This window comes from Lonchura striata, chromosome 3, assembly GCF_050655825.1.
Source record: "Lonchura striata isolate lonStrDom1 chromosome 3, ASM5065582v1, whole genome shotgun sequence".
NCBI lineage: Eukaryota > Metazoa > Chordata > Aves > Passeriformes > Estrildidae > Lonchura > Lonchura striata.
Window position 1 is genome coordinate 1 of NC_140705.1, and position 144,179 is coordinate 144,179.

The 144,179-nt window shown below is 51.2% G+C and overlaps 1 protein-coding gene and 3 long non-coding RNA genes across 12 annotated transcripts; 1 reads left to right on the top strand and 3 right to left on the bottom strand.

The window, feature by feature from the left end:
* Positions 1–11,181: 11,181 nt before the first annotated feature.
* On the bottom strand, positions 11,182–108,798 carry LOC146767745 (uncharacterized). Of its 9 annotated transcripts, none has more exons than XR_014953479.1 (7): positions 108,074–108,798; positions 22,898–23,018; positions 21,704–21,887; positions 21,450–21,616; positions 16,872–21,366; positions 15,587–16,793; positions 11,182–12,513 (listed from the first exon to the last, which is right to left on the bottom strand). It is a non-coding gene; the product is annotated as an uncharacterized LOC146767745 (long non-coding RNA). The 9 variants fall into 9 exon arrangements; XR_014953482.1 differs by having other exon boundaries at positions 16,872–18,731; positions 18,812–21,366; positions 21,450–21,887; XR_014953481.1 differs by having other exon boundaries at positions 15,587–16,254; positions 16,335–16,793; positions 21,450–21,887.
* LOC146767746 (uncharacterized) lies at positions 67,758–69,116 on the bottom strand. Its single transcript, XR_014954540.1, has 3 exons — positions 68,675–69,116; positions 68,422–68,588; positions 67,758–68,338 (listed from the first exon to the last, which is right to left on the bottom strand). It is a non-coding gene; the product is annotated as an uncharacterized LOC146767746 (long non-coding RNA).
* Positions 71,204–77,790, top strand: LOC144248300 (uncharacterized). The gene has a single exon (XM_085574146.1). The coding sequence runs from the start codon at positions 72,731–72,733 to the stop codon at positions 75,170–75,172; it is 2,442 nt and encodes an 813-aa protein (XP_085430272.1). The 5' UTR covers positions 71,204–72,730; the 3' UTR covers positions 75,173–77,790.
* On the bottom strand, positions 93,429–94,526 carry LOC144248568 (uncharacterized). Its single transcript, XR_014953487.1, has 2 exons — positions 94,433–94,526; positions 93,429–94,087 (listed from the first exon to the last, which is right to left on the bottom strand). It is a non-coding gene; the product is annotated as an uncharacterized LOC144248568 (long non-coding RNA).
* Positions 108,799–144,179: the final 35,381 nt, after the last annotated feature.

The window sequence follows — 144,179 nt, forward strand, 5'->3', positions numbered from 1 at the left end:
CCCTAACCCTAACCCTAACCCTAACCCTAACCCTAACCCTAACCCTAACCCTAACCCTAACCCTAACCCTAACCCTAACCCTAACCCTAACCCTAACCCTAACCCTAACCCTAACCCTAACCCTAACCCTAACCCTAACCCTAACCCTAACCCTAACCCTAACCCTAACCCTAACCCTAACCCTAACCCTAACCCTAACCCTAACCCTAACCCTAACCCTAACCCTAACCCTAACCCTAACCCTAACCCTAACCCTAACCCTAACCCTAACCCTAACCCTAACCCTAACCCTAACCCTAACCCTAACCCTAACCCTAACCCTAACCCTAACCCTAACCCTAACCCTAACCCTAACCCTAACCCTAACCCTAACCCTAACCCTAACCCTAACCCTAACCCTAACCCTAACCCTAACCCTAACCCTAACCCTAACCCTAACCCTAACCCTAACCCTAACCCTAACCCTAACCCTAACCCTAACCCTAACCCTAACCCTAACCCTAACCCTAACCCTAACCCTAACCCTAACCCTAACCCTAACCCTAACCCTAACCCTAACCCTAACCCTAACCCTAACCCTAACCCTAACCCTAACCCTAACCCTAACCCTAACCCTAACCCTAACCCTAACCCTAACCCTAACCCTAACCCTAACCCTAACCCTAACCCTAACCCTAACCCTAACCCTAACCCTAACCCTAACCCTAACCCTAACCCTAACCCTAACCCTAACCCTAACCCTAACCCTAACCCTAACCCTAACCCTAACCCTAACCCTAACCCTAACCCTAACCCTAACCCTAACCCTAACCCTAACCCTAACCCTAACCCTAACCCTAACCCTAACCCTAACCCTAACCCTAACCCTAACCCTAACCCTAACCCTAACCCTAACCCTAACCCTAACCCTAACCCTAACCCTAACCCTAACCCTAACCCTAACCCTAACCCTAACCCTAACCCTAACCCTAACCCTAACCCTAACCCTAACCCTAACCCTAACCCTAACCCTAACCCTAACCCTAACCCTAACCCTAACCCTAACCCTAACCCTAACCCTAACCCTAACCCTAACCCTAACCCTAACCCTAACCCTAACCCTAACCCTAACCCTAACCCTAACCCTAACCCTAACCCTAACCCTAACCCTAACCCTAACCCTAACCCTAACCCTAACCCTAACCCTAACCCTAACCCTAACCCTAACCCTAACCCTAACCCTAACCCTAACCCTAACCCTAACCCTAACCCTAACCCTAACCCTAACCCTAACCCTAACCCTAACCCTAACCCTAACCCTAACCCTAACCCTAACCCTAACCCTAACCCTAACCCTAACCCTAACCCTAACCCTAACCCTAACCCTAACCCTAACCCTAACCCTAACCCTAACCCTAACCCTAACCCTAACCCTAACCCTAACCCTAACCCTAACCCTAACCCTAACCCTAACCCTAACCCTAACCCTAACCCTAACCCTAACCCTAACCCTAACCCTAACCCTAACCCTAACCCTAACCCTAACCCTAACCCTAACCCTAACCCTAACCCTAACCCTAACCCTAACCCTAACCCTAACCCTAACCCTAACCCTAACCCTAACCCTAACCCTAACCCTAACCCTAACCCTAACCCTAACCCTAACCCTAACCCTAACCCTAACCCTAACCCTAACCCTAACCCTAACCCTAACCCTAACCCTAACCCTAACCCTAACCCTAACCCTAACCCTAACCCTAACCCTAACCCTAACCCTAACCCTAACCCTAACCCTAACCCTAACCCTAACCCTAACCCTAACCCTAACCCTAACCCTAACCCTAACCCTAACCCTAACCCTAACCCTAACCCTAACCCTAACCCTAACCCTAACCCTAACCCTAACCCTAACCCTAACCCTAACCCTAACCCTAACCCTAACCCTAACCCTAACCCTAACCCTAACCCTAACCCTAACCCTAACCCTAACCCTAACCCTAACCCTAACCCTAACCCTAACCCTAACCCTAACCCTAACCCTAACCCTAACCCTAACCCTAACCCTAACCCTAACCCTAACCCTAACCCTAACCCTAACCCTAACCCTAACCCTAACCCTAACCCTAACCCTAACCCTAACCCTAACCCTAACCCTAACCCTAACCCTAACCCTAACCCTAACCCTAACCCTAACCCTAACCCTAACCCTAACCCTAACCCTAACCCTAACCCTAACCCTAACCCTAACCCTAACCCTAACCCTAACCCTAACCCTAACCCTAACCCTAACCCTAACCCTAACCCTAACCCTAACCCTAACCCTAACCCTAACCCTAACCCTAACCCTAACCCTAACCCTAACCCTAACCCTAACCCTAACCCTAACCCTAACCCTAACCCTAACCCTAACCCTAACCCTAACCCTAACCCTAACCCTAACCCTAACCCTAACCCTAACCCTAACCCTAACCCTAACCCTAACCCTAACCCTAACCCTAACCCTAACCCTAACCCTAACCCTAACCCTAACCCTAACCCTAACCCTAACCCTAACCCTAACCCTAACCCTAACCCTAACCCTAACCCTAACCCTAACCCTAACCCTAACCCTAACCCTAACCCTAACCCTAACCCTAACCCTAACCCTAACCCTAACCCTAACCCTAACCCTAACCCTAACCCTAACCCTAACCCTAACCCTAACCCTAACCCTAACCCTAACCCTAACCCTAACCCTAACCCTAACCCTAACCCTAACCCTAACCCTAACCCTAACCCTAACCCTAACCCTAACCCTAACCCTAACCCTAACCCTAACCCTAACCCTAACCCTAACCCTAACCCTAACCCTAACCCTAACCCTAACCCTAACCCTAACCCTAACCCTAACCCTAACCCTAACCCTAACCCTAACCCTAACCCTAACCCTAACCCTAACCCTAACCCTAACCCTAACCCTAACCCTAACCCTAACCCTAACCCTAACCCTAACCCTAACCCTAACCCTAACCCTAACCCTAACCCTAACCCTAACCCTAACCCTAACCCTAACCCTAACCCTAACCCTAACCCTAACCCTAACCCTAACCCTAACCCTAACCCTAACCCTAACCCTAACCCTAACCCTAACCCTAACCCTAACCCTAACCCTAACCCTAACCCTAACCCTAACCCTAACCCTAACCCTAACCCTAACCCTAACCCTAACCCTAACCCTAACCCTAACCCTAACCCTAACCCTAACCCTAACCCTAACCCTAACCCTAACCCTAACCCTAACCCTAACCCTAACCCTAACCCTAACCCTAACCCTAACCCTAACCCTAACCCTAACCCTAACCCTAACCCTAACCCTAACCCTAACCCTAACCCTAACCCTAACCCTAACCCTAACCCTAACCCTAACCCTAACCCTAACCCTAACCCTAACCCTAACCCTAACCCTAACCCTAACCCTAACCCTAACCCTAACCCTAACCCTAACCCTAACCCTAACCCTAACCCTAACCCTAACCCTAACCCTAACCCTAACCCTAACCCTAACCCTAACCCTAACCCTAACCCTAACCCTAACCCTAACCCTAACCCTAACCCTAACCCTAACCCTAACCCTAACCCTAACCCTAACCCTAACCCTAACCCTAACCCTAACCCTAACCCTAACCCTAACCCTAACCCTAACCCTAACCCTAACCCTAACCCTAACCCTAACCCTAACCCTAACCCTAACCCTAACCCTAACCCTAACCCTAACCCTAACCCTAACCCTAACCCTAACCCTAACCCTAACCCTAACCCTAACCCTAACCCTAACCCTAACCCTAACCCTAACCCTAACCCTAACCCTAACCCTAACCCTAACCCTAACCCTAACCCTAACCCTAACCCTAACCCTAACCCTAACCCTAACCCTAACCCTAACCCTAACCCTAACCCTAACCCTAACCCTAACCCTAACCCTAACCCTAACCCTAACCCTAACCCTAACCCTAACCCTAACCCTAACCCTAACCCTAACCCTAACCCTAACCCTAACCCTAACCCTAACCCTAACCCTAACCCTAACCCTAACCCTAACCCTAACCCTAACCCTAACCCTAACCCTAACCCTAACCCTAACCCTAACCCTAACCCTAACCCTAACCCTAACCCTAACCCTAACCCTAACCCTAACCCTAACCCTAACCCTAACCCTAACCCTAACCCTAACCCTAACCCTAACCCTAACCCTAACCCTAACCCTAACCCTAACCCTAACCCTAACCCTAACCCTAACCCTAACCCTAACCCTAACCCTAACCCTAACCCTAACCCTAACCCTAACCCTAACCCTAACCCTAACCCTAACCCTAACCCTAACCCTAACCCTAACCCTAACCCTAACCCTAACCCTAACCCTAACCCTAACCCTAACCCTAACCCTAACCCTAACCCTAACCCTAACCCTAACCCTAACCCTAACCCTAACCCTAACCCTAACCCTAACCCTAACCCTAACCCTAACCCTAACCCTAACCCTAACCCTAACCCTAACCCTAACCCTAACCCTAACCCTAACCCTAACCCTAACCCTAACCCTAACCCTAACCCTAACCCTAACCCTAACCCTAACCCTAACCCTAACCCTAACCCTAACCCTAACCCTAACCCTAACCCTAACCCTAACCCTAACCCTAACCCTAACCCTAACCCTAACCCTAACCCTAACCCTAACCCTAACCCTAACCCTAACCCTAACCCTAACCCTAACCCTAACCCTAACCCTAACCCTAACCCTAACCCTAACCCTAACCCTAACCCTAACCCTAACCCTAACCCTAACCCTAACCCTAACCCTAACCCTAACCCTAACCCTAACCCTAACCCTAACCCTAACCCTAACCCTAACCCTAACCCTAACCCTAACCCTAACCCTAACCCTAACCCTAACCCTAACCCTAACCCTAACCCTAACCCTAACCCTAACCCTAACCCTAACCCTAACCCTAACCCTAACCCTAACCCTAACCCTAACCCTAACCCTAACCCTAACCCTAACCCTAACCCTAACCCTAACCCTAACCCTAACCCTAACCCTAACCCTAACCCTAACCCTAACCCTAACCCTAACCCTAACCCTAACCCTAACCCTAACCCTAACCCTAACCCTAACCCTAACCCTAACCCTAACCCTAACCCTAACCCTAACCCTAACCCTAACCCTAACCCTAACCCTAACCCTAACCCTAACCCTAACCCTAACCCTAACCCTAACCCTAACCCTAACCCTAACCCTAACCCTAACCCTAACCCTAACCCTAACCCTAACCCTAACCCTAACCCTAACCCTAACCCTAACCCTAACCCTAACCCTAACCCTAACCCTAACCCTAACCCTAACCCTAACCCTAACCCTAACCCTAACCCTAACCCTAACCCTAACCCTAACCCTAACCCTAACCCTAACCCTAACCCTAACCCTAACCCTAACCCTAACCCTAACCCTAACCCTAACCCTAACCCTAACCCTAACCCTAACCCTAACCCTAACCCTAACCCTAACCCTAACCCTAACCCTAACCCTAACCCTAACCCTAACCCTAACCCTAACCCTAACCCTAACCCTAACCCTAACCCTAACCCTAACCCTAACCCTAACCCTAACCCTAACCCTAACCCTAACCCTAACCCTAACCCTAACCCTAACCCTAACCCTAACCCTAACCCTAACCCTAACCCTAACCCTAACCCTAACCCTAACCCTAACCCTAACCCTAACCCTAACCCTAACCCTAACCCTAACCCTAACCCTAACCCTAACCCTAACCCTAACCCTAACCCTAACCCTAACCCTAACCCTAACCCTAACCCTAACCCTAACCCTAACCCTAACCCTAACCCTAACCCTAACCCTAACCCTAACCCTAACCCTAACCCTAACCCTAACCCTAACCCTAACCCTAACCCTAACCCTAACCCTAACCCTAACCCTAACCCTAACCCTAACCCTAACCCTAACCCTAACCCTAACCCTAACCCTAACCCTAACCCTAACCCTAACCCTAACCCTAACCCTAACCCTAACCCTAACCCTAACCCTAACCCTAACCCTAACCCTAACCCTAACCCTAACCCTAACCCTAACCCTAACCCTAACCCTAACCCTAACCCTAACCCTAACCCTAACCCTAACCCTAACCCTAACCCTAACCCTAACCCTAACCCTAACCCTAACCCTAACCCTAACCCTAACCCTAACCCTAACCCTAACCCTAACCCTAACCCTAACCCTAACCCTAACCCTAACCCTAACCCTAACCCTAACCCTAACCCTAACCCTAACCCTAACCCTAACCCTAACCCTAACCCTAACCCTAACCCTAACCCTAACCCTAACCCTAACCCTAACCCTAACCCTAACCCTAACCCTAACCCTAACCCTAACCCTAACCCTAACCCTAACCCTAACCCTAACCCTAACCCTAACCCTAACCCTAACCCTAACCCTAACCCTAACCCTAACCCTAACCCTAACCCTAACCCTAACCCTAACCCTAACCCTAACCCTAACCCTAACCCTAACCCTAACCCTAACCCTAACCCTAACCCTAACCCTAACCCTAACCCTAACCCTAACCCTAACCCTAACCCTAACCCTAACCCTAACCCTAACCCTAACCCTAACCCTAACCCTAACCCTAACCCTAACCCTAACCCTAACCCTAACCCTAACCCTAACCCTAACCCTAACCCTAACCCTAACCCTAACCCTAACCCTAACCCTAACCCTAACCCTAACCCTAACCCTAACCCTAACCCTAACCCTAACCCTAACCCTAACCCTAACCCTAACCCTAACCCTAACCCTAACCCTAACCCTAACCCTAACCCTAACCCTAACCCTAACCCTAACCCTAACCCTAACCCTAACCCTAACCCTAACCCTAACCCTAACCCTAACCCTAACCCTAACCCTAACCCTAACCCTAACCCTAACCCTAACCCTAACCCTAACCCTAACCCTAACCCTAACCCTAACCCTAACCCTAACCCTAACCCTAACCCTAACCCTAACCCTAACCCTAACCCTAACCCTAACCCTAACCCTAACCCTAACCCTAACCCTAACCCTAACCCTAACCCTAACCCTAACCCTAACCCTAACCCTAACCCTAACCCTAACCCTAACCCTAACCCTAACCCTAACCCTAACCCTAACCCTAACCCTAACCCTAACCCTAACCCTAACCCTAACCCTAACCCTAACCCTAACCCTAACCCTAACCCTAACCCTAACCCTAACCCTAACCCTAACCCTAACCCTAACCCTAACCCTAACCCTAACCCTAACCCTAACCCTAACCCTAACCCTAACCCTAACCCTAACCCTAACCCTAACCCTAACCCTAACCCTAACCCTAACCCTAACCCTAACCCTAACCCTAACCCTAACCCTAACCCTAACCCTAACCCTAACCCTAACCCTAACCCTAACCCTAACCCTAACCCTAACCCTAACCCTAACCCTAACCCTAACCCTAACCCTAACCCTAACCCTAACCCTAACCCTAACCCTAACCCTAACCCTAACCCTAACCCTAACCCTAACCCTAACCCTAACCCTAACCCTAACCCTAACCCTAACCCTAACCCTAACCCTAACCCTAACCCTAACCCTAACCCTAACCCTAACCCTAACCCTAACCCTAACCCTAACCCTAACCCTAACCCTAACCCTAACCCTAACCCTAACCCTAACCCTAACCCTAACCCTAACCCTAACCCTAACCCTAACCCTAACCCTAACCCTAACCCTAACCCTAACCCTAACCCTAACCCTAACCCTAACCCTAACCCTAACCCTAACCCTAACCCTAACCCTAACCCTAACCCTAACCCTAACCCTAACCCTAACCCTAACCCTAACCCTAACCCTAACCCTAACCCTAACCCTAACCCTAACCCTAACCCTAACCCTAACCCTAACCCTAACCCTAACCCTAACCCTAACCCTAACCCTAACCCTAACCCTAACCCTAACCCTAACCCTAACCCTAACCCTAACCCTAACCCTAACCCTAACCCTAACCCTAACCCTAACCCTAACCCTAACCCTAACCCTAACCCTAACCCTAACCCTAACCCTAACCCTAACCCGCCCCCCGCTCCGCCCCCCGCTCCGCCCCCCGCTCCGCCCCCCGCTCCGCCCCCCGCTCCGCCCCCCGCTCCGCCCCCCGCTCCGCCCCCCGACCCGCCCCCCGCTCCGCCCCCCGCTCCGCCCCCCGACCCGCCCCCCGCTCCGCCCCCCGACACGCCCCCCGACACGCCCCCCGACACGCCCCCCGACACGCCCCCCGACACGCCCCCCGCTCCGCCCCCCGACACGCCCCCCGCTCCGCCCCCCGCTCCGCCCCCCGCTCCGCCCCCCGACACGCCCCCCGCTCCGCCCCCCGACACGCCCCCCGACACGCCCCCCGACACGCCCCCCGCTCCGCCCCCCGACACGCCCCCCGCTCCGCCCCCCGACACGCCCCCCGACACGCCCCCCTGCTCCGCCCCCCGACACGCCCCCGGCTCCGCCCCCCGACACGCCCCCGGCTCCGCCCCCCGCTCCGCCCCCGGCTCCGCCCCCCGCTCCGCCCCCCGACACGCCCCCGGCTCCGCCCCCCGACACGCCCCCCTGCCTGGGCGGGGTTAGGGTTAGGGGAGGGGCTGGGGGCGGGGTCGGGGGCGTGGTTAGGGGCGGGGTTAGGGTTAGGGGAGGGGCTGGGGGCGGGGTCGGGGCTGGGGGCGGGGTTAGGGTTAGGGGAGGGGCTGGGGGCGGGGTCGGGGGCGTGGTTAGGGGCGGGGTTAGGGTTAGGGGAGGGGCTGGGGGCGGGGTCGGGGCTGGGGGCGGGGTTAGGGTTAGGGGAGGGGCTGGGGGCGGGGTCGGGGGCGTGGTTAGGGGCGGGGTTAGGGTTAGGGGAGGGGCTGGGGGCGGGGTCGGGGCTGGGGGCGGGGTTAGGGTTAGGGGAGGGGCTGGGGGCGGGGTGAGCGTCGGGGGAGTGGCTGGGGGCGGGGTGAGCGTCGGGGGAGTGGCTAGGGGCGGGGGGAGCGTCGGGGGAGTGGCTAGGGGCGGGGGAGTGGCAGGGGGCGGGGTGAGCGTCGGGGGAGTGGCTAGGGGCGGGGGAGTGGCAGGGGGCGGGGTGAGCGTCGGGGGAGTGGCTAGGGGCGGGGTGAGCGTCGGGGGAGTGGCTAGGGGCGGGGAGAGGAGGAGGGGTCGGGGCTACCTACTAGAACCCCTATTATGTATATAGTGTATATATACTGTATATAGTATATATAGTATATATATAGTATATATATAGTATATATATAGTATATATAGTATATATACTATATACTATATATATAAAAAGAAGAAAAATATAAAGTCTGGTGCAGCAGTAGAAATTTTGATGCTCCCAGGGAGTAAAAATTTCTCTTTTAAATGTTTTTTTTTTTTTTTTTACTCCCTGGGAGCATCAAAATTTCTACTGCTGCTTTTTTATTCTAAGTTTAGAAAGGAAGAGAAAGAGAGGAAAAAGAAGAGAGAGTGAGAGGAAGAAGAGGAGAGAGTGAGAAGAAGAAGAGGAGAGAGTGAGAAGAAGAGAGTGAGAAGAAGAAGAAGAGGAGAGAGTGAGAACAAGAGGAGAGAGTGAGGAGGAGAGAGTCAGAGTGAGAAGAATAAGAAGAGAGAGTGAGGAGGAGAGAGTGAGTAGAATAAGAAGAAGAGACAGTGAGAACAAGAGGAGAGAGTGAGGAGGACAGAGTCAGAGTGAGAAGAATAAGAAGAGAGAGTGAGGAGGAGAGAGTGAGTAGAATAAGAAGAAGAGACAGTGAGAACAAGAGGAGAGAGTGAGTAGAATAAGAAGAAGAGACAGTGAGAACAAGAGGAGAGAGTGAGGAGGACAGAGTCAGAGTGAGGAGGAGAGAGTGAGTAGAATAAGAAGAAGAGACAGTGAGAACAAGAGGAGAGAGTGAGTAGAATAAGAAGAAGAGACAGTGAGAACAAGAGGAGAGAGTGAGGAGGAGACAGAGAAAGAAAAATGAAAGAGTTAGAGAGAAAAGAAAAACCAAAAAAGTCAGATCAGAAAGAGTAAAGAGAAAAAGAGTGAAACGCAAACAGAAAAGGAAGCGCTTGAAATGAAAGAGAAAAGGAAATGGGCGAGGAAAAAAAGAAATAGAGACGGAACAAAAGGTAGGGTTCGAGAGGGAAAGAAATAGAGAGTTAGAAAGACAAAAGAGTTAAAGTTAGACAGAAAACAAAAAAGTGTTAGAGACAAAGAAAAGGATAGCGAGTGTTAGAAAGACAAAGGGTGACAAAGGGAAAGAAAGACAAAGGGTGACAAAGAGAAAAAAAAAAGAAGAAGAAAATGCAGTGAAACCTAGATTGAAAGAGACATACAAAGAGACATGGGGAAATACATGTAGAGGACTAGAAAAAAATAGACAGGGTTAGAGAAACATAGAGATGTGTTAGAAATTGAAACAAAGGAAACACAGCCAGAGACAGAGAAAGAGTTAGACGTGGAAGGATAAAGTGAGGAATAGACTAAAGAGGAAAGTAAGAGGCAGAGGGAGAAATAGGGTTAAAATGATGACGCGACCACACCAAAGAAAGACAGGACACGAATGGTGGGCGGGGCAGAGGGTAAGGGGAATTGTTATTGGGGCTGATTAATCTTTATTCCTTTAATTTGAACTTCAGCAATACACAGGGAAATAAAGTATACAAATGTGAGTACAGATACAAATACAATTAAAAATACATCGTACCTGGGTACACAAGTACAAGTCCAATTTACATACAGCAAAATACATCAAAAGACAGGAACAACTGCAGATACAGAACAATATAATGTACTACAAGCCAAATACATATTGACACAATATAACCGTTTCAGACGAGCCCTTTACGCTTTTATTGTTATGACACGCCCGGAACAAAAACGGCACGAAACTCTCGGCCGACCTGCACACCCCCTTCCTGTTGCACACAAACTCACATTCGCTGCAACTGCATTCTGACCCCTGAGGCGTCGTCTCTCCTCGGGAACGTGGTTCCCTGGAGACTCCCAAAAAATCCTCCTGCCTGACGAAAACCTCGGTCCCGGGGCGGTCGGCGCCCTAACTTTGGCGATGAACGTCGCCTCGCTGACCGGCCGGGACCGAGGAAAAAAAAACCCAGCCGGGGGGAAAAAAAAAAAACCCCCCGGCTGGGGATTTTTTATTCTAAATTTAAAAATGAGTGGCAAAACCTGAAAGGCAATATGCACAAGGTTATGACTGCTTCACACACACAGCACTCCTTCGGCTTACACGCAAACCCACCCTCGCTCTCATCTCAACCGCTCCACTAAGCCCTGGCCACCGACGCTCGGTGGTGACGCTCCTCGGGAACGTGGCTCCCGGGAGACTCCCAAAAATTCCTCCTGCCTGACGAAAACCTCGGTCCCGGGGCGGTCGGCGCCCTAACTTTGGCGATGAACGTCGCCTCGCTGACCGGCCGGGACCGAGGAAAAAAAAACCCAGCCGGGGGGAAAAAAAAAAAAACCCCCCGGCTGGGGATTTTTTATTCTAAATTTAAAAATGAGTGGAAAAACCTGAAAGGCAATATGCACAAGGTTATGACTGCTTCACACACACAGCACTCCTTCGGCTTACACGCAAACCCACCCTCGCTCTCATCTCAACCGCTCCACTAAGCCCTGGCCACCGACGCTCGGTGGTGACGCTCCTCGGGAACGTGGCTCCCGGGAGACTCCCAAAAATTCCTCCTGCCTGACGAAAACCTCGGTCCCGGGGCGGTCGGCGCCCTAACTTTGGCGATGAACGTCGCCTCGCTGACCGGCCGGGACCGAGGAAAAAAAAACCCAGCCGGGGGGAAAAAAAAAAAAACCCCCCGGCTGGGGATTTTTTATTCTAAATTAAAAAATGAGTGGAAAAACCTGAAAGGCAATATGCACAAGGTTATGACTGCTTCACACACACAGCACTCCTTCGGCTTACACGCAAACCCACCCTCGCTCTCATCTCAACCGCTCCGCTAAGCCCTGGCCACCGACGCTCGGTGGTGACGCTCCTCGGGAACGTGGCTCCCGGGAGACTCCCAAAAATTCCTCCTGCCTGACGAAAACCTCGGTCCCGGGGCGGTAGGCGCCCCAACTTTGGCGATGAACGTCGCCTCGCTGACCGGCCGGGACCGAGGAAAAACAAACCCAGCCGGGGGGAAAAAAAAAAAAACCCCCCGGCTGGGGATTTTTTATTCTAAATTTAAAAATGAGTGGAAAAACCTGAAAGGCAATACACACAAGGTTATAACTGCTGCAGACACACAGCTGCAGACACAAGTACACACAAACCCTTACAGACAGACACAGACAATCGCACTCTCACACGTTCTTCTGCTGACAGGCTGGCTGCCACCCTTACGTGAAAGAATACGCTGAAGAATATGCTTTAAACGCATCTTCTGACCGCAGCTCCTCGATGTCGAATGGTAGATTCCAGGAAATCCTGTAGGCACCCGGCGACCTATGAGACAAGGGGAGGCGGTCAATGACTGACTATCTGAGAGCTAGGAGCTACACAGACTCTGGGCCCATCGCTGTTGTACCCGAAACCCCGTAGAGGACAGATGAATGGCAAAGTTTTATAACTGCTCTACCTAAGCGTAACTACGTGGCCGGGCAAGGCAGCTCCGATCCTAATTGGCACAACAGAGGTGCATACAACATAAGCCAACCTTAGGTACATACAGTATAAGCGCAAACAACATAAGCCAACATTAGGTACATACAGTATAAGCGCAAACAACATAAGCCAACGTTAGGTACATACAGTATAAGCACAAACAACATAAGCCAAGGTAGGTACATACAGTATAAGCTCAAACAACATAAGCCAACGTTAGGTACATACAGTATAAGCGCAAACAACATAAGCCAAGGTAGGTACATACAGTATAAGCGCAAACGACATAAGCCAACGTTAGGTACATACAGTATAAGCGCAAACAACATAAGCCAAGGTAGGTACATACAGTATAAGCTCAAACAACATAAGCCAACGTTAGGTACATACAGTATAAGCGCAAACAACATAAGCCAAGGTAGGTACATACAGTATAAGCGCAAACAACACAAGCCAACGTTAGGTACATACAGTATAAGCGCAAACAACATAAGCCAACATTAGGTACATACAGTATAAGCGCAAACAACATAAGCCAACCTAGGTAGGTGTAACATGCGCGTGTACGATATAAGCCGATGTAGGTAGGCGCGACATAAGCTGACGGAGATAAGAGATAAGTGAGGACTTGATACAATTCTCCAGAAGACTAATTTTTAAGCCCTATATCCTTTGAGAAGGCAGATGCTACTGAACTACTGTGGTCAGGTGATGAGGGGCTAATAAGCTCTGTACGGAAGTCCAAGAGAAAGGCTACCAAAACTGAGAATGAAGATGAATGAGAACATCTCGTGTACATCTTTCGGTCCCAAAAAAGTAAATATGTAAAGATGCCGGAATAATTGATATCCGGAAAGGTATGTGAGCAAAATATGGCCGATACGGCAAAAAAATGATGCTGCTAAAGCATGGAGATGTAACAAAGACCTATGACACAGACAACGGGACACGGACACAGACAACGGGACACGGACACAGACAACGGGACACGGACACAAGTGGAAACTGCCTGGCAATTTCATCTTATGGACCCAAGATTCCTAAGCCAAGATGAGCCATGGGCTGATGATGCCAAAGGAAAGAGAGCCCTAGGGCAATAGCACTTGATGATGATGTGTAACTCCTTTCAAGATGTTAGTGCCAAAGCACTTAAGAGGAAGCCTAAGAAGCTCAGTAGGCCTAGAGAAGGAAGAAATGACTACAGGGTGACCGTGGCTATAGCTGCGGACGTGAAGGCGTGCTCCTATGGTGAAGAGATCCACGACGACGTCGAGAGTCGAAGAAGGCCGCCGATGCGAACGTCACGAGAACGCGGATAGGGATCGGAACTGCCCTGCCCGGCGACGACTCTGGGGGGGCTGAGGAGAAACCCTCTCCCTTTGCTCCCGAGGGGCCCGTCCCACTATGGGCCTCTTCTCTGAGCTAACATCAAATAGCCTCCTGTGCTAGTAAAGGTTTTCCCCCCCAGCTCCCACCTACTGGCCCCAGCACTTAGCTTTTGCAAGATGACCGGATGGAATCCCATGTCAGTTGGATGTGGACGGCAAGACGTTCTGTGCATCAGCTTCGGTGCTCCCGTTTCCAAACTTCAGCTACGCTCCTCCTCAGGGTACCTAAGACAAAACAGAAAATTCAACTAGTGCACACAAAAAGAGAAATCCCCAAAACTCTGACACACCGCTGCCCCGGCTCACCTGAAATCTCAGTTTGACTCCACCGGCTGCCTGGAGGATACCTGGAAAACAAAAAGGTACACGCTTAAACATGCTGCTGCATAACGGTCACCTGTGAGTCACCGTGCCTAAATGCCAACTCACCCGCTCGCCTCTGTTCCTTCACACAGCTCGGGCAGCGACAGCACCTGCAAAAACACAAAGCAAAAAAAACCCACACTGAGAAACTGTGAAAACAACATCCCCCTGACCTGAAAAATACACACACCCAGACCTTACACTTGAACCCACCTGGCCTTCGACATCCGGACCGAAGACATCTTGCAAGACGACTGCCTAAAATAAAACAAAGGAACCAAGAATGGATGCTTAGAATTGCACCAAAAATTGAGACCTGATTCAGAACAACTCCTTCTGTCCACTGCTCACCTGGCACACTTGGCCTTGACTGCTGCTGTCTGCCTGGACCTCCTAAAAATAAAGGCAAAGAACACTGTGGTAACACATTCACCATTTAGGCTTCCCCTGCAAATGCAAACAATGACTGACCCGCTCATGGCAACACCCTCCCCCAGGACTGGGGCCCTCTGCCGCAGATTTGAACTGTCTGCATCTGAAAGGAACTTAAGACTAGTGTCAAACAGCTGCAGGAAAATTTAGCTGCAGCAAAAAGTTATATGAATATCCCCATACAATCTAGAGCCCAACTACACCCTGCATTACAAATTTCAAGTCCCCAGGACTTGTGCTATTACAGGCTATGCAACAGGGCAGAGCAGCTCCAGGAAAAATACGTGCAGACACCCGTGACACAGGACAGGGAGAGCTTTTGAGGAGAAAAAAGGACTGAGAGATGCAAAGATAATAGGGTGCACCAGAGACAAGTGACAGGACACACACAGGAACTGCTCTGCCCTGAGCACCTCAGCATTGTGGTCAAAACAGACACTTTCCCTTTAGGTGGCTGAAGGAGACACTTCTTGGACATCCTCTTATCCAAAACTGACACAAAAACCCCTTCTAGGAAGTCCTAACTCAGCACCCACTTCCATCCCCTCTGTGGGTCATAACCCTCAACTTATCTTGCACGCAGCAAATGCCTGTTGGGTCCAGAAGACGGCCATGGGCCGGTCTGCTAAGTTCCAGCTGTCACCTCTTGGTCTGCCGAGAGAGAGAAAACTAAACATCAGTGCACGGTCTTAGCAGCACATCGGCTAAAACCTGGTAAATCTGTTACTCACCATCCTCCTCAGAATGCCTGGGTTCCTGGCCTGCACACTTCAAGCGTGCTTGGACTCTGATGCCATCATCGCAGGGTACACCTAGGTTAAGTGGAGACAAGACAACATGGCATTGCTGAAACATGAGAGTACTGGGCTGTGGTCCTTTGCTCAAATTACAAACATGTTATGGCAAACTCCTGATACAATCTAAAGCCCAACTACACCCAGCATTACCAATTTCAAGTCCCCAGGACTTGTGCTATTACAGGCTATGCAGCAGGGCAGAGCAGCTCCAGGAAAAATATGTGCAGACACCCGTGACACAAGACAGGGACAGAGAGCTTTTGAAGAGAAGAAAGGACTGAGAGACCCAAAGAACACAGAGTGCACCAGAGACAAGTGACAGGACACACACTGGAAGTGCTCTGCCCTGAGCACATCAGCACTGTGGTCAAAACAGACACTTTCCCTTTAGATGGCCTAAGGAGATGCTTCTTGCACATCCCTGTCTCCAAAACTGACACAAAAACCCCTTCTAGAAAGTCCCAACCCAGCACCCCTCTTTCACCCCCTCTGTGGGTCATAACCCTCCACTTATCTTGTACGCAGCTGCGGATGCAAATCCCTCTTGAGTGTAGAAGGTGGCCATCTGCCTGTCTGCTAAGTTCCAGCTGTCACCTCTGGGTCTGCCAAGACAAAGAAAACTAAACATCAGTGCACGGTCTGAACAGCACATCGGCCAAAAACTTGTAATTCTGCTACTCACCGTCCTCCTCAGAATGCCCGGGTTCTTGGCCTGCACGCTTCAGACGTGCTTGGATTCCGACGCCGTCATTGCAGGGTACGCCTAGGTTAAGTGGAGACAAGGCGACATGACATTGCTGAAACATGACTGTACTCTCACACCCCCCTCCCTACCTCCCGGACTCACCGCAACTCCGCAGCCATTCCTCAGGGCTGCTCAGATGAGACCTTGAAATGCAGGATTGGAAGGCTCCGTCACAGGGTCCTGTAATGCTTCCAGAGATCCAAAGTGCATGAAACCTGATCCATCAGCTGGTTGGTGACAGAGGTATGCGTACTCCGAGTCAATTCCCTAAAGCACACAAACAAGAATGGATGCTTAGAGTCACACCAAAAACGGAAAGCTTAGCAAGAACAACTGCTTTTGTCCACTGCTCACCTGGCACACTTGGCCTTGACTGCTGCTATCTGCCTGGACCTCCTAAAAATAAAGGCAAAGAACACAGCTGTAACACGGTCACCATTTAAGCTGCCCCTGCAAATGCAGACAATGACTGACCTGCTCATGGGAAAATCTCCACACAAGACTGGGGCCCTCTGCCACTGATTTGGACTGTCTGCATCTGAAAGGAAGTTAGCACTAGTGTCAAATGGCTGCAAGACAACTTAGCAGAACCAAACATGTTATGTCAATATCCTAATACAATCTAGAGCCCAACTGCACCCAGCATTACAAATTTCAAGTCCCCAGGACTTGCGCTATTACAGGCTATGCAGCAGGGCAGATCAGCTCCGGGAAAAATACGTGCAGACACCCGTGACACAGGACAGGGAGAGAGAGCTTTTGTGGAGAAGAAAGGACTGAGAGACCCAAAGATCACAGAGTGCACCAGAGGCAAGTGACAGGACACACACCGGAACTGCTCTGCCCTGAGCACCTCAGCACTGTGGTCAAAACAGACACTTTTCCTTTAGCTGGCCTAAGGGGACGCTTCTTGCACATCCCTGCCCCCAAAGCTGATTCAAAAGATCCTCCCAGCACACCCTCTTTCATCCCTCTATGGGTCTGAGCCCTATACTTATCTCTTGGGCATCTGTGGATGACAATCCATGTCGCATGTGAATGGAGGCTGCCTCGCCTGCAGGAAATGTCTTATGGTCACCGGGCTGTGGTCCCGTGCTCAGCTACAATCGAGAACACCAAACATCACTGCATGATCTTAGCTGCACAATGGACAAAACCCAGCAATCCCGCTACTCACCCTTCTCCTAAGAATGCTCGGGCCGTGCACTTTGGCCAGGCTCGGAGGCCGCCACCGTCATCGCAGGGTCTGTCTGGGTTAAGAAGAGACAAAGTGACTCAGCATTGCTGAAACCTAAGAGGACCTTGGCTCCCCCTCCCTACCTCGGCGACTCACCGCAACTCCTCAGCCATTGCCAATGGCTCCCTGGATGCCATCGTGAAATACAAAATTTCAAGGCTTCATCTCAGAGTCCTGAAATACTTCCAGAGGGCTCACAAGCACAGGAAATCCAGGCCGTCAGCTGTCGGTCACAAAGGCTTGGCATACTCTGAGTGGATTCCCTAAAGCACACAAACAAGAATGTATGCTTACAGTTGAATCAAAAAGTAAAAGCTGAGCAAAAACAACTGCTTTGGTCCACTGCTCACCTGGCACACTTGGCCTTGACTGCTGCTGTCTGCCTGGACCTCCTAAAAATAAAGGTAAAGAGAACCGCTGTAATACAGTCACCATTTAGGCATCCCCTGCAAATGCAAACAATGACTGACCTGCTCATGGAAACACCCTCCCCCAGGACTGGGGCCCTCTTCCACAGATTTGAATTGTCTGCATCTGAAAGGAAGTTAGGACTAAAGTCAAACGGCTGCAGGACAACTTAGCATCACCAAACATGTTATGGCAAACTCCTGATACAATCTAGAGGCCAACTACACCCGGCATTACCAATTTCAAGTCCCCAGGACTTGTGCTATTACAGGCTATGCAGCAGGGCAGAGTAGCTCCAGGAAAAATATGTGCAGACACCCGTGACACAAGACAGGGACAGAGAGCTTTTGAAGAGAAGAAAGGACTGAGAGACCCAAAGAACACAGAGTGCACCAGAGACAAGTGACAGGACACACACTGGAAGTGCTCTGCCCTGAGCACATCAGCACTGTGGTCAAAACAGACACTTTCCCTTTAGATGGCCTAAGGAGATGCTTCTTGCACATCCCTGTCTCCAAAACTGACACAAAAACCCCTTCTAGAAAGTCCCAACCCAGCACCCCTCTTTCACCCCCTCTGTGGGTCATAACCCTCCACTTATCTTGTACGCAGCTGCGGATGCAAATCCCTCTTGAGTGTAGAAGGTGGCCATCTGCCTGTCTGCTAAGTTCCAGCTGTCACCTCTGGGTCTGCCAAGACAAAGAAAACTAAACATCAGTGCACGGTCTGAACAGCACATCGGCCAAAAACTTGTAATTCTGCTACTCACCGTCCTCCTCAGAATGCCCGGGTTCTTGGCCTGCACGCTTCAGACGTGCTTGGATTCCGACGCCGTCATTGCAGGGTACGCCTAGGTTAAGTGGAGACAAGGCGACATGACATTGCTGAAACATGACTGTACTCTCACACCCCCCCTCCCTACCTCCCGGACTCACCGCAACTCCGCAGCCATTCCTCAAGGCTGCTCAGATGGGACCTTGAAATGCAGGATTGGAAGGCTCCGTCACAGGGTCCTGTAATGCTTCCAGAGAGATCCAAAGTGCATGAAACCTGATCCATCAGCTGGTTGGTGACAGAGGTATGAGTACTCCGAGTCGATTCCCTAAAGCACACAAACAAGAATGGATGCTTAGAGTCACACCAAAAACGGAAAGCTTAGCAAGAACAACTGCTTTGGTCCACTGCTCACCTGGCACACTTGGCCTTGACTGCTGCTATCTGCCAGGACTTCCTAAAAATAAAGGCAAAGAACACAGCTGTAACACGGTCACCATTTAGGCTGCCCCTGCAAATGCAGACAATGACTGACCTGCTCATGGGAAAATCTCCACACAAGACTGGGGCCCTCTGCCACTGATTTGGACTGTCTGCATCTGAAAGGAAGTTAGCACTAGTGTCAAATGGCTGCAAGACAACTTAGCAGAACCAAACATGTTATGTCAATATCCTAATACAATCTAGAGCCCAACTGCACCCAGCATTACAAATTTCAAGTCCCCAGGACTAGCGCTATTACAGGCTATGCAGCAGGGCAGATCAGCTCCGGGAAAAATACGTGCAGACACCCGTGACACAGGACAGGGAGAGAGAGCTTTTGTGGAGAAGAAAGGACTGAGAGACCCAAAGATCACAGAGTGCACCAGAGGCAAGTGACAGGACACACACCGGAACTGCTCTGCCCTGAGCACCTCAGCACTGTGGTCAAAACAGACACTTTTCCTTTAGCTGGCCTAAGGGGATGCTTCTTGCACATCCCTGCCCCCAAAGCTGATCCTAAAGGCCCTCCCAGCACATCCTCTTTCATCCCTCTATGGGTCTGAGCCCTATACTTATCTCTTGGGCATCTGGGGATGAGAATCCATGTCGCATGTGAATGGAGGCTGCCTCGCCTGCAGGAAATGTCCTATGGTCACCGGGCTGTGGTCCCGTGCTCAGCTACAATCGAGAACACCAAACATCACTGCATGATCTTAGCTGCACAATGGACAAAACCCAGCAATCCCGCTACTCACCGTTCTCCTAAGAATGCTCGGGCCGTGCACTTTGGCCAGGCTCGGAGGCTGCCACCGTCATCGCAGGGTCTGTCTGGGTTAAGAAGAGACAAAGTGACTTGGCATTGCTGAAACCTAAGAGGACCTTGGCTCCCCCTCCCTACCTCGGCGACTCACCGCAACTCCTCAGCCATTGCCAATGGCTCCCTGGATGCCATCGTGAAATACAAAATTTCAAGGCTTCATCTCAGAGTCCAGCAATACTTCCAGAAGGCTCACAAGCACAGGAAATCCAGGCCGTCGGCTGTCGGTCACAAAGGCTTGGCATACTCTGAGTCGATTCCTTAAAGCACACAAACAAGAATGGATGCTTACAGTTGAATCAAAAAGTAAAAGCTGAGCAAGAAGTAAATGCTGAGCAAAAACAACTGCTTTGGTCCACTGCTCACCTGGCACACTTGGCCTTGACTGCTGCTGTCTGCCTGGACCTCCTAAAAATAAAGGCAAAGAACACTGCTGTAACACGGTCACCATTTAGGCATCCCCTGCAAATGCAAACAATGACTGACCTGCACATAGGAAAACCCTCACCCAGGACTGGGGCTCTCTGCCACTGATTTCAGTTGTCAGCATCTGAAAGGAAGTTAGGACTAGTGTCAAATGGCTGCAGGACAACTTAACATCACCAAACATGTTATGTCTATCTCCCCATAAGATCTAGAGCCCAACTACATCCTGCATTAAAAATTTCAAGTCCCCAGGACTTGTGCTATTACAGGCTACGCAGCAGGGCAGAGCAGCTGCGGGACAAATACATGCAGACACGCATGACACGAGACAGGGACAGAGAGCTTTTGAAGAGAAGAAAGGACCGAGAGACCCAAAGAACACAGAGTGCACCAGAGACAAGTGACAGGACACACTCCGGAACTGTTCTGCCCTGAGCACCTCAGCACTGTGACCAAAACAGACACTTTCCCTTTAGCTGGCCTAAGGGGACGCTTCTTGCACATCCCTGCCCCCAAAGCTGATCCTAAAGGCCCTCCCAGCACCCTACTTTAATCCCCTCTGTGGACCTTAGCCCTATACTTATCTCTCAGGCATCTGGGGATGAGAATCCAATGGAGGCTGCCTCGCCTGCAGGGAATGTCCTATGGTCACCGGGCTGTGGTCCCGTGCTCAGCTACAATCGAGAACACCAAACATCACTGCATGATCTTAGCTGCACAATGGACAAAACCCAGCAATCCCTCTACTCGCCGTTCTCCTAAGAATGCTCGGGCCGCTCACTTTTGCCAGGCTCGGAGGCTGCCACCGTCATCGCAGGATCTGCCTGGGTTAAGAAGAGACAAAGTGACTCGGCATTGCTGAAACCTAAGAGGACCTTGGCTCCCCCTCCCTACCTCGGCGACTCACCGCAACTCCTCAGCCATTGCCAAAGGCTACCTGGCTGCCATCGTGAAATACAAAATTTCAAGGCTTCATCTCAGAGTCCAGCAATACTTCCTGAAGGCTCACAAGCACAAGAAATCCAGGCCATCAGCTGTTGGGGACAGGGGCTTGGCATACTCTGAGTGGATTCCCTAAAGCACACAAACAAGAATGGACGCTTACAGTTGAATCAAAAAGTAAAAGCTGAGCAAAAACAACTGCTTTTGTCCACTGCTCACCTGGCACACTTGGCCTTGACTGTTGCTATCTGCCTGGACCTCCTGTAAATAAAGGTAAAGAACACTGCTGTAATACAGTCACCATTTAGGCTTCCCCTGCAAATGCAAACAATGACTGACCTGCTCATGGAAACACTCTCCCCCAGGACTGGGGCCCTCTGCCACAGATTTGAATTGTCTGCATCTGAAAGGAAGTTAGGACTAAAGTCAAACGGCTGCAGGACAACTTAGCATCACCAAACATGTTATGGCAACCTCCTGATACAATCTAGAGCCCAACTACACCCGGCATTACAAATTTCAAGTCCCCAGGACTTGTGCTATTACAGGCTATGCAGCAGGGCAGAGCAGCTCCAGGAAAAATATGTGCAGACACCTGTGACACAGGACAGGGAGAGAGAGCTTTTGAGGAGAAAAAAGGACTGAGAGATGCAAAGATAATAGGGTGCACCAGAGACGAGTGACAGGACACACGCCAGCACTGCTCTGCCCTGAGCACCTCAGCACTGCGATCAAAACAGACGCTTTCCCTTTAGGTGGCCTTAGGAGACGCTTCTTGGGCATCCCCATCTCCAAAATTGACTCAAAAACCCCTCCTGGGGAGTCCCACCCGGCACCTCTCTTCCATTCCCTCTGTGGGTTGTAGCCCTGCACTTATCTTGCACGTATCAGGGGATGAAAATCCCCATCGGGTGCAGAAGGAAGACACTGCTCCCATCTCCAGGCCCTGGCCCTGACTTATCTTTTGGATGACTGGTGATGTGAATCCACGTTGGACCTGAAATGAGTCTGGCTCAGAGGAGATAGCCTGTTAGCCTCTTAGTCTCCTAAAATAAAGAATGGGAAAATCAATGGTTGTGTTTCGTGCTATGTGGGCCGAATCTCAGCAAGTCAGTTACTTATCCTCTCCGGAGTGTGCCTGGGTGTTCAAGTCTCCGGCCTCATCCTCAGTCTAAGGTATGGCTGTTATGATGAGTGGCACCGGGGTTAGAGAGGCAAAGCTACGTGGCATTTGTGTGAGTTCGGTGGATGAGCTTGTGTGCCGTATGACACGTGAATGCCTCTGCTATGCTTGTGAAAAGCTTTGCAGATACGCACCGTTTCTCACCCTACTGCCTGCAAACCCCCACAGGGATAACTCCTAACTCGGTACCCTGCTTACTCTCCCTCTCCTAGTCACAATCCTCAACTCACCTGAAGCCACCGTCTCACACATCATCTTTGACACAGTGCGGATGCCTTCTGCGTCGTGATGAATCTGCTGGAAAAATGTTGCGCTTGACACAAACTGCAATTACTGGAAGTTGCCCTCCTCCTAAAAAAAGAAGAAAAAAATCAGAAATTACAAAAGCACCTTACCAGCCCTGAATACTCAACCCCAAACTGTGAATTTAAATACTCCCTGTGTTCAACGTTGTTTTCTTTGCAGTATCTTCAAAGTCTCTGTTGCATTAGAAGCCCAAAAGCAGCTGCAGAGAACAAGCTAAGCTAAAGGAGCCTCTTCATCTGAATGAGAGGAGAGCTCTTACCCCAGCTGATCCCACTGAGGGAATGAAGCCCCTTGGGAAAGGCTGGGGTTAATATACCCCTGATTGGGCCCGCCTCTCGTTCCCGTGGCACCTGGGAAAAGGGAGGGGGCAAACCCCACAGTGTATAAAAGCCATCAGAGGAGCTGTGGCTATTTGGCTCCTCTGGCTTGAATTCAAGGAGAAGAAAGGGCTGGATATAGAAGAAAACTCTTCAGGGAAATGACAGCTCTTTCTTTTTTCTACAACTGCTTGGAGCAAAAGGGCAAAAAATCTGGTAAGAAATAAAACTTTGTTTTTAGGCAGCATATCTAGATAAGTTGGGTAATTTGCTGTTAACTTATATAATTATTCCTCAGTGACTACTAAGTAGTACTCAACCTGAGACTAAGGGTGGAGAAAAACACTAATTATATGAACAGTTTAAGTCTCCTTGGGGCTGCTAATTAGGACTAACTACATTATAAATAACAATAAGAAAAACAATAGGCTCCTGGGCAGCATAAAGGTTAAGTACGTGCTAGGCTTGCCTTTCTCTGAGGTACTTAGTCCTAGGGCACAGAAAGAAGTGCCCTGAAAAGTAGTTTTAAATGCTGAAAAAGCATCTTAGAAGAGCCTCCTTCAAATTAATCCCTTAAAATGAAGAAATGGGGAAGTTGCCTCCACTGATACCATGGCAAATAAATGGCTTCCGCCCTTTAACTTAATCCCCTCGAATACTGGGAAAAGAGAGGCTTTCCTCAATTTAAATCTCTCCAGTTATGAAGACAGAGGGATTTTCCCCTCAATCCAAACCCTTAAGAAAGAGAGATAGCTGGGCTTCCCCCTCAATTTAAGCCTTAGGACAACAAAAAGGGTTACTCTTAATTCAAACCCATAAACAACATTGTCAAGGTTTTCCCCCTCTATTTAAACTGGAAAATAATGGAATATGGGGATTCCCTGTCAATTACCACCCCTAACAGCATAGAAAAGGCAGGGACTCTTTCAAATGAGACCATTAAAATTGCAGGGGAAGTGCATTTCCTCATTATTTGAAAGCAAGAAATAATGGAAAAGGAAGTTTTTTCCCATACTTTAAACCCCTTGTCTCTCCATAACCCCTCTTTTTTCTGGGAGTGCTGTGGAAGGTCTTGGGGTTCTAGGGAGGGACTGACACAATAAAAGGGGAAAGTTGAAAGCTCTCCTATGGAACCCCACATGCTGCCCGGCCTGCTCAGGTGCTGCCCCTTGGCAAGAGGGCTCTGCCCTCTGCATTTTCTCAAAGGGATGCTCCGTGCCCGGGTGGGTCCGGCTGCTCCTCGGTCCCAGCTGGATGTTCCGACTGTAGCTCCTGGAGGGACGCTTGGGATACCCCTGTTAGCCCCTCTGGATTAGCAGCTCCCTGTGCAGGTGTGCGCAGGTAGCTGCACTAAAAGCAGCTGCTCGCATGGGGAGCTGCTACACCTAAGAGTGGGGGATAAGGTGAAGAAAGGTCCTGTGGGGTGTTCCCTCCCCTACACAGCCCTTTGCCAGACCCTTAAACAATGGAGTGCCAGATTTTCATTGCCAAGATAATTAACAATCTTTCCCCTGGCCAAACAGGAATGGTGCTACCAAAATTGCAAACAGTGAATGACTTCTCACAGACCACAGCTGCCAACACCAGGAATTCTCGCTGCCCTTAGAGAGCAGCACACCTCCAGTGAAGAGACATCAACACACAGGGAGGGTGAGGTTGGTTTTATAGGGAAAAAGGGCAGAGGTTGGATCACGAGGTCTGTGGCTGCAAGTGACATTCTACATCATTTTGTTCTGAATGGCACAGGATTTATCCTGGAGCAAAACTGCTCCCACCAAGAATTCTGCCTGCCCCGGAAGAGACAAGCACCTCCTTAAAATTGAAACCAGGAAGTGTAGAGGGTGAGCCATGTTTCACAGAGAATAGGGCCAGTGACAGAGTCCAAGACCCAGGGGCCATGAAAGAAGGGCCGCCCACTGAAAATCTGAATGCAGAAGGATGTGTTGTGGACCCAAGCTGCCCTGATGTTAATCAGGGGTTATCTTAAACATCCCAAGCACAACTCGCAAACTGACATCAAGGAACCTGGACTGGTGAGTTTTCTTTCCCAGGCTAAAAGTCTGGAATTGGCACTCAGGACCCCCTGGCCCTGGGTGGGCAGCTGACTGCAACAAATATGACCATCGAAGAATATCTCCCAGACCCCATCTGCCCCCACCTCAAACTTGTACTGCCCTGATGGTCCCAATGGAGCCCTAAAAACTGACATCAGGAACCTGGACTGGTGAGTTTTCTTTCCAAGGGAAAAGGGCAGGAGTATGTGCCCAGGGGCTCCTGGCCCTGAGCAGGAACCTGACTTCAAAAACTCCAATCATCAAAGGATGTATCCCAGAACACAGCTGTCCCCACCTCAAACTTGCACAGCCCTGACAGTCCCATGGGAGCACTACAAACTGACATCAAGAACCGGAACTGGTGAGCTTTCTTTCCCAGGAAAAAGAGCTGGAATTACAGCACTGGACCCCCTGGCCTTGGGCAGGCGCCTGACTGCAACAAATACGAATATGGAAGGATATCACCCAGACACCATCTCCTCCAACCTCAAACTTGTGCTGCCCTGACAATCCCAAGGGAGCCCTGCAAACTGACATTAGGAACCTGGACTGGTGAGTTTTCTTTCCAGGGAAAAGGGCCGGAGTATGTGCTCAGGGATCCCTGGGCATGAGCTGGCACAGAACTACAAAAACTCCAATCATCGAAGGATGCATCCCAGAACAAAGTTGTCCCCATCTCAGACTTGCACTGCCCTGATAGTCCCATGGGAGCACTACAAACCGACATCAAGAAACTGGACTTTGAGTATTCTTTCCCAGGGTAAAGGGCCAGAGTATGTGCCCAGAGGTCCCTGCCCCTGAGCTGGCACCTGACTTCAAAACATCGAAACACTGAAGGATGCATCCCAGGACAAAGCTGTCCCCACCTCAAACTTGCGCTGCCCTGAGAGTCCCAAGGGAGCCCTAGAAACTGACATCAGGAACCTGGACTGGTGAGTTTTCTTTCCAGGGAAAAGGCTGGAAAATATGCCCAGGTGCCCCAGTCCCTGTACTGACACCTCACTCCAAAAACTCCAAACATCAAAGGATGCATCCCAGAACAAAGCTGTCCCGGCCTCAAACTTGCGCTGCCCTGACCGTCCCAAGGGAGCCCTACAAACTGACATCAGGAACCTGGACTGGTGAGTTTGCTTTTCAAGGAAAAGGGCTGGAATTAGAGCAAAGGTCCCCCTGGCCTTGGGCAGGCACCTGACTGCAACACATAAGAACATCAAAGGATATCTCAGAGACTTCATCTGCCCCAACATGTAACTTGTGCTGCCCTGAGAGTGCCAAGCGAGCCCTACAAACTGACATCAGGATCCTGGACTGGTGAGCTTTCTTTCCCAGGGAAAAAGTCTGGAACTGGCGCACAGGTCCCCTGACCCCGGGTGGGCGTCTGACTGCAAAAATAAGAACATCAAAGGATATCTCCGAGACTTCATCTGCCCCCACCTCAAACTTGCGCTGCCCTGAGAGTCCCAAAGGGAGCCCTACAAACTGACATCAGGAACCTGGACTGGTGAGTTTCCTTTTCAGGGAAAAAGCTGGAAAATATGCCAGGGGCCCCTGGCCCTGAGCTGGCGCCTCGCTCCAAAAACTCCAAACATCGAAGGATGCATTCCAGAACAAAGCTGTCCCCACCTCAAACTTGCGCTGCCCTGAGAGTCCCAAGGGAGACCTACAAACTGACATCAGGAACCTGGACTGGTGAGTTTTCTTTCCAGGGAAAAGGCTGGGAAATATGCCCAGGGGCCCCTGGCCCTGGGCTGGCGCCTCACTCCAAATACTCCAAACATCGAAGGATGCATCCCAGAACAAAGCTGTCCCCACCTCAAATTTGTGCTGCCAGTACAGTGCCAAGGGAGACCTACAAACTGACATCAGGAACCTGGCCTGAAGAGTTTCCTTATCAGGGAAAAAGGCTGGAATTGGAACAAAGGTCCCCTGGCCTTGGGCAGGCACCTGACTGCAACACATAAGAACATCAAAGGATATCTCCGAGACTTCATCTGCCCCCACCTCAAACTTGCGCTGCCCTGAGAGACCCAAGGGAGCCCTACAAACTGACATTAGGAACCTGGACTGGTGAGTTTTCTTTCAAGGGAGAAGGCTGGAAAATATTTCCAGGTGCCCCTGGCCCTGAGCTGGCGCCTCACTCCAAATACTCCAAACATCGAAGGATGCATCCCAGAACAAAGCTGTCCCCACCTCAAACTTGTGTTGCCCTGATAGACCCAAGGAATCCCTACGAACTGACATCAGGAACCTGGACTTGTGAGTTTTCTTTCCCAGGGAAATTGGCCAAAGTATGTGCCCAGGGCCCCTGGCCCTGAGCTAGCACCTAAATGCAAAAACTACGAACATCGAAGGATGCATCCCAGAACAAAGCTGTCCCCACCTCAAACTTGCGCTGCCAGTACAGTGCCAAGGGAGCCCTACAAACAGACATCAGGAACCTGGACTGGTGAGTTTTCTTACCAGGGAAAAGTCTGGGAAATGTGCCCAGGGGCCCCTGGCCCTGAGCTGGCACCTCACTCCAAAAACTCCAAACATCGAAGGAAGCATTCCAGAACAAAGCTGTCCCCACCTCAAACTTGCGCTGCCCTGAGAGTCCCAAGGGAGCCCTACAAACTGACATCAGGAACCTGGACTGGTGAGTTTCCTTTTCAGGGAAAAGGGCTGGAATTAGAGCAAAGTTCCCCCTGGCCTTGGGCAGGCGCCTGACTGTAACTCATAAGAACATCAAAGGATATCTCCGAGACTTCATCTGCCCCCACCTCAAACTTGCGCTGCCCTGAGAGTCCCAAGGGAGCCCTACAAACTGACATCAGGAACCTGGACTGGTGAGTTTCCTTTTCAGGGAAAAGGCTGGAAAATATGCCAGGGGCCCCTGGCCCTGAGCTGGCGCCTCACTCCAAAAACTCCAAACATCGAAAGATGCATCCCAGAACAAAGCTGTCCCCACCTCAAACTTGCGCTGCCCTGAGAGTCCCAAGGGAGCCCTACAAAGTGACATCAGGAACCTGGACTGGTGAGTTTTCTTTCCAGGGAAAAGTCTGGGAAATGTGCCCAGGGGCCCCTGGCCCTGGGTGGGCACCTGAATGCAAAAAATCAAAACATCGAAGGATGCATCCCAGAACAAAGCTGTCCCCACCTCAAACTTGCGCTGCCCTGAGAGACCCAAGGGAGCCCTACAAACTGACATCAGGAACCTGGACTGGTGAGTTTCCTTTTCAGGGAAAAGGGCTGGAATTAGAGCAAAGTTCCCCCTGGCCTTGGGCAGGCGCCTGACTGCAACATATAAGAACATCAAAGGATATCTCCGAGACTTCATCTGCCCCCACCTCAAATTTGTGCTGCCCTGAGAGTCCCAAGGGAGCCCTACAAACTGACATCAGGAACCTGGACTGGTGAGTTTTCTTTCCAGGGAAAAGGCTGGGAAATGTGCCCAGGTGCCCCAGGCCCTGAGCTGGCACCTCACTCCAAAACCTCCAAACATCAAAGGATGCATCCCAGAACAAAGCTGTCCCGGCCTCAAACTTCTGCTGCCCTGACAGTCCCAAAGGGAGCCCTACAAACTGACATCAGGAACCTGGACTGGTGAGTTTCCTTTTCAGGGAAAAGGGCTGGAATTAGAGCAAAGGTCCCCTTGGCCTTGGGCAGGCGCCTCTCTGCAACTCATAAGAACATCAAAGGATATCTCCGAGACTTCATCTGCCCCCACCTCAAACTTGCGCTGCCCTGAGAGTCCCAAGGGAGCCCTACAAACTGACATCAGGAACCTGGACTTGTGAGTTTTCTTTCCGGCGAAAAGGCTGGGAAATGTGCCCAGGGGCCCCTGGCCCTGAGCTGGCCCCTCACTCCAAAAACTACAAACATTGAAGGATGCTTCCCAGAACAAAGCTGTCCCCACCTCAAACTTGCGCTGCCCTGAGAGTCCCAAGGGAGCCCTACAAACTGACATCAGGAACCTGGACTGGTGAGTTTTCTTTCCAGGGAAAAGGATGGGAAATGTGCCCAGGGGCCCCTGGCCCTGAGCTGGCACCTCACTCCAAAAACTCCAAACATCAAAGAATGCATCCCAGAACAAAGCTGTCCCCGCTTCAAACTTGTGTTGCCCTGATAGACCCAAGGGATCCCTACGAACTGACATCAGGAACTTGGACTGGTGAGTTTTCTTTCCCAGGCGAAAAGGCTGGAATTAGCGCACAAGACCCCCTGACCCCGGGTGGGCACCTGACTGCAACAAATAGGAACATCAAAGAATATCTCCCAGAACAAAGCTGACCCCACCTCAAACTTGTGCTGCCAGTACAGTGCCAAGGGAGACCTACAAACTGACATCAGGAACCTGGACTGGTGAGTTTTCTTTCCCAGGGAAAATGGCCAAAGTATGTGCCCAGTGGGCACTGGCCCTGAGCTAGCACCTGAATGGAACAACTACAAACATCGAAGGATGCATCCCAGAACAAAGCTGTCCCCACCTCAAACTTGTGCTGCCAGTACAGTGCCAAGGGAGACCTACAAACTGACATCAGGAACCTGGACTGGTGAGTTTCCTTTTCAGGGAAAAAGGCTGGAATTAGAACAAAGGCCCCCCTGGCCTTGCGCAGGCACCTGACTGCAACACATAAGAACATCAAAGGATATCTCCGAGACTTCATCTGCCCCCACCTCAAACTTGTGCTGCCCATACCTTGCCAAGGGAGACCTACAAACTGACATCAGGAACCTGGACTTGTGAGTTTTCTTTCCAGGGAAAAGTCTGGGAAATGTGCCCAGTGGCCCCTGGCCCTGAGCTAGCACCTGAATGCAAAAAATCAAAACATCGAAGGATGCATCCCAGAACAAAGCTATCCCCACCTCAAACTTGCGCTGCCCTGAGAGTCCCAAGGGAGCCCTACAAACTGACATCAGGAACCTGGACTGGTGAGTTTCCTTTTCAGGGAAAAGGGCTGGAATTAGAGCAAAGGTCCCCCTGCCCTTGGGCAGACACCTGAATGCAACACATAAGAACATCAAAGGATATCTCCGAGACTTCATCTGCCCCAACATGAAACTTGTGCTGCCCTGAGAGTCCCAAGGGAGCCCTACAAACTGACATCAGGAACCTGGACTGGTGAGTTTTCTTTCCAGGGAAAAGGCTGGGAAATGTGCCCAGGGGCCCCTGGCCCTGAGCTGGCGCCTCACTCCAAATACTCCAAACATCGAAGGATGCATCCCAGAACAAAGCTGTCCCCACCTCAAACTTGTGCTGCCACTACAGTGCCAAGGGAGACCTACAAACTGACATCAGGAACCTGGACTGGTGAGTTTTCTTTCCAGGGAAAAGTCTGGGAAATGTGCCCAGGGGCCCCAGGCCCTGGGTCGGCACCTGAATGCAAAAAAATCAAAACATCGAAGGATGCATCCCAGAACAAAGCTGTCCCCACCTCAAACTTGCGCTGCCCTGACAGTCCCAATGGTTCCCTTGAAACTGACATCAGGAACCTGGACTGCTATGTTTCCTTTCCCAGGGAAAAGGCTGGAATTTGCGCTCAGGTCCCCTGACCCCGGGTGGGAGTCTGACTGCAACAAATAGGAACATCAAAGAATATCTCCCAGAACAAAGTTGTCCCCCCCTCAAACTTGTGCTGTCCGTACCGTGCCAAGGGAGACCTACAAACTGACATCAGGAACCTGCACTGGTGAGCTTTCTTTCCCAGGGAAAATGTCTGGAATTGGCGCACAGGTCCCCTGACCCCGGGTGGGCGCCTGACTGCAAAAATAAGAACATCAAAGGATATCTCCGAGACTTCATCTGCCCCCACCTCAAACTTGCACTGCCCTGAGAGTCCCAAGGGAGCCCTACAAACTGACATCAGGAACCTGGACTTGTGAGTTTTCTTTCCAGGGAAAAGGCTGGGACATGAGCCCAGGGGCCCACCGGCCCTGGGTGGGCACCTGAATGCAAAAATTCAAAACATCGAAGGCTGCATCCCAGAACACAGCTGTCCCCACCTCAAACTTGCGCTGCCCTGAGAGTCCCAAAGGAGCCCTACAAACTGACATCAGGAACCTGCACTGGTGAGTTTTCTTTTCAGGGAAAAGGCTGGGAAATATGCCCAGGTGCCCCTGGCCCTGAGCTGGCCCCTCACTCCAAAAACTACAAACATCAAAGGATGCATCCCAGAACAAAGCTGTCCCGTCCTCAAACTTGCGCTGCCCTGACAGTTCCAATGGTTCCCTAGAAACTGACATCAGGAACCTGGACTGGTGAGATTCCTTTTCAGGGAAAAGGGCTGGAATTAGAACAAAGGTCCCCCTGGCCTTGGGCTGGCACCCGACTGCAACACATAGGAACATCAAAGGATATCTCCGAGACTTCATCTGCCCCCACCTCAAACTTGCGCTGCCCTGAGAGTCCCAAGGGAGTCCTACAAACTGACATCAGGAACCTGGACTGGTGAGTTTTCTCTTCAGGGAAAAGGGCTGGAATTAGAGCGAAGGTCCCCCTGGCCTTGGGCAGGCGCCTGACTGCAACTCATAAGAACATCAAAGGATATCTCTGTGACTTCATCTGCCCCCACCTCAAAATTGTGCTACCATTACAGTGCCAAGGGAGCCCTACAAACTGACATCAGGAACCTGGACTGGTGAGTTTTCTTTCCAGGGAAAATGGCCAAAGTATGTGCCCAGGGGCCCCCAGCCCTGTTCTGGAACCTGACCGCAAAAAATCCTTATATCTAAGGATGGACCGCAAACCAAAGTTATCCCCACCTCAAACTTGCGCTGCTTGTACAGTGCAAAGGGAGACCTACAAACTGACATCAGGATCCTTGACTGGTGAGTTTTCTTTCCCAGGGAAAAAGGCTGGAATTGGTGCACAGGTCCCCTGACCCAGGGTGGGCGCCTGAATACAAAAAGAAGAACATATATCTCCGAGACTTCATCTGCCCCCACCTCAAACTTGCGCTGCCCTGAGAGTCCCAAAGGAGACCTACAAACTGACATCAGGAACCTGGACTGGTGAGTTTCCTTTTCATGGAAAAAGGCTGGAATTAGAACAAAGGTCCCCCTGGCCTTGGGCAGGCGCCTGACTGCAACACATAAGAACATCAAAGGACTTCTCCGAGACTTCATCTGCCCCAACATGTAACTTGTGCTGCCCTGAGAGTCCCAAGCGAGCCCTACAAACTGATATCAGGATCGTGGACTGGTGAGTTTTCTTTTCAGGGAAAAGACTGGAAAATATGCCAGGGGCCCCTGGCCCTGAGCAGGCGCCTCACTCCAAAAACTCCAAACATTGAAGGATGAATCCCAGAACAAAACTGTCCCTACCTCAAACTTGTGTTGACCTGATAGACCCAAGGGATCCCTAGAAACTGACATCAGGAACCTGGACTGCTATGTTTCCTTTCCCAGGGAAAAGGCTGGAATTAGAACAAAGGTCCCCATGGCCTTGGGCAGGCGCCTGACTGCAACGCATAAGAACATCAAAGGATATCTCCGAGACTTCATCTGCCCCCACCTCAAACTTGCGCTGCCCTGAGAGTCCCAAGGGAGCCCTACAAACTGACATCAGGAACCTGGACTGGTGAGTTTTCTTTCCAGGGAAAACGCTGGGAAATGTGCCCAGGTGCCCCAGGCCCTGAGCTGGCACCTCACTCCAAAAACTCCAAACATCAAAGGATGCATCCCAGAACAAAGCTGTCCCCACCTCTAACTTGTGCTGCCAATATAGTGCCAAGGGAGCCCTACAAACTGACATCAGGAACCTGGAGTGGTGAGTTTTCTTTCCAGGGAAAAGTCTGGGAAATGTGCCAAGGGGCACCCGGCCCTGGGTGGGCACCTGAATGCAAAAAATCAAAACTTCGAAGGATGCATCCCAGAACAAAGCTGTCCCCACCTCAAACTTGCGCTGCCCTGAGAGTCCCAAGGGAGACCTACAAACTGACATCAGGAACCTGGACTAGTGAGTTTTCTTTCCCAGGCAAAAAGGCTGGAATTAGCGCACAGGACCCCCTGACCCCGGGTGGGAGGCTGACTGCAAGAAATAGGAACATCAAAGAATATCTCCCAGCACAAAGCTGTCCCCACCAGAAAATTTGTGCTGCCACTACAGTGCCAAGGCAGACCTACAAACTGACATCAGGAACCTGGACTGGTGAGCTTTCTTTCCCAGGGAAAAAGTCTGGAATTGGCGCACAGGTCCCCTGACCCCGGGTGGGCGCCTGACTGCAACACATAAGAACATCAAAGGATATCTCCGAGACTTCATCTGCCCCGACATGTATGTTGTCCTGCCCTGAGAGTGCCAAGCGAGCCCTACAAACTGACATCAGGAACCTGGACTGGTGAGTTTCCTTTTCAGGGAAAAGGTTGGAATTAGAGCAAAGGTCCCCCTGGCCTTGGACAGGCGCCTGACTGCAACACATAAGAACATCAAAGGATATCTCCGAGACTTCATCTGCCCCCACCTCAAACTTGCGCTGCTCTGAGAGTCCCAAAGGAGCCCTACAGACTGACATCAGGAACTTGGACTGGTGAGTTTTCTTTCCCAGGCAAAAAGGCTGGAATTAGCGCACAGGACCCCCTGACCCCAGGTGGGAGTCTGACTGCAACAAATAGGTAGATCAAAGAATATCTCCCAGAACAAAGCTGTCCCCACCAGAAAATTTGTGCTGCCACTACAGTGCCAAGGGAGACCTACAAACTGACATCAGGAAGCTGGACTGGTGAGCTTTCTTTCCCAGGGAAAAAGTCTGGAATTGGCGAACAGGTCCCCTGACCCCAGGTGGGCGCCTGATTGCAAAAGTAAGAACATCAAAGGATATCTCCGAGACTTCATCTGCCCCCACCTCAAACTTGCGCTGCCCTGACAGTCCCAAAGGAGCCCTACAAACTGACATCAGGAACCTGGACTGGTGAGTTTTCTTACCAGGGAAAAGTCTGGGAAATGAGCCCAGGGGCCCCAGGCCCTGGGTGGGCACCTGAATGCAAAAAATCAAAACATCAAAGGCTGCATCCCAGAACACAGCTGTCCCCACCTCAAACTTGCGCTGCCCTGAGAGTCCCAAGGGAGCCCTACAAACTGACATCAGGAACCTGCACTGGTGAGTTTTCTTTCCAGGGAAAAAGGCTGGAATTAGAGCAAAGGTCCCCCTGGCCTTGGGTAGGCGCCTGACTGCAACACATAAGAACATCAAAGGATATCTCCGAGACTTCATCTGCCCCCACCTCAAACTTTCGCTGCCCTGAGAGTCCGAAGGGAGCCCTACAGACTGACATCAGGAACTTGGACTGGTGAGTTTTCTTTCCCAGGCAAAAAGGCTGGAATTAGCGCACAGGACCACCTGACCCCAGGTGGGAGGCTAACTGCAACAAATAGGAACATCAAAGAATATCTCCCAGAACAAAGCTGTCCCCACCAGAAAATTTGTGCTGCCCGTACCGTGCCAAGGGAGACCTACAAACTGACATCAGGAAGCTGGACTGGAGAGCTTTCTTTCCCAGGGAAAAAGTCTGGAATTGGCGCACAGGTCCCATGACCCCGGGTGGGCGCCTGACTGCAAAAGTAAGAACATCAAAGGATATCTCTGAGAATTCATCTGCCCCCACCTCAAACTTGCGCTGCCCTGAGAGTCCCAAAGGAGCCCTACAAACTGACATCAGGAACCTGGACTGGTGAGTTTTCTTTCCAGGGAAAAGGCTGGGACATGAGCCCATGGACCCACCGGCCCTGGGTGGGCACCTGAATGCAAAAAATCAAAACATCGAAGGCTGCATCCCAGAACACAGCTGTCCCCACCTCAAACTTGCGCTGCCCTGAGAGTCCCAAGGGAGCCCTACAAACTGACATCAGGAACCTGCACTGGTGAGTTTTCTTTTCAGGGAAAAGACTGGAAAATATGCCAGGGGCCCCTGGCCCTGAGCAGGCGCCTCACTCCAAAAACTCCAAACATTAAAGGATGCATCCCAGAACAAAGCTGTCCCTACCTGAAACTTGTGTTGACCTGATAGACCAAAGGGATCCCTAGAAACTGACATCAGGAACCTGGACTGCTATGTTTCCTTTCCCAGGGAAAAGGCTGGAATTAGAACAAAGGTCCCCATGGCCTTGGGCAGGCGCCTGACTGCAACGCATAACAACATCAAAGGATATCTCCGAGACTTCATCTGCCCCCACCTCAAACTTGCGCTGCCCTGAGAGTCCCAAGGGAGCCCTACAAACTGACATCAGGAACCTCGACTGGTGAGTTTTCTTTCCAGGGAAAAGTCTGGGAAATGTGCCCAGGGGCCCGCGGCCCTGGGTGGGCACCTGAATGCAAAAAATCAAAACTTCGAAGGATGCATCCCAGAACAAAGCTGTCCCCACCTCAAACTTGCGCTGCCCTGAGAGTCCCAAGGGAGACCTACAAACTGACATCAGGAACCTGGACTAGTGAGTTTTCTTTCCAGGGAAAAGGGCTGGAATTAGAGCAAAGGTCCCCCTGGCCTTGGGCAGGCGCCTGGCTGCAACTCATAAGAACATCAAAGGATATCTCCGAGACTTCATCTGCCCCCACCTCAAACTTGCGATGCCCTGAGAGTCCCAAGGGAGCCCTACAAACTGAAATCAGGAACTTGGACTGGTGAGTTTTCTTTCCCAGGCAAAAAGGCTGGAATTAGCGCACAGGACCCCCTGACCCCAGGTGGGCGTCTGACTGCAACAAATAGGAACATCAAAGAATATCTCCCAGAACAAAGCTGTCCCCACCAGAAAATTTGTGCTGCCACTACAGTGCCAAGGGAGACCTACAAACTGACATCAGGAAGCTGGACTGGTGAGCTTTCTTTCCCAGGGAAAAAGTCTGGAATTGGCGCACAGGTCCCCTGACCCCGGGTGGGCGCCTGATTGCAAAAGTAAGAACATCAAAGGATATCTCCGAGACTTCATCTGCCCCCACCTCAAACTTGTGCTGCCCTGAGAGTCCCAAAGGAGCCCTACAAACTGACATTAGGAACCTGGATTGGTGAGTTTTCTTTCCAGGGAAAAGTCTGGGAAATGAGCCCAGGGGCCCCCAGCCCTGGGTGGGCACCTGAATGCAAAAAATCAAAACATCGAAGGCTGCATCCCAGAACACAGCTGTCCCCACCTCAAACTTGCGCTGCCCTGAGAGTCCCAAGGGAGCCCTACAAACTGACATCAGGAACCTGGACTGGTGAGTTTCCTTTTCAGGGAAAAAGGCTGGAATTAGAGCAAAGGTCCCCCTGGCCTTGGGCAGGCGCCTGACTGCAACACATAAGAACATCAAAGGATATCTCCGAGACTTCATCTGCCCCAACATGAAACTTGTGCTGCCCTGAGAGTCCCAAGGGAGCCCTACAAACTGACATCAGGAACCTGGACTGGTGAGTTTCCTTTTCAGGGAAAAGGCTGGGAAATGTGCCCAGGGGCCCCTGGCCCTGAGCTGGCGCCTCACTCCAAAAACTCCAAATATCGAAGGATGCATCCCAGAACAAAGCTGTCCCCACCTCAAACTTGCACTGCCCTGACAGTCCCAATGGTTCCCTAGAAACTGACATCAGGAACCTGGACTACTATGTTTCCTTTCCCAGGGAAAAGGCTGGAATTTGCGCTCAGGTCCCCTGACCCCGGGGTGGAGTCTGACTGCAACAAATAGGAACATCAAAGAATATCTCCCAGAACGAAGTTGTCCCCACCTCAAACTTGCGCTGCCCTGACAGTCCCAATCGTTCCCTAGAAACTGACATCAGGAACCTGGACTACTATGTTTCCTTTCCCAGGGAAAAGGCTGGAATTTGCGCTCAGGTCCCCTGACCCCGGGGTGGAGTCTGACTGCAACAAATAGGAACATCAAAGAATATCTCCCAGAACGAAGTTGTCCCCACCTCAAACTTGCGCTGCCCTGACAGTTCCAATGGTTCCCTAGAAACTGACATCAGGAACCTGGCCTGGTGAGTTTCCTTTCCAGGGAAAAGGGCTGGAATTAGAGCAAAGGTCCCCCTGGCCTTGGGCAGGCGCCTGGCTGCAACTCATAAGAACATCAAAGGATATCTCCGAGACTTTATCTGCCCCCACCTCAAACTTGCGCTGCCCTGAGAGACCCAAGGGAGCCCTACAAACTGAAATCAGGAACTTGGACTGGTGAGTTTTCTTTCCCAGGCAAAAAGGCTGGAATTACCGCACAGGACCCCCTGACCCCAGGTGGGCACCTGACTGCAACAAATAGGAACATCAAAGAATATCTCCCAGAACAAAGCTGTCCCCACCAGAAAATTTGTGCTGCCACTACAGTGCCAAGGGAGACCTACAAACTGACATCAGGAACCTGGACTCGTGAGTTTTCTTTCCCAGGGAAAATGGCCAAAGTATGTGCCCAGGGGCCCCTGACCCTGAGCTAGTGCGTGACTGCAGAAACTACAAACATCGAAGGATTCATCCCAGAACAAAGCTGTCCCCACCTCAAATTTGTGCTGCCAGTACAGTGCCAAGGGAGACCTACAAACTGACATCAGGAACCTCGACTGGTGAGTTTTCTTTCCAGGGAAAAGGCTGGGAAATATGCCCAGGTGCCCCAGGCCCTGAGCTGGCACCTCACTCCAAAAACTCCAAACATCAAAGGATGCATCCCAGAACAAAGCTGTCCCCACCTCTAACTTGTGCTGCCAGTACAGTGCCAAGGGAGCCCTACAAACTGACATCAGGAATCTGGACTGCTGAGTTTTCTTTCCAGGGAAAATGGCCAAAGTATGTGCCCAGGGGCCCCCAGCCCTGTTCTGGACCATGACCGCAAAAAATCCTTATATCTAAGGATGGACCCCAAACCGAAGTTATCCCCACCTCAAACTTGTGCTGCTTGTACAGTGCAAAGGGAGACCTACAAACTGACATCAGGATCCTTGACTGGTGAGTTTTCTTTCCCAGGGAAAAAGGCTGGAATTGGTGCACAGGTCCCCTGACCCAGGGTGGGCGCCTGAATACAAAAAGAAGAACATATATCTCCGAGACTTCATCTGCCCCCACCTCAAACTTGCGCTGCCCTGATGGTCCCAAGGGAGCCCTAGAAACTGACATTAGGAACCTGGACTGGTGAGTTTTCTTTCCAGGGAAAAGGCTGGGAAATGTGCCCAGGGGCCCCCGGCCCTGGGTGGGCACCTGAATGCAAAAAATCAAAACATCGAAGGATGCATCCCAGAACAAAGCTGTCCCCACCTCAAACTTGTGCTGCCAGTACAGTGCCAAGGGAGACCTACAAACTGACATCAGGAACTTGGACTCGCGAGTTTTCTTTCCAGGGAAAAGGCTGGGAAATGTGCTCAGGGGCCCCTGGCCCTGAGCTGGCGCCTCACTCCAAAAACTCCAAACATCAAAGGATGCATCCCAGAACAAAGCTGTCCCCACCTCAAACTTGCGCTGCTAGTACAGTGCCAAGGGAGACCTACAAACTGACATCAGGAAGCTGGACTGGTGAGGTTTCTTTCCCAGGGAAAAAGTCTGGAATTGGCGCACAGGTCCCCTGACCCCGGGTGGGCGCCTGACTGCAAAAGTAAGAACATCAAAGTATATCTCCGAGACTTCATCTGCCCCCACATCAAACTTGCGCTGCCCTGAGAGTCCCAAAGGAGCCCTACAAACTGACATCAGGAACCTGGACTGGTGAGTTTTCTTTCCAGGGAAAAGTCTGGGAAATGTGCCCAGGTGCCCCAGGCCCTGAGCTGGCGCCTCACTCCAAAAACTCCAAACATCGAAGGATGCATCCCAGAACAAAGCTGTCCCCGCCTCGAACTTGTGCTGCCGTGACAGTTCCAATGGTTCCCTAGAAACTGACATCAGGAACCTCGCCTGGTGAGTTTCCTTTCCAGGGAAAAGGGCTGGAATTAGAGAAAAGGTCCCCCTGGCCTTGGGCAGGCGTCTGGCTGCAACTCATAAGAACATCAAAGGATACCTCCGAGACTTCATCTGCCCCCACCTCAAACTTGCGCTGCCCTGAGAGTCCCAAGGGAGCCCTACAAACTGAAATCAGGAACTTGGACTGGTGAGTTTTCTTTCCCAGGCAAAAAGGCTGGAATTACCGCACAGGACCCCCTGACCCCGGGTGGGCACCTGACTCCAACAAATAGGAACATCAAAGAATATCTCCCAGAACAAAGCTGTCCCCACCTCAAATTTGTGCTGCCAGTACAGTGCCAAGGGAGCCCTACAAACTGACATCAGGAACCTGGACTGGTGAGTTTTCTTTCCAGGGAAAAGTCTGGGAAATGTGCCCAGGGGCCCCTGGCCCTGGGTGGGCACCTGAATGCAAAAAATCAAAACTTCGAAGGATGCATCCCAGAACAAAGCTGTCCCCACCTCAAACTTACACTGCCCTGAGAGTCCCAAGGGAGACCTACAAACTGACATCAGGAACCTGGCCTGGTGAGTTTCCTTTTCAGGGAAAAGGGCTGGAATTAGAGCAAAGGTCCCCCTGGCCTTGGGCAGGCGCCTGGCTGCAACTCATAAGAACATCAAAGGATATCTCCGAGACTTCATCTGCCCCCACCTCAAACTTGCGCTGCCCTGAGAGTCCCAAGGGAGCCCTACAGACTGACATCAGGAACTTGGACTGGTGAGTTTTCTTTCCCAGGCAAAAAGGCTGGAATTAGCGCACAGGACCCCCTGACCCCGGGTGGGCACCTGACTGCAACAAATAGGAACATCAAAGAATATCTCCCAGAACAAAGCTGTCCCCACCAGAAAATTTGTGCTGCCACTACAGTGCCAAGGCAGACCTACAAACTGACATCAGGAACCTGGACTGGTGAGCTTTCTTTCCCAGGGAAAAAGTCTGGAATTGGCGCACAGGTCCCCTGACCCCGGGTGGGCGCCTGACTGCAAAAATAAGAACATCAAAGGATATCTCCGAGACTTCATCTGCCCCCACCTCAAACTTGCGCTGCCCTGAGAGTCCCAAGGGAGCCCTACAAACTGACATCAGGAACCTGGACTGGTGAGTTTCCTTTTCAGGGAAAAAGGCTGGAATTAGAGCAAAGGTCCCCCTGGCCTTGGGCAGGCGCCTGACTGCAACTCATAAGAACATCAAAGGATATCTCCGAGACTTCATCTGCCCCCACCTCAAACTTGCGCTGCCCTGACAGTCCCAAGGGAGCCCTACAAACTGAAATCAGTAACTTGGACTGGTGAGTTTTCTTTCCCAGGCAAAAAGGCTGGAATTACCGCACAGGACCCCCTGACCCCGGGTGGGCACCTGACTGCAACAAATAGGAACATCAAAGAATATCTCCCAGAACAAAGCTGTCCCCACCAGAAAATTTGTGCTGCCACTACAGTGCCAAGGCAGACCTACAAACTGACATCAGGAACCTGGACTGGTGAGCTTTCTTTCCCAGGGAAAAAGTCTGGAATTGGCGCACAGGTCCCCTGACCCCGGGTGGGCGCCTGACTGCAAAACTAAGAACATCAAAGGATATCTCCGAGACTTCATCTGCCCCCACCTCAAACTTGCGCTGCCCTGAGAGTCCCAAAGGAGCCCAACAAACTGACATCAGGAACCTGGACTGGTGAGTTTTCTTTCCAGGGAAAAAGGCTGGAATTAGAACAAAGGTCCCCCTGGCCTTGGGCAGGCGCCTGACTGCAACACATAAGAACATCAAAGGATATCTCCGAGACTTCATCTGCCCCAACATGTAACTTGTGCTGCCCTGAGAGTGCCAAGCGAGCCCTAGAAACTGACATCAGGAACCTGGACTGGTGAGTTTCCTTTTCAGGGAAAAGGGCTGGAATTAGAGCAAAGGTCCCCCTGGCCTTGGGCAGGCGCCTGGCTGCAACTCATAAGAACATCAAAGGATATCTCCGAGACTTCATCTGCCCCCACCTCAAACTTGCGCTGCCCTGAGAGTCCCAAAGGAGCCCTACAAACTGACATCAGGATCCTGGACTGGTGAGTTTTCTTTCCAGGGAAAAGTCTGGGAAATGAGCCCAGGGGCCCCCGGCCCTGGGTGGGCACCTGAATGCAAAAAATCAAAACATCGAAGGCTGCATCCCAGAACAAAGCTGTCCCCGCCTCGAACTTGTGCTGCCGTGACAGTTCCAATGGTTCCCTAGAAACTGACATCAGGAACCTGGCCTGGTGAGTTTCTTTTCAGGGAAAAGGGCTGGAATTAGAGCAAAGGTCCCCCTGGCTTTGGGCAGGCGTCTGGCTGCAACTCATAAGAACATCAAAGGATATCTCCGAGACTTCATCTGCCCCACCTCAAACTTGCGCTGCCCTGAGAGTCCCAAGGGAGCCCTACAAACTGACATTAGGAACCTGGACTGGTGAGTTTTCTTTCCCAGGGAAAATGGCCAAAGTATGTGCCCAGGGGCCCCTGACCCTGAGCTAGTGCGTGACTGCAGAAATTACAAACATCGAAGGATTCATCCCAGAACAAAGCTGTCCCCACCTCAAATTTGTGCTGCCAGTACAGTGCCAAGGGAGACCTACAAACTGACATCAGGAACCTCGACTGGTGAGTTTTCTTTCCAGGGAAAAGGCTGGGAAATATGCCCAGGTGCCCCAGGCCCTGAGCTGGCACCTCACTCCAAAAACTCCAAACATCAAAGGATGCATCCCAGAACAAAGCTGTCCCCACCTCTAACTTGTGCTGCCAGTACAGTGCCAAGGGAGCCCTACAAACTGACATCAGGAACCTGGACTGGTGAGTTTTCTTTCCAGGGAAAAGTCTGGGAAATGTGCCCAGGGGCCCCCGGCCCTGGGTGGGCACCTAAATGCAAAAAATCAAAACATCGAAGGATGCATCCCAGAACAAAGCTGTCCCCACCTCAAACTTGCACTGCCCTGAGAGTCCCAAGGGAGCCCTACAAACTGACATCAGGAACCTGGACTGGTGAGTTTCCTTTTCAGGGAAAAGGGCTGGAATTAGAGCAAAGGTCCCCCTGGCCTTGGGCAGGCGCCTGACTGCAACTCATAAGAACATCAAAGGATATCTCCGAGACTTCATCTGCCCCCACCTCAAACTTGCGCTGCCCTGAGAGTCCCAAGGGAGCCCTACAAACTGACATCAGGAACTTGGACTGGTGAGTTTTCTTTCCCAGGCAAAAAGGCTGGAATTAGCGCACAGGACCCCCTGACCCCGGGTGGGAGGCTGACTGCAACAAATAGGAACATCAAAGAATATCTCCCAGAACAAAGCTGTCCCCACCAAAAAATTTGTGCTGCCACTACAGTGCCAAGGCAGACCTACAAACTGACATCAGGAAGCTGGACTGGTGAGCTTTCTTTCCCAGGGAAAAAGTCTGGAATTGGCGCACAGGTCCCCTGACCCCGGGTGGGCGCCTGACTGCAAAAATAAGAACATCAAAGGATATCTCCGAGACTTCATCTGCCCCCACCTCAAACTTGCGCTGCCCTGAGAGTCCCAAAGGAGCCCTACAAACTGACATCAGGAACCTGGACTGGTGAGTTTTCTTTCCAGGGAAAAGTCTGGGAAATGTGCCCAGGTGCCCCAGGCCCTGAGCTGGCGCCTCACTCCAAAAACTCCAAACATCAAAGGATGCATCCCAGAACACAGCTGTCCCCACCTCAAACTTGCGCTGCCCTGAGAGTCCCAAGGGAGCCCTACAAACTGACATCAGGAACCTGGACTGGTGAGTTTCCTTTTCAGGGAAAAAGGCTGGAATTAGAGCAAAGGTCCCCCTGGCCTTGGGCAGGCGCCTGACTGCAACTCATAAGAACATCAAAGGATATCTCCGAGACTTCATCTGCCCCCACCTCAAACTTGCGCTGCCCTGAGAGTCCCAAGGGAGCCCTACAAACTGACATCAGGAACTTGGACTGGTGAGTTTTCTTTCCCAGGCAAAAAGGCTGGAATTACCGCACAGGACCCCCTGACCCCGGGTGGGCACCTGACTGCAACAAATAGGAACATCAAAGAATATCTCCCAGAACAAAGCTGTCCCCACCAAAAAATTTGTGCTGCCACTACAGTGCCAAGGGAGACCTACAAACTGACATCAGGAACCTGGACTGGTGAGTTTTCTTTCCCAGGGAAAAAGTCTGGAATTGGTGCACAGGTCCCCTGACCCAGGGTGGGCACCTGAAGAAAAAAAGAAGAACATATATCTCCGAGACTTCATCTGCCCCCACCTCAAACTTTCACTGCCCTGATGGTCCCAAGGGAGCCCTAGAAAGTGACATTAGGAACCTGGACTGGTGAGTTTTCTTTCCAGGGAAAAGGCTGGGAAATGTGCCCAGGGGCCCCCGGCCCTGGGTGGGCGCCTGAATGCAAAAAATCAAAACTTCGATGGATGCATCCCAGAACAAAGCTGTCCCCACCTCAAACTTGCGCTGCCCTGAGAGTCCCAAGGGAGCCCTACAAACTGACATCAGGAACCTGGACTGGTGAGTTTCCTTTTCAGGGAAAAGGGCTGGAATTAGAGAAAAGGTCCCCCTGGCCTTGGGCAGGCGCCTGACTGCAACTCATAAGAACATCAAAGGATATCTCCGAGACTTCATCTGCCCCAACATGTAACTTGTGCTGCCCTGAGAGTGCCAAGCGAGCCCTACAAACTGACATTAGGAACCTGGACTGGTGAGTTTTCTTTCCAGGGAAAAGGCTGGGAAATGTGCCCAGGTGCCCCTGGCCCTGAGCTGGCGCCTCACTCCAAAAACTCCAAACATCGAAGGATGCATCCCAGAACAAAGCTGTCCCCGCCTCGAACTTGTGCTGCCGTGACAGTTCCAATGGTTCCCTAGAAACTGACATCAGGAACCTGGCCTGGTGAGTTTCCTTTCCAGGGAAAAGGGCTGGAATTAGAGAAAAGGTCCCCCTGGCCTTGGGCAGGCGCCTGGCTGCAACTCATAAGAACATCAAAGGATATCTCCGAGACTTCATCTGCCCCCACCTCAAACTTGCGCTGCCCTGAGAGTCCCAAGGGAGCCCTACAAACTGACATCAGGAACTTGGACTGGTGAGTTTTCTTTCCCAGGCAAAAAGGCTGGAATTACCGCACAGGACCCCCTGACCCCGGGTGGGCACCTGACTGCAACAAATAGGAACATCAAAGAATATCTCCCGAAACAAAGCTGTCCCCACCAGAAAATTTGTGCTGCCACTACAGTGCCAAGGGAGACCTACAAACTGACATCAGGAACCTGGACTGGTGAGTTTTCTTTCCCAGGCAAAAAGTCTGGAATTGGTGCACAGGTCCCCTGACCCAGGGTGGGCACCTGAATAAAAAAAGAAGAACATATATCTCCGAGACTTCATCTGCCCCCACCTCAAACTTTCACTGCCCTGATGGTCCCAAGGGAGCCCTACAAAGTGACATTAGGAACCTGGACTGGTGAGTTTTCTTTCCAGGGAAAAGGCTGGGAAATGTGCCCAGGGGCCCCCGGCCCTGGGTGGGCGCCTGAATGCAAAAAATCAAAACTTCGATGGATGCATCCCAGAACAAAGCTGTCCCCACCTCAAACTTGCGCTGCCCTGAGAGTCCCAAGGGAGACCTACAAACTGACATCAGGAACCTGGACTGGTGAGTTTCCTTTTCAGGGAAAAGGGCTGGAATTAGAGCAAAGGTCCCCCTGGCCTTGGGCAGGCGCCTGGCTGCAACTCATAAGAACATCAAAGGATATCTCCGAGACTTCATCTGCCCCAATATGTAACTTGTGCTGCCCTGAGAGTGCCAAGCGAGCCCTACAAACTGACATTAGGAACCTGGACTGGTGAGTTTTCTTTCCAGGGAAAAGTCTGGGAAATGTGCCCAGGTGCCCCTGGCCCTGAGCTGGCGCCTCACTCCAAAAACTCCAAACATCGAAGGATGCATCCCAGAACAAAGCTGTCCCCGCCTCGAACTTGTGCTGCCGTGACAGTTCCAATGGTTCCCTAGAAACTGACATCAGGAACCTGGCCTGGTGAGTTTCCTTCCCAGGGAAAAGGGCTGGAATTAGAGAAAAGGTCCCCCTGGCCTTGGGCAGGCGCCTGGCTGCAACTCATAAGAACATCAAAGGATATCTCCGAGACTTCATCTGCCCCCACCTCAAACTTGCGCTGCCCTGAGAGTCCCAAGGGAGCCCTACAAACTGACATCAGGAACTTGGACTGGTGAGTTTTCTTTCCCAGGCAAAAAGGCTGGAATTACCGCACAGGACCCCCTGACCCCGGGTGGGCACCTGACTGCAACAAATAGGAACATCAAAGAATATCTCCCAAAACAAAGCTGTCCCCACCAGAAAATTTGTGCTGCCACTACAGTGCCAAGGCAGACCTACAAACTGACATCAGGAACCTGGACTGGTGAGTTTTCTTTCCCAGGCAAAAAGTCTGGAATTGGTGCACAGGTCCCCTGACCCAGGGTGGGCACCTGAATAAAAAAAGAAGAACATATATCTCCGAGACTTCATCTGCCCCCACCTCAAACTTTCACTGCCCTGATGGTCCCAAGGGAGCCCTACAAAGTGACATTAGGAACCTGGACTGGTGAGTTTTCTTTCCAGGGAAAAGGCTGGGAAATGTGCCCAGGGGCCCCCGGCCCTGGGTGGGCGCCTGAATGCAAAAAATCAAAACTTCGATGGATGCATCCCAGAACAAAGCTGTCCCCACCTCAAACTTGCGCTGCCCTGAGAGTCCCAAGGGAGACCTACAAACTGACATCAGGAACCTGGACTGGTGAGTTTCCTTTTCAGGGAAAAGGGCTGGAATTAGAGCAAAGGTCCCCCTGGCCTTGGGCAGGCGCCTGGCTGCAACTCATAAGAACATCAAAGGATATCTCCGAGACTTCATCTGCCCCCACCTCAAACTTGCGCTGCCCTGAGAGTCCCAAGGGAGCCCTACAAACTGACATCAGGAACTTGGACTGGTGAGTTTTCTTTCCCAGGCAAAAAGGCTGGAATTACCGCACAGGACCCCCTGACCCCGGGTGGGAGGCTGACTGCAAGAAATAGGAACATCAAAGAATATCTCCCAGAACAAAGTTGTCCCCACCTCAAACTTGCGCTGCCCTGAGAGTCCCAAGGGAGCCCTACAAACTGACATCAGGGACCTGGACTGGTGAGTTTCCTTTTCAGGGAAAAGGGCTGGAATTAGAGAAAAGGTCCCCCTGGCCTTGGGCAGGCGCCTGACTGCAACTCATAAGAACATCAAAGGATATCTCCGAGACTTCATCTGCCCCAACATGTAACTTGTGCTGCCCTGAGAGTGCCAAGCGAGCCCTACAAACTGACATTAGGAACCTGGACTGGTGAGTTTTCTTTTCAGGGAAAAGGCTGGGAAATGTGCCCAGGTGCCCCTGGCCCTGAGCTGGCGCCTCACTCCAAAAACTCCAAACATCGAAGGATGCATCCCAGAACAAAGCTGTCCCCGCCTCGAACTTGTGCTGCCGTGACAGTTCCAATGGTTCCCTAGAAACTGACATCAGGAACCTGGCCTGGTGAGTTTCCTTTCCAGGGAAAAGGGCTGGAATTAGAGAAAAGGTCCCCCTGGCCTTGGGCAGGCGCCTGGCTGCAACTCATAAGAACATCAAAGGATATCTCCGAGACTTCATCTGCCCCCACCTCAAACTTGCGCTGCCCTGAGAGTCCCAAGGGAGCCCTACAAACTGACATCAGGAACTTGGACTGGTGAGTTTTCTTTCCAGGGAAAAGTCTGGGAAATGTGCCCAGGTGCCCCAGGCCCTGAGCTGGCGCCTCACTCCAAAAACTCCAAACATCAAAGGATGCATCCCAGAACACAGCTGTCCCCACCTCAAACTTGTGCTGCCAGTATAGTGCCAAGGGAGCCCTACAAACTGACATCAGGAACCTGGACTGGTGAGTTTTCTTTCCAGGGAAAAGTCTGGGAAATGTGCCCAGGGGCCCCCTGCCCTGGGTGGGCACCTGAATGCAAAAAATCAAAACTTCGAAGGATGCATCCCAGAACAAAGCTGTCCCCACCTCAAACTTGCACTGCCCTGAGAGTCCCAAGGGAGACCTACAAACTGACATCAGGAACCTGGCCTGGTGAGTTTCCTTTTCAGGGAAAAAGGCTGGAATTAGAGCAAAGGTCCCCCTGGCCTTGGGCAGGCACCTGGCTGCAACACATAAGAACATCAAAGGATATCTCCGAGACTTCATCTGCCCCCACCTCAAACTTGCGCTGCCCTGAGAGTCCCAAAGGAGCCCTACAAACTGACATCAGGAACTTGGACTGGTGAGTTTTCTTTCCCAGGCAAAAAGGCTGGAATTAGCGCACAGGACCCCCTGACCCCGGGTGGGAGGCTGACTGCAAGAAATAGGAACATCAAAGAATATCTCCCAGAACAAAGCTGTCCCCACCAGAAAATTTGTGCTGCCACTACAGTGCCAAGGCAGACCTACAAACTGACATCAGGAACCTGGACTGGTGAGCTTTCTTTCCCAGGGAAAAAGTCTAGAATTGGCGCACAGGTCCCCTGACCCCGGGTGGGTGCCTGACTGCAAAAATAAGAACATCAAAGGATATCTCCGAGACTTCATCTGCCCCCACCTCAAACTTGCGCTGCCCTGAGAGTCCCAAAGGAGCCCTACAAACTGACATCAGGAACCTGGACTGGTGAGTTTTCTTTCCAGGGAAAAGTCTGGGAAATGTGCCCAGGTGCCCCAGGCCCTGAGCTGGCACCTCACTCCAAAAACTCCAAACATCAAAGGATGCATCCCAGAACACAGCTGTCCCCACCTCAAACTTGCGCTGCCCTGAGAGTCCCAAGGGAGCCCTACAAACTGACATCAGGAACCTGGACTGGTGAGTTTCCTTTTCAGGGAAAAAGGCTGGAATTAGAGCAAAGGTCCCCCTGGCCTTGGGCAGGCGCCTGACTGCAACTCATAAGAGCATCAAAGGATATCTCCGAGACTTCATCTGCCCCCACCTCAAACTTGCACTGCCCTGAGAGTCCCAAGGGAGCCCTACAAACTGACATTAGGAACCTGGACTGGTGAGTTTTCTTTCCAGGGAAAAGGCTGGGAAATGTGCCCAGGTGCCCCTGGCCCTGAGCTGGCGCCTCACTCCAAAAACTCCAAACATCGAAGGATGCATCCCAGAACAAAGCTGTCCCCGCCTCGAACTTGTGCTGCCGTGACAGTTCCAATGGTTCCCTAGAAACTGACATCAGGAACCTGGCCTGGTGAGTTTCCTTTCCAGGGAAAAGGGCTGGAATTAGAGAAAAGGTCCCCCTGGCCTTGGGCAGGCGCCTGGCTGCAACTCATAAGAACATCAAAGGATATCTCCGAGACTTCATCTGCCCCCACCTCAAACTTGCGCTGCCCTGAGAGTCCCAAGGGAGCCCTACAAACTGAAATCAGGAACTTGGACTGGTGAGTTTTCTTTCCCAGGCAAAAAGGCTGGAATTACCGCACAGGACCCCCTGACCCCGGGTGGGCACCTGACTGCAAGAAATAGGAACATCAAAGAATATCTCCCAGAACAAAGCTGTCCCCACCAGAAAATTTGTGCTGCCACTACAGTGCCAAGGGAGCCCTACAAACTGACATCAGGAACCTCGACTGGTGAGTTTTCTTTCCCAGGGAAAATGGCCAAAGTATGTGCCCAGGGGCCCCTGACCCTGAGCTAGTGCGTGACTGCAGAAACTACAAACATCGAAGGATTCATCCGAGAACAAAGCTGTCCCCACCTCAAATTTGTGCTGCCAGTACAGTGCCAAGGGAGACCTACAAACTGACATCAGGAACCTCGACTGGTGAGTTTTCTTTCCAGGGAAAAGGCTGGGAAATATGCCCAAGTGCCCCAGGCCCTGAGCTGGCACCTCACTCCAAAAACTCCAAACATCAAAGGATGCATCCCAGAACAAAGCTGTCCCCACCTCTAACTTGTGCTGCCAGTACAGTGCCAAGGGAGCCCTACAAACTGACATCAGGAATCTGGACTGCTGAGTTTTCTTTCCAGGGAAAATGGCCAAAGTATGTGCCCAGGGGCCCCCAGCCCTGTTCTGGACCCTGACCACAAAAAATCCTTATATCTAAGGATGGACCCCAAATCGAAGTTATCCCCACCTCAAACTTGTGCTGCTTGTACAGTGCAAAGGGAGACCTACAAACTGACATCAGGATCCTGGACTGGTGAGTTTTCTTTCCCAGGGAAAAAGGCTCGAATTGGTGCACAGGTCCCCTGACCCAGGGTGGGTGCCTGAATACAAAAAGAAGAACATATATCTCCGAGACATCATCTGCCCCCACCACAAACTTGCACGGCCCTGAGAGTCCCAAGGGAGCCCTACAGACTGACATCAGGAACTTGGACTGGTGAGTTTTCTTTCCCAGGCAAAAAGGCTGGAATTAGCACACAGGACCCCCTGACCCCGGGTGGGCACCTGACTGCAACAAATAGGAACATCAAAGAATATCTCCCAGAACAAAGCTGTCCCCACCAGAAAATTTGTGCTGCCACTACAGTGCCAAGGCAGACCTACAAACTGACATCAGGAACCTGGACTGGTGAGCTTTCTTTCCCAGGGAAAAAGTCTGGAATTGGCGCTCAGGTCCCCTGACCCCGGGTGGGCGCCTGACTGCAAAAGTAAGAACATCAAAGGATATCTCCGAGACTTCATCTGCCCCCACCTCAAACTTGCGCTGCCCTGAGAGTCCCAAGGGAGCCCTACAAACTGACATTAGGAACCTGGACTGGTGAGTTTTCTTTCCAGGGAAAAGGCTGGGAAATGTGCCCAGGTGCCCCAGGCCCTGAGCTGGCACCTCACTCCAAAAACTCCAAACATCAAAGGATGCATCCCAGAACAAAGCTGTCCCGGCCTCAAACTTGCGCTGCCCTGACAGTTCCAATGGTTCCCTACAAACTGACATCAGGAACCTGGCCTGGTGAGTTTCCTTTCCAGGGAAAAAGGCTGGAATTAGAGAAAAGGTCCCCCTGGCCTTGGGCAGGCGCCTGGCTGCAACTCATAAGAACATCAAAGGATATCTCCGAGACTTCATCTGCCCCCACCTCAAACTTGCGCTGCCCTGAGAGTCCCAAAGGAGCCCTACAAACTGACATTAGGAACCTGGACTGGTGAGTTTTCTTTCCAGGGAAAAGTCTGGGAAATGTGCCCAGGTGCCCCTGGCCCTGAGCTGGCGCCTCACTCCAAAAACTCCAAACATCGAAGGATGCATCCCAGAACAAAGCTGTCCCCGCCTCGAACTTGTGCTGCCGTGACAGTTCCAATGGTTCCCTAGAAACTGACATCAGGAACCTGGCCTGGTGAGTTTCCTTTCCAGGGAAAAGGGCTGGAATTAGAGAAAAGGTCCCCCTGGCCTTGGGCAGGCGCCTGGCTGCAACTCATAAGAACATCAAAGGATATCTCCGAGACTTCATCTGCCCCCACCTCAAACTTGCGCTGCCCTGAGAGTCCCAAGGGAGCCCTACAAACTGAAATCAGGAACTTGGACTGGTGAGTTTTCTTTCCCAGGCAAAAAGGCTGGAATTAGCGCACAGGACCCCCTGACCCCGGGTGGGCACCTGACTGCAACAAATAGGAACATCAAAGAATATCTCCCAGAACAAAGCTGTCCCCACCAGAAAATTTGTGCTGCCACTACAGTGCCAAGGGAGACCTACAAACTTACATCAGGAACCTGGACTGGTGAGTTTTCTTTCCCAGGGAAAATGGCCAAAGTATGTGCCCAGGGGCCCCTGACCCTGAGCTAGTGCGTGACTGCAGAAACTACAAACATCGAAGGATTCATCCCAGAACAAAGCTGTCCCCACCTCAAATTTGTGCTGCCAGTACAGTGCCAAGGGAGACCTACAAACTGACATCAGGAACCTCGACTGGTGAGTTTTCTTTCCAGGGAAAAGGCTGGGAAATATGCCCAGGTGCCCCAGGCCCTGAGCTGGCACCTCACTCCAAAAACTCCAAACATCAAAGGATGCATCCCAGAACAAAGCTGTCCCCACCTCTAACTTGTGCTGCCAGTACAGTACCAAGGGAGCCCTACAAACTGACATCAGGAATCTGGACTGCTGAGTTTTCTTTCCAGGGAAAATGGCCAAAGTATGTGCCCAGGGGCCCCTGACCCTGAGCTAGTGCGTGACTGCAGAAACTACAAACATCGAAGGATTCATCCCAGAACAAAGCTGTCCCCACCTCAAATTTGTGCTGCCAGTACAGTGCCAAGGGAGACCTACAAACTGACATCAGGAACCTCGACTGGGGAGTTTTCTTTCCAGGGAAAAGACTGGGAAATATGCCCAGGTGCCCCAGGCCCTGAGCTGGCACCTCACTCCAAAAACTCCAAACATCAAAGGATGCATCCCAGAACAAAGCTGTCCCCACCTCTAACTTGTGCTGCCAGTACAGTGCCAAGGGAGCCCCACAAACTGACATCAGGAACCTGGACTGCTGAGTTTTCTTTCCAGGGAAAATGGCCAAAGTATGTGCCCAGGGGCCCCTGACCCTGAGCTAGTGCGTGACTGCAGAAACTACAAACATTGAAGGATTCATCCGAGAACAAAGCTGTCCCCACCTCAAATTTGTGCTGCCAGTACAGTGCCAAGGGAGACCTACAAACTGACATCAGGAACCTCGACTGGTGAGTTTTCTTTCCAGGGAAAAGTCTGGGAAATGTGCCCAGGGGCCCCCGGCCCTGGGTGGGCACCTGAATGCAAAAAATCAAAACTCCAAAGGATGCATCCCAGAAAAAAGGTGTCCCCACCTCAAACTTGCGCTGCCCTGAGAGTCCCAAGGGAGCCCTACAAACTGACATCAGGAACCTGGACTGGTGAGTTTCCTTTTCAGGGAAAAAGGCTGGAATTAGAGCAAAGGTCCCCCTGGCCTTGGGCAGGCGCCTGGCTGCAACTCATAAGAACATCAAAGGATATCTCCGAGACTTCATCTGCCCCCACCTCAAACTTGCGCTGCCCTGAGAGTCCCAAGGGAGCCCTACAGACTGACATCAGGAACTTGGACTGGTGAGTTTTCTTTCCCAGGCAAAAAGGCTGGAATTAGCGCACAGGACCCCCTGACCCCGGGTGGGAGGCTGACTGCAAGAAATAGGAACATCAAAGAATATCTCCCAGACCAAAGCTGTCCCCACCAGAAAATTCGTGCTGCCACTACAGTGCCAAGGCAGACCTACAAACTGACATCAGGAACCTGGACTGGTGAGCTTTCTTTCCCAGGGAAAAAGTCTGGAATTGGCGCTCAGGTCCCCTGACCCCGGGTGGGCGCCTGACTGCAAAAGTAAGAACATCAAAGGATATCTCCGAGACTTCATCTGCCCCCACCTCAAACTTGCGCTGCCCTGAGAGTCCCAAGGGAGCCCTACAAACTGACATTAGGAACCTGGACTGGTGAGTTTTCTTTCCAGGGAAAAGGCTGGGAAATGTGCCCAGGTGCCCCAGGCCCTGAGCTGGCACCTCACTCCAAAAACTCCAAACATCAATGGATGCATCCCAGAACAAAGCTGTCCCGGCCTCAAACTTGCGCTGCCCTGACAGTTCCAATGGTTCCCTACAAACTGACATCAGGAACCTGGCCTGGTGAGTTTCCTTTCCAGGGAAAAAGGCTGGAACTAGAACAAAGGTCCCCCTGGCCTTGGGCAGGCACCTGACTGCAACTCATAAGAACATCAAAGGATATCTCCGAGACTTCATCTGCCCCCACCTCAAACTTGCGCTGCCCTGAGAGTCCCAAAGGAGCCCTACAAACTGACATCAGGAACCTGGACTGGTGAGTTTTCTTTCCAGGGAAAAGTCTGGGAAATGTGCCCAGGTGCCCCAGGCCCTGAGCTGGCGCCTCACTCCAAAAACTCCAAACATCAAAGGCTGCATCCCAGAACACAGCTGTCCCCACCTAAAACTTGCGCTGCCCTGAGAGTCCCAAGGGAGCCCTACAAACTGACATCAGGAACCTGGACTGGTGAGTTTCCTTTTCAGGGAAAAAGGCTGGAATTAGAGCAAAGGTCCCCCTGGCCTTGGGCAGGCGCCTGACTGCAACTCATAAGAACATCAAAGGATATCTCCGAGACTTCATCTGCCCCCACCTCAAACTTGCGCTGCCCTGAGAGTCCCAAGGGAGCCCTACAAACTGACATCAGGAACCTGGACTGGTGAGTTTTCTTTCCAGGGAAAAAGGCTGGAATTAGAGAAAAGGTCCCCCTGGCCTTGGGCAGGCGCCTGGCTGCAACTCATAAGAACATCAAAGGATATCTCCGAGACTTCATCTGCCCCCACCTCAAACTTGCGCTGCCCTGAGAGTCCCAAAGGAGCCCTACAAACTGACATTAGGAACCTGGACTGGTGAGTTTTCTTTCCAGGGAAAAGTCTGGGAAATGTGCCCAGGTGCCCCTGGCCCTGAGCTGGCACCTCACTCCAAAAACTCCAAACATCGAAGGATGCATCCCAGAACAAAGCTGTCCCCGCCTCGAACTTGTGCTGCCGTGACAGTTCCAATGGTTCCCTAGAAACTGACATCAGGAACCTGGCCTGGTGAGTTTCCTTTCCAGGGAAAAAGGCTGGAATTAGAGAAAAGGTCCCCCTGGCCTTGGGCAGGCGCCTGGCTGCAACTCATAAGAACATCAAAGGATATCTCCGAGACTTCATCTGCCCCCACCTCAAACTTGCGCTGCCCTGAGAGTCCCAAGGGAGCCCTACAGACTGACATCAGGAACTTGGACTGGTGAGTTTTCTTTCCCAGGCAAAAAGGCTGGAATTACCGCACAGGACCCCCTGACCCCGGGTGGGCACCTGACTGCAACAAATAGGAACATCAAAGAATATCTCCCAGAACAAAGCTGTCCCCACCAGAAAATTTGTGCTGCCACTACAGTGCCAAGGCAGACCTACAAACTGACATCAGGAACCTGGACTGGTGAGCTTTCTTTCCCAGGGAAAATGACCAAAGTATGTGCCCAGGGGCCCCTGACCCTGAGCTAGTGCGTGACTGCAGAAACTACAAACATCGAAGGATTCATCCCAGAACAAAGCTGTCCCCACCTCAAATTTGTGCTGCCAGTACAGTGCCAAGGGAGCCCTACAAACTGACATCAGGAACCTCGACTGGTGAGTTTTCTTTCCAGGGAAAAGGCTGGGAAATATGCCCAGGTGCCCCAGGCCCTGAGCTGGCACCTCACTCCAAAAACTCCAAACATCAAAGGATGCATCCCAGAACAAAGCTGTCCCCACCTCTAACTTGTGCTGCCAGTACAGTACCAAGGGAGCCCTACAAACTGACATCAGGAATCTGGACTGCTGAGTTTTCTTTCCAGGGAAAATGGCCAAAGTATGTGCCCAGGGGCCCCTGACCCTGAGCTAGTGCGTGACTGCAGAAACTACAAACATCGAAGGATTCATCCCAGAACAAAGCTGTCCCCACCTCAAATTTGTGCTGCCAGTACAGTGCCAAGGGAGACCTACAAACTGACATCAGGAACCTCGACTGGGGAGTTTTCTTTCCAGGGAAAAGGCTGGGAAATATGCCCAGGTGCCCCAGGCCCTGAGCTGGCACCTCACTCCAAAAACTCCAAACATCAAAGGATGCATCCCAGAACAAAGCTGTCCCCACCTCTAACTTGTGCTGCCAGTACAGTGCCAAGGGAGCCCCACAAACTGACATCAGGAACCTGGACTGCTGAGTTTTCTTTCCAGGGAAAATGGCCAAAGTATGTGCCCAGGGGCCCCTGACCCTGAGCTAGTGCGTGACTGCAGAAACTACAAACATTGAAGGATTCATCCGAGAACAAAGCTGTCCCCACCTCAAATTTGTGCTGCCAGTACAGTGCCAAGGGAGACCTACAAACTGACATCAGGAACCTCGACTGGTGAGTTTTCTTTCCAGGGAAAAGTCTGGGAAATGTGCCCAGGGGCCCCCGGCCCTGGGTGGGCACCTGAATGCAAAAAATCAAAACTCCAAAGGATGCATCCCAGAAAAAAGGTGTCCCCACCTCAAACTTGCGCTGCCCTGAGAGTCCCAAGGGAGCCCTACAAACTGACATCAGGAACCTGGACTGGTGAGTTTCCTTTTCAGGGAAAAAGGCTGGAATTAGAGCAAAGGTCCCCCTGGCCTTGGGCAGGCGCCTGGCTGCAACTCATAAGAACATCAAAGGATATCTCCGAGACTTCATCTGCCCCCACCTCAAACTTGCGCTGCCCTGAGAGTCCCAAGGGAGCCCTACAGACTGACATCAGGAACTTGGACTGGTGAGTTTTCTTTCCCAGGCAAAAAGGCTGTAATTAGCGCACAGGACCCCCTGACCCCGGGTGGGAGGCTGACTGCAAGAAATAGGAACATCAAAGAATATCTCCCAGACCAAAGCTGTCCCCACCAGAAAATTCGTGCTGCCACTACAGTGCCAAGGCAGACCTACAAACTGACATCAGGAACCTGGACTGGTGAGCTTTCTTTCCCAGGGAAAAAGTCTGGAATTGGCGCTCAGGTCCCCTGACCCCGGGTGGGCGCCTGACTGCAAAAGTAAGAACATCAAAGGATATCTCCGAGACTTCATCTGCCCCCACCTCAAACTTGCGCTGCCCTGAGAGTCCCAAGGGAGCCCTACAAACTGACATTAGGAACCTGGACTGGTGAGTTTTCTTTCCAGGGAAAAGGCTGGGAAATGTGCCCAGGTGCCCCAGGCCCTGAGCTGGCACCTCACTCCAAAAACTCCAAACATCAATGGATGCATCCCAGAACAAAGCTGTCCCGGCCTCAAACTTGCGCTGCCCTGACAGTTCCAATGGTTCCCTACAAACTGACATCAGGAACCTGGCCTGGTGAGTTTCCTTTCCAGGGAAAAAGGCTGGAACTAGAACAAAGGTCCCCCTGGCCTTGGGCAGGCACCTGACTGCAACTCATAAGAACATCAAAGGATATCTCCGAGACTTCATCTGCCCCCACCTCAAACTTGCGCTGCCCTGAGAGTCCCAAAGGAGCCCTACAAACTGACATCAGGAACCTGGACTGGTGAGTTTTCTTTCCAGGGAAAAGGCTGGGAAATGTGCCCAGGTGCCCCAGGCCCTGAGCTGGCGCCTCACTCCAAAAACTCCAAACATCAAAGGCTGCATCCCAGAACACAGCTGTCCCCACCTCAAACTTGCGCTGCCCTGAGAGTCCCAAGGGAGCCCTACAAACTGACATCAGGAACCTGGACTGGTGAGTTTCCTTTTCAGGGAAAAAGGCTGGAATTAGAGCAAAGGTCCCCCTGGCCTTGGGCAGGCGCCTGACTGCAACTCATAAGAACATCAAAGGATATCTCCGAGACTTCATCTGCCCCCACCTCAAACTTGCGCTGCCCTGAGAGTCCCAAGGGAGCCCTACAAACTGACATTAGGAACCTGGACTGGTGAGTTTTCTTTCCAGGGAAAAGGCTGGGAAATGTGCCCAGGTGCCCCTGGCCCTGAGCTGGCGCCTCACTCCAAAAACTCCAAACATCGAAGGATGCATCCCAGAACAAAGCTGTCCCCACCTCTAACTTGTGCTGCCCAAACAGTGCCAAGGGAGACCTACAAACTGACATCAGGAACCTGGACTGCTGAGTTTTCTTTCCAGGGAAAAGTCTGGGAAATGTGCCCAGGAGCCCCCGGCCCTGGGTGGGCACCTGAATGCAAAAAATCAAAACTTCGAAGGATGCATCCCAGAACAAAGCTGTCCCCACCTCAAACTTGCACTGCCCTGAGAGTCCCAAGGGAGACCTACAAACTGACATCAGGAACCTGGACTGGTGAGTTTCCTTTTCAGGGAAAAGGGCTGGAATTAGAGCAAAGGTCCCCCTGGCCTTGGGCAGGCGCCTGGCTGCAACTCATAAGAACATCAAAGGATATCTCCAAGACTTCATCTGCCCCCACCTCAAACTTGCGCTGCCCTGAGAGTCCCAAGGGAGCCCTACAGACTGACATCAGGAACTTGGACTGGTGAGTTTTCTTTCCCAGGCAAAAAGGCTGGAATTAGCGCACAGGACCCCCTGACCCCGGGTGGGCACCTGACTGCAACAAATAGGAACATCAAAGAATATCTCCCAGAACAAAGCTGTCCCCACCAGAAAATTTGTGCTGCCACTACAGTGCCAAGGCAGACCTACAAACTGACATCAGGAACCTGGACTGGTGAGCTTTCTTTCCCAGGGAAAAAGTCTGGAATTGGCGCACAGGTGCCCTGACCCCGGGTGGGCGCCTGACTGCAAAAATAAGAACATCAAAGGATATCTCCGAGACTTCATCTGCCCCCACCTCAAACTTGCGCTGCCCTGAGAGTCCCAAGGGAGCCCTACAAACTTACATTAGGAACCGGGACTGGTGAGTTTCCTTTCCAGGGAAAAGGGTGGGAAATGTGCCCAGGTGCCCCAGGCCCTGAGCTGGCGCCTCACTCCAAAAACTCCAAACATCAAAGGCTGCATCCCAGAACACAGCTGTCCCCACCTCAAACTTGCGCTGCCCTGAGAGTCCCAAGGGAGCCCTACAAACTGACATCAGGAACCTGGACTGGTGAGTTTCCTTTCCAGGGAAAAGGGTGGGAAATGTGCCCAGGTGCCCCTGGCCCTGAGCTGGCGCCTCACTCCAAAAACTCCAAACATCGAAGGATGCATCCCAGAACAAAGCTGTCCCCACCTCAAACTTGCACTGCCCTGAGAGTCCCAAGGGAGACCTACAAACTGACATCAGGAACCTGGACTGGTGAGTTTCCTTTTCAGGGAAAAGGGCTGGAATTAGAGCAAAGGTCCCCCTGGCCTTGGGCAGGCGCCTGGATGCAACTCATAAGAACATCAAAGGATATCTCCGAGACTTCATCTGCCCCCACCTCAAACTTGCGCTGCCCTGAGAGTCCCAAAGGAGCCCTACAAACTGACATCAGGAACCTGGACTGGTGAGTTTTCTTTCCAGGGAAAAGTCTGGGAAATGAGACCAGGGGGCCCCGGCCCTGGGTGGGCACCTGAATGCAAAAAATCAAAACATCGAAGGCTGCATCCCAGAACAAAGCTGTCCCCACCTCAAACTTGCGCTGCCCTGAGAGTCCCAAGGGAGCCCTACAAACTGACATTAGGAACCTGGACTGGTGAGTTTTCTTTCCAGGGAAAAGGCTGGGAAATGTGCCCAGGTGCCCCTGGCCCTGAGCTGGCACCTCACTCCTAAAACTCCAAACATCAAAAGATGCATCCCAGAACAAAGCTGTCCCGGCCTCAAACTTGCGCTGCCGTGACAGTTCCAATGGTTCCCTACAAACTGACATCAGGAACCTGGCCTGGTGAGTTTCCTTTCTAGGGAAAAAGGCTGGAATTAGAACAAAGGTACCCCTGGCCTTGGGCAGGCGCCTGACTGCAACTCATAAGAACATCAAAGGATATCTCCGAGACTTCATCTGCCCCAACATGAAACTTGCGCTGCCCTGAGAGTCCCAAGGGAGCCCTACAAACTGACATCAGGAACCTGGACTGGTGAGTTTCCTTTTCAGGGAAAAGGCTGGGAAATGTGACCAGGGGCCCCTGGCCCTGAGCTGGCACCTCACTCCAAAAACTCCAAACATCAAAGGATGCATCCCAGAACAAAGCTGTCCCCGCCTCGAAATTGCGCTGCTGTGACAGTTCCAATGGTTCCCTAGAAACTGACATCAGGAACCTGGCCTGGTGAGTTTCCTTTCCAGGGAAAAGGGCTGGAATTAGAGAAAAGGTCCCCCTGGCCTTGGGCAGGCGCCTGGCTGCAACTCATAAGAACATCAAAGGATATCTCCGAGACTTCATCTGCCCCCACCTCAAACTTGCGCTGCCCTGAGAGTCCCAAGGGAGCCCTACAAACTGACATCAGGAACTTGGACTGGTGAGTTTTCTTTCCCAGGCAAAAAGGCTGGAATTACCGCACAGGACCCCCTGACCCCAGGTGGGCACCTGACTGCAACAAATAGGAACATCAAAGAATATCTCCCAGAACAAAGCTGTCCCCACCAGAAAATTCGTGCTGCCACTACAGTGCCAAGGGAGACCTACAAACTGACATCAGGAACCTGGACTCGTGAGTTTTCTTTCCCAGGGAAAATGGCCAAAGTATGTGCCCAGGGGCCCCTGACCCTGAGCTAGTGCGTGACTGCAGAAACTACAAACATTGAAGGATTCATCCGAGAACAAAGCTGTCCCCACCTCAAATTTGTGCTGCCAGTACAGTGCCAAGGGAGACCTACAAACTGACATCAAGAACCTCGACTGGTGAGTTTTCTTTCCAGGGAAAAGTCTGGGAAATGTGCCCAGAGGCCCGCGGCCCTGGGTGGGCACCTGAATGCAAAAAATCAAAACTTCGAAGGATGCATCCCAGAACAAAGCTGTCCCCACCTCAAACTTGCGCTGCCCTGAGAGTCCCAAGGGAGCCCTACAAACTGACATCAGGAACCTGGACTGGTGAGTTTCCTTTTCAGGGAAAAGGGCTGGAATTAGAGCAAAGGTCCCCCTGGCCTTGGGCAGGCGCCTGGCTGCAACTCATAAGAACATCAAAGGATATCTCCGAGACTTCATCTGCCCCCACCTCAAACTTGCGCTGCCCTGAGAGTCCCAAAGGAGCCCTACAGACTGACATCAGGAACTTGGACTGGTGAGTTTTCTTTCCCAGGCAAAAAGGCTGGAATTAGCACACAGGACCCCCTGACCCCGGGTGGGAGGCTGACTGCAACAAATAGGAACATCAAAGAATATCTCCCAGAACAAAGCTGTCCCCACCTCAAACTTGTGCTGCCAGTACAGTGCCAAGGGAGACCTACAAACTGACATCAGGAAGCTGGACTGGTGAGTTTTCTTTCCCAGGGAAAAAGGCTGGAATTGGCGCACAGGTCCCCTGACCCCGGGTGGGCGCCTGACTGCAAAAGTAAGAACATCAAAGTATATCTCCGAGACTTCATCTGCCCCCACCTCAAACTTGCGCTGCCCTGAGAGTCCCAAAGGAGCCCTACAAACTGACATCAGGAACCTGGACTGGTGAGTTTTCTTTCCAGGGAAAAGTCTGGAAATATTCCCAGGTGCCCCAGGCCCTGAGCTGGCGCCTCACTCCAAAACCTCCAAACATCAAAGGATGCATCCCAAGACAAAGCTGTCCCCACCTCAAACATGCGCTGCCCTGAGAGTCCCAAGGGAGCCCTACAAACTGACATCAGGAACCTGGACTGGTGAGTTTCCTTTTCAGGGAAAAAGGCTGGAATTAGAGCAAAGGTCCCCCTGGCCTTGGGCAGGCGCCTGACTGCAACTCATAAGAACATCAAAGGATATCTCCGAGACTTCATCTGCCCCAACATGAAACTTGCGCTGCCCTGAGAGTCCCAAGGGAGCCCTCCAAACTGACATTAGGAACCTGGACTGGTGAGTTTTCTTTCCAGGGAAAAGGCTGGGAAATGTGCCCAGGTGCCCCTGGCCCTGAGCTGGCGCCTCACTCCAAAAACTCCAAACATCGAAGGATGCATCCCAGAACAAAGCTGTCCCCGCCTCGAACTTGTGCTGCCGTGACAGTTCCAATGGTTCCCTAGAAACTGACATCAGGAACCTGGCCTGGTGAGTTTCCTTTCCAGGGAAAAGGGCTGGAATTAGAGAAAAGGTCCCCCTGGCCTTGGGCAGGCGCCTGGCTGCAACTCATAAGAACATCAAAGGATATCTCCGAGACTTCATCTGCCCCCACCTCAAACTTGCGCTGCCCTGAGAGTCCCAAAGGAGCCCTACAAACTGGAATCAGGAACTTGGACTGGTGAGTTTTCTTTCCCAGGCAAAAAGGCTGGAATTACCGCACAGGACCCCCTGACCCCGGGTGGGCACCTGACTGCAACAAATAGGAACATCAAAGAATATCTCCCAGAACAAAGCTGTCCCCACCAGAAAATTTGTGCTGCCACTACAGTGCCAAGGGAGACCTACAAACTGACATCAGGAACCTGGACTGGTGAGTTTTCTTTCCCAGGGAAAATGGCCAAAGTATGTGCCCAGGGGCCCCTGACCCTGAGCTAGTGCGTGACTGCAGAAACTACAAACATCGAAGGATTCATCCCAGAACAAAGCTGTCCCCATCTCAAATTTGTGCTGCCAGTACAGTGCCAAGGGAGACCTACAAACTGACATCAGGAACCTCGACTGGTGAGTTTTCTTTCCAGGGAAAAGGCTGGGAAATATGCCCAGGTGCCCCAGGCCCTGAGCTGGCACCTCACTCCAAAAACTCCAAACATCAAAGGATGCATCCCAGAACAAAGCTGTCCCCACCTCTAACTTTTGCTGCCAGTACAGTGCCAAGGGAGCCCTACAAACTGACATCAGGAATCTGGACTGCTGAGTTTTCTTTCCAGGGAAAATGGCCAAAGTATGTGCCCAGGGGCCCCCAGCCCTGTTCTGGACCCTGACCGCAAAAAATCCTTATATCTAAGGATGGACCCCAAACCGAAGTTATCCCCACCTCAAACTTGTGCTGCTTGTACAGTGCAAAGGGAGACCTACAAACTGACATCAGGATCCTTGACTGGTGAGTTTTCGTTCCCAGGGAAAAAGGCTGGAATTGGTGCACAGGTCCCCTGACCCAGGGTGGGCGCCTGAATACAAAAAGAAGAACATATATCTCCGAGACTTCATCTGCCCCCACCTCAAATTTGCGCTGCCCTGATGGTCCCAAGGGAGCCCTAGAAAGTGACATTAGGAACCTGGACTGGTGAGTTTTCTTTCCAAGGAAAAGGCTGGGAAATGTGCCCAGGGGCCCCCGGCCCTGGGTGGGCACCTGAATGCAAAAAATCAAAACATCGAAGGATGCATCCCAGAACAAAGCTGTCCCCACCTCAAACTTGTGCTGCCAGTACAGTGCCAAGGAAGACCTACAAACTGACATCAGGAACCTGGACTCGCGAGTTTTCTTTCCAGGGAAAAGGCTGGGAAATGTGCCCAGGTGCCCCTGGCCCTGAGCTGGCGCCTCACTCCAAAAACTCCAAACATCGAAGGATGCATCCCAGAACAAAGCTGTCCCCGCCTCGAACTTGTGCTGCCGTGACAGTTCCAATGGTTCCCTAGAAACTGACATCAGGAACCTGGCCTGGTGAGTTTCCTTTCCAGGGAAAAGGGCTGGAATTAGAGAAAAGGCCCCCCTGGCCTTGGGCAGGCGCCTGGCTGCAACTCATAAGAACATCAAAGGATATCTCCGAGACTTCATCTGCCCCCACCTCAAACTTGCGCTGCCCTGAGAGTCCCAAGGGAGCCCTACAGACTGACATCAGGAACTTGGACTGGTGAGTTTTCTTTCCCAGGCAAAAAGGCTGGAATTAGCGCACAGGACCCCCTGACCCCGGGTGGGAGGCTGACTGCAAGAAATAGGAACATCAAAGAATATCTCCCAGAACAAAGCTGTCCCCACCAGAAAATTTGTGCTGCCACTACAGTGCCAAGGGAGACCTACAAACTGACATCAGGAACCTGGACTTGTGAGTTTTCTTTCCCAGGGAAAATTGCCAAAGTACGTGCCCAGGGGCCCCTGACCCTGGGCTAGTGCGTGACTGCAGAAACTACAAACATCGAAGGATTCATCCCAGAACAAAGCTGTCCCCACCTCAAATTTGTGCTGCCAGTACAGTGCCAAGGGAGACCTACAAACTGACATCAGGAACCTGGACTGGTGAGTTTTCTTTCCAGGGAAAAGGCTGGGAAATATGCCCAGGTGCCCCAGGCCCTGAGCTGGCACCTCACTCCAAAAACTCCAAACATCAAAGGATGCATCCCAGAACAAAGCTGTCCCCACCTCTAACTTGTGCTGCCAGTACAGTGCCAAGGGAGCCCTACAAACTGACATCAGGAACCTGGACTGGTGAGTTTTCTTTCCAGGGAAAAGTCTGGGAAATGTGCCCAGGGGCCCCCAGCCCTGGGTGGGCACCTGAATGCAAAAAATCAAAACTTTGAAGGATGCATCCCAGAACAAAGCTGTCCCCACCTCAAACTTGCGCTGCCCTGAGAGTCCCAAGGGAGACCTACAAACTGACATCAGGAACCTGGACTGGTGAGTTTCCTTTTCAGGGAAAAGGGCTGGAATTAGAGCAAAGGTCCCCCTGGCCTTGGGCAGGCGCCTGGCTGCAACTCATAAGAACATCAAAGGATATCTCCGAGACTTCATCTGCCCCCACCTCAAACTTGCGCTGCCCTGAGAGTCCCAAGGGAGCCCTACAGACTGACATCAGGAACTTGGACTGGTGAGTTTTCTTTCCCAGGCAAAAAGGCTGGAATTAGCACACAGGACCCCCTGACCCCGGGTGGGAGGCTGACTGCAACAAATAGGAACATCAAAGAATATCTCCCAGAACAAAGCTGTCCCCACCAGAAAATTTGTGCTGCCACTACAGTGCCAAGGCAGACCTACAAACTGACATCAGGAACTTGGACTGGTGAGTTTTCTTTCCCAGGGAAAAAGTCTGGAATTGGCGCACAGGTCCCCTGACCCCGGGTGGGCGCCTGACTGCAAAAATAAGAACATCAAAGGATATCTCCGAGACTTCATCTGCCCCCACCTCAAACTTGCGCTGCCCTGAGAGTCCCAAAGGAGCCCTACAAACTGACATCAGGAACCTGGACTGGTGAGTTTTCTTTCCAGGGAAAAAGGCTGGAATTAGAACAAAGGTCGCCCTGGCCTTGGGCAGGCACCTGACTGCAACACATAAGAACATCAAAGGATATCTCCGAGACTTCATCTGCCCCAACATGTAACTTGTGCCGCCCTGAGAGTGCCAAGCGAGCCCTACAAACTGACATCAGGAACTGGACTGGTGAGTGTTCTCTTCAGGGAAAAGGGCTGGAATTAGAGCAAAGGTCCCCCTGGCCTTGGGCAGGCGCCTGACTGCAACTCTTAAGAATATCAAAGCATATCTCCGAGACTTCGTCTGCCCCCACCTCAAACTTGCGCTGCCCTGAGAGTCCCAAGGGAGCCCTACAAACTGACATCAGGAACCTGGACTGGTGAGTTTTCTTTCCAGGGAAAAGTCTGGGAAATGAGCCCAGGGGCCCCCGGCCCTGGGTGGGCACCTGAATGCAAAAAATAAAAACATCGAAGGATGCATCCCAGAACAAAGCTGTCCCCACCTCAAACTTGCGCTGCCCTGAGAGTCGCAAGGGAGCCCTACAAACTGACATTAGGAACCTGGACTGGTGAGTTTTCTTTCCAGGGAAAAGGCTGGGAAATGTGCCCAGGTGCCCTAGGCCTTGAGCTGGCACCTCACTCCAAAAACTCCAAACATCAAAGGATGCATCCCAGAACAAAGCTGTCCCGGCCTCAAACTTGCGCTGCCCTGACAGTTCCAATGGTTCCCTACAAACTGACATCAGGAACCTGGCCTGGTGAGTTTTCTTTCCAGGGAAAATGGCCAAAGTATGTGCCCAGGGGCCCCCAGCCCTGTTCTGGACCCTGACCGCAAAAAATCCTTATATCTAAGGATGGACCCCAAACCGAAGTTATCCCCACCTGAAACTTGTGCTGCTTGTACAGTGCAAAGGGAGACCTACAAACTGACATCAGGAACCTGGACTGGTGAGTTTCCTTTTCAGGGAAAAAGGCTGGAATTAGAGCAAAGGTCCCCCTAGCCTTGGGCAGGCGCCTGACTGCAACTCATAAGAACATCAAAGGATATCTCCGAGACTTCATCTGCCCCCACCTCAAACTTGCGCTGCCCTGAGAGTCCCAAGGGAGCCCTACAAACTGACATTAGGAACCTGGACTGGTGAGTTTCCTTTTCAGGGAAAAGGCTGGGAAATGTGCCCAGGTGCCCCAGGCCCTGAGCTGTCACCTCACTCCAAAAACGCCAAACATCAAAGGATGCATCCCAGAACAAAGCTGTCCCGGCCTCAAACTTGTATTGCCCTGATAGACGCAAGGCATCCCTACGAACTGACATCAGGAACTTGGACTGGTGAGTTTTCTTTTTCAGGGAAAAAGGCTGGAATTAGCGCACAGGACCCCCTGACCCAGGGTGGGAGGCTGACTGCAACAAATAGGAACATCAAAGAATATCTCCCAGAACAAAGCTGTCCCCACCTCAAATTTGTGCTGCCACTACAGTGCCAAGGGAGACCTACAAACTGACATCAGGATCCTGGATTTGTGAGTTTTCTTTCCCATTCAAAAAGTCTGGAATTTGCGCACAAGATCCTGTGGCCCTGGGCTGGGCCCTGACAGCAACAAGTACAAACATCAAAGGAGATCTCCGAGACTTCATCTGCCCCAACTTATAACTTGTGCTGCCCTGATAGACCCAAGGGAGCCCTACAAACTGACATCAGGAACCTGGACTGGTGAGTTTTCTTTCCCAGGGAAAAGAAGCACTGTTTGTGCTCACGGCCTTGTGGACACCACTGGGCCTCCTGAAATTCCAAATGGGATGCCAGATGCCTTCCACACCAAAGCTGCCCCCGGCTCATGGCCTGACTGCTCTTGCCGTGGTCCTGGGTGGCCCCGGGATCTCCGTCTGGAATATCCCATGGCACTGGGATGACTTCGGCTCCCTTTGTCTCCTTTTCCACAGGAGATCTCTCCCAGGTGTCCCCAAGTCGTCTCAGCTGCCCCAGTTCCCTCCCAGTGTGCCACCCAACATTCCCACTTCCCTCCTGATTTTCCCAGTGTCCCTCCCAGTGCTCCCATAGCAGGTACAGGACGCAGTAGAAGCAGTTCTGTCACTGCTTGTAGCCCTTACTGACACCACAGGAAGGCTCTGCAGGTTCTTGGGGATGGTGGGGAGGGATGCAGGGGTCCCAGCGATGTCACTCTGGGGGTTGGAAATCCAGATGGATTTCGGGAGGGGGGCATGGAGTGTTCAAGGGGGTCTCTCAATGGTCATATGGGGAGGGGTCCCAAGGGCATCCCAGGGTGTCCTGGGGACCACTGGGGGGTACCAGGGATCCCTTAGGGTTACTGGGGATCATTCAGAGGGTCCCAGAAAGATCAAGGTAGGTCCCTGGGGGATCTTTTTAGGGGTACAGAGAGAGTTTTGTAGGGTCCCAGGGGTCAGATCTCCCAATTGAGATATGGGGAGGAAGGGGGAGTCCCAGAGGGACTGGCAGGGGGGAGAACAACTTAGCATCACCAAACATGTTCTGGCAATCTCCCCATACAATCTAGAGCCCAACTACACCCTGCACTGCCAATTTCAAGTCCCCAGGACTTGTGTTGTTACAGGCTATGCAGCAGGGCAGAACAGCTCCAGGAAAAATACGTGCAGACATCCACGACACAGGACAGGGAGAGAGAGCTTTTGAGGAGAAGAAAGGACCGAGAGACCCAAAGAACACACAGTGCACCAGAGACAAGTGACAGGACACACACCGCAACTGCTCTGCCCTGAGCACCTCAGCACTGTGATCAAAACAGACACTTTTTGCCTTTAGATGGCCTTAGGAGATCCTTCTTGCACATCCCTGCCCCCAAAGCTCATTCATAAGGCCCTCCCAGCACCCCACTTTCACCCCCAATGTGGGCCTGACCCCTATAGTTATCTCTCAGCCATCTGGGGATGAAAGCACCCCGCTTTCATCCCCACTGTGGGCCTGAGCACTCAACTTATCTCTCAGGCATCTGGGGATGAGAATCCACATCGCGTGCCAATGGAGGCTGCCTCGCCTGCGGGGAAAGTCCAATGGTCACCAGGCTGTGGTCCCACGCTCAGCTACAATCGAGAACACCAAACATCACTGCATGATCTTAGCTGCACAATGGACAAAACCCAGCAATCCTGCTACTCACTGTTCTCCTAAGAATGCTCAGGCCACGCACTTTGGCCAGGCTCGGAGGCTGCCACCATCATCGCAGGGTCTGTCTGGGTTAAGAAGAGACAAAGTGATTCGACATGGCTGAAACACGAGTGGACCTTGGCTCCCCCTCCCTACCTCGGCAACTCACCGCAACTCCTCAGCCATTGCCAAAGGCTCTCTGGATGCCATCGTGAAATACAAAATTTCAAGGCTTCATCTCAGAGTCCTAAAACACATCCAGAGGGCTCACAAGCACAGGAAATCCAGGCCATCAGCTGTTGGTGACAGGGGCTTGGCATACTCTGGGTGGATTCCCTAAACACACAAACAAGAACAGATACATACAATTGCTCCAAAACCTGAAACCTGAGCACAAACAACTGCTTTGGCCCACTGCTCACCTGGCACACTTGGCCTTGACTGCTGCTATCTGCCCGGACCTCCTGAAAATAAAGGCAAAGAACACCGCTGTGACAAAGACACCATTCAAGCATCCCCTGCAAATGCAAAAAATGACTGACCTGCTCATGGGAAAACCCTCACCCAGGACTGGGGCCCTTGGCCACAGATTTGAACTGTCAGCATCTGAAAGAAAGTTAGGACTGGTGTCAAACGGCTGCAGGACAACTTAACACGACTAAACATATTAAGCCAATCTCCCCATACAATCTAGAGCCCAACTACACCCTGCACTGCCAATTTCAAGTCCCCAGGACTTGTGTTGTTACAGGCTATGCAGCAGGGCAGAACAGCTCCAGGAAAAATACATGCAGACATCCACGACACAGGACAGGGAGAGAGAGCTTTTGAGGAGAAGAAAGGACCGAGAGACCCAAAGAACACACAGTGCACCAGAGACAAGTGACAGGACACACACCGCAACTGCTCTGCCCTGAGCACCTCAGCACTGTGATCAAAACAGACACTTTTTGCCTTTAGATGGCCTTAGGAGATGCTTCTTGCACATCCCTGCCCCCAGAGCTCATTCATAAGGCCCTCCCAGCACCCCACTTTCACCCCCAATGTGGGCCTGACCCCTTTAGTTATCTCTCAGGCATCTGGGGATGAGAGCACCCCGCTTTCACCCCCACTGTGGGCCTGAGCACTCAACTTATCTCTCAGTCATGTGGGGATGAGAATCCACATCGCATGCCAATGGAGGCTGCCTCGCCTGCGGGGAATGTCCAATGGTCACGGGGCTGTGGTCCCTCGCTCAGCTACAATCGAGAACACCAAACATCACTGCATGATCTTAGCTGCACAATGGACAAAACCCAGCAATCCTGCTACTCACCGTTCTCCTAAGAATGCTCGGGCCACGCACTTTGGCCAGGCTCGGAGGCTGCCACCGTCATCGCAGGGTCTGCCTGGGTTAAGAAGAGACAAAGTGATTCGACATGGCTGAAACACGAGTGGACCTTGGCTCCCCCTCCCTACCTCGGCAACTCACCGCAACTCCTCAGCCATTGCCAAAGGCTCCCTGGATGCCATCGTGAAATACAAAATTTCAAGGCTTCATCTCAGAGTCCTAAAATACATCCAGAGGGCTCACAAGCACAGGAAATCCAGGCCATCAGCTGTTGGTGACAGGGGCTTGGCATACTCTGGGTGGATTCCCTAAACACACAAACAAGAACAGATACATACAATTGCGCCAAAACCTGAAACCTGAGCACAAACAACTACTTTGGCCCACTGCTCACCTGGCACACTTGGCCTTGACTGCTGCTATCTGCCTGGACCTCCTGAAAATAAAGGCAAAGAACACCGCTGTGGCAAAGACACCCTTCAAGCATCCCCTGCAAATGCAAAAAATGACTGACCTGCTCATGGGAAAACCCTCACCCAGGACTGGGGCCCTTGGCCACAGATTTGAACTGTCAGCATCTGAAAGAAAGTTAGGACTGGTGTCAAACGGCTGCAGGACAACTTAACACGACTAAACATATTAAGCCAATCTCCCCATACAATCTAGAGCCCAACTACACCCTGCACTGCCAATTTCAAGTCCCCAGGACTTGTGTTGTTACAGGCTATGCAGCAGGGCAGAACGGCTCCAGGAAAAATACGTGCAGACATCCACGACACAGGACAGGGAGAGAGAGCTTTTGAGGAGAAGAAAGGACCGAGTGACCCAAAGAACACACAGTGCACCAGAGACAAGTGACAGGACACACACCAGAACTGCTCTGCCCTGTGCACCTCAGCACTGTAATCAAAACAGACACTTTTTGCCTTTAGATGGCCTTAGGAGATGCTTCTTGCACATCCCTGCCCCCAAAGCTCATTCATAAGGCCCTCCCAGCACCCCACTTTCACCCCCAATGTGGGCCTGAGCCCTATACTTATCTCTCAGCCATCTGGGGATGAGAATCCACATCGCGTGCCAATGGAGGCTGCCTCGCCTGCGGGGAATGTCCAATGGTCACCGGGCTGTGGTCCCGTGCTCAGCTACAATCGAGAACACCAAACATCACTGCATGATCTTAGCTGCACAATGGACAAAACCCAGCAATCCTGCTACTCACTGTTCTCCTAAGAATGCTCAGGCCACGCACTTTGGCCAGGCTCGGAGGCTGCCACCATCATCGCAGGGTCTGTCTGGGTTAAGAAGAGACAAAGTGACTCGGCATTGCTGAAACATGAGTGGACCTTGGCTCCCCCTCCCTACCTCGGCAACTCACCGCAACTCCTCAGCCATTGCCAAAGGCTCCCTGGATGCCATCGTGAAATACAACATTTCAAGGCTTCATCTCAGAGTCCTAAAATACATCGAGAGAGCCCACAAGCACAGGAAATCCAGGCCATCAGCTGTTGGTGACAGGGGCTTGGCATACTCTGGGTGGATTCCCTAAACACACAAACAAGAACAGATACATACAATTGCTCCAAAACCTGAAACCTGAGCACAAACAACTGCTTTGGCCCACTGCTCACCTGGCACACTTGGCCTTGACTGCTGCTATCTGCCTGGACCTCCTGAAAATAAAGGCAAAGAACACCGCTGTGGCAAAGACACCCTTCAAGCATCCCCTGCAAATGCAAAAAATGACTGACCTGCTCATGGGAAAACCCTCACCCAGGACTGGGGCCCTTGGCCACAGATTTGAACTGTCAGCATCTGAAAGAAAGTTAGGACTGGTGTCAAACGGCTGCAGGACAACTTAACACGACTAAACATATTAAGCCAATCTCCCCATACAATCTAGAGCCCAACTACACCCTGCACTGCCAATTTCAAGTCCCCAGGACTTGTGTTGTTACAGGCTATGCAGCAGGGCAGAACAGCTCCAGGAAAAATACATGCAGACATCCACGACACAGGACAGGGAGAGAGAGCTTTTGAGGAGAAGAAAGGACCGAGAGACCCAAAGAACACACAGTGCACCAGAGACAAGTGACAGGACACACACCGCAACTGCTCTGCCCTGAGCACCTCAGCACTGTGATCAAAACAGACACTTTTTGCCTTTAGATGGCCTTAGGAGATGCTTCTTGCACATCCCTGCCCCCAGAGCTCATTCATAAGGCCCTCCCAGCACCCCACTTTCACCCCCAATGTGGGCCTGACCCCTATACTTATCTCTCAGGCATCTGGGGATGAGAGCACCCCGCTTTCACCCCCACTGTGGGCCTGAGCACTCAACTTATCTCTCAGTCATGTGGGGATGAGAATCCACATCGCATGCCAATGGAGGCTGCCTCGCCTGCGGGGAATGTCCAATGGTCACGGGGCTGTGGTCCCTCGCTCAGCTACAATCGAGAACACCAAACATCACTGCATGATCTTAGCTGCACAATGGACAAAACCCAGCAATCCTGCTACTCACCGTTCTCCTAAGAATGCTCGGGCCACGCACTTTGGCCAGGCTCGGAGGCTGCCACCGTCATCGCAGGGTCTGCCTGGGTTAAGAAGAGACAAAGTGATTCGACATGGCTGAAACACGAGTGGACCTTGGCTCCCCCTCCCTACCTCGGCAACTCACCGCAACTCCTCAGCCATTGCCAAAGGCTCCCTGGATGCCATCGTGAAATACAACATTTCAAGGCTTCATCTCAGAGTCCTAAAATACATCCAGAGAGCCCACAAGCACAGGAAATCCAGGCCATCAGCTGTTGGTGACAGGGGCTTGGCATACTCTGGGTGGATTCCCTAAACACACAAACAAGAACAGATACATACAATTGCTCCAAAACCTGAAACCTGAGCACAAACAACTGCTTTGGCCCACTGCTCACCTGGCACACTTGGCCTTGACTGCTGCTATCTGCCTGGACCTCCTGAAAATAAAGGCAAAGAACACCGCTGTGGCAAAGACACCCTTCAAGCATCCCCTGTGTAAGAGGCCGTCTGAAGACCCTCACTCATTTGCCTGCCGATTGCCACGAGCAGGATTTCCCTTCCCCCTCTGCAGTTCCGGCTTGGAGAAGGCAACAGTGCAGGTGTAGCCGCTGTACCGTTACGTGCTGTTCCCAACGAGGACCGGCAAGAACTTGGCAAGGAGTTGGCAAGGACTTGGCGAAGACCCAGCGTGGACCCAGCACAGAGTGGCCTACTGCAATTCCTGCTTCACTCTCCACCTTTAAGCCAAATGAACTGTTGGGGTGACTCTGGTGGTCTCTCACTGAAGACCCCTCATCTGCCTCACTACCACCATGACAGATGGAGATCAAGAACCCTCTCCCCAAGGACTGAGACTGAGACTCCTACCACAAACAGTGGGCGAAGGGAGAGAATGACCTGACCTGTTCTTCTCCAGTAACTTCAATGGACTTATCCCTTATTGTGTTTGTTCAGCCTCTGTAAATACACTTAGTCCCCCACAGCAATTTCAATAGACTCTCATTGTTCTGCCTGCTCCCCCCCTTTTCCCTCTGTGGACTATAACTGGACCCCTGGGATAGGTAGAACTTCGGAGACTCTCCCCAACACAACAAGACGGATCCACATCGTCCGGACCAGTGAGGACTCCGCCTGTGTTGGTAGCTATTCCCATCCCCCCTTCTCTCTCTCTCTCTATCCTTTTTATTTCTTTTCTGAACCCACTATCGCATTTATTGTTTTGGCCCTTAATAAAGGTGCATTTGTTGTGATTAAACTGCTGATTGTCTTTTGCACTTTGGGATCGGCTAACGAACCATCACGACACCCCGCTATAAGCGGATCGTGACATTAAAATTGGCGTCACGGACAGGATTTCTGTCTAGGCAGAAGGGTGCAGGTTCTGTGTAGTCTGTAACAGGGGAAGGATGTTTCTTGCCAGCCGCACCTAGCCTGCCAGTCCAAAAGACTGAGCATGGTCTGGAGAGCAAGGGGTAAGATTCAGATTTCCCACGGACTGCACATTGCCTAGGTGAAAAAGCACCCACACTGTCTTCAGAAATTGCAAAAGATCTCTTAGTGCAAAAGGCGGGACACTGTTGTGATTATGTGTGTGTTTGGACTGTCTGGGAAGGAAGAGACAACTTGAAGAAACTAAGCAGAGCCTCCCAGGCAGATTTTGTCTCTTCACCCACCCAGGGAAGTGAAGGGCGACACAGCGAAGTCTGTGTGCTTTGAGTAACTTACACTGTTGTTTTATGTGTGTGTTTGGACTGTCTGGGAAGGAAGAGACAACTTGAAGAAACTAAGCAGAGCCTCCCAGGCAGATTTTGTCTCTTCACCCACCCAGGGAAGTGAAGGGCGACACAGCGAAGTCTGTGTGCTTTGAGTAACTTAAGTTTGTACCTCCCTGCTGTGGTTTTGGTCCCTTCACAAAATGAGTGATAACTTTAACGATAAGGGTAAAGTTGAATTTTATGCTTTACTAGCTAAATACAATGCCAAACCTTCTCCGGGAGGAGAAGAATGGGCACAAAGTAATTGGTTTAATTTGGATAATGTGGTTGATAGAATATGTTCTTTACAACATGGTACAAAATTCAAACTGGGCAGAAACTTATGCTCAGTTTTGGGAGCTTGTCTTACGGCAGCTGTAGAAACTCGCTTCCAGCGAAGAGGTGAGCAAGAAACAATAATAGACTCCCTTCAAAATTTGGTTGAAATTTTACAAAAACAATTACATGAAGAAAGGAATGAAAAACATTCATTGAGAAATAAGAACTATGCATTAAGAGCTGCCTTAAAAGAGAAACACGTTAACAAATCATCTAATGCTGATTCCTCTATAAATCCTGAGGGAAAGGAAACTCCTCACATTAACCAAATTTATCCTCACAAAGAACTTGAGGCAGTAAATAATTGTGGGGAACATTGCTGCTCTCACTTAAGACCCTTAATTAAAACAGAATATAACTATCTCAGTGATGATGATCTTGACCCCCACATCACAACCAAACACATACCATACACTGCCACCGAATTGGCTAAGCTTAAAAAAGAATATGGACGCCTTCCATACGAATCAGAAACAGAATATGTTTTCCGGGTGTCCCTCACTGGTGGCGATCAAATTAAACTAACTGAACAAGAAGCCAGTGGGTACTGGGGACATGGTGTCTTCTTAACAACAGGAGATAAACGTGACTCATGGTCCCTGACACAGCGCGCGGCTTTTTGGGCCGGGGGAACGAACCCCTTGGAAAGGGGAGATCCTATAGCTATAATTAGCACCCCAGACCAACTCCTAGAAAGTGTACACAAAGCCGCCTGTTTGAAAATGATTCATGAAAAGAAATTAATTCCTGGCTTTGAATCCCCAATGCAATTACCTGTGAAGCCTGAACTAATGACTCCTTTAATTCGTGGGCTTCCAGAAACACTCAAACCTACTGCCATAGCCTTACAGAAAACTATCATGACATTAAGCCCTACAGAAAAACTAGACAGATTTCTTGGTAACCCCACTAATCGCACTGGATCTACTGGTCCTACCTTTACTCCATCCTGCTCTCCATTCCAAGCTGTAAATTCACAAGCCAGTTCACCTGGCAGTAATCATAAAATTTGGACATGGGGTGTTGCAGAGGATTTGATCAATTATTGTAGAAAATATGGACCTGTAAAAACCCCGGAAGAGAAACCAGAAAAATCAGAGAAAACAAAAGGGATTCGGTCTATTGGGACTCCTTACAGTAAAAATCCAGAAAAGGGAAAACAGAACCCTAGCCGCCAGCATTGGTGGTCACTGGGAGTCCAAAAGGGGGTCCCCAGAGAAGTGATGGATGGTCTGCCCCTTGATAAATTACAGAAAATAATAACTAATTGGTGCTATCGAAAATCAAATCCATCAGTTCAACCCAGTACACACCCTAGTGCACCCACTCTTCCTCATAACATGGGCAGCGAACCAACTCTCCCTCAGCCTCTCCTTCCTCTCCCGAACACGGGTAAGGAAACAACTTTCTCACTGTCCCTCCTGCAAAACAGGGGCAGTGGACAAAAACTAACCATATCACAGCTTTCCTCTCAGAACTCAGGCTGTGACCCAAAATTAACATTCTCCCAGTTTCTCTCTCAAAATCCAGGCAGTGAGTCATCTCTTTCTCAGCCTTTTCCTCAAAATCTGAGCAGAGATTCCTGTGGTTTCAGAGACGCTGAGAAAAGGTACGCTACCTGGGAGAAGGGATTGTTTGTGGTCAGCCTGGCTCTCATTGAAGTGGAAAGACTTGCACTACAACTACCAATTGTATTGAGAAGCCCTTTCAATGATATTAAGACAGTCACTACTGGGACCCTCCCTCCTGACGGGGTGGCCCAGAGGGCCTCGGTAAGAAAGTGGTATGCTCAGACTGAACATTACTGTCACTTCTTCTCAATAACAGATGGAGTTGTGAAAAATTTGGCAATACAAGAAACTGAGAGCTTGGATAGCAGCCAGGACACACCTGCCTCTGTAATCAAAATGGCCCCTCCTTTTTCCCCCAAACAATCGGCAAGTTCTTGGTTCACTGAACTAATTAATACTGAGGGAGAAAGCAGTGCTCGGGTTGGGGAGCTGATAGCTGTTTGGAGTGCTTTTCAACGTAAGGTACAGAACACCTCTCTTGTCTCTATCTACACTGACTCCTATGCTGTGCACCAAATGATCCTGATAATCCAGCACATTACCCTGGCCAACCTGTTCTGGTGGACATCCCTTACTACAGGGCTGGTACCCCTTGTGCTAAAACCCCCTTGGAATGAATGTGCATGGAAAGCCTCTGGTGCTCTAGGGAAAGAACATTGGATAAATACATGCTGGATAATTCCATCATTCTAACCTTTTCTGCTTCTCGCTGGCAGGAGTCTGTTGTGTTTACTTTTACAGAAGAACTCCGAGGGACATGAAGACCACCTAATCCATGATAAAACTGGTAATACTTTCCTGCATCCTACCACAACCCCAGAGCCAGAAATCAGCTGAGTGTTTGTGGCCTGAAATAATTGTGGTAGCATGCAGAAAAAGTGAAAAGATCTCTTTAAGCACAAAAAGGTTTGTACGCACCAAAGCGTACAGGATTGCTGGCACAATTCAACATTAACACAAACTGCAGAAGTAGTTTGTCTTTGGTTCAAAAATACTGAAGGACTTTCTTTTAAATTTATTCATACCACCACCACCACTCAAACCCAACCACCAGTTATGCTTACCCCGAAAATTTCTAAAGTTGGACCATATATAATTAGGGAAACTGGCCAACAACAGATATTGTTCAATCCGGCATGGTCTCTTAAACAAGTTAAATTGCTAATGCAAAGCAATGTCTCTGAAATTCAGCCAGCTTGTTCACCTTTCTTGCAAACTTCTTTCCACGGTTGGACGACCTGGTTGCGACAGTGGAACCCTTCTGAAACACGGATGCCAAGAGACATAACTGGTGTTGTGGGAACAGGATTGGGAATTCTAAATAGTATTAAGATTTCCAATCCTGGTGGAATTTGGTGAACTTTACTTATGATCCCACCACAAACTTAGCCACAGCTTTTGTGTTAACCATACGCAATGCCTTGGTGCATTCAATATTCCCCATTATTGCATTAGGATTAAATCATGATGGAGCCACTCTCTATCCTTCCGAGCATAGAGAATGGGCCCGACAAATTGATGGTAAATGGCAAACTGTTAATTTAGAATCCTGTATTGTCCGAGAACAACAAGGGTTCATCTGTGAAGGCAATGCAATTATAGCTCAAGATATCTGTTTAGACACAGAACAAAATATCTGTCACTTTGAAATCCATCCTAACAAAACTTCTAAAATATTCCTTGTATATATAGGAAATGGATGTGCATGCTTTAGAACTGCTTGTAATACAGTGTATGTAGAAGACACAGTAGTAGATACTAAAAATCATTCAAATTTTTGTGCTTGTAATTTCACTAAAATTTCTGGATGTGATTTTTCTTTTGAAACTCCAGTTACTTCATATCAACTTTTAGAGTCCAATTACACGCTGATTCATAAGCTATTGCCTACCCCCATTGGAATGAATCTTACTCTGGTGAGGCAATTGTTGCTTCACCAGGATTTAATTGAAATCTTAGGAAAAATCAAGGAAAACGGACAGAAAACATTGGTAACTGTTCATCATGATGTACAAGAAATACATCGGGTTATAGAAAGGGTGAAAAGTGATGCTGAACACAGGTGGTGGGATACACTTTTTGGGTGGTCACCTACTGCTACAGGTATCCTGAACAAATTGTGTCATCCCATTGTTGTCCTTTTGATTTTAGTTTTGATTGGTTTTGCTTTATCAGCAATCTTGTTTGTCATAAATTGGAGAATGATAAAACGATTAACAAAATTGACAGCTATACTTAATGCACACCACCTGGCCAATGTGCTTTATACTGTAGACATCCCCAAGACTATAGACACAAAGCAATTATAAAATTAGATTGGTTTATTAGAAAAATTGTTTATTATTAATTAATATTGATTATATTGCTTAATGTTGTTTCAATTTATACTAATTATTGTTTTAGTATTTTCCCTGTTCACTTTTCCTCTCCTTTTCCTTTTTCCCTTCTCTGGGATATGCTGCCAACACTAGACAAGTCCTGAAGACTTCACAACAACACTACGAAACACTGCTGAACATCTCTCGAGGGCAATCGTCAGTCACGGGGTGGTGTAAGAGGCCGTCTGAAGACCCTCACTCATTTGCCTGCCGATTGCCACGAGCAGGATTTCCCTTCCCCCTCTGCAGTTCCGGCTTGGAGAAGGCAACAGTGCAGGTGTAGCCGCTGTACCGTTACGTGCTGTTCCCAACGAGGACCGGCAAGAACTTGGCAAGGAGTTGGCAAGGACTTGGCGAAGACCCAGCGTGGACCCAGCACAGAGTGGCCTACTGCAATTCCTGCTTCACTCTCCACCTTTAAGCCAAATGAACTGTTGGGGTGACTCTGGTGGTCTCTCACTGAAGACCCCTCATCTGCCTCACTACCACCATGACAGATGGAGATCAAGAACCCTCTCCCCAAGGACTGAGACTGAGACTCCTACCACAAACAGTGGGCGAAGGGAGAGAATGACCTGACCTGTTCTTCTCCAGTAACTTCAATGGACTTATCCCTTATTGTGTTTGTTCAGCCTCTGTAAATACACTTAGTCCCCCACAGCAATTTCAATAGACTCTCATTGTTCTGCCTGCTCCCCCCCTTTTCCCTCTGTGGACTATAACTGGACCCCTGGGATAGGTAGAACTTCGGAGACTCTCCCCAACACAACAAGACGGATCCACATCGTCCGGACCAGTGAGGACTCCGCCTGTGTTGGTAGCTATTCCCATCCCCCCTTCTCTCTCTCTCTCTATCCTTTTTATTTCTTTTCTGAACCCACTATCGCATTTATTGTTTTGGCCCTTAATAAAGGTGCATTTGTTGTGATTAAACTGCTGATTGTCTTTTGCACTTTGGGATCGGCTAACGAACCATCACGACACCCCGCTATAAGCGGATCGTGACACCCTGCAAATGCAAAAAATGACTGACCTGCTCATGGGAAAACCCTCACCCAGGACTGGGGCCCTTGGCCACAGATTTGAACTGTCAGCATCTGAAAGAAAGTTAGGACTGGTGTCAAACGGCTGCAGGACAACTTAACACGACTAAACATATTAAGCCAATCTCCCCATACAATCTAGAGCCCAACTACACCCTGCACTGCCAATTTCAAGTCCCCAGGACTTGTGTTGTTACAGGCTATGCAGCAGGGCAGAACAGCTCCAGGAAAAATACATGCAGACATCCACGACACAGGACAGGGAGAGAGAGCTTTTGAGGAGAAGAAAGGACCGAGAGACCCAAAGAACACACAGTGCACCAGAGACAAGTGACAGGACACACACCGCAACTGCTCTGCCCTGAGCACCTCAGCACTGTGATCAAAACAGACACTTTTTGCCTTTAGATGGCCTTAGGAGATGCTTCTTGCACATCCCTGCCCCCAGAGCTCATTCATAAGGCCCTCCCAGCACCCCACTTTCACCCCCAATGTGGGCCTGACCCCTATACTTATCTCTCAGGCATCTGGGGATGAGAGCACCCCGCTTTCACCCCCACTGTGGGCCTGAGCACTCAACTTATCTCTCAGTCATGTGGGGATGAGAATCCACATCGCATGCCAATGGAGGCTGCCTCGCCTGCGGGGAATGTCCAATGGTCACGGGGCTGTGGTCCCTCGCTCAGCTACAATCGAGAACACCAAACATCACTGCATGATCTTAGCTGCACAATGGACAAAACCCAGCAATCCTGCTACTCACCGTTCTCCTAAGAATGCTCGGGCCACGCACTTTGGCCAGGCTCGGAGGCTGCCACCGTCATCGCAGGGTCTGCCTGGGTTAAGAAGAGACAAAGTGATTCGACATGGCTGAAACACGAGTGGACCTTGGCTCCCCCTCCCTACCTCGGCAACTCACCGCAACTCCTCAGCCATTGCCAAAGGCTCCCTGGATGCCATCGTGAAATACAACATTTCAAGGCTTCATCTCAGAGTCCTAAAATACATCCAGAGAGCCCACAAGCACAGGAAATCCAGGCCATCAGCTGTTGGTGACAGGGGCTTGGCATACTCTGGGTGGATTCCCTAAACACACAAACAAGAACAGATACATACAATTGCTCCAAAACCTGAAACCTGAGCACAAACAACTGCTTTGGCCCACTGCTCACCTGGCACACTTGGCCTTGACTGCTGCTATCTGCCTGGACCTCCTGAAAATAAAGGCAAAGAACACCGCTGTGGCAAAGACACCCTTCAAGCATCCCCTGTGTAAGAGGCCGTCTGAAGACCCTCACTCATTTGCCTGCCGATTGCCACGAGCAGGATTTCCCTTCCCCCTCTGCAGTTCCGGCTTGGAGAAGGCAACAGTGCAGGTGTAGCCGCTGTACCGTTACGTGCTGTTCCCAACGAGGACCGGCAAGAACTTGGCAAGGAGTAGGCAAGGACTTGGCGAAGACCCAGCGTGGACCCAGCACAGAGTGGCCTACTGCAATTCCTGCTTCACTCTCCACCTTTAAGCCAAATGAACTGTTGGGGTGACTCTGGTGGTCTCTCACTGAAGACCCCTCATCTGCCTCACTACCACCATGACAGATGGAGATCAAGAACCCTCTCCCCAAGGACTGAGACTGAGACTCCTACCACAAACAGTGGGCGAAGGGAGAGAATGACCTGACCTGTTCTTCTCCAGTAACTTCAATGGACTTATCCCTTATTGTGTTTGTTCAGCCTCTGTAAATACACTTAGTCCCCCACAGCAATTTCAATAGACTCTCATTGTTCTGCCTGCTCCCCCCCTTTTCCCTCTGTGGACTATAACTGGACCCCTGGGATAGGTAGAACTTCGGAGACTCTCCCCAACACAACAAGACGGATCCACATCGTCCGGACCAGTGAGGACTCCGCCTGTGTTGGTAGCTATTCCCATCCCCCCTTCTCTCTCTCTCTCTATCCTTTTTATTTCTTTTCTGAACCCACTATCGCATTTATTGTTTTGGCCCTTAATAAAGGTGCATTTGTTGTGATTAAACTGCTGATTGTCTTTTGCACTTTGGGATCGGCTAACGAACCATCACGACACCCCGCTATAAGCGGATCGTGACACCCTGCAAATGCAAAAAATGACTGACCTGCTCATGGGAAAACCCTCACCCAGGACTGGGGCCCTTGGCCACAGATTTGAACTGTCAGCATCTGAAAGAAAGTTAGGACTGGTGTCAAACGGCTGCAGGACAACTTAACACGACTAAACATATTAAGCCAATCTCCCCATACAATCTAGAGCCCAACTACACCCTGCACTGCCAATTTCAAGTCCCCAGGACTTGTGTTGTTACAGGCTATGCAGCAGGGCAGAACAGCTCCAGGAAAAATACGTGCAGACATCCACGACACAGGACAGGGAGAGAGAGCTTTTGAGGAGAAGAAAGGACCGAGAGACCCAAAGAACACACAGTGCACCAGAGACAAGTGACAGGACACACACCGCAACTGCTCTGCCCTGAGCACCTCAGCACTGTGATCAAAACAGACACTTTTTGCCTTTAGATGGCCTTAGGAGATGCTTCTTGCACATCCCTGCCCCCAGAGCTCATTCATAAGGCCCTCCCAGCACCCCACTTTCACCCCCAATGTGGGCCTGACCCCTATACTTATCTCTCAGGCATCTGGGGATGAGAGCACCCCGCTTTCACCCCCACTGTGGGCCTGAGCACTCAACTTATCTCTCAGTCATGTGGGGATGAGAATCCACATCGCATGCCAATGGAGGCTGCCTCGCCTGCGGGGAATGTCCAATGGTCACGGGGCTGTGGTCCCTCGCTCAGCTACAATCGAGAACACCAAACATCACTGCATGATCTTAGCTGCACAATGGACAAAACCCAGCAATCCTGCTACTCACCGTTCTCCTAAGAATGCACGGGCCACGCACTTTGGCCAGGCTCGGAGGCTGCCACCGTCATCGCAGGGTCTGCCTGGGTTAAGAAGAGACAAAGTGATTCGACATGGCTGAAACACGAGTGGACCTTGGCTCCCCCTCCCTACCTCGGCAACTCACCGCAACTCCTCAGCCATTGCCAAAGGCTCCCTGGATGCCATCGTGAAATACAAAATTTCAAGGCTTCATCTCAGAGTCCTAAAACACATCCAGAGGGCTCACAAGCACAGGAAATCCAGGCCATCAGCTGTTGGTGACAGGGGCTTGGCATACTCTGGGTGGATTCCCTAAACACACAAACAAGAACAGATACATACAATTGCGCCAAAACCTGAAACCTGAGCACAAACAACTACTTTGGCCCACTGCTCACCTGGCACACTTGGCCTTGACTGCTGCTATCTGCCTGGACCTCCTGAAAATAAAGGCAAAGAACACCGCTGTGGCAAAGACACCCTTCAAGCATCCCCTGCAAATGCAAAAAATGACTGACCTGCTCATGGGAAAACCCTCACCCAGGACTGGGGCCCTTGGCCACAGATTTGAACTGTCAGCATCTGAAAGAAAGTTAGGACTGGTGTCAAACGGCTGCAGGACAACTTAACACGACTAAACATATTAAGCCAATCTCCCCATACAATCTAGAGCCCAACTACACCCTGCACTGCCAATTTCAAGTCCCCAGGACTTGTGTTGTTACAGGCTATGCAGCAGGGCAGAACAGCTCCAGGAAAAATACGTGCAGACATCCACGACACAGGACAGGGAGAGAGAGCTTTTGAGGAGAAGAAAGGACCGAGTGACCCAAAGAACACACAGTGCACCAGAGACAAGTGACAGGACACACACCAGAACTGCTCTGCCCTGTGCACCTCAGCACTGTAATCAAAACAGACACTTTTTGCCTTTAGATGGCCTTAGGAGATGCTTCTTGCACATCCCTGCCCCCAAAGCTCATTCATAAGGCCCTCCCAGCACCCCACTTTCACCCCCAATGTGGGCCTGAGCCCTATACTTATCTCTCAGCCATCTGGGGATGAGAATCCACATCGCGTGCCAATGGAGGCTGCCTCGCCTGCGGGGAATGTCCAATGGTCACCGGGCTGTGGTCCCGTGCTCAGCTACAATCGAGAACACCAAACATCACTGCATGATCTTAGCTGCACAATGGACAAAACCCAGCAATCCTGCTACTCACCGTTCTCCTAAGAATGCTCAGGCCACGCACTTTGGCCAGGCTCGGAGGCTGCCACCATCATCGCAGGGTCTGTCTGGGTTAAGAAGAGACAAAGTGACTCGGCATTGCTGAAACACGAGTGGACCTTGGCTCCCCCTCCCTACCTCGGCAACTCACCGCAACTCCTCAGCCATTGCCAAAGGCTCCCTGGATGCCATCGTGAAATACAACATTTCAAGGCTTCATCTCAGAGTCCTAAAACACATCCAGAGGGCTCACAAGCACAGGAAATCCAGGCCATCAGCTGTTGGTGACAGGGGCTTGGCATACTCTGGGTGGATTCCCTAAACACACAAACAAGAACAGATACATACAATTGCGCCAAAACCTGAAACCTGAGCACAAACAACTACTTTGGCCCACTGCTCATCTGGCACACTTGGCCTTGACTGCTGCTATCTGCCTGGACCTCCTGAAAATAAAGGCAAAGAACACCGCTGTGGCAAAGACACCCTTCAAGCATCCCCTGCAAATGCAAAAAATGACTGACCTGCTCATGGGAAAACCCTGACCCAGGACTGGGGCCCTTGGCCACAGATTTGAACTGTCAGCATCTGAAAGAAAGTTAGGACTGGTGTCAAACGGCTGCAGGACAACTTAACACGACTAAACATATTAAGCCAATCTCCCCATACAATCTAGAGCCCAACTACACCCTGCACTGCCAATTTCAAGTCCCCAGGACTTGTGTTGTTACAGGCTATGCAGCAGGGCAGAACAGCTCCAGGAAAAATACGTGCAGACATCCACGACACAGGACAGGGAGAGAGAGCTTTTGAGGAGAAGAAAGGACCGAGTGACCCAAAGAACACACAGTGCACCAGAGACAAGTGACAGGACACACACCAGAACTGCTCTGCCCTGTGCACCTCAGCACTGTAATCAAAACAGACACTTTTTGCCTTTAGATGGCCTTAGGAGATGCTTCTTGCACATCCCTGCCCCCAAAGCTCATTCATAAGGCCCTCCCAGCACCCCACTTTCACCCCCAATGTGGGCCTGAGCCCTATACTTATCTCTCAGCCATCTGGGGATGAGAATCCACATCGCGTGCCAATGGAGGCTGCCTCGCCTGCGGGGAATGTCCAATGGTCACCGGGCTGTGGTCCCGTGCTCAGCTACAATCGAGAACACCAAACATCACTGCATGATCTTAGCTGCACAATGGACAAAACCCAGCAATCCTGCTACTCACCGTTCTCCTAAGAATGCTCAGGCCACGCACTTTGGCCAGGCTCGGAGGCTGCCACCATCATCGCAGGGTCTGTCTGGGTTAAGAAGAGACAAAGTGACTCGGCATTGCTGAAACACGAGTGGACCTTGGCTCCCCCTCCCTACCTCGGCAACTCACCGCAACTCCTCAGCCATTGCCAAAGGCTCCCTGGATGCCATCGTGAAATACAACATTTCAAGGCTTCATCTCAGAGTCCTAAAATACATCCAGAGAGCCCACAAGCACAGGAAATCCAGGCCATCAGCTGTTGGTGACAGGGGCTTGGCATACTCTGGGTGGATTCCCTAAACACACAAACAAGAACAAATACATACAATTGCTCCAAAACCTGAAACCTGAGCACAAACAACTGCTTTGGCCCACTGCTCACCTGGCACACTTGGCCTTGACTGCTGCTATCTGCCTGGACCTCCTGAAAATAAAGGCAAAGAACACCGCTGTGGCAAAGACACCCTTCAAGCATCCCCTGCAAATGCAAAAAATGACTGACCTGCTCATGGGAAAACCCTGACCCAGGACTGGGGCCCTTGGCCACAGATTTGAACTGTCAGCATCTGAAAGAAAGTTAGGACTGGTGTCAAACGGCTGCAGGACAACTTAACACGACTAAACATATTAAGCCAATCTCCCCATACAATCTAGAGCCCAACTACACCCTGCACTGCCAATTTCAAGTCCCCAGGACTTGTGTTGTTACAGGCTATGCAGCAGGGCAGAACAGCTCCAGGAAAAATACATGCAGACATCCACGACACAGGACAGGGAGAGAGAGCTTTTGAGGAGAAGAAAGGACCGAGAGACCCAAAGAACACACAGTGCACCAGAGACAAGTGACAGGACACACACCGCAACTGCTCTGCCCTGAGCACCTCAGCACTGTGATCAAAACAGACACTTTTTGCCTTTAGATGGCCTTAGGAGATGCTTCTTGCACATCCCTGCCCCCAGAGCTCATTCATAAGGCCCTCCCAGCACCCCACTTTCACCCCCAATGTGGGCCTGACCCCTATACTTATCTCTCAGGCATCTGGGGATGAGAGCACCCCGCTTTCACCCCCACTGTGGGCCTGAGCACTCAACTTATCTCTCAGTCATGTGGGGATGAGAATCCACATCGCATGCCAATGGAGGCTGCCTCGCCTGCGGGGAATGTCCAATGGTCACGGGGCTGTGGTCCCTCGCTCAGCTACAATCGAGAACACCAAACATCACTGCATGATCTTAGCTGCACAATGGACAAAACCCAGCAATCCTGCTACTCACCGTTCTCCTAAGAATGCTCGGGCCACGCACTTTGGCCAGGCTCGGAGGCTGCCACCGTCATCGCAGGGTCTGCCTGGGTTAAGAAGAGACAAAGTGATTCGACATGGCTGAAACACGAGTGGACCTTGGCTCCCCCTCCCTACCTCGGCAACTCACCGCAACTCCTCAGCCATTGCCAAAGGCTCCCTGGATGCCATCGTGAAATACAACATTTCAAGGCTTCATCTCAGAGTCCTAAAATACATCCAGAGAGCCCACAAGCACAGGAAATCCAGGCCATCAGCTGTTGGTGACAGGGGCTTGGCATACTCTGGGTGGATTCCCTAAACACACAAACAAGAACAGATACATACAATTGCTCCAAAACCTGAAACCTGAGCACAAACAACTGCTTTGGCCCACTGCTCACCTGGCACACTTGGCCTTGACTGCTGCTATCTGCCTGGACCTCCTGAAAATAAAGGCAAAGAACACCGCTGTGGCAAAGACACCCTTCAAGCATCCCCTGCAAATGCAAAAAATGACTGACCTGCTCATGGGAAAACCCTGACCCAGGACTGGGGCCCTTGGCCACAGATTTGAACTGTCAGCATCTGAAAGAAAGTTAGGACTGGTGTCAAACGGCTGCAGGACAACTTAACACGACTAAACATATTAAGCCAATCTCCCCATACAATCTAGAGCCCAACTACACCCTGCACTGCCAATTTCAAGTCCCCAGGACTTGTGTTGTTACAGGCTATGCAGCAGGGCAGAACAGCTCCAGGAAAAATACATGCAGACATCCACGACACAGGACAGGGAGAGAGAGCTTTTGAGGAGAAGAAAGGACCGAGAGACCCAAAGAACACACAGTGCACCAGAGACAAGTGACAGGACACACACCGCAACTGCTCTGCCCTGAGCACCTCAGCACTGTGATCAAAACAGACACTTTTTGCCTTTAGATGGCCTTAGGAGATGCTTCTTGCACATCCCTGCCCCCAAAGCTCATTCATAAGGCCCTCCCAGCACCCCACTTTCACCCCCAATGTGGGCCTGAGCCCTATACTTATCTCTCAGCCATCTGGGGATGAGAATCCACATCGCGTGCCAATGGAGGCTGCCTCGCCTGCGGGGAATGTCCAATGGTCACCGGGCTGTGGTCCCGTGCTCAGCTACAATCGAGAACACCAAACATCACTGCATGATCTTAGCTGCACAATGGACAAAACCCAGCAATCCTGCTACTCACCGTTCTCCTAAGAATGCTCAGGCCACGCACTTTGGCCAGGCTCGGAGGCTGCCACCGTCATCGCAGGGTCTGCCTGGGTTAAGAAGAGACAAAGTGATTCGACATGGCTGAAACACGAGTGGACCTTGGCTCCCCCTCCCTACCTCGGCAACTCACCGCAACTCCTCAGCCATTGCCAAAGGCTCTCTGGATGCCATCGTGAAATACAAAATTTCAAGGCTTCATCTCAGAGTCCTAAAATACATCCAGAGGGCTCACAAGCACAGGAAATCCAGGCCATCAGCTGTTGGTGACAGGGGCTTGGCATACTCTGGGTGGATTCCCTAAACACACAAACAAGTACAGATACATACAATTGCTCCAAAACCTGAAACCTGAGCACAAACAACTGCTTTGGCCCACTGCTCACCTGGCACACTTGGCCTTGACTGCTGCTATCTGCCTGGACCTCCTGAAAATAAAGGCAAAGAACACCGCTGTGACAAAGACACCATTCAAGCATCCCCTGCAAATGCAAAAAATGACTGACCTGCTCATGGGAAAACCCTGACCCAGGACTGGGGCCCTTGGCCACAGATTTGAACTGTCAGCATCTGAAAGAAAGTTAGGACTGGTGTCAAACGGCTGCAGGACAACTTAACACGACTAAACATATTAAGCCAATCTCCCCATACAATCTAGAGCCCAACTACACCCTGCACTGCCAATTTCAAGTCCCCAGGACTTGTGTTGTTACAGGCTATGCAGCAGGGCAGAACAGCTCCAGGAAAAATACGTGCAGACATCCACGACACAGGACAGGGAGAGAGAGCTTTTGAGGAGAAGAAAGGACCGAGAGACCCAAAGAACACACAGTGCACCAGAGACAAGTGACAGGACACACACCGCAACTGCTCTGCCCTGAGCACCTCAGCACTGTGATCAAAACAGACACTTTTTGCCTTTAGATGGCCTTAGGAGATCCTTCTTGCACATCCCTGCCCCCAAAGCTCATTCATAAGGCCCTCCCAGCACCCCACTTTCACCCCCAATGTGGGCCTGACCCCTATAGTTATCTCTCAGCCATCTGGGGATGAAAGCACCCCGCTTTCATCCCCACTGTGGGCCTGAGCACTCAACTTATCTCTCAGGCATCTGGGGATGAGAATCCACATCGCGTGCCAATGGAGGCTGCCTCGCCTGCGGGGAATGTCCAATGGTCACCAGGCTGTGGTCCCGCGCTCAGCTACAATCGAGAACACCAAACATCACTGCATGATCTTAGCTGCACAATGGACAAAACCCAGCAATCCTGCTGCTCACCATTATTCTCCTGAGAACGCCGGGCTCCTCGGGCCGCACGCTTCACCCACGCTCTCCTGGCAGGGTCTGCCTGGCTGAAGAGCAGGCGAGGTGAGGTGGCGTTCCCAAAACTCGAGTGGACCCTGGTTCCCCTCACTAGTAGTTCCCCCACTTACAGCAACTCCTCGGCCGCTCCTGAGGCTCCCTGGTGCCACCTTCAAGTGACAAAGATCAAGGCTTCGTCCCAGAGCCGTGTGCCGCTCCCCGAATTCCCAGGAGAGCGAAGGAGCGGCTCTGCGGCCGCTTGCAGGGGGGACTCGCTGGTACACGAGTGGACTGCCTAACACACACAAACATGAATGGATACTGAGAGACACTACAACTGCAGGCACACAAATTCATAAATAAATAAACTAACAAAATCCAAAAATTCTACCAAAATATTAATTTTATTTACCCAGTATCCGAATAGATTGACAGAGACACCCTGTCCTATCCCCTCAATAAGACCTCTTAATCTATGCCAAAATATCCTTGAAACTAAGATAACCCTGCCTGTATCGAAATAAAAAAAAAAAAAGTCTTGTAAACTTTATAAATTCATTAACCTAACACATCAGAACCATAAAAATATTAAACTTTTATGAACACCAGTATGCATTACACACTACTCTCATTTCAACGTATAAGAGTAAAGCTATTCCTATTACTAACCTAACACAAATATCACAAAATATAGCAGTAAGAAAAGAAAAAAAAAATAAACCTCACTAAAAATAAAATATAAAATTTTTATTTTAAGCAAAAAAAAAAAAATCATACATTCTAAACAGGAACTTCCTCAAAATCAAGTATTTCAATAAACCCAAAAAACTCTAACATATTTCAAACAACTACTAAAAAGCCAAAAAACATAAAACAATTAAGCAACCCACCACAACTATCTAAAACTATCTACAATAAACCTTCTTGAAAAAAAAACAACAAATACCCCTTACGACTTCAACAATACATCACCAGCAATACCAAACAACTCAAAATACCGTAACTCCCATCCAAAAAATGCTCTATAAACTGAAACACTAAAATTAATCTACAAAACCCACTCACCCTTCAACAACCTCCTCTAACCTACACACAAATCTAAAACAAATAAGAATTAACGATAAACTATCATACCTTAAATAACGCCACCATTAAACACTACTGTACCAGACTTACTATAAATCAAAAACCACAAAATAACACACCACTGTTAACATTACCAATATTTTTCTCCATTCCTCTAACAACTGAATACAAACCTCAATTTACCTTCACTTGAAAAACATACAATACACCTACAACCAACTACCCCAAAAATAAAAACACAATCCTACCATCTAGCATAAATTCATCCAAATGAAACTTAAAAAGTAAAACTCCAAAACATCTGTAATAATCCAACAACATTAGATGAAAAGTATAACAAAAATATTTTTTAAAATCATCCAAATTCTTCTAAAAGACTATTACACCACCAAAAAAAAAAAAAAAAAAAGGAATATCAAAAAGCCTACTGAAAAGATCCAATTCCTAAAAATAAAATAACAAAAGAAACATCAAATTCCCACCAATTTCATCAAAAACAGCCAGAATGGCTCCATGAGCCAACAAAAAGAACCCCAACCTATAAGAAAATGCCAAACCACCTCAGAAACAAACAATAAAACACAGACAAAAATGTCCTCTACCCTGCCATCAATGCCACATAAAGCAAATAAATTAACTGTTATCATACAGGACATCCATATAAAAAATCTCAATCGCCCTAAAACCTTAAAAATAATTACAAATTAACCCCAAAATAAAAACTTTAATCTCTAACAAAAGAAACCCAAAAACAAACAACAGAAACTAAAAATACACCACCATAGAACCAACTACCAGCAAAAAAAACCCCAAACTACACTTTTTACTACCAGTTGTTAGTGAGGCACATCACAAAAATGAAACAAAAATAAAAAATAGCCCTATAGAAACCCACAAATCACAAAACCCCCTAGAAAAAGAAGTCCAACCAACATACTAAACTTCAAACCATACAAGAGACCCTGAAAGCTACTAAAAATGAAAACCAGATCTCTACACTAACTCAAAGAGTAACCAATACTCTGCTAAGTTATCTTTAAAAACCAAAGTAATAAACGATATTAAAAAAATCTAAACCACTAGACAATAAAAAGCACCCAAATAAAAAACTACCTAAAAAATCCACCGTATAAATACACAAGTTCCTAAAAAAAACCACTAATAAAAAGCAACCAACAAATACATCAAACTAAAACAAAAACTCAAATAAATAAACTGAAATTAACAACCAAAAAAATTACTCCTAACTCAATAAACCCATAATGCCTCAATCCATCAAAATACAAATACCACCAAGAAATAAACACGTCACCAAAAGATAAATGTAACCATAAACGATAACTCCCAAATTACCGGTAACAATATAACATCCACGACAATTAAACAAACCAAATGAATAAAACCTCTATAAGAGAATTTTTAAAAAAGCAATACTCAACATTTAAAAAAAAACCCTCACTAATTCACTACAGGACACTACCACAAACCCACCAAAACTAACACTACATACTCGCGCTAATAAAAGCCACCACAACCTAATTAAAAACCAACCCTGTACTTCATGCTACGACCCATAAAAACTATTGTAAACCTTAAAAAAAATATCCTTTAAGAAGATAACAACAATTATATTTTTATAATATAAAAACAACGAAAAAAAAAAATCCAACATATCGCACAAAAAAAAAAAAATCCAACAACAAACTCAATCCAAAAAAACCCTTGTCACAGCACCTGAACCAAGAACCGTAACAACCAACAAGTACACCGTGACCCTTCTCATACACCAACTACGACCCAATAAACTCCTCAGGAGCGCCTCAAAAGCAGCGCAGCGAGGGAGGCTGGAAGATGCGGAGCCGCGCTCCCGGCCCCGGGCGCAGCGCGGCTCCGGCAGGAAAGCGGCTCCTCCGGCAGGCAGAGGCGGCGCCACGCCGGCAGACCCCCGCCCGCTGCCCCCGGCCCGGCGGGGCCGGCACCGGGCCCGGGGGGCCCCGGCGGCGCCCGAGCCCCGCGCCCGGAGCGGACGGAGCGGCGGCACCGGCCGGCACCGGCCCCGCCCGCGCCGCCTCCCCCGCCCGCCGGCCCGGCCAAAGCTCCGCTCGGCTCCGCACGGCTCGCACCGGCGCGGCTCCGGCGGGCCCGCGGCAGCCCAGCCGCGCCCAGCTCCCCTTCCGCCCCGGCCAGCCCCGGCACTGCCGGCAGGGCTCCGCGCCGGACCCTTCGCTGCCGGGCCGGGGGCAGAAGAAGCGCCCCGAATGCAGCGGCACAGCCCGATCCCCGCCCTGCCAGCGCTGCCACGGCTGCAGCTCCCTTCCTCTGAAGCCCCGACACTGACGCCGCGCTCCGGCGCTCACCTCCCTCCAACAAGGGAAAAGAAATGTGGGATCCCCTTCAACTGCGTCCCCTAGAAGAGCAGAAAAGAAGCGGCTTGCCTCAAATGATGGCAAAAGGGGGCTTCTTACCTCAATCCAAACCCCTTAAAAGGCGGGACCACAGGACTGCCCCCTCCAATTCAACCTCAGGATGACGAAATTTCAAGGGAAAGGAGAAAAGTCCCGGCTAAAAAAGCGCACCAGCTCACCTGCTGCTTCTCGGCACAAAGGTTTGTCCCTCGGCTCCTCCTTTGAGCCATGCTCCACGAATCCAGGTGATCCCCCGGACCCTGTCCAAAGCACTCACCGTCCTTCCAGGAGACAGCCCCGGGAGCCCCTCATAAACTCCTCTCCTCCAGCAGCTCCGTGCAAAAGAGATGTGAGGAAAACCCCCTAAATCAGCCGCCGGAGGAGCCGCCCCCTCCTCATCATCCTCTCAGCTCACACCTGTGGCTGCTCTGAGCCCTCATCATCTTAACAACTCACACCTGTGGCTGGTCTGAGCCCTCATCATCCTAATAACTCACACCAGGGGCTGCTCTGAGCCCTCCTCATCATCCTCACAGCTCACACTTGGGGCCTGCTCTGAGCCCTCATCATCCTAACAGCTCACACCTGCCGCTGTTTCCACTCTCCAAAAGCGTCTCTCCGTCTCCAGCACACAGCCCACTTCTCACAGATACAGATTCAACAGAAATCTGCTACGGCTGTCGGCTTTTCTTAATCCACCTGGTTACGCAATTAAAACACATACATGCACTGATGGTGATTGAAAGAAAGCTTTCCCCTGGAGAAAACAGTCCTTTTGCTGGCACACTTTGCTACACCTTCGGAAAAAGCAGAATCGGCACCGACTCCTAAGACCCCTGCCGAGGAACCCAGCCCTCCTTGGGACACCCAAAGCAGCAGACCTCGAAAAAGGAGGGGAAAAGTCAAGCTTGGAGTGGAAAAAGAGGACAGAAGTACAGCAGCCTTTAAAAATGCATGCACGGAGCAATAGTGGGAACCAGACATATTTATTCTTTCCTTGCTTTCTGTGATGATATAAATAGGAAGTAAAAACACGTTAAACAAAAGGCAGAACTAGGATTTTACAGGTCTTTATTTTGGCAGGCTGCATGACAAACGCCTCTTCCGGGACTGCGACACGTTTGGGGGAATGGCAGAGAACGAAGGCAAAAGGTGCCGGGAGCCCTTTCTGTTCCCTTCAGCCCCTGCAGCTGCTCCGCTGGTTTCAGGGCACTTGCTTGGTTCGTTCCTAGAGAAAAAGGCTAGGGCATGATTTTCAAAACTACTGCCCATCCACAGTCAGAGTTTCCTACATTCCTGGGTACAAATGAGTGGATAGAGAGAGGGCTTCTTTCCAAAAGAGGTTAGCCATAGCTTCCTATTCTTTACCAATAGCTGTGAAAACGAAACACTTGCCAGGTTTTAGTATTCTACACACACCCCTCCCAGGGAATTTTGGGGCAGCTTTGGGTCCCTCTGCGGGACGGCACCCAGCGTGAGCCCCTCCCCTCATTCGCCACCCACCCGCTCCTCCACCGCAGTGTGCGTAACTCTCCTAGCGACCTTGGGGTGCCCCAAATGCCATCAGAGCCCCGAGGCTTCAGCCCCTAACCCTGACCCCCGAAGAAGGCACAGGGCGAATCCAACTGCCCCGGACAGCAGCCCAGCACTCCCTTCCAGCCCTTCCCACACCTCCATCCCCCCAGAAAGGGACTCCGCCGCAACAAGAAAGGGGGGGGCAGCCCCCAGAAGGCTCGAAGCTCCTGCCCCGCCTCGCTGTCGCGGGCCAGGGGCAGAAAGAGGGAGCGGCAGAGGCGGCGGGGACGCGGCACGGCCGGCACGGCACAGAGCGGGGGCCGCTCGCAGCGCGATGCCGGCGGAGCCGCAGGTCCGGCAGCGCCGGGGCGGGGTCCGAGCGGCGCGGGGGATCCGCCGAGAGCTCCGGCCCCGTGCGGGGACTCCCGCAAGGCCCGGGGGGCGCCGGGCTCCGGCCCTCGGGGCTTTATTCTCCGGCGCCCCGAGCCCCGCGGCTGCGGGGGAAAGAAGCGAAGGGGCGACGGGAAGAGAGGAGGGAGAGCGGGACATGCGAAAGGGCGGGGAGGGAGGTCGGGCTGCGGAGGAAAGCGGGCGAGGAAGGGAAAGGCCGGCAGGGCAGCAAGAGGGACGGGGCACAGAGGAGGGAGAGAGGGGGAATGGAACGGAGCAGCGGGGCAGGGACAGGACAGGACAGGAAGGAGCCGGGTTTGGGGGGGACACGGAAACGGGGGAAAGAGAGGGTACACTCAGGGGAATACGGGCAGGAGGATGGAGCGGGAGAGAGAGGGACAGGAGGGGGATCCCTCCCAGCGCCCCGGCACCGCCCCAGCGCCCCGCCCGGCCCGGGCTGCTGCGCTCGGCAGAGCTCGGCTCCGTTCGGCTGGACTCGGCTCCTCGGCCAGCTTCGGCTACTTTCGGCCACGCTCGGCTATTTCCGGCCGCATTCGCCTCCATTCGCCTCTTCGGCAAAGCTCGGCTCGCCTCGGCTGAACTCGGCAAAGCTCGGCTCCGCTCGCCTCCTCGGCCCCTTTCGGCCGCTTTCGCCCACGCTCGCCTAGTCCCGCCCGCACCCGCCTCCATTCGCCCATTCCCACAGCTCGGCTCCCTCCGCCCGGCCCCGGCTCCCTCCGGCTCACACATTTCCTCAGGGCACCTCAGCACAGGGCACACAAACTGCAGCCCCTAAAGGCTTGCGGCTCTTTCAACACACACACTCGTAACTCAGCTCTCGGGACAGAGCTGATGGCCCCTTTAGGACAAGAACAGTTGCACGTAAAAGCAATTCCCTCATTTTAAATCTCCTTTTTATTGACCCCCCCCAAAATCCCATTCCTACCACAAAGAATGTGCAGCTCCGGTGACGCTATTTGTACAAAGGCCCTGGGGCAGCACACAGCCGGGATTCCACGGAAGAAAGCCCGGTTTGCATTGCAGAGGTTCTCGCTCCGGCACTGCCTGTTTGCAGCTGGGCTCCGCTCCCCTCATGGCCACATCCCCGAACGATGTGCCAGATTTCCCAGAGAGCTCCCAGTAAAACTCAGCTACAGTCACTGAGCAGAAAATCCTTTGGGCTTTAGTTCCACCTCTCACCTGTTCCGAGCGCTGGGAACGCGGGTTTTGGTCCCACATCGCAGCAGCAGGGATGGATTAGGGTTTTGTTTTGGTTTGGTTTGTGGTTTTTTTGTGTGTGTGTGGGTTTTTTTTAAATTAAAAAAAGGGTAATAAAAACAAACCATGTCTGACATAAATGTCCTGAAGTGCCATTCAAGCTTTTTAAACCCAAGCAAACCGTCCTAATTCCCTAGCCCAGTCTTCTATTCATACTGGCTACTTACACCCCAGTGTAGGAAGCTCTGCAGCCTTCTTCTCCTGTCCTGTATTAGACAGAGGATGGATATGAAGGGCACACACGCAGTCTTTTTGGTTCTTCAAAAAGATAAAAATGCCTGTAATAAAAATTACAGAAGTAATATTGTTTCTCAAAGTGTTCCAGAAAAGGGAATTTGGAGCTTTAATGTCCCACTGAGAGATGTTGAATAAAATCTTCCCCCTGAGTTTGCACCCAGTAATAAAATACTGATTTGTTTTTTGACCAGGCAAGGTAGGTCTATAGGAGAACAGCTCAGGAGGCTCTCATGGCTCACGGCGATGAGGATGGAGCAGGGCAGAACGTTAAAGGTGAAGTGTCAGTCCCCTGAATTAATGCCCTGATGGAGCCAATTTTTTTGCTAAGAGACATAACAGATCCTTCCCTTTGTTCCCCAGTTTCCAAGTCACCTGTAATTCGTTACCTGCACCAACCTGCCGCAGCTAAGTGACAAATCCAGCTCCTGTACTCCAAGCCACGTGTCCCTGACGTGAAGGGAAGTCAGGGATACAGAATCAGCTGTGGAAGAAAGAGAAGACAAAAATCAGAACAGATATTCTTCTATTTCCCCACAGGATCACCAAGCCAAGCTGCTTGCTACCTCTCCAGGACTATGTTTAAAAAGAGTTCCCTAACTCTTTTCTTAGCCTGAAATTCCGGAGTGGCTTTGCCCATTCAAAGCCAACGATCCTACTCACAAGAAGGAACAAACCAGCTTCCTGTTAAATAAAGCACTTGGAAATATGAGCTGCCACGTGGAGCTGGGTTTTTAAATATCACAAATAAACTTAACAAAAAATTATTCCTGACTCAAACCCACAATGCCTCAAACCATCAAAACAAAAATAGTTCTGGAATGACAGCTACACCTCTGCAGACCACAGCACAAAAATAACACTAAAGAATTTCTGACACCTTCCTTTTGAAGATGCTCTTACAGCATATTATCATAGTAAAGGGGCATTCCCTACATCTCTAACCAGAACTAGAGCTAGAGCTATCAGTTACTTTCACATACTCGCATGTCTGTATGGTGGCCTTAGGAGAAGCTGGCAACATCTCTTCTGGTACCACACCTTGGAGGCTCAGATTGAGTCAAAAGCACCACTGAAACCAGCGTGCCAGGAGCTAACTGAATAATGAAAGTCATTTTCTCCATTTCTGTGACAGAAAAGCCCTCCATTTGGACAGCATTATTTGCAGCCAATTATTCTGCTACTTCCAGCAGTGCTCCAGGGAGCTGTATCACTTCTCCGCAGAGCTCAGGAGCTGTTCATTAGGTTGATCTCCTATAGTCTCCAGTTCTTCCTTTTGCTTGCACAATGTGCACCCTGCAGTGCCATATGACAGGAGCTTTGAGTGCTGTCTGTTGCTCTGTATTACCCTCATAGGACTGAGGAACCCGTCCCAGCCAGGGAAAGAACAGCTTTTGATTCTTGGATTAGGACACAAAGTGCCACAGTTTAATCTAACAGTGGGAGGAATAAAGAGGAATACCTGGCATACTTAGAATTCCACCTTAGGGCAAAGCCCAAGTGACACTGCCCTACAGCAGGATTTGAAAAATTCAGGGTCCATCTCCTAATAAATACATTTTGGCAAGAACCTGCACGATTCTCTTTGACATGTATTTCTCCTTTGTAATGACTCAGTGCTTGGTCTCTAGGACTTCCATATCCCTGACACACTTGCACTCGGATTACTAGCAGGAGGATCACAAACTTAGGTAGTCTCATATCTGTGCAGCATTTAAAGTCAAGGAACACTGGGCTTGGTCAGCAAGACGTCCAGTTTTACAATTTTCCATCACAGCTGCCTACACCTTTTAACATAAACTCGAAAAAGAGACAAAATTCCACCCTACCACTGTTGCAATAGGGAACTGAACTCTGATTTCAGACATTTTCCTCCTGCTTGAGCAGGGACATTGTACAAGATGACTCCACTGGTGGGTCCCTTTCAACCTTAATAATTTTGTGATTTCCAGGGTCTTCAGAGCAAGCCTGCTGAGTTTATAATGTTTTATTTAATTAAAAAAGCTGGAAGTGCAGCTCGAACCCTGAAAGTCAAAATGCGTTTATTCCTTACTTACTCATTACCCCCCAAAGTAGAGCTGCAGCTCAGCAGACAGAGAGGGACTTCTGTGGACACTGCATTTGTCACCTGTGACTAATTTAATTCAGCAAGCTCTAAACCACAGGTCAGCCTGTTCCATTACAGCATCATCAGGGCAACTTACAAGAACTGAAGCCAACTGAGAGCCCCTTCATCCCAAAGAGGACAAATATAAGCCTTTTACTTCAGCTCAGCAGAACTCTTAGATCATCCTAACAAGAGGTAATGCGTCCCAGCAGGTGTCAGTGAACCCAACCTCTTTAAATACTCATTTAACCCTACCTCAGCTGGTAATCAAAGTCGTGGGGGTGAGGCTAGGCTGAATTTCTCTTTTCTGTCCTTCTCCAGAGTAGTCCTAGTGAAGTGGCCTTGGACTCTGTTTTCTGAAGAGCCTAAGTGCTGCTCATGAAAGCCTCTAGGAGATTTTTCTCCTGCTGCTGCTAGAGCTGTGACTTTGAAGAACTCACTCCTAAGAGCTGGAAATGTAAAAGTCAATTGGATGTGCTGGGCTGCAGTGCCCCAGCGCCCCAGGACAGGCAGTGCCCCTCACCGTGCCTGTGAGAAGGTGAAGCCAACCCACACCAGGTGCCTGTGCTGGACAAGTGGGAACACTGAAGCCAAGGCTGCTTCCTTCTTGAGGCTTTCTGAGGTGGCTGCTAGGAGAATTTCTCTTAGGCAGTCACTCTCTCAAACCCAGTCTCTCAATAACCTTCTGACACAAATAGAGGAGGATTTTTGTTCACTATCTCCATATGTGCAAGGTAGGAAAAGTTAATTAATTGCCAGCATACCAGAGGATTCCGCCAGAGGAATCCTCTATACCAAGGCCTTCCATCAGAGCAGAAGGCACTAACCACGCAAAACCTCCAGCGGGAAGGATCCTAGCAGTCCTCTTCTTTCCTCCTTTGCAAGAAACTGTGCTTAAACATTCCCCAGTAATTAAATATGCTTATGACTCTTAGAACATTTAAAGTTCCTTGAGGGAAGAAGGCGTGTAGAGGCACTATATGATCCACTGTGTTTGTTACGTTTGGGGTTATGTTATATATTCTTACGTAATGGTTTGAAACTTATCTTTATCCCTGCACCGTGTCCTTAGAACAAGGCTGTGAACACTCTTTTTCTCCAAATACAAGAATAATTGAGGAAACAGAACAGTGTTTGTCAGAAATAATGAGGGTAGAGACTGAGGGTGCCAGCATGCTGACTTGTACCACCTTAGGACACTTTTGGAAGTCATCACTCCTGTAATATACTGGATCCAATTTCAGCAAGAGCTCCACTCTCTCCTGTGGTTTCCACAGGGCCAAATAAGGCAAGAGCTCCTTGAGACTGAGGGCTCCTCATGCCCTCCAGCAAGGAGAGGGTGGGCAAAGACCCATCGGTAGGAAACAGATGATCCTCAGACTGAGCAAGTTGCTAACATCCTCTTGAATGTGCTGTGGAATTGTGCAGGCATTGCCATGGCCAGGGAGAGAGCAAATGGATGCTCTGATAATCTGCAACCTAAATTTAGCTGCAATTCCAGAGGGACAGTCTGATAGCCTGTTCCTAAGACATTTCATTTCCTGGACCTCAAAGATCCCCTCAGCCACTGCAGCTGCATTCTCAGGGTATATCGTGCGTTTCAGGCAGTTGGTGTTGGGTCCCTCCTCACTGATTCTGCCCCACATCTTGTGTTCCCAGGCTGAGGTGGGAAACTTGAGTGTAGAAGCAATTATTTATCTCTGCCTAAGAGAGACTTCTGAGTATGATCTAGCTTAAATGCCTGCTTGTAGGGCAGGCTGCACAGCTGAACTTGCCAAACACGGAGAAGCTAAACAGGCACCAAACCCTTGGCTTATTTCTGGGGGAGGCCCTCAGATGGCTTCTGAGCTTCTCCAATCTACGCTCTACAGGGAGTCTGCACATCTCTCCAGCAATTGAAATCTTGAGCAGGGAAGCAGGCTGGTAGCAAAAGACTGAGCTAACACATAGCGAGGCCAAAGGAAACCGAGTGTCAGAAGCACAGCTTTGAGTCCAGAAACACAATCAAAGCCCGGGGAAGAGTGTGGCAAATGCTGGGGTCAGCAGTGCAAGTACAGGGCAAGGCTGGACGGTCCCTGAGCAAAGCACCGGGCACTGCCCAGACCAAACCAAAGACCAGAGTCTAAGCAGGAATACAGGGAGATTTCCAGGAGCTCTGCTGGGCTGGGATAGGCTCCCATGGTAAGCTGAGAGGATGGAGACTCGGCCCCCAAGCTACAGCCACTGGGACAACTCTCCATCACGGGGCCAGGGAACTGTGCAGGGCACAGACTCACCTCATCCCCAGCACTGCTGTCCCCGGAGAGCCCGCTGGCTCTCTGCTCCTGAGAAACACTCTCTTCTCGCAAAAATCCAACTCCCTCACCACCTGCATCTGCTTCTTCTTCAGTATTGCCCGCAACCTTCATTTCTGCTCTCTCAAAGCACTGTTCATCTCCACCTCTTTTTCATCACAACACCTTTCAGTTGACACCTTTGAAGTGAAGAGGCCACTGAATTCTACCATTACAGAGTAAAACCACTCAGTATTGACACAGCCAGCTATTAGTTTTAATCCTCAGTTCTGCATTCCAAGGGATACTTTTGGAAACACACTGAAAACTCATAAAAATATGTGGCATTCACTGGAGCCAGGGCTCACTTCTGCACTGTGCCTTGGCACAAACACGCTCCATCACCTGTGACATCTCTCCTGCATTGACCATTGTTCAAAGCTTTCCTGCAGGGGCCTGACGGAGCAACAGGAGCTTGCTGAGCTTCTGTCAGGGCAGGAGCATAACAGGGTGCAGATCCTGTCCTGACCCCACCAAAGAGGGGTTTTTCCTGCATTCCTTCCTGCTGTGACACTCAATGACAAACATCCTCTGGGCCTCTATGTTACCAAATACAAGTACATGCCAACGTTTAGCGAGGACAATTTCAGCTTTCCCAATCTAAACTTTCCATATGATGCAATGACACTGTCACTTATTTACTGAGAACCCCAGCCCACATAGCCTAGAGAAGTGTCTGTTGGCTCAGAGCAAGCTTTAGGAGCCTGGAAGAAGCTTGTTTTGGTTTAGATGCCAGGCCCAAGACTGCATTTGAACTCCTGTCTCCCCACCAGAGGTTTCTAACCCATCCCCCGTGTCACATGTGCAACACCAAATTCAGCAGAAAAGCACTTCTGGGAGCAGCTTAGGAATGGAGGAAAGTATAGTTATTATAAATGTTTCATGTATCTGTATGTAAAGATAGATAAATAGATAGCTAAATATGTACAGACATCTGTACACCCACCTACACCGGTATCTATATGAAGTCCTTTTTAGACCCTTCCCCAAATTTCTAAGTGATTGGTGCTTATAGAGGCAAACAAAATGAACTTTTAAGTTAAGCCAACTTGGGTGGCTATTTGTGTCACAACAGTCTCTGAAAAAATTACGACAGCACTTAAAAGTCACCAATAGTAATAATAATAACAACAGTAATAAAGTATTTTGCTGCTATTTTGGCAGCTTATGCTGCTTCTTGTACTTACTGCTCAATGCCTTGCTATTTCAGTAGTTCACTATGAAGCAATAAAGCAAAAGCCTTAAGGCTGGCTTGCTTAGCTTACAAGAAGCTCTGTTCCAATTTGGAGAAAAAATAAAACTTGGAGCATTATCAGTAAAACAGAGATTCTACCCATACCCATTAAAAATGCAGTATTTGCTCTGCAGACCTGCAAAAACTTACTTTAAAAGGTTAACTGCGACCTTTCATAAACCTAGTCTCATTTTAGCAGAAGAGTTTCCTGCTTCTCTGTGACTGTGAGATGTATCTATTAAGTTCCTTTCAAAGGCCTTGCCTGACCTATTCATTTTGCAATTGAGAGCCAAAATAGCTCAATATCAAATATCTGCAAGCACCTTAGTACTTTTGGAAGAGTGGAACTGCTCGATCAAATCCTCACGCTGACCACACTGTTTCAAAATGCAACAATTAATTATGTCATTATGTCTCCATTTGGAAAGGATTATAATGTAAAATTAAGACAAGAGCCTGCCCTACTCTGAAGGCATGGGGACAATGGGGATTTGAGTCCCCAGTATGTAACTACTGTTGCAAATGGAAGACATCTATCAAGAACAGAGACGTGCGTTACTGCACAAGATACAGTGCCCAAGTCCCAGACTTCATTAACCTTAATTAAATGGTTTTGAAACCAAAATTTTTCCGTAGCAGTTCAACTGCATTAAAAGAGCCCTCCCTCTCTGTAAATGGTTTTGATACATAAACATGCAAGCACTCCCAGAAGGGCCACATCCTTAAGGACTGCTACTATATATTTACTTTATGAAGACACTGCCCCATCTGCTGGGTCAGCCACGCACACGGCCCCACTGCTATGCTTGAGTGTGGCACTGGAATAAAACTTTTCTTCTGTTCAGGAACAAAACCCCGTCAGTCAAATCCACAATCATTCCAGCAGCAAGTAGGGATGCACCAAACTGCTCGGGTTTCCATCCCTGTTTATTCTGGAAACTGACCACAAACTCCTACGGAGATTTTGAAGGGCACAAGGGCTTCTTGTGAAAGCACAAAGGAAAGAATAAATGACTAAACTGGTATGTTCAGAAGAATAGGTGGGAGGTTTGTACCTAAGCACGTAAGGCCACAGCCTCCTTTTTCAACATGTACAATCGTAGAATCAGAGAATGGTTTGGGCTGGAAGGGACCCCAAAGCTTTTCTCATCCCATCCCCTGCAGGGACACCTTCCACTAGAGCAGGTTGTTCCAAACCCCATCCAACCTGGCCTTGGACAATTCCACGGGTGGGGCTGCCTCAGCTTCTCTGGGCAACCTCTGCTAGGGCCTCGTCACCGTAACAGGGAAGAATTTCTTCTGTATATATATTTCTTTAAGCTTTAAAGTCCTAAAGCAGAGGCCACCTCAGGCAGGCATTCACGGATGTAAAGGGTCCTTCTCAAAGGTAACTGTAAAACATGTTCAATGTTCATTAACCTTTCATATGCTGCTCACCAATTACGGAGTGCTTTGAAGAATTTTTAATGAACGTAAATTTTAACCAAAAATACTGCAAAGCCATTATTAATACTGTATGTAGGCACAGGGTACCTGACTTGTAAAGCTGCCAGGAACCTAAACTCTTCTGATAAGATTTGCCACATTTTTTTCTTTAAATAAATACATTTTAAAAAATCATCAAATGTCCCTGCTTTATTTCACCGCGGCAACGAAATAAGCACAGTCTCAAGTCTGTGCTTCTGTTTCCTATTACATTAATTTCTCCCACCCTGTTTCTCCCTCAAAGCAGTGAACGTGCAGGCAAGTAATCCTGCCATTGCTCCAGCTCTATGGAGGATACAAACCTGCCTGAAGCCTCTGTCCCTCTGCTACTAGGCAGTCACTGCTGCGCCCAGGCTCTTTATTCACGGTTGTAACAGAAATACTTTCATTTTTTTTCTCTTAAAAAGACACCTAACATTTCACCAGATGGTATCAGCACTTCCAAGTGCCTGTAAACCAGACTCCCCAAGCCCAGCCCATTAGCAGCTGCTCTGTGAGTGGCAAAGGAATCCAGAAATTAATCGCCTACCTTACACCGCTTCTCACCTGGTCTTGGCTACTTCCTTTCCTCAGGCTCTGGCAAGAAACCCAGACATGAAGCAATTCCCCAACCACAATGACAGCCATGAAAACTATTTAAGCTGCTGACAGTTCGGCTGTATCATTGGGCAGTCTGACTGAATTAGCACAGAGAATTTTAGGCTCCCCACACTCTTCTGAGCAGAGGTAGGGTGCGTTATGTTCCTGTCTTGTGGAAACCTGGCACGTGGCAGAATGGGAGTTGGGTTTGTGCGTCCTTTGCTGCTTACTCCTCTCCTTACCCCCAAAAACTGGACGTGGAGCTGCAGACATCCTTTTTACCTTTGTACTGGGGAACAAAGAGGTGGCAGATCCCCACCATTAATAGCCTGTGCAGACAGACCAACAATGAAATACAACTGTACTGGGTTTGCAAGGCAAAGCTTTGGTAGCAGGGTGGGGGGCAGAGCGGCGGCTTCTGCAAGAAGCTGCTGGCAGCTTCCTCCATGTCTGGCAGAGCCAGTCCCTGGCAGCTCCAAAGATGGATGTGCTTCAGGATGAGGCTGAGCCCATGAGAAATGGTGGTGGTGCCTCTGTGATCATGTGTTTCAGAAAAAAGAAAAAAATAAGTTTCTGCACAGTTGTAATTGCAGCCAGAGAAGAGTGGAGTGAGAGTACGTGAAAGGAACAACTCTGCAGACACCGAGGTCAGTGAAGAAGGAGGGGGAGAAGGTGTTCCAGGCACAGGAGCCTGGTGAGGCAGCTGTGCCCCTGCAGCCCATGGAGATCCATGGGGATGCAAAGATCCACCTGCAGCCTGTGGAGGAGACCCATGCCAGAGCAGGGGGATGCCTGCAAGGAGGCTGTGACCCCGTGGGAGGCCTGTGGAAGGAGGAGCCCCTGCTGGAGCAGCTTGTCCCTGAAAGGCTGTACCCGTGGTAGGGTGGCCCACGCTGCAGCAGCCTGAAGGGACTTTCACCCACTGGAGGGACACAGACTGCAGCAGTGTGATGGGGAGTGTTGCCTGTGGGATGGACTCGCACTGCAGCAATTCACAGGGATCTGCTGCCTGTGAGACGGACTCATGCTGCAAAAGTTCATGGAGAACTGTCTCCCATGGGAGAGACCCCATGGAGCAGCAGGGGAGCGACTGCTTTCCCTGATGAACTGATTGTCACCTCCATTGCCTGTGTCCCTGAACAGATGGGGTAGGAGGTAGAGCTGGGAAGGAGGGTGTGGGAAGATGATGTTTTTAAGGTTTTATGTTGTTTCTCATTATCCTGCTCTGACTATTTAGCCATAAATTCAATTAGTATCTCTAATAAGACTCTCTTTTGCCTGTGACAGTATTTGACGAGCAATCTCTCCTGGTCCTTATCTCAACCCTTTTTTGTATTTTCTCTCCTCTGTCCAGCTGTGGCGGCAAGTGATAAGAGAGGCTTTGGTGGGTGCCTTGCATCCAACCTACTACATGGGAGCCTGCTCCTGGATCATGGAGCACCTCCTGCCCCACTGCTCTGGGAATTACAGCCTATTGGAAAGCACTTGCTAGCACAGCACTATGTAGAACAAAGATTAAATATTCCTCTTAAGCGTTTCTGATAGCCACCAGCAGAAGAATGACATATTCACCACCCCATCCAGCTGCCTTGAGATGTTGGCAATTGGTGGGTTACACTGATGGAAAAAATATTTACCCTAAAAATCCTGCAATGCACCAGAGCAGAGAACTAAGCACAGAACTCACTCACAATGGCTGGAGACAAAAGAGCTACAGCTAAAGCTATCACAGCCTCTAGTCATCATGCACACCCTAAAACATGTCTCATCTATGGCAAGAGACCAGAAACAAGCCTGGCTGCTGGCTGTTCTTGCTCTCCAGCTGATTCTCATTGATGTTTGCCTTACATAATCCCACTTCAGGGCCTTAGCTGGATTTCCATCTGGCCATCACTCTCTCATGGCTGATTCCTTCCATTTTAAACCTTTGCTCCATCCCTGTGACATCTGCTGTTTTGTAACACCCCACACCCATCCCGAGCGCCTCTTTCAGTCCATGGACAAGCCCCCTGTCATCTGCTGAGCTCCTCTGCCACATAAGCCTCTCTGCATTCACCTTCACCAGAGGCTGCTTCAGTTCTGGCTGGACAGCTGCACACACATTGCCTCAAGTAGCTCCTCACTCATCTGTGTATGAGTATCATCAGAAACAACTATTAAGCACCCAAACTGCTTTTAATTGAGCAGCAGTAACTCAGTGTTTCGCTCAGTACTTATAAAAGGTCACAGTTCTGTGTTTTCCAGTTCTGACTGATAGCACCTGTAACCCCCAGAAGTGGCAATATTGCTCAGCTGCTTTTCACATCTCTCTTTAGCACATGCTATTAAGAGACCATTTACCTAATCAATTACACATTGAAAAGTATCTCTAGTGTCTAAAGGTACTCTAAAAGCTGGATGCAATGGAGGAACTACTTCCTGAAACTGATGGATGTGCTAAATCAATGACTGGTCACTGATTAAAGGCTGGAGCACTCACCTTGAGCTTTAACACTTCAGCTGATCAGCATGTGCACATGAGTACATATCGATGCAAAGGATTGTCTTCTGCTTCAACTGACAAACTGCTGGATAGCTTTTAAATTAAAAAAATCAAAAAATAAAATAAATAAAATCGGTATTCCTCCAGACCCAGGGGAACAAACAAGCCAGACCTTCCGGACCCAAGCCCCAGGCCCTGCCAGTAACACACACAGCACTAAGGGATGCACAGCACGGCTGGGTGCTTAGGTTACCAACTTCTGAACTCAGGAAAGAAAGGAGGAAAAGGCAAACTTCTGGATTATTTAACAAATTAACTTCAGCTACGATCACTCTTGGTAACTTAATGGAACAGAGGAGCAAAGTCCTCTGCCCAGAGACAAGAAGTGACTGTGTATGGCTCAGCTCACGGCCACATAACACACTCTGACCTCAGTCTGCTGGAGCATCCTCCATATGGGGACAGCAGGGGCAACCTGGATGGCTGGACTCACCCTTGACTACCAGCAAAATGCTGAAACAGTCCTGACCTGGTGCTGTGCGAAAGGAAACACTGCCAGGAAGCATTGACGGGATCAGTTCTGAAAGCAAAGCAAGGTCCTGGCCTCATGCCTTGCCCTGTTTTAACCACACAGGCAAACAGCTAAGAAATGTAACTATTTTCTGCTTAAAAGCCGCAAATTCCTTGGAGAAAAGGAAAACTCAATCTGACAAAAAGAAACACTCAGGCAATGGTGAGAATCTGGCACATACCGGATAACAATCATTGCCCAAACGCTCCCAGAGAAAACTGAAATTAAAAGTCACAAGGCAGATGCAGAATAACATCTGTTGTGAAAATACATTATTCAGCCAGCACTGGTGGCGGAGACTTTTGGTGCAGTGCAATCTGCACACCCTGGTGACCACATATGCAGCAAGATGTGCTGCTTGGCATAGCCAAAGAGAGAGCAGCAGCCTTGCTTGGGAGGCATTTGGGAACCAGTGCCCTTACAGGTCAGAACTACTTGTTATGCCACTCTCTGGAGCATCGCAGCCTTCTGGAACTCGAGTAACACAGACCAACCCTGCCTCGGGGCATGCAAGAAATCATATGGGGACAAGCTGCAGACAAATGGGCCACTAGTCCTTGCCACATGCATCACCAATGGCACAGCATATGCTCCCGGTGGGTCACATTCTGGATGGAGATCTGCAGTCCTCCATCAGCCTTAGAAGAGACAGATGCACACACTCTACAGCCAATCATCCAATTTGCACCCATCTTCGAGACAAAATCACAGACCACTCACAGACAAACCTATGGCAGCGAAGTTACATTATGGCTTACTTAGTGGAGAAGAAGCCTCAGGAGTTGTCACCAGCTCTCTACAGCTTTTGTTTGCTCTACAGCACTGTTTGCTTGTCTAAGCCCACCCAGCACATGCTCTGGACGAGACCACAGTGGTCCTTGGAGCAGCAAGTGCTGCCAGGAGCTGGAGCCTTCCTGTAGCGCAGAGCTGCTCGGGAGCTGCTGCTCTCCCTGCACCACAGAGCCCTGTCCTGAAGCCTCCTGCTCCCGTGCCTCCATCTGCCGTGGCCGTGCCCAGCCCTCGAAGGAAAAGCTCACAGCTCTGGCTCTTACGGCACTGCAGGAACTCGCACACGAGGAGGAGGAAGCACGGGGCTCTCTCGCCTCCAGTGCCCGCCTTGCTCCAGCATGTCAGTCCTGCAGGGACAATTATTCAAAGTAAGGAACTTACTCGGAGGCTTCAAATACAGTGCTTAGGATTCTGCAGAAGCTGAGCAGCCAGTTCATTCAATAAGACCCAACAAAAATAATGGTATGCATTTCTTCCTTTTATAGGTTTACGGCTAGAGGTGTCCAATTCCCACCTAAGTGACTCCCCTGGGCATAGGCCAGAGCAGTCTAATAAGCTCCTGTGGCTTTCCATGAACTGAACAAATGAAACAACACAAAGATGAGTGTACCTCAAGAGCTGTTTATGGAATACATTTGAGCTGGACTTAGTTTATCTGCATCCACAAATGCTTTAGGACTGTCACATTACACTTGCAGGCAAATACACACACGCAGAGAAAGGCATGTGCAGCCCCATGCAGAGATCACCTATGAGCTGCCAAAGAATAAGATGCCATGTTTAATATCCAAGAGAATAAATCTTCTTGTGTTTTTTAGGCTGCCTGCTGAAGTTGTTGCTGACCTATACACTTTAGGCTCATCTAACATTGCTGGGGAATTGATGACTTTTAAGTCTGAGCATTCAAGACTTTTACCCAGCCTTGGGTGTTTTCTCATTTATGTTTTAAGAAAGTCCATCTTATATTTATCTTCAGGCAGCTACTCAAAAAGAAAAAAGGAAGGCACAGCCCTCCTTCAGTGCATCCAGACTGTTTTGAAGAGACATCCAAGTAAAGCTTTTGAAGAGCCACAAACATTAACCTGACTGCTGTTACCCACTTGTGAGGATTTGTGACATTGCCTTTCAGTGACACTTCCCTTTGAAATCATTAATGAGCATCCTCCAAGATGCTGCACCCCTCCAGGGTAACTGAATCTACTCCAAGAATTTTCTCCTTTTCTGAAATACACTCGAATAGACTGAGCAGACATGTCAGCTGTACCTTCTGGATTTTTTTTAAGTTTTACTATTTCAGGTAGCAACACCATTTTCATCACCAGTATCCATCCCTGTGAGCCAGAGAGCAGCAGATCACCTGTCTGTCTTGAAACTTTGCAGCTACTCTCGAGGAGGCTGAGCTGCCATGAGTCCCAGAACACGTGAGCCCTACAAACTGACATCAGGAACCTGGACTGGTGACTTTTCTTTCCCAGGGAAAATGGCCAAAGCACGTCCCCAGGGACCCCTGGCCCTGAGCTGGGACCTAACAGCAAAGAATCCATACATCCGAGGACATACCTGAGACCGAAGTTGTCCCCACCTCAAACTTGTGCTGCCCTGATAGACCCAAGGGAGCCCTACAAACTGACATCAGGAACCTGGACTGGTGAGTTTTCTTTCCCAGGGAAAATGGCCTGTGTTTCTGCCCAGAGCCCCCTGGGACTTCGGGTGAGGCTGACTGAAAAAAATCCGAACATGGAAGGATATGTTCAGACCCCAGCTGCCCCCACCCCAAACTTGTGCTTCCCTGACAGTCCCAAGGGAGCCCTACAAACTGACACCAGGAACCTGGGCTGCTGAATTTGCTTTCACCATGTAGATATCCCTCATTTATTCCCAGGGCCCTGCAATCCCCCTGGGTTGTCTGGTCCCAGGTTTCCTTTTGCTTCCCTAATGTCAAAACGGCCCAGGATTTCTCCCAGTCCAAATCTCCCACCCCCAAGTACTCAGGGTTTTTGGTTTTTTTTTTTTTTCATTCCAAATACATGTTGCAAACTGACAGTACTAAGCTTGGGGCTTGATTTTTTCTGTGCTGGAGAAATCTGCCACCATATAACCCTAACCACAACAACCTTGCTTTGCTCAGAAATCACAACCTTCAGACCACCATCATGGCACCTTACCCACTGGCCCTCCACTGGCACCTTCCCAAAGCACTCCAGTAATACTCCACATTTTCAGTGGGCATCCTGTCAGACCCTCATCCTCACCCTAAAAATGCACCAAGGAATTCAAAAAATAGCCATTAGGAAGGTATAACAATTCTCTAAAAGTCACCAGAGAAAGCCTTCAAAATTCCCCTAAATATTCCTAATAGCCCTGAAAAAAAAAAAAAAAACACTCAAGGAAGCCTGCTCAGCCTCCAAACCCCTTCCTGTTGCTCTCTAGCCCACAGATGTCATCCCTACCTTTTAGCAGCGGGTCCTGTTGTCCTCTGAGGGTTCTGGCGTTGTCCTGGTGCGAGGGTCGCTGCCCTGTCCCACTGGGAGGCTTCCGGTGTGGTCTCGCTGTCAGGCTTGCTGTGCTGTGCTGCTGTTGTTGGGGCTGAAAAGGGAAAAGGCTGCTTAGGGTGAGGTACGGGTGGCGTGAGGGGTGCCGTACCTGTACCCTAACTTGCCTCCTAAGCTGTACCCTGTAGCCCTGATCTCCACTGGACTGTCCAGCCCTCAAGGCCTCACCCTTTACCCCTGACCCCTCCCTCTGCCCCCCAGCCCTCAGGCTCTGGCTGTCACCCTGAAGCCCCCTCTCAGCTGCCCCTCAGCTCCTGTGTGCCACCCTTAATCCCTCTCCTCTGCCCCTCAGCCCCCAGCTTCTCTGTGTCACCCTCCAGCTGCCCCTGCCCCCCTCAGCATCTCTCTGTGTCACCCACTGTCCCCTCCCCTGTTCCCCCCTCAGCTCCCAGCCTCCGTCACCCTCAAGGCCCCACAGTGCCCCTCAAGCTGCCCCTCAGCCTCTATGCCATGAAAAGACCCTAAAACCCCATAAAAATGCCCTAAAAAAACCCCTCATCTTCAAAATGCCTTAAAACCCCCACAAAAACATAAAAATAGCCTCAGAACGCCCTTAAAATACAATAAAAATACCCTACTTTAAGACACCCCTAAAAGCCCCCAAAGAAGCTTTTAAAAAAAAATCCCTACATATTCCTAAGAGCTCGTAGAACAGCTCCATAATCCTTAAAACACATCGATAAGACCCTAAAAACCAGCGCAGCGAGGGAGGCTGGAAGATGCGAAGCCGCGCTCCCGGCCCCGGGCGCAGCGCGGCTCCGGCAGGAAAGCGGCTCCTCCGGCAGGCAGAGGCGGCGCCGCGCCGGGAGACCCCCGCCCGCTGCCCCCGGCCCGGCGGGGCCGGCACCGGGCCCGGGGGGCCCCGGCGGCGCCCGAGCCCCGCGCCCGGAGCGGCGGCACCGGCCGGCACCGGCCCCGGCCGCCCTCGGCCCGCGGAGCCGCCTTCAGCCCTCCCCTCACTCACAGACACCGCCCCGCTCGCCGCTCGCTCCCGCCCCTCGCCCCTCCCGCCGCTTCGGCCGGGCTCCGGCTGGGGGGCTGCAGTACCGCCCCGTGCCCACAAGGCGGCAGCACTTGTCCAGAGGGTCCGCGACACGATGGCGGCCCGTGGGGACCTTGACGGAGAGAGGCGTTTTTCGCCCATGCCTGTCGGCTCCCACCAAAAACCCGCACGCTCGCGGTGCTGCTGACCCCACAGCCCGTGTGCACGGCACCAGAACCGCCGCGGAAAATCCCGTCGGGGGACGCCGGCGGTGCGCGCAATTCAGGCAGTGTAAAAAACAGACACGGGTCCTCGAATTTCAACGTCCTCGTTTTCGCGCCCTCTCGAGAAGGTCAAGCGAGGCCGCGCCACGCCACTCCCAAGATGGCGGCCGCGGGCGGCGGGCTGCAGTACCGCTCTCTGCCCACACGGCGGCAGCACCGCGCCGTCCCCGCCGGCACGGCCTCGGCAGCGAACGCCCCAAAGCGTCCGCGCGGGAAAGAACGGAACAAAAAGCCTGCCTGCGACCCGATAGGAACCGAAAGAAAAAAGCTTTCCTCTTAAACTGCATTGCAACAAGGCTTGTTTTTATATTTTTCAGATTTATACTCACATTCGATTTTGTAATGGATACTGATGGAAAATTGTATTTTTATCATTTCTTAGATTTATTCCTATTCTATTTTATTACATTTTATTTTTTATACATATCTTATTAGATTGCTTACATATTTCTATAGTTAGATTTAGATTTATAAAAGGTTTGTATTGCTTAAAATAAAACCCTGCCTCTATCCAAGTAAAAATCTTTTAAAAAAACCCCTTTATTTAAACTCCATTTAAATGTATCTCTACTTTTCACATTTATATTCAAATTTATATTTTAAATGTAGATTGATGTATGATGCTATCTATAGTCTCTCTCTTCCTAATACTAATTTTTATTTCTATTTTATATTTTTATATATACACCTGTATACATTGATTATATATTTCCACATTTAGAATGATATCAAACTAAAATGTATATTCATATCTTTTCCATTAAAACCCTGCCTCCAACCAAATAAAAACAAAAAAGCCCTTTCTTTAAACGATTTTCGAATATTTTTATATTTTTTTCATCATTATAGCAACCTTTTAACTTCTACTTTATATTGATGTATTTATAAATATATTTGATACATATATAATAAGGTAGCGAGATAGATAAACTATTTTTTAAATTCTATTTCATACACACTGCTAATACTTATGTTTACTTACCTTTGAATTTTTATATAGATCTTAACGTATTTAGGATATATTTCTATACAAAGATTTCTAATGTTATTTTATTTCCATTTATAATTTTTATAATAAAACCCCTACCTAATACCAAATAGAAAATAAAAATCCCCTTTATTCTAAATTATATTTAAATATTTCTATATTCCTATTTTTGATTTTTACAAGTACTTATCTATTCTATCACAACATATTGAGGTACTATATTTCGATATATAGTATTTATGACATGAAATGCGTTATAATAAGACACATACAGTAAAATACGCATTAGGTACTGTATTGATTCCTATTGTTTTGTAATATTCATATATCCACATGTATTAATTATACATTTCTATATGGATATTTATGTTTATAATCGATATTTATATGCATATAAACATATAAAATACTCCATATCAAACAAGGTTATACCTAATAGTAATGGACGGCATTATTTATATTACACATTTAATTTATATGTTTTCCATTTACATTTAAAATTGAAGTTTTATATTCCCATTGTCATGTTTATGCATGTGTTCTATTTCATTAGAGTTCTAGTTAAAACTTTGCAGTTATAATCTAATTCCTAAAAATAAAATGCCAAAACAAACAGCATCAAATTCCCACCAATACCATCCAAAAAATTCAGAAAGGCTCCACCAGCCAACCAACTACCAGCAAAAAAACCCGCACTACATTCCTTTCACCAGCAGCTCTTATCACGCCACAAAAACGAAACAAACATTTTAAAAACCCTATAGAAACCCACAGAGCAAATCACAAAAACCACTATAAAGGAAAAAAAAAAAAAGCCAACTAACTTACCATACTCCAAACCATACAAGAGATCCCCAACGTTTCTAAAAAAAATAATAACCAAAACTCTACCACTACACTAACTCATAAAGAGAACCCAACGCTCTATAAAATTAACTAAAAAAACCCACCAAATAATTACAGATATAAAAATATGGGAACCACGAAGAAACAAAAAAATCACCACCCAAATAAAATAAACACCTAAAGAGATCCACCATGGAAATGCCCATGCTCCCAAAAATAAAACCAATAAAAAACAACAACCAAACACATCAAACTACAAAAAAAATATATATATTAACAACAACAAAATAGGTATTCCTAACTCAAGAAACAAAAATTGCCTCAAACCATCAAAACACAAATACCACCTAGAAATAAACACGTCGCCAAAGGAGAAATGTAACCACAAACAATATCTCCCAAGTTCTCTGCAACAATGAAACATACACGGCAATCAAATAAGCCAAATGAATGAAACCCCTATAGTGTAATAAACAAGAATGCATTCATCAATATTAAAAAAAACCTCACCGATTAACTCCAGGGCACTCCCTCAAGCCCACCAAAACAAACACTACGCACTCGCGCTAATAAAAGCCTCACAAACCGAATTGAAAAACGACCCTCTACTCCATGCTCCGACCCATAAAAATCAGTGTAAACCTTTAGAAACACAACCTTAAAAAACATAAGAACCGATCAAAAAGAAATCCAACAACAACACTCAACCCAAAAACAAAAACCTTGCCATGAGCAGCCGAAGCAAGAACCGTAACAACCAAGAAGCGCCCGGGGCCCTTCTCCTACAGCGACGCCGATCAAAAGCCACCGATCCCAGGAGCTCCTCAGGAGCGCCTCAAAAGCAGCGCAGCGAGGGAGGCTGGAAGATGCGAAGCCGCGCTCCCGGCCCCGGGCGCAGCGCGGCTCCGGCAGGAAAGCGGCTCCTCCGGCAGGCAGAGGCGGCGCCGCGCCGGCAGACCCCCGCCCGCTGCCCCCGACCTGGCGGGGCCGGCGCCGGGCCCGGGGGGCCCCGGCGGCGCCCGAGCCCCGCGCCCAGAGCAGACGGAGCGGCGGCACCGGCCGGCACCGGCGCGGCGCCCGCGCCGCCTCCCCCGCCCGCCGGCCCGGCCAAAGCTCCGCTCGGCTCCGCACGGCTCGCACCGGCGCGGCTCCGGCGGGCCCGCGGCAGCCCAGCCGCGCCCAGCTCCCCTTCCGCCCCGGCCAGCCCCGGCACTGCCGGCAGGGCTCCGCGCCGGACCCTTCGCTGCCGGGCCGGGCCGGGGGCAGAAGAAGCGCCCCGAATGCAGCGGCACAGCCCGATCCCCGCCCTGCCAGCGCTACCACGGCTGCAGCTCCCTTCCTCTGAAACCCCGACTCTGACGCCACGCTCCGGCGCTCACCTCACCCCAACAAGGGAAAAGAAATGTAGGCTTCCCTTCAATCGCGTCCTCTAGAAGAGAAGAAGCGGCTTGCCTCAAACGATGGCAAAAGGGGGCTTCTTACCTCAATCCAAACACCTTAAAAGGTGGGACCAGAGGACTGCCCCCTCCAATTCAACCTCAGGATGACAAAATCTCAAAGGGAAAGGGGAAAAGTCCCCGCTACAAAGGCGCACCGGCTCACCTCCTTGGCTGCTGCTTCTCGGCACGAAGACTTGTCCCTCGGCTCCACCTTTGAGCAATGCTCCACGTATCCAGGTGGGGATCCAGGTGATCCCCCGGACCCTGTCCGAAGCGCTCACCGTCCTTCCAGGAGACAGCCCCGGGAACCCCCAAAAACTCCTCTCCTCCAGCAGCTCCGTGCAAAAGAGATGTGAGGAAAACCCCCTAAATCAGCCACGGAAGGAGCTGCCCCCTCCTCATTATCCTCACAGCTGACACCTGGGGCTGCTCAGAGCCCTCATCATCCTAACAGCTCACACCTGCCGCTGTTGCCACTCTCCAACAGCGTCTCTCCATCTGTAGCACGCATCCCAATTCTCACAGACACAGATCCAACAGAAATCTGCTACGGGTGTCTGCTTTTCTTAATCCATCTGATTACACAATTAAAAAACATATACACCAAACATCCTGATCCACTTTCAGTCACAAGCCCAGCCCCAGCATCCATGTCAGAGGCATAAAAGGGATGTGGCAGCAAGAACCCCACAGTCCCTGTGCCAGCCCTTCGGATCCTATGGAGTGTGCAGCCCCCTTTCGCAGCCCTGCAGTGATTACAGCAGCCGCCCTACAAATCCCCTTTCCCAGCCCCAGTGATTTCAGCTCTTCACCCACAAGCTTTATTTAACTGCCAGCTCTCTTCGTTAGCTCCAGCTGTGCCTTTCTCCATCTTCAGCGTGCAGGATCTTGGCCTTGGCTCCAGCTCTGCAACACTTCAGCTCGTGCCCCAGGGTGTCTAAGCCCACCCCAGAATCAATATCCCAGTTCTGAAGTGATTTCAGCTCCTACCCAAAAATGCCCAGCCACTGTGCCTAGCCTATATTATTTAAATTCAAAGCCCAGAACCCCGCTCTCAGCAATAGAATTCTTTTTCCATTTTCAGACACAATCCCAGCCTCACAGTGACTTTGCCCCCAGCCCCACAGGTGCCGTCGCAGACCGAGAACATATCCCTGCATTGCCGGGATTTTCAGGCGCAATCTTAGAGCCCCCACGTGCGCACTACACATCCTGTTCTAGTTTCAGTCACAAGCCCAGCCCCAGCATCCATGTCAGAGGCATAAAAGGGATGTGGCAGCAAGAACCCCACAGTCCCTGTGCCAGCCCTTCAGATCCTATGGAGTGTGCAGCCCCCTTTCCCAGCCCTGCAGTGATTACAGCAGCCGCCCTACAAATCCCCTTTCCCAGCCCCAGTGATTTCAGCTCTTCACCCACAAGCTTTATTTAACTGCCAGCTCTCTTCGTTAGCTCCAGCTGTGCCTTTCTCCATCTTCAGCGTGCAGGATCTTGGCCTTGGCTCCAGCTCTGCAACACTTCAGCTTGTGCCCCAGGGTGTCTAAGCCCACCCCAGAAGCAATATCCCAGTTCTGAAGTGATTTCAGCTGCCACCCACCAATGCCCAGCCACTGTGCCTAGCCTATATTATTTCAATTCAAAGCCCAGAACCCCGCTCTCAGCAATAGAATTCTTTTTCCATTTTCAGACACAATCCCAGCCTCACAGTGACTTTGCCCCCAGCCCCACAGGTGCCGTCGCAGACCGAGAACATATCCCTGCATTGCCGGGATTTTCAGGCGCAATCTTAGAGCCCCCACGTGCGCACTACGCATCCTGTTCTAGTTTCAGTCACAAGCCCAGCCCCAGCATCCATGTCAGAGGCATAAAAGGGATGTGGCAGCAAGAACCCCACAGTCCCTGTGCCAGCCCTTCGGATCCTATGGAGTGTGCAGCCCCCTTTCCCAGCCCTGCAGTGATTACAGCAGCCGCCCTACAAATCCCCTTTCCCAGCCCCAGTGATTTCAGCTCTTCACCCACAAGCTTTATTTAACTGCCAGCTCTCTTCATTAGCTCCAGCTGTGCCTTTCTCCATCTTCAGCGTGCAGGATCTTGGCCTTGGCTGCAGCTCTGCAACACTTCAGCTCGTGCCCCAGGGTGTCTAAGCCCACCCCAGAAGCAATATCCCAGTTCCGAAGTGATTTCAGCTGCCACCCACCAATGCCCAGCCACTGTGCCTAGCCTATATTATTTCAATTCAAAGCCCAGAACCCCGCTCTCAGCAATAGAATTCTTTTTCCATTTTCAGACACAATCCCAGCCTCACAGTGACTTTGCCCCCAGCCCCACAGGTGCCGTCGCAGACCGAGAACATATCCCTGCATTGCCGGGATTTTCAGGCGCAATCTTAGAGCCCCCACGTGCGCACTACGCATCCTGTTCTAGTTTCAGTCACAAGCCCAGCCCCAGCATCCATGTCAGAGGCATAAAAGGGATGTGGCAGCAAGAACCCCACAGTCCCTGTGCCAGCCCTTCAGATCCTATGGAGTGTGCAGCCCCCTTTCCCAGCCCTGCAGTGATTACAGCAGCCGCCCTACAAATCCCCTTTCCCAGCCCCAGTGATTTCAGCTCTTCACCCACAAGCTTTATTTAACTGCCAGCTCTCTTCGTTAGCTCCAGCTGTGCCTTTCTCCATCTTCAGCGTGCAGGATCTTGGCCTTGGCTCCAGCTCTGCAACACTTCAGCTCGTGCCCCAGGGTGTCTAAGCCCACCCCAGAAGCAATATCCCAGTTCCGAAGTGATTTCAGCTGCCACCCACCAATGCCCAGCCACTGTGCCTAGCCTATATTATTTCAATTCAAAGCCCAGAACCCCGCTCTCAGCAATAGAATTCTTTTTCCATTTTCAGACACAATCCCAGCCTCACAGTGACTTTGCCCCCAGCCCCACAGGTGCCGTCGCAGACCGAGAACATATCCCTGCATTGCCGGGATTTTCAGGCGCAATCTTAGAGCCCCCACGTGCGCACTACACATCCTGTTCTAGTTTCAGTCACAAGCCCAGCCCCAGCATCCATGTCAGAGGCATAAAAGGGATGTGGCAGCAAGAACCCCACAGTCCCTGTGCCAGCCCTTCAGATCCTATGGAGTGTGCAGCCCCCTTTCCCAGCCCTGCAGTGATTACAGCAGCCGCCCTACAAATCCCCTTTCCCAGCCCCAGTGATTTCAGCTCTTCACCCACAAGCTTTATTTAACTGCCAGCTCTCTTCGTTAGCTCCAGCTGTGCCTTTCTCCATCTTCAGCGTGCAGGATCTTGGCCTTGGCTCCAGCTCTGCAACACTTCAGCTCGTGCCCCAGGGTGTCTAAGCCCACCCCAGAAGCAATATCCCAGTTCTGAAGTGATTTCAGCTGCCACCCACCAATGTCCAGCCACTGTGCCTATGCTGTATTATTTCAATTCAAAGCCCAGAACCCCGCTCTCAGCAATAGAATTCTTTTTCCATTTTCAGACACAATCCCAGCCTCACAGTGACTTTGCCCCCAGCCCCAAAGGTGCCGTCGCAGACCGAGAACATATCACTGCATTGCCGGGATTTTCAGGCGCAATGTTAGAGCCCCCACGTGCGCACTACACATCCTGTTCTAGTTTCAGTCACAAGCCCAGCCCCAGCATCCATGTCAGAGGCATAAAAGGGATGTGGCAGCAAGAACCCCACAGTCCCTGTGCCAGCCCTTCAGATCCTATGGAGTGTGCAGCCCCCTTTCGCAGCCCTGCAGTGATTACAGCAGCCGCCCTACAAATCCCCTTTCCCAGCCCCAGTGATTTCAGCTCTTCACCCACAAGCTTTATTTAACTGCCAGCTCTCTTCATTAGCTCCAGCTGTGCCTTTCTCCATCTTCAGCGTGCAGGATCTTGGCCTTGGCTGCAGCTCTGCAACACTTCAGCTCGTGCCCCAGGGTGTCTAAGCCCACCCCAGAATCAATATCCCAGTTCTGAAGTGATTTCAGCTGCCACCCACCAATGCCCAGCCACTGTGCCTAGCCTATATTATTTCAATTCAAAGCCCAGAACCCCGCTCTCAGCAATAGAATTCTTTTTCCATTTTCAGACACAATCCCAGCCTCACAGTGACTTTGCCCCCAGCCCCACAGGTGCCGTCGCAGACCGAGAACATATCCCTGCATTGCCGGGATTTTCAGGCGCAATCTTAGAGCCCCCACGTGCGCACTACACATCCTGTTCTAGTTTCAGTCACAAGCCCAGCCCCAGCATCCATGTCAGAGGCATAAAAGGGATGTGGCAGCAAGAACCCCACAGTCCCTGTGCCAGCCCTTCAGATCCTATGGAGTGTGCAGCCCCCTTTCCCAGCCCTGCAGTGATTACAGCAGCCGCCCTACAAATCCCCTTTCCCAGCCCCAGTGATTTCAGCTCTTCACCCACAAGCTTTATTTAACTGCCAGCTCTCTTCGTTAGCTCCAGCTGTGCCTTTCTCCATCTTCAGCGTGCAGGATCTTGGCCTTGGCTCCAGCTCTGCAACACTTCAGCTCGTGCCCCAGGGTGTCTAAGCCCACCCCAGAATCAATATCCCAGTTCTGAAGTGATTTCAGCTGCCACCCACCAATGTCCAGCCACTGTGCCTATGCTGTATTATTTCAATTCAAAGCCCAGAACCCCGCTCTCAGCAATAGAATTCTTTTTCCATTTTCAGACACAATCCCAGCCTCACAGTGACTTTGCCCCCAGCCCCACAGGTGCCGTCGCAGACCGAGAACATATCACTGCATTGCCGGGATTTTCAGGCGCAATGTTAGAGCCCCCACATGCGCACTACGCATCCTGTTCTAGTTTCAGTCACAAGCCCAGCCCCAGCATCCATGTCAGAGGCATAAAAGGGATGTGGCAGCAAGAACCCCACAGTCCCTGTGCCAGCCCTTCGGATCCTATGGAGTGTGCAGCCCCCTTTCCCAGCCCTGCAGTGATTACAGCAGCCGCCCTACAAATCCCCTTTCCCAGCCCCAGTGATTTCAGCTCTTCACCCACAAGCTTTATTTAACTGCCAGCTCTCTTCATTAGCTCCAGCTGTGCCTTTCTCCATCTTCAGCGTGCAGGATCTTGGCCTTGGCTGCAGCTCTGCAACACTTCAGCTCGTGCCCCAGGGTGTCTAAGCCCACCCCACCATCAATATCCCAGTTCTGAAGTGATTTCAGCTGCCACCCACCAATGCCCAGCCACTGTGCCTAGCCTATATTATTTCAATTCAAAGCCCAGAACCCCGCTCTCAGCAATAGAATTCTTTTTCCATTTTCAGACACAATCCCAGCCTCACAGTGACTTTGCCCCCAGCCCCACAGGTGCCGTCGCAGACCGAGAACATATCCCTGCATTGCCGGGATTTTCAGGCGCAATGTTAGAGCCCCCACGTGCGCACTACACATCCTGTTCTAGTTTCAGTCACAAGCCCAGCCCCAGCATCCATGTCAGAGGCATAAAAGGGATGTGGCAGCAAGAACCCCACAGTCCCTGTGCCAGCCCTTCAGATCCTATGGAGTGTGCAGCCCCCTTTCCCAGCCCTGCAGTGATTACAGCAGCCGCCCTACAAATCCCCTTTCCCAGCCCCAGTGATTTCAGCTCTTCACCCACAAGCTTTATTTAACTGCCAGCTCTCTTCATTAGCTCCAGCTGTGCCTTTCTCCATCTTCAGCGTGCAGGATCTTGGCCTTGGCTGCAGCTCTGCAACACTTCAGCTCGTGCCCCAGGGTGTCTAAGCCCACCCCACCATCAATATCCCAGTTCCGAAGTGATTTCAGCTGCCACCCACCAATGCCCAGCCACTGTGCCTAGCCTATATTATTTCAATTCAAAACCCAGAAACCCGCTCTCAGCAATAGAATTCTTTTTCCATTTTCAGACACAATCCCAGCCTCACAGTGACTTTGCCCCCAGCCCCACAGGTGCCGTCGCAGACCGAGAACATATCACTGCATTGCCGGGATTTTCAGGCGCAATGTTAGAGCCCCCACATGCGCACTACGCATCCTGTTCTAGTTTCAGTCACAAGCCCAGCCCCAGCATCCATGTCAGAGGCATAAAAGGGATGTGGCAGCAAGAACTCCACAGTCCCTGTGCCAGCCCTTCGGATCCTATGGAGTGTGCAGCCCCCTTTCGCAGCCCTGCAGTGATTACAGCAGCCGCCCTACAAATCCCCTTTCCCAGCCCCAGTGATTTCAGCTCTTCACCCACAATCTTTATTTAACTCCCAGCTCTCTTCATTAGCTCCAGCTGTGCCTTTCTCCATCTTCAGCGTGCAGGATCTTGGCCTTGGCTGCAGCTCTGCAACACTTCAGCTCGTGCCCCAGGGTGTCTAAGCCCACCCCAGAATCAATATCCCAGTTCTGAAGTGATTTCAGCTGCCACCCACCAATGCCCAGCCACTGTGCCTAGCCTATATTATTTCAATTCAAAGCCCAGAACCCCGCTCTCAGCAATAGAATTCTTTTTCCATTTTCAGACACAATCCCAGCCTCACAGTGACTTTGCCCCCAGCCCCACAGGTGCCGTCGCAGACCGAGAACATATCACTGCATTGCCGGGATTTTCAGGCGCAATGTTAGAGCCCCCACATGCGCACTACGCATCCTGTTCTAGTTTCAGTCACAAGCCCAGCCCCAGCATCCATGTCAGAGGCATAAAAGGGATGTGGCAGCAAGAACCCCACAGTCCCTGTGCCAGCCCTTCAGATCCTATGGAGTGTGCAGCCCCCTTTCCCAGCCCTGCAGTGATTACAGCAGCCGCCCTACAAATCCCCTTTCCCAGCCCCAGTGATTTCAGCTCTTCACCCACAAGCTTTATTTAACTGCCAGCTCTCTTCGTTAGCTCCAGCTGTGCCTTTCTCCATCTTCAGCGTGCAGGATCTTGGCCTTGGCTGCAGCTCTGCAACACTTCAGCTCGTGCCCCAGGGTGTCTAAGCCCACCCCAGAATCAATATCCCAGTTCTGAAGTGATTTCAGCTGCCACCCACCAATGCCCAGCCACTGTGCCTAGCCTATATTATTTCAATTCAAAGCCCAGAACCCCGCTCTCAGCAATAGAATTCTTTTTCCATTTTCAGACACAATCCCAGCCTCACAGTGACTTTGCCCCCAGCCCCACAGGTGCCGTCGCAGACCGAGAACATATCCCTGCATTGCCGGGATTTTCAGGCGCAATCTTAGAGCCCCCACGTGCGCACTACACATCCTGTTCTAGTTTCAGTCACAAGCCCAGCCCCAGCATCCATGTCAGAGGCATAAAAGGGATGTGGCAGCAAGAACCCCACAGTCCCTGTGCCAGCCCTTCGGATCCTATGGAGTGTGCAGCCCCCTTTCCCAGCCCTGCAGTGATTACAGCAGCCGCCCTACAAATCCCCTTTCCCAGCCCCAGTGATTTCAGCTCTTCACCCACAAGCTTTATTTAACTGCCAGCTCTCTTCGTTAGCTCCAGCTGTGCCTTTCTCCATCTTCAGCGTGCAGGATCTTGGCCTTGGCTCCAGCTCTGCAACACTTCAGCTCGTGCCCCAGGGTGTCTAAGCCCACCCCAGAATCAATATCCCAGTTCTGAAGTGATTTCAGCTGCCACCCACCAATGTCCAGCCACTGTGCCTATGCTGTATTATTTCAATTCAAAGCCCAGAACCCCGCTCTCAGCAATAGAATTCTTTTTCCATTTTCAGACACAATCCCAGCCTCACAGTGACTTTGCCCCCAGCCCCACAGGTGCCGTCGCAGACCGAGAACATATCACTGCATTGCCGGGATTTTCAGGCGCAATGTTAGAGCCCCCACATGCGCACTACGCATCCTGTTCTAGTTTCAGTCACAAGCCCAGCCCCAGCATCCATGTCAGAGGCATAAAAGGGATGTGGCAGCAAGAACCCCACAGTCCCTGTGCCAGCCCTTCGGATCCTATGGAGTGTGCAGCCCCCTTTCCCAGCCCTGCAGTGATTACAGCAGCCGCCCTACAAATCCCCTTTCCCAGCCCCAGTGATTTCAGCTCTTCACCCACAAGCTTTATTTAACTGCCAGCTCTCTTCATTAGCTCCAGCTGTGCCTTTCTCCATCTTCAGCGTGCAGGATCTTGGCCTTGGCTGCAGCTCTGCAACACTTCAGCTCGTGCCCCAGGGTGTCTAAGCCCACCCCACCATCAATATCCCAGTTCTGAAGTGATTTCAGCTGCCACCCACCAATGCCCAGCCACTGTGCCTAGCCTATATTATTTCAATTCAAAGCCCAGAACCCCGCTCTCAGCAATAGAATTCTTTTTCCATTTTCAGACACAATCCCAGCCTCACAGTGACTTTGCCCCCAGCCCCACAGGTGCCGTCGCAGACCGAGAACATATCCCTGCATTGCCGGGATTTTCAGGCGCAATCTTAGAGCCCCCACGTGCGCACTACACATCCTGTTCTAGTTTCAGTCACAAGCCCAGCCCCAGCATCCATGTCAGAGGCATAAAAGGGATGTGGCAGCAAGAACCCCACAGTCCCTGTGCCAGCCCTTCAGATCCTATGGAGTGTGCAGCCCCCTTTCCCAGCCCTGCAGTGATTACAGCAGCCGCCCTACAAATCCCCTTTCCCAGCCCCAGTGATTTCAGCTCTTCACCCACAAGCTTTATTTAACTGCCAGCTCTCTTCGTTAGCTCCAGCTGTGCCTTTCTCCATCTTCAGCGTGCAGGATCTTGGCCTTGGCTCCAGCTCTGCAACACTTCAGCTCGTGCCCCAGGGTGTCTAAGCCCACCCCAGAATCAATATCCCAGTTCTGAAGTGATCTCAGCTGCCACCCACCAATGTCCAGCCACTGTGCCTATGCTGTATTATTTCAATTCAAAGCCCAGAACCCCGCTCTCAGCAATAGAATTCTTTTTCCATTTTCAGACACAATCCCAGCCTCACAGTGACTTTGCCCCCAGCCCCACAGGTGCCGTCGCAGACCGAGAACATATCACTGCATTGCCGGGATTTTCAGGCGCAATGTTAGAGCCCCCACATGCGCACTACGCATCCTGTTCTAGTTTCAGTCACAAGCCCAGCCCCAGCATCCATGTCAGAGGCATAAAAGGGATGTGGCAGCAAGAACCCCACAGTCCCTGTGCCAGCCCTTCGGATCCTATGGAGTGTGCAGCCCCCTTTCGCAGCCCTGCAGTGATTACAGCAGCCGCCCTACAAATCCCCTTTCCCAGCCCCAGTGATTTCAGCTCTTCACCCACAAGCTTTATTTAACTGCCAGCTCTCTTCATTAGCTCCAGCTGTGCCTTTCTCCATCTTCAGCGTGCAGGATCTTGGCCTTGGCTGCAGCTCTGCAACACTTCAGCTCGTGCCCCAGGGTGTCTAAGCCCACCCCAGAATCAATATCCCAGTTCTGAAGTGATTTCAGCTGCCACCCACCAATGCCCAGCCACTGTGCCTAGCCTATATTATTTCAATTCAAAGCCCAGAACCCCGCTCTCAGCAATAGAATTCTTTTTCCATTTTCAGACACAATCCCAGCCTCACAGTGACTTTGCCCCCAGCCCCACAGGTGCTGTCGCAGACCGAGAACATATCCCTGCATTGCCGGGATTTTCAGGCGCAATGTTAGAGCCCCCACGTGCGCACTACACATCCTGTTCTAGTTTCAGTCACAAGCCCAGCCCCAGCATCCATGTCAGAGGCATAAAAGGGATGTGGCAGCAAGAACCCCACAGTCCCTGTGCCAGCCCTTCAGATCCTATGGAGTGTGCAGCCCCCTTTCCCAGCCCTGCAGTGATTACAGCAGCCGCCCTACAAATCCCCTTTCCCAGCCCCAGTGATTTCAGCTCTTCACCCACAAGCTTTATTTAACTGCCAGCTCTCTTCGTTAGCTCCAGCTGTGCCTTTCTCCATCTTCAGCGTGCAGGATCTTGGCCTTGGCTCCAGCTCTGCAACACTTCAGCTCGTGCCCCAGGGTGTCTAAGCCCACCCCAGAATCAATATCCCAGTTCTGAAGTGATCTCAGCTGCCACCCACCAATGTCCAGCCACTGTGCCTATGCTGTATTATTTCAATTCAAAGCCCAGAACCCCGCTCTCAGCAATAGAATTCTTTTTCCATTTTCAGACACAATCCCAGCCTCACAGTGACTTTGCCCCCAGCCCCACAGGTGCCGTCGCAGACCAAGAACATATCACTGATTTGCCGGGATTTTCAAGCGCAATGTTAGAGCCCCCACATGCGCACTACGCATCCTGTTCTAGTTTCAGTCACAAGCCCAGCCCCAGCATCCATGTCAGAGGCATAAAAGGGATGTGGCAGCAAGAACCCCACAGTCCCTGTGCCAGCCCTTCAGATCCTATGGAGTGTGCAGCCCCCTTTCCCAGCCCTGCAGTGATTACAGCAGCCGCCCTACAAATCCCCTTTCCCAGCCCCAGTGATTTCAGCTCTTCACCCACAAGCTTTATTTAACTGCCAGCTCTCTTCATTAGCTCCAGCTGTGCCTTTCTCCATCTTCAGCGTGCAGGATCTTGGCCTTGGCTGCAGCTCTGCAACACTTCAGCTCGTGCCCCAGGGTGTCTAAGCCCACCCCACCATCAATATCCCAGTTCCGAAGTGATTTCAGCTGCCACCCACCAATGCCCAGCCACTGTGCCTAGCCTATATTATTTCAATTCAAAGCCCAGAACCCCGCTCTCAGCAATAGAATTCTTTTTCCATTTTCAGACACAATCCCAGCCTCACAGTGACTTTGCCCCCAGCCCCACAGGTGCCGTCGCAGACCGAGAACATATCACTGCATTGCCGGGATTTTCAGGCGCAATCTTAGAGCCCCCACATGCGCACTACGCATCCTGTTCTAGTTTCAGTCACAAGCCCAGCCCCAGCATCCATGTCAGAGGCATAAAAGGGATGTGGCAGCAAGAACTCCACAGTCCCTGTGCCAGCCCTTCGGATCCTATGGAGTGTGCAGCCCCCTTTCGCAGCCCTGCAGTGATTACAGCAGCCGCCCTACAAATCCCCTTTCCCAGCCCCAGTGATTTCAGCTCTTCACCCACAATCTTTATTTAACTGCCAGCTCTCTTCATTAGCTCCAGCTGTGCCTTTCTCCATCTTCAGCGTGCAGGATCTTGGCCTTGGCTGCAGCTCTGCAACACTTCAGCTCGTGCCCCAGGGTGTCTAAGCCCACCCCAGAATCAATATCCCAGTTCTGAAGTGATTTCAGCTGCCACCCACCAATGCCCAGCCACTGTGCCTAGCCTATATTATTTCAATTCAAAGCCCAGAACCCCGCTCTCAGCAATAGAATTCTTTTTCCATTTTCAGACACAATCCCAGCCTCACAGTGACTTTGCCCCCAGCCCCACAGGTGCCGTCGCAGACCGAGAACATATCCCTGCATTGCCGGGATTTTCAGGCGCAATCTTAGAGCCCCCACGTGCGCACTACACATCCTGTTCTAGTTTCAGTCACAAGCCCAGCCCCAGCATCCATGTCAGAGGCATAAAAGGGATGTGGCAGCAAGAACCCCACAGTCCCTGTGCCAGCCCTTCAGATCCTATGGAGTGTGCAGCCCCCTTTCCCAGCCCTGCAGTGATTACAGCAGCCGCCCTACAAATCCCCTTTCCCAGCCCCAGTGATTTCAGCTCTTCACCCACAAGCTTTATTTAACTGCCAGCTCTCTTCATTAGCTCCAGCTGTGCCTTTCTCCATCTTCAGCGTGCAGGATCTTGGCCTTGGCTGCAGCTCTGCAACACTTCAGCTCGTGCCCCAGGGTGTCTAAGCCCACCCCAGAATCAATATCCCAGTTCTGAAGTGATTTCAGCTGCCACCCACCAATGCCCAGCCACTGTGCCTAGCCTATATTATTTCAATTCAAAGCCCAGAACCCCGCTCTCAGCAATAGAATTCTTTTTCCATTTTCAGACACAATCCCAGCCTCACAGTGACTTTGCCCCCAGCCCCACAGGTGCCGTCGCAGACCGAGAACATATCCCTGCATTGCCGGGATTTTCAGGCGCAATCTTAGAGCCCCCACGTGCGCACTACGCATCCTGTTCTAGTTTCAGTCACAAGCCCAGCCCCAGCATCCATGTCAGAGGCATAAAAGGGATGTGGCAGCAAGAACCCCACAGTCCCTGTGCCAGCCCTTCAGATCCTATGGAGTGTGCAGCCCCCTTTCCCAGCCCTGCAGTGATTACAGCAGCCGCCCTACAAATCCCCTTTCCCAGCCCCAGTGATTTCAGCTCTTCACCCACAAGCTTTATTTAACTGCCAGCTCTCTTCGTTAGCTCCAGCTGTGCCTTTCTCCATCTTCAGCGTGCAGGATCTTGGCCTTGGCTCCAGCTCTGCAACACTTCAGCTCGTGCCCCAGGGTGTCTAAGCCCACCCCAGAATCAATATCCCAGTTCTGAAGTGATTTCAGCTGCCACCCACCAATGCCCAGCCACTGTGCCTAGCCTATATTATTTCAATTCAAAGCCCAGAACCCCGCTCTCAGCAATAGAATTCTTTTTCCATTTTCAGACACAATCCCAGCCTCACAGTGACTTTGCCCCCAGCCCCACAGGTGCCGTCGCAGACCGAGAACATATCCCTGCATTGCCGGGATTTTCAGGCGCAATGTTAGAGCCCCCACGTGCGCACTACACATCCTGTTCTAGTTTCAGTCACAAGCCCAGCCCCAGCATCCATGTCAGAGGCATAAAAGGGATGTGGCAGCAAGAACCCCACAGTCCCTGTGCCAGCCCTTCAGATCCTATGGAGTGTGCAGCCCCCTTTCCCAGCCCTGCAGTGATTACAGCAGCCGCCCTACAAATCCCCTTTCCCAGCCCCAGTGATTTCAGCTCTTCACCCACAAGCTTTATTTAACTGCCAGCTCTCTTCGTTAGCTCCAGCTGTGCCTTTCTCCATCTTCAGCGTGCAGGATCTTGGCCTTGGCTCCAGCTCTGCAACACTTCAGCTCGTGCCCCAGGGTGTCTAAGCCCACCCCACCATCAATATCCCAGTTCTGAAGTGATTTCAGCTGCCACCCACCAATGCCCAGCCACTGTGCCTAGCCTATATTATTTCAATTCAAAGCCCAGAACCCCGCTCTCAGCAATAGAATTCTTTTTCCATTTTCAGACACAATCCCAGCCTCACAGTGACTTTGCCCCCAGCCCCACAGGTGCCGTCGCAGACCGAGAACATATCCCTGCATTGCCGGGATTTTCAGGCGCAATCTTAGAGCCCCCACGTGCGCACTACACATCCTGTTCTAGTTTCAGTCACAAGCCCAGCCCCAGCATCCATGTCAGAGGCATAAAAGGGATGTGGCAGCAAGAACCCCACAGTCCCTGTGCCAGCCCTTCAGATCCTATGGAGTGTGCAGCCCCCTTTCGCAGCCCTGCAGTGATTACAGCAGCCGCCCTACAAATCCCCTTTCCCAGCCCCAGTGATTTCAGCTCTTCACCCACAAGCTTTATTTAACTGCCAGCTCTCTTCGTTAGCTCCAGCTGTGCCTTTCTCCATCTTCAGCGTGCAGGATCTTGGCCTTGGCTGCAGCTCTGCAACACTTCAGCTCGTGCCCCAGGGTGTCTAAGCCCACCCCAGAATCAATATCCCAGTTCTGAAGTGATTTCAGCTGCCACCCACCAATGTCCAGCCACTGTGCCTAGCCTATATTATTTCAATTCAAAGCCCAGAACCCCGCTCTCAGCAATAGAATTCTTTTTCCATTTTCAGACACAATCCCAGCCTCACAGTGACTTTGCCCCCAGCCCCACAGGTGCCGTCGCAGACCGAGAACATATCACTGATTTGCCGGGATTTTCAGGCGCAATCTTAGAGCCCCCACGTGCGCACTACACATCCTGTTCTAGTTTCAGTCACAAGCCCAGCCCCAGCATCCATGTCAGAGGCATAAAAGGGATGTGGCAGCAAGAACCCCACAGTCCCTGTGCCAGCCCTTCAGATCCTATGGAGTGTGCAGCCCCCTTTCCCAGCCCTGCAGTGATTACAGCAGCCGCCCTACAAATCCCCTTTCCCAGCCCCAGTGATTTCAGCTCTTCACCCACAAGCTTTATTTAACTGCCAGCTCTCTTCGTTAGCTCCAGCTGTGCCTTTCTCCATCTTCAGCGTGCAGGATCTTGGCCTTGGCTCCAGCTCTGCAACACTTCAGCTCGTGCCCCAGGGTGTCTAAGCCCACCCCAGAAGCAATATCCCAGTTCTGAAGTGATTTCAGCTGCCACCCACCAATGCCCAGCCACTGTGCCTAGCCTATATTATTTCAATTCAAAGCCCAGAACCCCGCTCTCAGCAATAGAATTCTTTTTCCATTTTCAGACACAATCCCAGCCTCACAGTGACTTTGCCCCCAGCCCCACAGGTGCCGTCGCAGACCGAGAACATATCCCTGCATTGCCGGGATTTTCAGGCGCAATCTTAGAGCCCCCACGTGCGCACTACGCATCCTGTTCTAGTTTCAGTCACAAGCCCAGCCCCAGCATCCATGTCAGAGGCATAAAAGGGATGTGGCAGCAAGAACCCCACAGTCCCTGTGCCAGCCCTTCGGATCCTATGGAGTGTGCAGCCCCCTTTCCCAGCCCTGCAGTGATTACAGCAGCCACCCTACAAATCCCCTTTCCCAGCCCCAGTGATTTCAGCTCTTCACCCACAAGCTTTATTTAACTGCCAGCTCTCTTCTTTAGCTCCAGCTGTGCCTTTCTCCATCTTCAGCGTGCAGGATCTTGGCCTTGGCTGCAGCTCTGCAACACTTCAGCTCGTGCCCCAGGGTGTCTAAGCCCACCCCACCATCAATATCCCAGTTCCGAAGTGATTTCAGCTGCCACCCACCAATGCCCAGCCACTGTGCCTAGCCTGTATCATTTCAATTCAAAGCCCAGAACCCCGCTCTCAGCAATAGAATTCTTTTTCCATTTTCAGACACAATCCCAGCCTCACAGTGACTTTGCCCCCAGCCCCACAGGTGCCGTCGCAGACCGAGAACATATCCCTGCATTGCCGGGATTTTCAGGCGCAATCTTAGAGCCCCCACGTGCGCACTACACATCCTGTTCTAGTTTCAGTCACAAGCCCAGCCCCAGCATCCATGTCAGAGGCATAAAAGGGATGTGGCAGCAAGAACCCCACAGTCCCTGTGCCAGCCCTTCGGATCCTATGGAGTGTGCAGCCCCCTTTCCCAGCCCTGCAGTGATTACAGCAGCCGCCCTACAAATCCCCTTTCCCAGCCCCAGTGATTTCAGCTCTTCACCCACAAGCTTTATTTAACTGCCAGCTCTCTTCGTTAGCTCCAGCTGTGCCTTTCTCCATCTTCAGCGTGCAGGATCTTGGCCTTGGCTCCAGCTCTGCAACACTTCAGCTCGTGCCCCAGGGTGTCTAAGCCCACCCCAGAAGCAATATCCCAGTTCTGAAGTGATTTCAGCTGCCACCCACCAATGCCCAGCCACTGTGCCTATGCTGTATTATTTCAATTCAAAGCCCAGAACCCCGCTCTCAGCAATAGAATTCTTTTTCCATTTTCAGACACAATCCCAGCCTCACAGTGACTTTGCCCCCAGCCCCACAGGTGCCGTCGCAGACCGAGAACATATCACTGCATTGCCGGGATTTTCAGGCGCAATGTTAGAGCCCCCACATGCGCACTACGCATCCTGTTCTAGTTTCAGTCACAAGCCCAGCCCCAGCATCCATGTCAGAGGCATAAAAGGGATGTGGCAGCAAGAACCCCACAGTCCCTGTGCCAGCCCTTCGGATCCTATGGAGTGTGCAGCCCCCTTTCGCAGCCCTGCAGTGATTACAGCAGCCGCCCTACAAATCCCCTTTCCCAGCCCCAGTGATTTCAGCTCTTCACCCACAAGCTTTATTTAACTGCCAGCTCTCTTCATTAGCTCCAGCTGTGCCTTTCTCCATCTTCAGCGTGCAGGATCTTGGCCTTGGCTCCAGCTCTGCAACACTTCAGCTCGTGCCCCAGGGTGTCTAAGCCCACCCCACCATCAATATCCCAGTTCCGAAGTGATTTCAGCTGCCACCCACCAATGCCCAGCCACTGTGCCTAGCCTATATTATTTCAATTCAAAGCCCAGAACCCCGCTCTCAGCAATAGAATTCTTTTTCCATTTTCAGACACAATCCCAGCCTCACAGTGACTTTGCCCCCAGCCCCACAGGTGCCGTCGCAGACCGAGAACATATCCCTGCATTGCCGGGATTTTCAGGCGCAATCTTAGAGCCCCCACGTGCGCACTACACATCCTGTTCTAGTTTCAGTCACAAGCCCAGCCCCAGCATCCATGTCAGAGGCATAAAAGGGATGTGGCAGCAAGAACCCCACAGTCCCTGTGCCAGCCCTTCAGATCCTATGGAGTGTGCAGCCCCCTTTCCCAGCCCTGCAGTGATTACAGCAGCCGCCCTACAAATCCCCTTTCCCAGCCCCAGTGATTTCAGCTCTTCACCCACAAGCTTTATTTAACTGCCAGCTCTCTTCGTTAGCTCCAGCTGTGCCTTTCTCCATCTTCAGCGTGCAGGATCTTGGCCTTGGCTCCAGCTCTGCAACACTTCAGCTCGTGCCCCAGGGTGTCTAAGCCCACCCCACCATCAATATCCCAGTTCTGAAGTGATTTCAGCTGCCACCCACCAATGCCCAGCCACTGTGCCTAGCCTATATTATTTCAATTCAAAGCCCAGAACCCCGCTCTCAGCAATAGAATTCTTTTTCCATTTTCAGACACAATCCCAGCCTCACAGTGACTTTGCCCCCAGCCCCACAGGTGCCGTCGCAGACCGAGAACATATCCCTGCATTGCCGGGATTTTCAGGCGCAATCTTAGAGCCCCCACGTGCGCACTACACATCCTGTTCTAGTTTCAGTCACAAGCCCAGCCCCAGCATCCATGTCAGAGGCATAAAAGGGATGTGGCAGCAAGAACCCCACAGTCCCTGTGCCAGCCCTTCAGATCCTATGGAGTGTGCAGCCCCCTTTCCCAGCCCTGCAGTGATTACAGCAGCCGCCCTACAAATCCCCTTTCCCAGCCCCAGTGATTTCAGCTCTTCACCCACAAGCTTTATTTAACTGCCAGCTCTCTTCATTAGCTCCAGCTGTGCCTTTCTCCATCTTCAGCGTGCAGGATCTTGGCCTTGGCTGCAGCTCTGCAACACTTCAGCTCGTGCCCCAGGGTGTCTAAGCCCACCCCACCATCAATATCCCAGTTCCGAAGTGATTTCAGCTGCCACCCACCAATGCCCAGCCACTGTGCCTAGCCTATATTATTTCAATTCAAAGCCCAGAACCCCGCTCTCAGCAATAGAATTCTTTTTCCATTTTCAGACACAATCCCAGCCTCACAGTGACTTTGCCCCCAGCCCCACAGGTGCCGTCGCAGACCGAGAACATATCACTGCATTGCCGGGATTTTCAGGCGCAATCTTAGAGCCCCCACATGCGCACTACGCATCCTGTTCTAGTTTCAGTCACAAGCCCAGCCCCAGCATCCATGTCAGAGGCATAAAAGGGATGTGGCAGCAAGAACTCCACAGTCCCTGTGCCAGCCCTTCGGATCCTATGGAGTGTGCAGCCCCCTTTCGCAGCCCTGCAGTGATTACAGCAGCCGCCCTACAAATCCCCTTTCCCAGCCCCAGTGATTTCAGCTCTTCACCCACAATCTTTATTTAACTGCCAGCTCTCTTCATTAGCTCCAGCTGTGCCTTTCTCCATCTTCAGCGTGCAGGATCTTGGCCTTGGCTGCAGCTCTGCAACACTTCAGCTCGTGCCCCAGGGTGTCTAAGCCCACCCCAGAATCAATATCCCAGTTCTGAAGTGATTTCAGTTGCCACCCACCAATGCCCAGCCACTGTGCCTAGCCTATATTATTTCAATTCAAAGCCCAGAACCCCGCTCTCAGCAATAGAATTCTTTTTCCATTTTCAGACACAATCCCAGCCTCACAGTGACTTTGCCCCCAGCCCCACAGGTGCCGTCGCAGACCGAGAACATATCCCTGCATTGCCGGGATTTTCAGGCGCAATCTTAGAGCCCCCACGTGCGCACTACACATCCTGTTCTAGTTTCAGTCACAAGCCCAGCCCCAGCATCCATGTCAGAGGCATAAAAGGGATGTGGCAGCAAGAACCCCACAGTCCCTGTGCCAGCCCTTCAGATCCTATGGAGTGTGCAGCCCCCTTTCCCAGCCCTGCAGTGATTACAGCAGCCGCCCTACAAATCCCCTTTCCCAGCCCCAGTGATTTCAGCTCTTCACCCACAAGCTTTATTTAACTGCCAGCTCTCTTCATTAGCTCCAGCTGTGCCTTTCTCCATCTTCAGCGTGCAGGATCTTGGCCTTGGCTGCAGCTCTGCAACACTTCAGCTCGTGCCCCAGGGTGTCTAAGCCCACCCCACCATCAATATCCCAGTTCTGAAGTGATTTCAGCTGCCACCCACCAATGCCCAGCCACTGTGCCTAGCCTATATTATTTCAATTCAAAGCCCAGAACCCCGCTCTCAGCAATAGAATTCTTTTTCCATTTTCAGACACAATCCCAGCCTCACAGTGACTTTGCCCCCAGCCCCACAGGTGCCGTCGCAGACCGAGAACATATCCCTGCATTGCCGGGATTTTCAGGCGCAATCTTAGAGCCCCCACGTGCGCACTACGCATCCTGTTCTAGTTTCAGTCACAAGCCCAGCCCCAGCATCCATGTCAGAGGCATAAAAGGGATGTGGCAGCAAGAACCCCACAGTCCCTGTGCCAGCCCTTCAGATCCTATGGAGTGTGCAGCCCCCTTTCCCAGCCCTGCAGTGATTACAGCAGCCGCCCTACAAATCCCCTTTCCCAGCCCCAGTGATTTCAGCTCTTCACCCACAAGCTTTATTTAACTGCCAGCTCTCTTCGTTAGCTCCAGCTGTGCCTTTCTCCATCTTCAGCGTGCAGGATCTTGGCCTTGGCTCCAGCTCTGCAACACTTCAGCTCGTGCCCCAGGGTGTCTAAGCCCACCCCAGAATCAATATCCCAGTTCTGAAGTGATTTCAGCTGCCACCCACCAATGCCCAGCCACTGTGCCTAGCCTATATTATTTCAATTCAAAGCCCAGAACCCCGCTCTCAGCAATAGAATTCTTTTTCCATTTTCAGACACAATCCCAGCCTCACAGTGACTTTGCCCCCAGCCCCACAGGTGCCGTCGCAGACCGAGAACATATCCCTGCATTGCCGGGATTTTCAGGCGCAATGTTAGAGCCCCCACGTGCGCACTACACATCCTGTTCTAGTTTCAGTCACAAGCCCAGCCCCAGCATCCATGTCAGAGGCATAAAAGGGATGTGGCAGCAAGAACCCCACAGTCCCTGTGCCAGCCCTTCAGATCCTATGGAGTGTGCAGCCCCCTTTCCCAGCCCTGCAGTGATTACAGCAGCCGCCCTACAAATCCCCTTTCCCAGCCCCAGTGATTTCAGCTCTTCACCCACAAGCTTTATTTAACTGCCAGCTCTCTTCGTTAGCTCCAGCTGTGCCTTTCTCCATCTTCAGCGTGCAGGATCTTGGCCTTGGCTCCAGCTCTGCAACACTTCAGCTCGTGCCCCAGGGTGTCTAAGCCCACCCCACCATCAATATCCCAGTTCTGAAGTGATTTCAGCTGCCACCCACCAATGCCCAGCCACTGTGCCTAGCCTATATTATTTCAATTCAAAGCCCAGAACCCCGCTCTCAGCAATAGAATTCTTTTTCCATTTTCAGACACAATCCCAGCCTCACAGTGACTTTGCCCCCAGCCCCACAGGTGCCGTCGCAGACCGAGAACATATCCCTGCATTGCCGGGATTTTCAGGCGCAATCTTAGAGCCCCCACGTGCGCACTACACATCCTGTTCTAGTTTCAGTCACAAGCCCAGCCCCAGCATCCATGTCAGAGGCATAAAAGGGATGTGGCAGCAAGAACCCCACAGTCCCTGTGCCAGCCCTTCAGATCCTATGGAGTGTGCAGCCCCCTTTCCCAGCCCTGCAGTGATTACAGCAGCCGCCCTACAAATCCCCTTTCCCAGCCCCAGTGATTTCAGCTCTTCACCCACAAGCTTTATTTAACTGCCAGCTCTCTTCGTTAGCTCCAGCTGTGCCTTTCTCCATCTTCAGCGTGCAGGATCTTGGCCTTGGCTCCAGCTCTGCAACACTTCAGCTCGTGCCCCAGGGTGTCTAAGCCCACCCCACCATCAATATCCCAGTTCTGAAGTGATTTCAGCTGCCACCCACCAATGCCCAGCCACTGTGCCTAGCCTATATTATTTCAATTCAAAGCCCAGAACCCCGCTCTCAGCAATAGAATTCTTTTTCCATTTTCAGACACAATCCCAGCCTCACAGTGACTTTGCCCCCAGCCCCACAGGTGCCGTCGCAGACCGAGAACATATCCCTGCATTGCCGGGATTTTCAGGCGCAATCTTAGAGCCCCCACGTGCGCACTACACATCCTGTTCTAGTTTCAGTCACAAGCCCAGCCCCAGCATCCATGTCAGAGGCATAAAAGGGATGTGGCAGCAAGAACCCCACAGTCCCTGTGCCAGCCCTTCAGATCCTATGGAGTGTGCAGCCCCCTTTCCCAGCCCTGCAGTGATTACAGCAGCCGCCCTACAAATCCCCTTTCCCAGCCCCAGTGATTTCAGCTCTTCACCCACAAGCTTTATTTAACTGCCAGCTCTCTTCGTTAGCTCCAGCTGTGCCTTTCTCCATCTTCAGCGTGCAGGATCTTGGCCTTGGCTCCAGCTCTGCAACACTTCAGCTCGTGCCCCAGGGTGTCTAAGCCCACCCCACCATCAATATCCCAGTTCTGAAGTGATTTCAGCTGCCACCCACCAATGCCCAGCCACTGTGCCTAGCCTATATTATTTCAATTCAAAGCCCAGAACCCCGCTCTCAGCAATAGAATTCTTTTTCCATTTTCAGACACAATCCCAGCCTCACAGTGACTTTGCCCCCAGCCCCACAGGTGCCGTCGCAGACCGAGAACATATCCCTGCATTGCCGGGATTTTCAGGCGCAATCTTAGAGCCCCCACGTGCGCACTACACATCCTGTTCTAGTTTCAGTCACAAGCCCAGCCCCAGCATCCATGTCAGAGGCATAAAAGGGATGTGGCAGCAAGAACCCCACAGTCCCTGTGCCAGCCCTTCAGATCCTATGGAGTGTGCAGCCCCCTTTCCCAGCCCTGCAGTGATTACAGCAGCCGCCCTACAAATCCCCTTTCCCAGCCCCAGTGATTTCAGCTCTTCACCCACAAGCTTTATTTAACTGCCAGCTCTCTTCGTTAGCTCCAGCTGTGCCTTTCTCCATCTTCAGCGTGCAGGATCTTGGCCTTGGCTCCAGCTCTGCAACACTTCAGCTCGTGCCCCAGGGTGTCTAAGCCCACCCCACCATCAATATCCCAGTTCTGAAGTGATTTCAGCTGCCACCCACCAATGCCCAGCCACTGTGCCTAGCCTATATTATTTCAATTCAAAGCCCAGAACCCCGCTCTCAGCAATAGAATTCTTTTTCCATTTTCAGACACAATCCCAGCCTCACAGTGACTTTGCCCCCAGCCCCACAGGTGCCGTCGCAGACCGAGAACATATCACTGATTTGCCGGGATTTTCAGGCGCAATCTTAGAGCCCCCACGTGCGCACTACACATCCTGTTCTAGTTTCAGTCACAAGCCCAGCCCCAGCATCCATGTCAGAGGCATAAAAGGGATGTGGCAGCAAGAACTCCACAGTCCCTGTGCCAGCCCTTTGGATCCTATGGAGTGTGCAGCCCCCTTTCGCAGCCCTGCAGTGATTACAGCAGCCGCCCTACAAATCCCCTTTCCCAGCCCCAGTGATTTCAGCTCTTCACCCACAAGCTTTATTTAACTGCCAGCTCTCTTCGTTAGCTCCAGCTGTGCCTTTCTCCATCTTCAGCGTGCAGGATCTTGGCCTTGGCTGCAGCTCTGCAACACTTCAGCTCGTGCCCCAGGGTGTCTAAGCCCACCCCAGAAGCAATATCCCAGTTCTGAAGTGATTTCAGCTGCCACCCACCAATGCCCAGCCACTGTGCCTAGCCTATATTATTTCAATTCAAAGCCCAGAACCCCGCTCTCAGCAATAGAATTCTTTTTCCATTTTCAGACACAATCCCAGCCTCACAGTGACTTTGCCCCCAGCCCCACAGGTGCCGTCGCAGACCGAGAACATATCCCTGCATTGCCGGGATTTTCAGGCGCAATCTTAGAGCCCCCACGTGCGCACTACGCATCCTGTTCTAGTTTCAGTCACAAGCCCAGCCCCAGCATCCATGTCAGAGGCATAAAAGGGATGTGGCAGCAAGAACCCCACAGTCCCTGTGCCAGCCCTTCGGATCCTATGGAGTGTGCAGCCCCCTTTCCCAGCCCTGCAGTGATTACAGCAGCCACCCTACAAATCCCCTTTCCCAGCCCCAGTGATTTCAGCTCTTCACCCACAAGCTTTATTTAACTGCCAGCTCTCTTCTTTAGCTCCAACTGTGCCTTTCTCCATCTTCAGCGTGCAGGATCTTGGCCTTGGCTGCAGCTCTGCAACACTTCAGCTCGTGCCCCAGGGTGTCTAAGCCCACCCCACCATCAATATCCCAGTTCCGAAGTGATTTCAGCTGCCACCCACCAATGCCCAGCCACTGTGCCTAGCCTGTATCATTTCAATTCAAAGCCCAGAACCCCGCTCTCAGCAATAGAATTCTTTTTCCATTTTCAGACACAATCCCAGCCTCACAGTGACTTTGCCCCCAGCCCCACAGGTGCCGTCGCAGACCGAGAACATATCCCTGCATTGCCGGGATTTTCAGGCGCAATCTTAGAGCCCCCACGTGCGCACTACACATCCTGTTCTAGTTTCAGTCACAAGCCCAGCCCCAGCATCCATGTCAGAGGCATAAAAGGGATGTGGCAGCAAGAACCCCACAGTCCCTGTGCCAGCCCTTCGGATCCTATGGAGTGTGCAGCCCCCTTTCCCAGCCCTGCAGTGATTACAGCAGCCGCCCTACAAATCCCCTTTCCCAGCCCCAGTGATTTCAGCTCTTCACCCACAAGCTTTATTTAACTGCCAGCTCTCTTCGTTAGCTCCAGCTGTGCCTTTCTCCATCTTCAGCGTGCAGGATCTTGGCCTTGGCTCCAGCTCTGCAACACTTCAGCTCGTGCCCCAGGGTGTCTAAGCCCACCCCAGAAGCAATATCCCAGTTCTGAAGTGATTTCAGCTGCCACCCACCAATGCCCAGCCACTGTGCCTATGCTGTATTATTTCAATTCAAAGCCCAGAACCCCGCTCTCAGCAATAGAATTCTTTTTCCATTTTCAGACACAATCCCAGCCTCACAGTGACTTTGCCCCCAGCCCCACAGGTGCCGTCGCAGACCGAGAACATATCACTGCATTGCCGGGATTTTCAGGCGCAATGTTAGAGCCCCCACATGCGCACTACGCATCCTGTTCTAGTTTCAGTCACAAGCCCAGCCCCAGCATCCATGTCAGAGGCATAAAAGGGATGTGGCAGCAAGAACCCCACAGTCCCTGTGCCAGCCCTTCGGATCCTATGGAGTGTGCAGCCCCCTTTCGCAGCCCTGCAGTGATTACAGCAGCCGCCCTACAAATCCCCTTTCCCAGCCCCAGTGATTTCAGCTCTTCACCCACAAGCTTTATTTAACTGCCAGCTCTCTTCATTAGCTCCAGCTGTGCCTTTCTCCATCTTCAGCGTGCAGGATCTTGGCCTTGGCTCCAGCTCTGCAACACTTCAGCTCGTGCCCCAGGGTGTCTAAGCCCACCCCACCATCAATATCCCAGTTCCGAAGTGATTTCAGCTGCCACCCACCAATGCCCAGCCACTGTGCCTAGCCTATATTATTTCAATTCAAAGCCCAGAACCCCGCTCTCAGCAATAGAATTCTTTTTCCATTTTCAGACACAATCCCAGCCTCACAGTGACTTTGCCCCCAGCCCCACAGGTGCCGTCGCAGACCGAGAACATATCCCTGCATTGCCGGGATTTTCAGGCGCAATCTTAGAGCCCCCACGTGCGCACTACACATCCTGTTCTAGTTTCAGTCACAAGCCCAGCCCCAGCATCCATGTCAGAGGCATAAAAGGGATGTGGCAGCAAGAACCCCACAGTCCCTGTGCCAGCCCTTCAGATCCTATGGAGTGTGCAGCCCCCTTTCCCAGCCCTGCAGTGATTACAGCAGCCGCCCTACAAATCCCCTTTCCCAGCCCCAGTGATTTCAGCTCTTCACCCACAAGCTTTATTTAACTGCCAGCTCTCTTCGTTAGCTCCAGCTGTGCCTTTCTCCATCTTCAGCGTGCAGGATCTTGGCCTTGGCTCCAGCTCTGCAACACTTCAGCTCGTGCCCCAGGGTGTCTAAGCCCACCCCACCATCAATATCCCAGTTCTGAAGTGATTTCAGCTGCCACCCACCAATGCCCAGCCACTGTGCCTAGCCTATATTATTTCAATTCAAAGCCCAGAACCCCGCTCTCAGCAATAGAATTCTTTTTCCATTTTCAGACACAATCCCAGCCTCACAGTGACTTTGCCCCCAGCCCCACAGGTGCCGTCGCAGACCGAGAACATATCCCTGCATTGCCGGGATTTTCAGGCGCAATCTTAGAGCCCCCACGTGCGCACTACACATCCTGTTCTAGTTTCAGTCACAAGCCCAGCCCCAGCATCCATGTCAGAGGCATAAAAGGGATGTGGCAGCAAGAACCCCACAGTCCCTGTGCCAGCCCTTCAGATCCTATGGAGTGTGCAGCCCCCTTTCCCAGCCCTGCAGTGATTACAGCAGCCGCCCTACAAATCCCCTTTCCCAGCCCCAGTGATTTCAGCTCTTCACCCACAAGCTTTATTTAACTGCCAGCTCTCTTCGTTAGCTCCAGCTGTGCCTTTCTCCATCTTCAGCGTGCAGGATCTTGGCCTTGGCTCCAGCTCTGCAACACTTCAGCTCGTGCCCCAGGGTGTCTAAGCCCACCCCAGAATCAATATCCCAGTTCTGAAGTGATTTCAGCTGCCACCCACCAATGCCCAGCCACTGTGCCTAGCCTATATTATTTCAATTCAAAGCCCAGAACCCCGCTCTCAGCAATAGAATTCTTTTTCCATTTTCAGACACAATCCCAGCCTCACAGTGACTTTGCCCCCAGCCCCACAGGTGCCGTCGCAGACCGAGAACATATCCCTGCATTGCCGGGATTTTCAGGCGCAATCTTAGAGCCCCCACGTGCGCACTACACATCCTGTTCTAGTTTCAGTCACAAGCCCAGCCCCAGCATCCATGTCAGAGGCATAAAAGGGATGTGGCAGCAAGAACCCCACAGTCCCTGTGCCAGCCCTTCAGATCCTATGGAGTGTGCAGCCCCCTTTCCCAGCCCTGCAGTGATTACAGCAGCCGCCCTACAAATCCCCTTTCCCAGCCCCAGTGATTTCAGCTCTTCACCCACAAGCTTTATTTAACTGCCAGCTCTCTTCGTTAGCTCCAGCTGTGCCTTTCTCCATCTTCAGCGTGCAGGATCTTGGCCTTGGCTGCAGCTCTGCAACACTTCAGCTCGTGCCCCAGGGTGTCTAAGCCCACCCCACCATCAATATCCCAGTTCTGAAGTGATTTCAGCTGCCACCCACCAATGCCCAGCCACTGTGCCTAGCCTATATTATTTCAATTCAAAGCCCAGAACCCCGCTCTCAGCAATAGAATTCTTTTTCCATTTTCAGACACAATCCCAGCCTCACAGTGACTTTGCCCCCAGCCCCACAGGTGCCGTCGCAGACCGAGAACATATCCCTGCATTGCCGGGATTTTCAGGCGCAATCTTAGAGCCCCCACGTGCGCACTACACATCCTGTTCTAGTTTCAGTCACAAGCCCAGCCCCAGCATCCATGTCAGAGGCATAAAAGGGATGTGGCAGCAAGAACCCCACAGTCCCTGTGCCAGCCCTTCAGATCCTATGGAGTGTGCAGCCCCCTTTCCCAGCCCTGCAGTGATTACAGCAGCCGCCCTACAAATCCCCTTTCCCAGCCCCAGTGATTTCAGCTCTTCACCCACAAGCTTTATTTAACTGCCAGCTCTCTTCGTTAGCTCCAGCTGTGCCTTTCTCCATCTTCAGCGTGCAGGATCTTGGCCTTGGCTCCAGCTCTGCAACACTTCAGCTCGTGCCCCAGGGTGTCTAAGCCCACCCCACCATCAATATCCCAGTTCTGAAGTGATTTCAGCTGCCACCCACCAATGCCCAGCCACTGTGCCTAGCCTATATTATTTCAATTCAAAGCCCAGAACCCCGCTCTCAGCAATAGAATTCTTTTTCCATTTTCAGACACAATCCCAGCCTCACAGTGACTTTGCCCCCAGCCCCACAGGTGCCGTCGCAGACCGAGAACATATCCCTGCATTGCCGGGATTTTCAGGCGCAATCTTAGAGCCCCCACGTGCGCACTACACATCCTGTTCTAGTTTCAGTCACAAGCCCAGCCCCAGCATCCATGTCAGAGGCATAAAAGGGATGTGGCAGCAAGAACCCCACAGTCCCTGTGCCAGCCCTTCAGATCCTATGGAGTGTGCAGCCCCCTTTCCCAGCCCTGCAGTGATTACAGCAGCCGCCCTACAAATCCCCTTTCCCAGCCCCAGTGATTTCAGCTCTTCACCCACAAGCTTTATTTAACTGCCAGCTCTCTTCGTTAGCTCCAGCTGTGCCTTTCTCCATCTTCAGCGTGCAGGATCTTGGCCTTGGCTCCAGCTCTGCAACACTTCAGCTCGTGCCCCAGGGTGTCTAAGCCCACCCCACCATCAATATCCCAGTTCTGAAGTGATTTCAGCTGCCACCCACCAATGCCCAGCCACTGTGCCTAGCCTATATTATTTCAATTCAAAGCCCAGAACCCCGCTCTCAGCAATAGAATTCTTTTTCCATTTTCAGACACAATCCCAGCCTCACAGTGACTTTGCCCCCAGCCCCACAGGTGCCGTCGCAGACCGAGAACATATCACTGATTTGCCGGGATTTTCAGGCGCAATCTTAGAGCCCCCACGTGCGCACTACACATCCTGTTCTAGTTTCAGTCACAAGCCCAGCCCCAGCATCCATGTCAGAGGCATAAAAGGGATGTGGCAGCAAGAACCCCACAGTCCCTGTGCCAGCCCTTTGGATCCTATGGAGTGTGCAGCCCCCTTTCGCAGCCCTGCAGTGATTACAGCAGCCGCCCTACAAATCCCCTTTCCCAGCCCCAGTGATTTCAGCTCTTCACCCACAAGCTTTATTTAACTGCCAGCTCTCTTCGTTAGCTCCAGCTGTGCCTTTCTCCATCTTCAGCGTGCAGGATCTTGGCCTTGACTGCAGCTCTGCAACACTTCAGCTTGTGCCCCAGGGTGTCTAAGCCCACCCCAGAATCAATATCCCAGTTCTGAAGTGATTTCAGCTGCCACCCACCAATGCCCAGCCACTGTGCCTAGCCTATATTATTTCAATTCAAAGCCCAGAACCCCGCTCTCAGCAATAGAATTCTTTTTCCATTTTCAGACACAATCCCAGCCTCACAGTGACTTTGCCCCCAGCCCCACAGGTGCCGTCGCAGACCGAGAACATATCCCTGCATTGCCGGGATTTTCAGGCGCAATCTTAGAGCCCCCACGTGCGCACTACGCATCCTGTTCTAGTTTCAGTCACAAGCCCAGCCCCAGCATCCATGTCAGAGGCATAAAAGGGATGTGGCAGCAAGAACCCCACAGTCCCTGTGCCAGCCCTTCGGATCCTATGGAGTGTGCAGCCCCCTTTCCCAGCCCTGCAGTGATTACAGCAGCCACCCTACAAATCCCCTTTCCCAGCCCCAGTGATTTCAGCTCTTCACCCACAAGCTTTATTTAACTGCCAGCTCTCTTCTTTAGCTCCAGCTGTGCCTTTCTCCATCTTCAGCGTGCAGGATCTTGGCCTTGGCTGCAGCTCTGCAACACTTCAGCTCGTGCCCCAGGGTGTCTAAGCCCACCCCAGAAGCAATATCCCAGTTCTGAAGTGATTTCAGCTGCCACCCACCAATGCCCAGCCACTGTGCCTAGCCTATATTATTTCAATTCAAAGCCCAGAACCCCGCTCTCAGCAATAGAATTCTTTTTCCATTTTCAGACACAATCCCAGCCTCACAGTGACTTTGCCCCCAGCCCCACAGGTGCCGTCGCAGACCGAGAACATATCCCTGCATTGCCGGGATTTTCAGGCGCAATCTTAGAGCCCCCACGTGCGCACTACGCATCCTGTTCTAGTTTCAGTCACAAGCCCAGCCCCAGCATCCATGTCAGAGGCATAAAAGGGATGTGGCAGCAAGAACCCCACAGTCCCTGTGCCAGCCCTTCGGATCCTATGGAGTGTGCAGCCCCCTTTCCCAGCCCTGCAGTGATTACAGCAGCCACCCTACAAATCCCCTTTCCCAGCCCCAGTGATTTCAGCTCTTCACCCACAAGCTTTATTTAACTGCCAGCTCTCTTCTTTAGCTCCAGCTGTGCCTTTCTCCATCTTCAGCGTGCAGGATCTTGGCCTTGGCTGCAGCTCTGCAACACTTCAGCTCGTGCCCCAGGGTGTCTAAGCCCACCCCACCATCAATATCCCAGTTCCGAAGTGATTTCAGCTGCCACCCACCAATGCCCAGCCACTGTGCCTAGCCTGTATCATTTCAATTCAAAGCCCAGAACCCCGCTCTCAGCAATAGAATTCTTTTTCCATTTTCAGACACAATCCCAGCCTCACAGTGACTTTGCCCCCAGCCCCACAGGTGCCGTCGCAGACCGAGAACATATCCCTGCATTGCCGGGATTTTCAGGCGCAATCTTAGAGCCCCCACGTGCGCACTACACATCCTGTTCTAGTTTCAGTCACAAGCCCAGCCCCAGCATCCATGTCAGAGGCATAAAAGGGATGTGGCAGCAAGAACCCCACAGTCCCTGTGCCAGCCCTTCGGATCCTATGGAGTGTGCAGCCCCCTTTCCCAGCCCTGCAGTGATTACAGCAGCCGCCCTACAAATCCCCTTTCCCAGCCCCAGTGATTTCAGCTCTTCACCCACAAGCTTTATTTAACTGCCAGCTCTCTTCGTTAGCTCCAGCTGTGCCTTTCTCCATCTTCAGCGTGCAGGATCTTGGCCTTGGCTCCAGCTCTGCAACACTTCAGCTCGTGCCCCAGGGTGTCTAAGCCCACCCCAGAAGCAATATCCCAGTTCTGAAGTGATTTCAGCTGCCACCCACCAATGCCCAGCCACTGTGCCTATGCTGTATTATTTCAATTCAAAGCCCAGAACCCCGCTCTCAGCAATAGAATTCTTTTTCCATTTTCAGACACAATCCCAGCCTCACAGTGACTTTGCCCCCAGCCCCACAGGTGCCGTCGCAGACCGAGAACATATCACTGCATTGCCGGGATTTTCAGGCGCAATGTTAGAGCCCCCACATGCGCACTACGCATCCTGTTCTAGTTTCAGTCACAAGCCCAGCCCCAGCATCCATGTCAGAGGCATAAAAGGGATGTGGCAGCAAGAACCCCACAGTCCCTGTGCCAGCCCTTCGGATCCTATGGAGTGTGCAGCCCCCTTTCGCAGCCCTGCAGTGATTACAGCAGCCGCCCTACAAATCCCCTTTCCCAGCCCCAGTGATTTCAGCTCTTCACCCACAAGCTTTATTTAACTGCCAGCTCTCTTCATTAGCTCCAGCTGTGCCTTTCTCCATCTTCAGCGTGCAGGATCTTGGCCTTGGCTGCAGCTCTGCAACACTTCAGCTCGTGCCCCAGGGTGTCTAAGCCCACCCCACCATCAATATCCCAGTTCCGAAGTGATTTCAGCTGCCACCCACCAATGCCCAGCCACTGTGCCTAGCCTATATTATTTCAATTCAAAGCCCAGAACCCCGCTCTCAGCAATAGAATTCTTTTTCCATTTTCAGACACAATCCCAGCCTCACAGTGACTTTGCCCCCAGCCCCACAGGTGCCGTCGCAGACCGAGAACATATCCCTGCATTGCCGGGATTTTCAGGCGCAATCTTAGAGCCCCCACGTGCGCACTACACATCCTGTTCTAGTTTCAGTCACAAGCCCAGCCCCAGCATCCATGTCAGAGGCATAAAAGGGATGTGGCAGCAAGAACCCCACAGTCCCTGTGCCAGCCCTTCAGATCCTATGGAGTGTGCAGCCCCCTTTCCCAGCCCTGCAGTGATTACAGCAGCCGCCCTACAAATCCCCTTTCCCAGCCCCAGTGATTTCAGCTCTTCACCCACAAGCTTTATTTAACTGCCAGCTCTCTTCGTTAGCTCCAGCTGTGCCTTTCTCCATCTTCAGCGTGCAGGATCTTGGCCTTGGCTCCAGCTCTGCAACACTTCAGCTCGTGCCCCAGGGTGTCTAAGCCCACCCCACCATCAATATCCCAGTTCTGAAGTGATTTCAGCTGCCACCCACCAATGCCCAGCCACTGTGCCTAGCCTATATTATTTCAATTCAAAGCCCAGAACCCCGCTCTCAGCAATAGAATTCTTTTTCCATTTTCAGACACAATCCCAGCCTCACAGTGACTTTGCCCCCAGCCCCACAGGTGCCGTCGCAGACCGAGAACATATCCCTGCATTGCCGGGATTTTCAGGCGCAATCTTAGAGCCCCCACGTGCGCACTACACATCCTGTTCTAGTTTCAGTCACAAGCCCAGCCCCAGCATCCATGTCAGAGGCATAAAAGGGATGTGGCAGCAAGAACCCCACAGTCCCTGTGCCAGCCCTTCAGATCCTATGGAGTGTGCAGCCCCCTTTCCCAGCCCTGCAGTGATTACAGCAGCCGCCCTACAAATCCCCTTTCCCAGCCCCAGTGATTTCAGCTCTTCACCCACAAGCTTTATTTAACTGCCAGCTCTCTTCGTTAGCTCCAGCTGTGCCTTTCTCCATCTTCAGCGTGCAGGATCTTGGCCTTGGCTCCAGCTCTGCAACACTTCAGCTCGTGCCCCAGGGTGTCTAAGCCCACCCCACCATCAATATCCCAGTTCTGAAGTGATTTCAGCTGCCACCCACCAATGCCCAGCCACTGTGCCTAGCCTATATTATTTCAATTCAAAGCCCAGAACCCCGCTCTCAGCAATAGAATTCTTTTTCCATTTTCAGACACAATCCCAGCCTCACAGTGACTTTGCCCCCAGCCCCACAGGTGCCGTCGCAGACCGAGAACATATCCCTGCATTGCCGGGATTTTCAGGCGCAATCTTAGAGCCCCCACGTGCGCACTACACATCCTGTTCTAGTTTCAGTCACAAGCCCAGCCCCAGCATCCATGTCAGAGGCATAAAAGGGATGTGGCAGCAAGAACCCCACAGTCCCTGTGCCAGCCCTTCAGATCCTATGGAGTGTGCAGCCCCCTTTCCCAGCCCTGCAGTGATTACAGCAGCCGCCCTACAAATCCCCTTTCCCAGCCCCAGTGATTTCAGCTCTTCACCCACAAGCTTTATTTAACTGCCAGCTCTCTTCGTTAGCTCCAGCTGTGCCTTT

Excerpts from the sequence above, each read along its gene's own strand:
- LOC144248300 (XM_085574146.1), top strand. The coding sequence starts at position 72,731 with ATGAGTGATAACTTTAACGATAAGGGTAAAGTTGAATTTTATGCTTTA.